This window comes from Podarcis erhardii (genome assembly GCF_964252035.2).
Source record: "Podarcis erhardii genome assembly, chromosome: 10".
Taxonomy (NCBI): Eukaryota; Metazoa; Chordata; class Lepidosauria; order Squamata; family Lacertidae; genus Podarcis; species Podarcis erhardii.
In genome coordinates, this window is record NC_138500.1 from 67791966 (window position 1) to 67936144 (window position 144179).

Below are 144179 nucleotides of genomic sequence, written 5' to 3' on the forward strand. Positions count from 1 at the left end.
CGACATGGATTCACTGCTGTTGCTCTCATCCATTCTCTTCTCAGCCTCGACATAAATCAAAACACATTTTCATCAGGGCACAGTCCCCACATAGCTAAGTCATTTCAAGAGTGCTTTGGCAGTTCATCATGGAAAATATTTAGGAATGCACCCCCTTAGAGAGACAGCTGGTTTTCAGTGCATCACTGCAAAACAGTTAGCAGGTTCCCCCACAGGCTCTCAGTCCCAAAAGAACATTTCCACTGAACATTTCACTTGGTTGAAGGAGGGCACATAGAACATGCCCTTATAAATCACACTACCTATACTTTATAATGTATTTTAATATAATCTATTGTGCAACAATTGCTACCTACTTAGATCTTTTCACTCTGTTGGAGTGCTTGCTAAAATAACTTGAAAACTTAACGTGTAAATCATTCAAAATCCAATTTCAAAAGGCCCCATGGACTGAAGATTAGTAAACATTCTACGCTGTATTTGTCTCACCCTTGTGGGATTTAGAAGCTGGAAGATAAGTTCACCCCAGAGTAACTTTTACATGAGAAACCTTTCAAGCATAGTTCTAATTAGCGCAGCTGATTTCTGATAAGAGATCATGCATCTTCATTGACCATATGTTATTATATATATATATGCATGCTCCTACTTTTGTCAGTGCTAAATTATCAAGCTGGTTATATATGGGCAAGGCTAAGGCTCAAGGAAATCCTAATCACATGATCTCATTTGCATTTTGGCTGTACTATTGTAGTCATGGTTACCAGGAGCCAGAGCAAGTTTCTTAATGTAGAGGAGCATACCTGCCAAGCTGGCTTTCTGGTCGTAGAAATGAATTTATCAACTAGGCACCATGACCAAGCATGGAAATTCCATATGCAGGGTAACAGCTGTTTGGCCCAGCATAGGGATACTTCACAAGAATAAATGTTTCCTTTTAGAAACCTGTGATCCTAGGCTTGTTTGTGCTGTTTGTAGTTTCAATTAGGTACCTGTTCTCTGAATTCTGCACTTGCAGGGTTTTAATGGAAAAACTCTTTTCATCATTCTTCAGCTGCTTATATCTCCCAATGATTTTTTAAAAAATTATTTATTTGGTTTTTCAAATTAGAATTTTACATTCACATATCCAACATACAACATAAAGACAAGATTCCAAAGAATCTCCAGGACTTCCCTCCTCCCCTTTGTGGGTCATATTATTAATCATTTCTTCCTGCATCTTTTATAATAATCCAAATCTTTTACATCTCCGTTATATCCAAAATTCACCATTAAACTACAAGTGTTAGTCCAATCCTACTAATGATTTTAACTGTTTACAAAGGCTTTTAAGGTAAATTATAAATTTTTCCTATTCCTTATTTAAATTTTGGTCTTCCTGATTTCAGACTCTTCCGGTCATTTTTGCCATTTTGGCATAATCCATCAACTTAATCTGCTATTCTTCTCTGGCCAGGCTTTGTCCTCTTTCCATCTCTTGGCCAATAACATCTGCACAGCTGTGGTTGCATACATAAATAGGATTTTCTGCTCTTTGGGGATTTTGATATCTCACTATGAAGTCTAATGCATTTGGAAAGGGCAAGGTCCAGTTGTGCAGATACATACACTGATTCTCCAGCAGGAAGCTATCTAACTAAATAACCATTTCCAAAACTCAATTTGCTTGCAAGAGGATTTGATTTCCAGGCTGCATTCCACACAGGCTCCTTTGTCAGCTACATCCGTCACCTCAAAAAGGGCCTTCAAACCTTTGCCAAAAAGGAATCAGTTCCAACAGAATTAATAGTACTGCCAAGCAAATATGGCCACATGGTCCAGAATCAACATCCAAACTTTAATAGTTATTCTTTCCCAGTAATGTTTCATAAAGTGGCCCCATAACAGTTACCTTCAAAAATCCATCTGCTCATATAGAGGGCTAGCAATCTTAGGAAGGGTTTTAGCATAGCCTTTTGTGCAATCCTAAGCATGTTTACTCAGGAGTAAGTCCTCCTGAGTTCAACGAGGCATTCTCCCTAGTAAGTGCGTTTAGGATTGCAGACCAAGATTGTAAATTGCTTGGGTGTAGGGATTTTTGCTGTGCTGTTGACAATGCTATTTATACAATTATTTCAAAATGTATGCAAGACACCATTGGAGTAAAAGCGACCAGTGCTCGGTTATGTTGTTCCATATTTAAATACTACTTTTGTTCACTGGGAAGCAGTTTGAAGTTGTATGTATTACACTGGCTAATAATATAAATAATAACAATTAATAGCAAGAATTGATTTATATTCCACCCATCTGAATGGGCTGCCCCCGCCACCCTGGGCAGCCTCCAGCAAATTAAAACATCAAACGCAGTAAGACGTCAAATGTTAAAAAGGCCCTCTACAGGGTTGCCTTCAGATGCCTTCTAAAAGTCAGAGAGTTGTTTATTTCCTGGACATCTGATGGGAAGGCGCTCCACGGACCAGGCGCCACCACCGAGAAGGCCCTCTGAACATTTCCAAATTCCAAGGAACTGTGATCAGCAGTGCATCTCTGCTAGATAAATATGCTCATTTGGATAATATGCGAAGTAGCCCTACGAACAGTCAGAAGGGTAGACCTCAGTGGCCTCATAAGGTCACTCTTGGTCACTGTTCTCACCAGTGATGCACACTGCAGAGAAAAAAGGCTGATTGTCACATGGAATCTGGCGTCTGTGACCACGTGGCACCGCATAACCGAAGTCACCAACCCGCTTCATTCATATGTTATTGATGCACGCCTATCTACAAGGAGACATCAACTTTAGAGCCTATATGAAGGCAACGGCAATTCCAGCTGCTGTTTCCTAGGATACCTGAGTCTCCTGACTATGCGTCCAGATTAATCTGAATTTTGTGGCAGCAGCTGCATTCTGCCGAGATGCCTGCTTGCTCACCATAAGCATATGTAAATAGCAAAAATATAAAAAATCTTGCCGGTATAGAATGAAGCCAGTGGAGCAGAATCGTCGCAGACAATCACTCTTTGGAATCTCATTTGGGCTCTCCATCTCCAGATCTAAAGCTTTCACGTTTCCCCAACGAATCAGATAGGTAGTAATGATTTCTGACCCCACCGGGAAGTTTTATTTAAAAGCTATCAAGCAGGGAGCATAAGCCATCTTCCTCTCTAGCTCATAAGAAAATTGCTTACTCCGTTGCGGCTACTTTTATGTTATCTCTGACGACTCCCGTCTTTTCCAAGTAATAAGCAAGCAGCAGGTGCTGCTGACTTGTGACTTTGCTTTGATGCCACTACACAGCACACAACATACCCCCCCCTCTCCCTGGCAAATTCATTAGGCAGGATTGCGTCAAAGCACCAGGGAATAGCAGGAGGGGAAGCGGTAGTCGCGCCCACGCAGAAAAAGGTTTCGCTGTCATCTTGCATCGGTGGCATTCAGGGAAGATGCAAAATCATCAAGTCTACTGCGTTTAGACTGCAGATCCGCAGGACGGGCAGTTATTATCTGTAACTTGAACCCTGGGTCCAAAGAGCTGTGCAAGCACTTTCCGCACACCCAGAAAGCTTTGGATCTCAAGTTCTTCCTGCAGATCTTCCTCATGCCAAACCTTGCTGAAACTGAGGATAGCCTGAAAAGCAGTCTGCACGGCACGACCTTCCGGCAGATCAAAATAAAAATCACCGCCGTGGCCAAACCCTCAGCCTTTGGATCTTGACGCTATTAAGGTGGATCGCTTCTCAGCAATATCTTCATGCAGTTTTCACATAGGTACAGGTTGAAACTCGGAAAATTAGAATATTGTGGAGAAGTTCATTTATTTCAGTAATTCAACTTAAAAGGTGAAACTAATATATGAGATAGACTCATGACATGCAAGGCGAGATATGTCAAGACTTTATTTGTTATAATTATGATGATCATGGTGTACAGCTGATGAAAACCCCAAATTAACAATCTCAGAAAATTAGAATATTAAATGAAATCAGCAAACTTGGCCAGCAAACTCGCCTGACCTGAACCCCATATAGAATCTATGGGGCATTGCCAAGAGACAGATGAGAGACATGAGACTGAGCAATGCAGAAGAGCTGGAGGCTACTATTGAAGCATCCTGGTCTTCCATAACAACTCAGCAGTGCCACAGGCCGCATTGAGGCAGTAACTGATGCAAAAGGGGCCCAAACCAAGCTCTGAGTACATATGCATGCTTCTACTTCTACTTCTCAGAGGTCCAATATTGGTCTATTTGCAATCCTTGTTTTGCTGATTTCATTTAATATTCTAATTTTCTGAGATTGTTAATTTGGGGTTTTCATCAGCTGTACGCCATGATCATCACAATTATAACAAATAGAGGCTTGACATATCTTGCTTTGCATGTCATGAGTCTATCTCATATATTAGTTTCTTTTTTAAAAAAATAATATTTATTCAAAATTTAAAAATAACAAAAAGAAAAGAAAATTACAAAATACAAAATATAAAAAAACAAAATACAAAAAGACATAACAACACCAAAAGAGAAAAATAAAAATAGAAAAAACTAATTAATCCTTTGCATAACTTTCTTCCTTTACTTATTTTCTTGACCTCCTCTCACCTCCCAATTTTGTATTCTAATTCAGATCGTTGTTTCGGCAAATCCTTCCAACCTTATTTTCATTTAAGTAACAGTTACATTTAAGTAACAGTTTCATTTAAGTAGTTTAACATAACATATTACAATTTAACATCCTCTCTTTTCGTCAATTTCATCAACTCGTCTTTACTTAGTCCTTTATGTCATTTCAACCAAAACCATCTAATTTTCTTTTTCCAACATCTTTCTAACATTCCTTAATTTTACAATATTTTTGAAGATATACTTTAAATTTTTTCCAATCTTCTTCCACTGACTCTTCTCCCTGGTCCCGGATTCTGCCAGTCATCTCAGCCAATTCCATATAGTCCATCACTTTCATCTGCCATTCTTCTCAGGTGGGTAATTCTTGTGTCTATTAGTTTCACCTTTTAAGTTGAATTACTGAAATAAATGAACTTCTCCACGATATTCTAATTTTCTGAGTTTCACCTGTATTTTAGTTCCACTTGTGTTCACTTACGGTATACCTTGAGAAACAAGGGGGAGACCTAATGTTTTACCATATGATGACATTAAAACTTTCTGCCTTCTGGGTAAAGATCTGAGGATTATATGAGAAATGCCATTTCTTGTCCAAATTAGCATACACAGCTGTAGGCCTCAGATACCCATCTGCATTTTTAAAGTTTTGCTGCCAAGTCTAGGTGGGTGTCTGAGTAGAGAAGACTTCTTAGCTAAGGTGATTGTAAAATAAATAAATAAATAAATAGACATTTGAATTCTATACCAGCTGCCTTAAAAAGCAGAGTATTTTGCTTTTCACAGTCACAATTTGTGGGTGGTGTTAATCGAAGCATAGTGTTAACTTTTGACACTAAAGGCAGCCTTTAATAGGTCAAAGTTAACAAATGACCAAATGCTACATAGATCACTATGGATTTTATGACGTGTCTTGACATTTATCAGTTTAATTGCCATAAAATCAAAAAGTGCTTCAAAAGTGACCTTTTCACATGAAAAGGGGTCTCTTTTTCGGGGTTGTTTTGGAGCAGAGAAAAAGTTAGTTTCAGACCATAGCTAAGTTACTTTGGGCTCTAAAGTTAGGGGTGTTCACTGAAGGAAAGTTTACAACTCCAGGAGCTCACACCACCAGTTTCCTAGGTATGACTGTTTAAAGCTTGCTGAATGAAGGCAAATGCCAAAATCTGGGACTGGTTGACATCATATTGGAATCAGAACCTTTGTGCTGCATCGTTCAGCAAGATTTCAGGAGTTTAACCTTCTATGAATTTTACTACCACTTAGGAGAGGTAAGTGTCATTTTGAGAAACATATTCACACAATTCCTTATTAGGTTCTCTCACAGAAGTTTCTTGACAATGTTCTTTAAAACTCTGTCAAGTACAAATAAAACCCCAAGAAAGATTTTGTAATCAAGTGCCTCACATTTATTTTTGTTCATTTACAATTGTCAGACAATTCTTTAATAAAGATATTTATTCTTATGTAGAGAGACACTGAACTTTCAGGAGGGTAATTTGAACATAAAAACATTCAACTGTGTAGCACTACATTGTCATAAAATTTACACCACTTTTTATACATTATAGGCTTGGTTGGTTGAGCAACAAAACGGCGTTATGTTAAATGTGGAGGGAGGGGAGGATGACTGATTCAATACATGCCTTTCTGATGTGACAGGCAGAATTCCTCACGTGTTATTTCACCACCCAAATTTCACACGGCGAGTTGTTTGCCTAAAAATCACCTGCATGTGAAAACAAATGCTTGTGATGAGGCGTAACTGCTTTTGGACAACGCCAATTCAGACTTGGGCGGCAGATCGGTGGAGAGATAGAGGAGAAATATGACTGAATATTCTGCAGCAGGGGAGGTAAGACAAATGTATAACTAAATTTGTTAATTTGAAAATCCCTGACATCTAGCTTTCTAAGTGCCGGGAACTTTAAAAAACAAACATAAAACAATACAGTACAGTACCAATCATGTACTTAAACATGTTCCAGGACAGAGGCGGCTCTAATACAGATTTTTTTCTTTTATATCAATCCATGTGACCCTTGAAGTAGAAAACATCTACTTCCCTTCTTTGGTATGTTACATAAAATAAAATAAAATGTCAACATCTATTTGGAAAAGACCCAAAGAATATATGTACTCCAACATTATATATTTATATGTAAAGCTTTATAGTTACACATGCCCAGTTCCTGAATGTAATATAGTTTATATTTATTACATACAAAAATTTATAGAAACTAGTTTCTTAACCTAATTTTAACTGCTTTGATTTCAAGAGATGCAAGTCAGATTAGGAAATATGTTTTCATATTGTACTAACAAATCTGTTGGCTAAAATATTTTCATATACAGTACTTGGAACAACATTAGCACTTTGTTACAAAACACCACAGTGATTATTATTGGCACATTAAAAACCTTTCTCTATATGAAAATACACAAAATAAATAACTTCCCAATATTTTTCTTATTTTTAAATCTATGTAATTACCTTTAAATAATTTACTCTCCAGTACTGGAGCCATTTTTACCGAGAAGAATATACTTTGCTGACTTCTTACCTTGAAAACATTATCTCAACTGAAACCATTCTAGGTTACACCAAATGGTAGCTCTACGCAAGGCTATTTATAGAAAACAACAATTTTGCAAGAAAAAAAAATGTGACTTGTTTAATCCAAAGAATAATTCAGGATTATTTTGTCATCAGTAGCTACATTTAAGCTGTCAAAGTTACCCGCAATAACACACATTTTAATAATAATAAAAAACCCATAAAACACATATTGTAGCCTCACTGCTTCTGGCCTGATACACATCCAGAAAAGAGGCAAAAGAAAGAAAAACGCACAAATCAATTGATTAAAGTGCTACTCAGATAATTTATCGTCACATTAATTTTTCAAATACTGATTTCATTGCAGCTTCTCTCACATTTCTAGAAGTTTTAAGGACTACTGGGAAACACATTTGACATTTAGCGATAACCACGGGCACAGTCCACTGGGAGCTTCTCCTATGAAGGGCCATCAAGTCAAATGGAAGATGTACAAAAACATCCATGGGCTCATATCTATAGAACGCAACCAAAGTTGCAGTAACTTCTGAATCACTTGTTTTGAGCTAGTACTGGGTGAACATACCTTGTCGCCCTGCACCTAGCTCAAAAACAAGTCTAGCCTTTCGAAGTCCAAGCTGGGGTTGGTGGACAGTTCAGCTTTTAGGACCCCATGATTACGGGTGACACAATGGACACTCTTCATCCCCCTTCTACTGCCGCTGAGAATTAATTTTAATTCCTCCAATCTGAATTGAGTGAGCTGAGAAGAAGTCAAAAGAAAACTCACAGATCCAGAAGCAACGGATCCAGAAGCATGCTCATTAGCACATTATGTTGCTTAGAGACACTGGGAAGTTACAAGCTGGCCCTTTGACATGCCTTGAAACGATCTCCCACTAGGTAAATTTCAGGAAGGGGAGAAGGAAATTGGAAGCAGGGGAAGCTGGAGTTCCAAGAACCATCAGGCCAAATATGGGCTTCTGCTGTAATTAATGGTGCTCCTTTATTTATTTTTAAATGGGCACACTCTTCTGAATCCATCCAATTCTGAAATGTGATGCCACCCCTAGTTTAAGCCAACTCAGTTCTTCTTGGTGCACGATGCTGACTCATTGCTTGGCATGTATGTTGGCTATAAGCTTATACGCAGTCTGTAAATTTCTCAACCAGGAGCCACCAAGCTTTCTGGGCCAGTGGGTGTTTTTGGAGTTTTGAGAAGGTGCCATGGGCAGCAGGCACAAATGGCTACCATGGGGACATGGCATAATGGATGCCACATCTCTGAGACATGGGACCAGAAAATGGTGAGGGCATTCAATGGTGAAAAGGGCATCTGTATCAGCTACTACTGCACTCACTCGCCAAGAATTTGTACATCATTTCTGTTCTGAACGGATGGGAGAGTGGGTTGTCCTGGCATCCAATGAAATGTGGGCATGTTTACAGGACCATGTTTAAAGGGGCATGGTCAACATAGGAGGGGCCGAGCCAGTGCAAACAGGAACAGAGCAGAAACAGTTTCTGGTGTCTTGTGGATTTCTGAGGTCACCGTAGGAGATACTGGAGGATGAACTGGCACCTACTTGCACTAAGTTGGCAACTCTTTCCCAATGCCTGCTTTGAGACCCCTCTTTTTGGTCCTATATAGGCGAGCTGCTCTATGTCCAAGATGGCACGCATCCTTGTAAAAAGCCTTCTATGTTGAATGGGACAGAGTCTACTATTTTGGTATATTTACTGAATACATTACAAACCCGCTTAATGTTCTTTAATCTTTATAGAATTCTCAACGACAACACCTCATCCTTACTAATAGTGGGCATCAATCATAACCTGTTTCCTTGGCATTTCCCTCAGTGGTCTTAGACATTAAAAACATATTGACTTCCCATTCCTAATGTGAGCTTCCTTCAAAATAAATTCTACATGATCTCCTGCTCTCATTTTGCTCATAACAGTGCTTTCACTATAATTCACAGGACAATAAAAGTTATGGAAATTTAGTTTGGCGGACATATAACAAGCAAGGCTACTTGTTTTTATTAAGTTCCTAAGAACTCACCCTATTTACTCATGCTTAATAACTTAAGGGGGGGAGAGAATGTATAACAGAAAATAAATGAATATTTTCTACTTAGCTAAATCAGCAGGGCATGGGCCTCTTAATCTCAGGGTTGTGGGTTCGAGCCCCATGCTGAGTAAAATATTCCTGTATTGCAGGGGGGTTGGACTAGATGACCCACGCGGTCCCTTCTATACCATTCTATCATACTATGAGACCAATCAAAATCTACCTGAATGTTGAATAAAATAGAAGATATGGATAAACTGGGGCGGGAGGGGGAGAGACAGAATTAACCAACAATCCTGAATTATCATTATTTTCCAAAGGTGTGTTTGTAACAATGATGTGCTATTTTAGATCATCCCAGAGTGGGCTGCATGGTTTGTGACAAACATCTATTTAGAGCAATCGCCTTCTGATTCAATCAGACAAGCAACAAATAAGTGTTATTGTCCCAAAGCAGGTAATTAGAGCCATAAGATGGTGAGCATACAGTACCAATCATCTGCCTTATCAAAGGTGCTCCCTTGGACCCGAACTGGTATGGTCCATTGCACACACAACCCTAGGTGTAGACAGATGCCACCACTCCAATCTTGCACTGCAAATTTTTGTGCCCAAAGGACCTGATCCTCAGACTGGAAGCCTCCGTCGACCTGCAGACTGCTTTTGCTAGGCTAAGATGAGTTCTTAGAAGAGGTATTTTAAGATTTCTCACATACACCATATCTGAAACCACTAACTGTCCTGAAGCACAATAGATCTGAATCAAACAGACCTACAGAAACATGTGGGCATCAGAAAGTTTGAATAAAAGTGTTGTGCTTAGGTATGCTGTCCGTGTTCTGTTACAAATAAAAGTCCTAGTAGAAGAGATTGACCTGCTACACTGGAGAACATTCAACATTAGTCATACTTAAGTGACGTCCACCAATTTCAATGGGTCTACTCTTGAGTAGGGCTAAACTACATATCATCTATTGTAATTAAATAGCTGTATCTCGAATATTAAAACTAGGCTTTTCTGACAAAGTTAAGATGTAAAATATAAACAAAAATATGCTGTAAAATAGAAACATTTCTCCTTTACTCTTTGATTATAAACATTCACAGATTCCAAAAATAAAACCCCCAATTTTGTAGGACTTTTTCAAGTAACATTCGATTCATTGTTATTATAAGTAATTCTTGGTACTGTGACTAAGGCATTATTACAGCATAAAGCAACATCAAAAGGAAGACTTATGCCAGCGTGTCTAGAAGGGAAAATAAAGCAATGGAAAAAAGGTGGCTGTGGATTTTGTGCTCTTGTTAGTGAGCTCAAATATACTGCTTTCGGCCTCTAACAGGTAGAGAGAGGGGAGAAATGTCAGGCTTGGCTTTAAAAAAATATACTCCCTAAGAAGATAAAATATGTTTCAGAAAAAGAGATGAGGATGGCGGATGGCTGAATGTCATTTGAGAGAATGTCAAAGAACCAAAATGCTGGCTAATGCTTTTCCGTTGATAAAGACTTCAGCGCAGTCTGGAAAAATAAGAAAGTCAATATAAATGGGAACACTATTTGCAATGCTCAACACATGGGCTTGTGACAAGGTTCTGTAGAGCAATCGTCTTTTGATCTGATTGGGAGAGCAAGGAGCAATTTTTATTGTCCCAAAGCAGATAACCAGAGCCACAGAAGACGAATAGATCATCAATTAAACACCCATATCCTATGTGGCTTTAAGTCCCAACCCTGCAAATTTCTGAGATCAGTTTGAAATCTCCTCCTAGGCATACCTTTCATACATTTCCCCTCAATTAAGGCTTTAGGCAGGAAAACCAGTGAAGGCCTATTTAAGGACTGGCCCTATTAAAGGCAGCATTTTGGCACAGACTTCATTATCATTGGACTTTATTGGTCATAGCAACCAATTCCAAGAGGATGTTTAAGGGGCAGGCAGAAACCAGTTTCATCATAAAAGCAGACTGGTTTGGTGTATTTGCCCATTTTTAAAAGGCAGGTGCAGATTAAACCCATTTTAAGGCAACGCTGTTCGTTTGATGGAACCATACATTTCAAAGTTAAACGGTGGCTGTGGAAAATGTGGAATTGTTCTGGAAAGAGAGCAGCTAGCTTGAAAAGGTGGAGCTCTACAGTGCTTCCTTTCCATCAGTTCCCTGCCTGAAACTTCAAAAGGTTAAAAGGGCAGGTGGATGTTTAGCAGAAAGAGCCAGTGGGAATGTAAGTCCTCTTTGGGGTCACTCTCATGCCAAACCTCCCATACAGCTTTTCAAATGTGGGTTTTACAAGCAGCACTTAAAAATGAATGAATAATTTGCCTTTTAAAGGTATCTTTTGCTGAAGGAAATTCTTATTTCCTTCCTCCCAGTCACAAAGGAGGATGCATATGCCTTAAATGCAATTTGGAAGAGGCTATAAACTACAGATCGAGGTCTATAATATTATCCCCTTAACTGGCTTTTTTAAAAATCCCAAAAGTCTCTTGAGCCAAATGCTATCCAAGGGAAGCAGAATCAGAAGGGGCAGGGGGAATAAGAGGAGTCACCCAGTCGACATAGCAGAAATTTGATGGCAGCACTAACTCTTTGATTAGTGCAGTTGCTAACCTAGGCATGTGCTTTTAACTTCTTGTTCTTCTGCAGAACCACCTTTTCCTCAAAGGTAAAGGTAAAGGGACTCCTGACCATTAGGTCCAGTCGTGGTCGACTCTGGGGTTGTGGCATTCATCGCGCTTTACTGGCCGAGGAAACTGGTATTTTGTCCGCAGACAGCTTCCGGGTCATGTGGCCAGCATGACTAAGCCACTTCTGGCGAACCAGAGCAGCGCATGGAAACACCGTTTACCTTCCCACCAGAGCGGTACCTATTTATCTACTTGCACTTTGATGTGCTTTCGAACTGCTAGGTTGGCAGGAGCAGGGACCGAGCAACGGGAGCTCACCCTGTCGCAGGGATTCAAACTGTGACCTTCTGATCGGCAAGTCCTAGGCTCTGTGGTTTAACCCACAGCGCCACCCGCGTCCCTAGTTGATAACCTAGGCATGTGCCTTTAACTTCTTGGTCTTCTGCAGAACCACCTTTTCCTTAGGCATACAATTATATGCAGGAGGAGAACTTTGTGGCCTTGGGACTACAACTACCACCATTTCTGACCACTGGCCACACTGGCTGGAGCTGATGGGAATTTAGGTTCAACAGCATTCCAAGGGCCACAGGACCCCCGCTCCTGATGTAGGCTTCAGAGTGCTTAGAGTGCTTCACACTCATTTCTGTACTAGAGCCCTTTCATTTTTACTTTTCTGTGTTTAGCTGGAAGTGAATGTTCTGCACAGTATTTAATCCAGAACTATATTACCAACCATGCTCTCCTCAATGGCCAAGAGTCTTCTGTAGTGTTTATCCATGAGCAAGTTTCATTCAATAAAAGGTGCTCAACCAAGTTAATGGAAAGTTTCCTGTGCACAGGTCCTACTTGTTTGCTTGATCTTTGGGGGGATTAGAGATGAACATTAGTTGCTCCAATGGTGCTTTCCATTCTTTGGGGAGGGCAGAATAAGGGGAAATAAATGGACGCTAGGAAGGTCTGTGTATCTGCCCCCTCACCCGATTTATGGTAGAAGTTCTAGCTCACCCATAGCTTCATAAAGGAGAAGTGGTTTCATGAAGGGATCAGCTTTTGTCAAATTTTACCACGTTCAAGGAAGCAATGCGCATGGATCTGCTGTTGAACAAAACACACTGCTACCCAGAATTGCCCATGTGCAGTTGTGTTTCAAGCAACCACCCACAACACTACCCAAGAGAGAATGCTAAAAACCAGTGCCAAAATTCTCTGCAGACCCGCCCTGTGGCTGTTCTCGGGGGTCCCTTGTGCAGAGCAATGGTCGTAAAACAGTGGCAAGTTATTACAAAGATAGGCATGCCCAAAGGAAGGAAGGAAGGAAGGAAGGAAGGAAGGAAGGAAGGAACCCAAAGGGCTGCAACACCCTGCCTTCTCCTTGCATACAAATTCATCTACTTTTGAAAGAAGTAATAATATTAAATTACAATTTCCACAGCATGCAGCCGATTTCTCTCTCTCTCCCGCTTGTTTTGTAAGAGGCTGAACACTTTTGTATCAACCCTCGGTTGCCAGGTAACCGTACTTTAATGATTCATCTGGTTTCTGACTAGCTGTTCTTTTTCACTTTTTTCAAGTGGGACAAAAATGCATGGTATATATCATCAATTGAGTTTGCTATTGTCAATTCTAGGACCTCAGACATACACCCACCTGGAATGTTTGTATCCTCCCAGAATAAATCCCTCCCCCTCACAATTGTCCCATTTTGACTAACTGAAAGATCAATGTCCTGTTTTGCTGTATTCGTCTCAAATGACATGGTTTGGAACAGGAAAGTGAAGCTGGATAAGACAGTAGAAAGGAGAACCAGACCAGAAGCAGGGCAGTGAAGTCATCAAGAACAGCTCCTTCACCACCACCACCCCCCCTCCCAAAAACAACACCATCCCGGCTTGATTAAATACACCAGCAGCTGAAAATCATTCCACATCAGAAGCATCATTGTCAGAAAGATGGTAATTACTTCCCTTCACCCGGATATATTCAATATACCTCCCATCATCTGAATCTGAAATGCCACATGTACACAGTGAGTTCTCAAATAAGCATTCAATTTCCTCCAGTTTTTTCCCTTTCGTCTCAGGAAGGCAGCCGTAGAGGAAAATGAGTCCCACGAAAGCAAATCCCGCATAAAGGAAGAATGCTCCTGCAATACAAACAAACAAACAACCCCCCCAGACACAGAGTTAATAGAAAGTTTTCCTCTAAAACAAAATACAAGGTCACAACAATAAAAGATCTACTATATATCTTAGCAAAGTTAAAATGAAGGTTTCAGAAACAAGTAATTATTTTAAATTGCATTTAAATAATTATATTGGTCAAGATTCCAAATATTTAATTTTTGCAAAACCATGATGGCGTCCCAATAACACTCAAATCTCATTTAAAATTTATTTAGTAAAGAGACTTCCTAAAGAATGCAAGCTACCACAGAGGGAGACTGGGGGAACTCAGTAATATGGGTTTTGGGGAAAAGGGCAAAGCTATCAGCTAGATTATGGGACACGGGTGGTGCTGTGGGTTAAACCACAGAGCCTAGGACTTGCCGATCGGAAGGTTGGCAGTTCGAATCCCTGCGACGGGGTGAGCTCCCGTTGCTCGGTCCCTGCTCCTGCCAACCTAGCAGTTCGAAAGCACGTCAAAGTGCAAGTAGATAAATAGGTACCGCTCCGGCGGGAAGGTAAACGGCGTTTCTGTGCGCTGCTCTGGTTCGCCAGAAGTGGCTTAGTCATGCTGGCCACATGACCCGGAAGCTGTACGCCGGCTCCCTCAGCCAGTAAAGCGAGATGAGCGCCACAACTCCAGAGTCGTCTGCGACTGGACCTAATGGTTAGGGGTCCCTTTACCTTTATCAGCTAGATTACAAGCAGCATGACTTGAAGGCCTGCACTCAGGAATGTGGCCCCAGGCACGTCCTGGCATCATGGTGAAGCTGGCAAGGCTCCCCTGTCAATGGTGGTAACTGCTGAGTCTCCGCACCAGGCCCAGGATGCCACCTTAGTTTTCCTAAAGTGTAATGTCCCAGACTTTCCACTGTTCCATGCCAACATGGGTTTTTGTCACCACAATGTCACACAGCCAAGCATTACGTTTTGGGAGAGCTAGGATTAATGGGTACAAGCACAACTGTTGGGGAAACAACAGAGAGCATGTGACCAAGGGCACCTCAACCCTGAAACTAGCCTGGGATGACTCTGGGTGGCCCTGTCCTTAAAGCCAAATGATTAAAAAATGTAAAACATCTACTACTCACAAACCACCGAAAGCACTAATACAGCTTTGGGAATGCTTTTTAGAAACAGAACTTAGCAACACAAAGTCTTGAAATGAGGATATATACACAAGTTTTCTAGAGGTCTTTAAAAAGGAAAGCTAAACTGCCCATTGAGACCTTAGCTGATGAAAAGCTAAAATTCCAAGGATCTTAAACGCAATGATCTTGGTACTACAGTGGTGCCCCGCAAGACGAACGCCTCGCAAGACGGAAAACCCGCTAGACGAAAGGGTTTTCCGTTTTGGAGGCGCTTCGCAAAACGAATTTCCCTATGGGCTTGCTTCGCAAGACAAAAATGTCTTATGAGTTCCTGTGGGGTTTTTTCCCTCCCCCCCCTTTTTCCTAAGCCCTAAGCCGCTTATCAGCTGATCCGCTGATAAGCCGCTGATAAGCCGCTTATCAGCAGATCCGCTAAAAGCCGCTAAACCGCTAATAGCGCTAATCCGCTAAGCTGTCAATGGGCTTGCTTCGCAAGACAAAAAAACCGCTATATGAAGAGCCTCACGGAACGGATTAATTTCGTCTTGCGAGGCACCACTGTGTTTAAGACAGAACACACTTCTTACCATAGTACGTCAGATATTCAGCTGTGTGCAGAAATGTAAGTGACACTAGGACGTTGAAAATCCAGTTCACGCCGGAAGAACAGGCATTTCCTGTACTTCTAGCCCAAAGGGGGTATATTTCAGAATTTACTGTCCATGGCATTGGTCCCATTCCTTTTAAAAGAAACATGCCACAAAATTAATTTTAATAAACATTCACATCAAATACCAAAGGATCTTCAAAAATGGGATGTGGTACAAACAAGATGTTGGAACAGTAATATTTTACTTCAGTAGAAAGCCGCCAGATGAGGAAAAATTAAGTTACTCAGAGATCTAAATCTTATATTGGGGGGGGGGGGGATATTATTCAGTACACACTAGTGTCTGTTGGGAGTGACAGAAGGAAATGGAGATTGAAGAATACCTAATTGTGGATCTGATGAAAGGATGCTTTTGGGAACAGGAAGGCGAAAAGTCAACCTGTTTTTATTGATGCATAGATGGAGGTATTCCAACCATTATTGTATGTATTCCTATGGCTTAGAAAGATGACTCTTTATTGTACATATTTCTGTAATTCAGAAAATCGTCGTTTGAATAGAATTATTTAAATACAGTGGTACCTTAGTTTAAGAATAGCTTAGTTTATGATTAATGGATTAAGAACACTGCAAACCCAGAAGGTGTTTTGGTTTGTAATCTTTGCCTTGGAAGCAGAACATGTTTCGCTTCCTGGTTGAGTGTTTTCCATTTGTAAATTGAGTCCCCCACTGCTATGGGAAAGCACACCTTGGTTTAAGAACGCTTTGGTTTAAGAACAGACTTCCGGAACGGATTAAGTTCGTAAACTAAGGTGTAGTTAAATGCTTGCTCCTACAATGCTAAAATGAACTAACTCTTCAACACACTGACACTCAGCACATGGAGCTGATAGTTTTAGCAGGAGGAATATACGAAGGATATTGAAACTGGCAAGGGCACCAAGAAAAGCAAAGAGATACGTGGGCCTTTGGGGGATTATTTTAAGTAAAGGAATGAGGTATGGAATGTGTTAACAATATGCAGAAATGGCACGAGAATGTAGCCTTAATCCCCCTCCTTTGATTTTTCATTGCTATTTAAAATCAAGGAAGTGAACAGCAACATTACGGGAACTGGAAAAGGGGGAGAAATTCCTGTAACACAGGGGAAAAAATAAAATAAAAAAGGTATAGTAAAACAAAGGGTGAGTAGCAAGATAATATTAATCATTATTGCAAAGGTCAATCTGTTGAGTTGTTACATTCCAGGAGAGTTCTTGATCCAATATGAGCCTGAGGCTCTCACACGGACGTCTTTCTCGGGGGGGGGGGGGAGAGTGATGAGTGAGTGAACTGGGTTATACCAGTTATTTGAAAGCAATATTTCCCTGCCCACTCTTGTCAGAGAACAGAGGTTTTCAATCCGGTGGCCAAGGAGACAGTGTGTTTGAAGGCAAGAGAGGCAGTTCGCTCATCATTTTCTCCTCGAAGTGAGGCAGGCACACAAATATGTCTAAGACTTTTATCAGTCCTAGAATTTTTCCTGGAATATAGCAGCTCCACAGGTCCAATTTATTTCACATGAAAACTAAACACGCCAAATCTGTTTACCTGGTGCAAAGAAAACCAGGTATAAAATAAGTCCCACGAGCGCTGTCCAAGAGTATGGTGTAGGGCAGAAGTTATATGCCCAATATGTCTCTTCAGTTTTGAGTCTGGTCTCATTGGAACATCTGCAAGATAGCCAGCATATAAAACAAAGGTTTAAAGGTAAAACCAACATCTATAAGCAAAGAGCAAAACAAAGGCTTAAGGATAAAGTGAGCGCCTACAAGGAAAGAATAAGAATCATTAAGTTATAGCAGGCAGACTCAGACCAGAGAAACATCGTACCTACTGGCTAAAAGCAGATCTCTGCATGCAGGCAAAGTCTCTAGAAGGAGACCGTTCCATAATACTGCAGGCAGCTTATTCCATTGCTGAATTATTCTTATAGGCATAAACTTGACAAAAATTGATGCCCTGTGTATTTCAGAAGTGTTGCTTATTCTCCTGTCTCAGAGGATAAGGTAGACAAATATTGCTGCTCTTCTGATCTCCAGAGGGGTAGCTGTGTCAGTCTCCCACAGCACCCCCTCCCCAAAAAACCCCCACCCATAACAAAATAAGTCTCATGGTACCAAAAAAGCTAATAAATAATTTTATTCATTTATTTTACTTAGGAACAGTTGCTCATGAAACATCCCGAAGCCATTACAATAAAAACAGAGCCATAAAAATATACAGAAAACTGGTTTCAGATCCAGACAGATACAGAACAGGGTGGGGTAAATATCTCCACTTAAAAGGCTTGTCTTCAACAGCTGCTGAAAAGAGAACAGAGATGATATTTGTGTGATATGTTATGGGATGGAGCTTTTTAAGGGTAGGTGCTGTCACATTAAAGGCATGATTTCTACACCATACAGAATGAACCTCCTGATGAGATGGTATCTGCAGGAGGGCCTCTCAGGTATACAAAGGATGAGGTGGTATTTTAGATATTGTGTTCCTAAGTTGTACATCTGCACCAGAATCTTGAACTGAGCTCAGTAACGAACTGGTGGCATTGAGCAGTCAAGCCCACTTGCCCACAAAAGCTTATGCTGTATAATTAATTTGTTAGATGCCTCAAGACTCTTGTTGTTTTGCTGCTCTTCCGAGATTCTTTTAAAGCTCAGAACTGCCTCAAACCTTTTCTGCAGGCGAAAGACACACTGTTCCTCTAGGACCCTGGAGTAAGATCCTACGCACAGTTGTGGAAGGGTTTCCCCACGCTACAGAAGGCATAAGTGCCCAGAAGGCGGAATGCCATGATCATCAAGTTTCTCACATGGGGAAAGAATAACAACATTTCTGAAGCACGTAAAAACCAGAATGCTGTAGAATGTAAAAAATTAACCGAATTCTGACTGCAAGCGTGCAGTCAAAATAAACAGGCCGCATTTCCTTTGTTCAGAGACTGCCAACAGCAGCAGCTGCCAGCTGGTAAGTTCTTGCCTAGGTAGTTCTACTTCATGCATGGCTGTTCGTATTTCTCTATGCAACTGCATATGCAGATCCATTATCACATGGAGAAAGGGGGGGGGAGTGAGAACTGGGGTTGGGAAATGGTTTCTCCTGGAAGCTCAGCCAGTTCTTTGATTTGGGGAACCTGCCTATGATCAGATAATAACAACAACAACAACAACAACAACAACAACAACAACAACAACAACAATAATAATAATAATTATTATTATTATTATTTATTTGTACCCCACCCATCTGGCTGGGTTTCCCCAGCCACTCTGGGCGGCAACAACAACAACAACAACAACAACAATAATAATAATAATAATTATTATTATTATTTATTTGTACCCCACCCATCTGGCTGGGTTTCCCCAGCCACTCTGGGCGGCTTCCAACAAAGATGAAAAATACACTAAAATGTCACATATTAAAAACTTCCCTGAACAGGGCTGCCTTCAGATGTCTTCTGAATGTCAGGTAGTTGTTTATCACTTTGACATCTGATGGGAGGGCGTTACACAGGGCGGGCGCCACTACCAAGAAGGCCCTCTGCCTGGTTCCCTGTAACTTGGACTCTCGCAGTGAGGGAACTGCCAGAAGGCCCTTGGCACTGGACCTCAGTGTCCGGGTAGAACGATGGGGGAGGAGACGCTCCTTCAGGTATACTGGACCGAGGCCGTTTAGGGCTTTAAAGGTCAGCACCAACACTTTGAATTGTACTCAGAAACGTACTGGGAGCTAATGTAGGTCTTTCAAGACCGGTGTTATATGGTCTCGGCGGCCACCCCCAGTCACCAGTCTAGCTGCCGCGTTCTGGATTAGTTGTAGTTTTCGGGTCACCTTCAAAGGTAGCCACACGTAGAGCGCATTGCAGTAGTCCAAGTGAGAGATAACCAGATCATGCACCACTCTGGCGAGACAGTCTGCAGGCAGATAGGGTCTCAGCCTATGTACCAGATAGAGCTGGTAAACAGCTGCCCTGGATACAGATTTGACCTGTGCCTCCATGGACAGCTGTGAGTCCAAAATGACTCCCAGGCTGCGCACCTGGTCCTTCAGGGGCACAGTTACCCCATTCAGGACCAGGGAATCCTCCACACCTGCCCACCTCCTGTCCCCCAAAAACAGTACTTCTGTCTTGTCAGGATTCAACCTCAATCTGTTAGCTGCCATCCATCCTCCAACCGCCTCCAGACACTCACACAGGACCTTCACTGCCTTCACTGGTTCTGATTTAAAAGAGAGGTAGAGCTGGGTATCATCTGCATACTGATGAACACCCAGCCCAAACCCCCTGATGATCTCTCCCAGTGGCTGCATGTAAATGTTGAAAAGCATGGGGGAGAGGACAGAACCCTGAGGCACCCCACAAGGGAGAGCCCAGGGGTCTGAACACTCATCCCTCACACCACTTTCTGAACACGGCCCAGGAGGAAGGAGCGGAACCACTGTATGACAGTGCCCCCAGCTCCCAGCCCCTCAAGACGGTCCAGAAGGATGTTATGGTCGATGGTATCAAACGCCGCTGAGAGATCCAGCAGAACTAGGAAACAGCTCTCACTTTTGTCCCTAGCCCGCCGGAGATCATCAACCAGTGCGACCAAGGCAGTTTCAGTCCCATGATGAGGCCTGAATCCCGACTGGAAGGGATCCAAATGGTCCGCTTCTTCCAGGTGTGCCTGGAGTTGTTCAGCAACCACTTGCTCAATCACCTTGCCCAATAATGGAAGATTTGAGACTGGGCGATAATTGGCCATTGTGGCCGCATCTAAAGATGGTTTTTTAAGAAGCAGTTTAATAACCGCCTCTTTCAGTGGGTCTGGGAAGGCTCCCTCACGGAGGGAAGCATTCACCACCCCACGAAGCCCATCGCCCAGTCCTTCCCGGCTAGCTTTTATAAGCCAGGATGGGCAAGGATCCAGGAGACAGGTGGTTGGCTTCACTCGTCCAAGCAGCCTGTCCACATCCTCGGAGGTAACAGATTGGAATTGATCCCACACAGCTTGACTAGACAGGACTCTAGCACTCTCCCGCCCTGGCCCTGCTCCCATGGTGGAGTCCACTTCTTCCCAAATCTGAGCGATTTTATCTGCAAAAAACTTTGCGAAATCATTGCAGGAGATCATGTGGCCCGTGCTGGGCCCCGATGTCGCAAGTGGTTCCACTAAATTGTGAACCACCTGAAAAAGTCTCCTGCTGCTGTTTTCTGCAAATGCAATAGAGGCGACGAAGAAAGTCTTCTTCGCTGTCGCTATCGCCACCTGGTAGACTCGACGTTGAGCTCTAACCTGTGTCCGGTCAGATTCGGAATGAGTTATCCGCCACCGGCGCTCTAGCCGTCTCAACGATTGTTTCATTGCCCTCAGATCCGTGGAAAACCATGGGGCTGCCCGGGCTCCATGCAATCGGAGAGGGCGCTTCGAAGCCAAACAGTCAATAGCCCTGGTTAACTCCACATTCCAGCGGGCCACCAGGGAATCGGCTGAAAGGCCATCAACATGGGATAAAGCATCCCCTACCACTCTCTGGAAACCATTTGGATCCATTAAGTGGCGGGGGTGGACCATCTGAATCGGTCCCACCTTTGGAAGCCCCAAGATTTGAAAGCCACAGATTTGTGAAAATTTGAAGATTTGAAAGCCACAGGGAGAGAGCAAGCTTTGAATGCAAGCAGGTGTCCAATACAAATCCTAAACTGCTCCCCTTCACAGTCTAGTTTTCCTCCATCAGTTTGGCTTTAATTTTTGAGTGCTTTGTCTGTATTTGGTACTTTTCATACCATTAGCCACCTTGAACTTGAAAATGTTTATATCTGGCAGTCCCTTATAGAAAATAAAGAAATCAAATCTCATGTAGGCTTAAACACATATTGTAAAGATTGTATCAGCTGCAACCACAATCTCTTCTTTCTCATTTCATCTGCTTGTTTTGTATGAAGTGTGATGGCTGACTCCAGTAACCATGAGAGCCTTTGTGATAAGCCTTACATGATAAAATAGTTATATATTCGCCCATTATTGCTAGTAATTAAGGGTGATGGAGGCAATTATTGTCTTTGCATTGAAGAGCAGGACTACGCACATGCGCTGTGGGTTTCTCCGCTACTAAACAAGTGGATTCAACAAATCTACTTCTTTCTCTGACCCACCTTGTATGGCCAGATTCTTGCATTTACGTCAGTTTAAATTATGGACAATAGGATAACAGCTTCACATCCCATCAGCTCCTTTTAGTATTGCCGTTAGTATTTTTTGAGCAGGTGCACAGTGATGAATAGTGGCTGATTATCCATGTTTGAAGTGTCTTGAAGCAAACAATACTGTAATTGGCTTAGTAGATTCCTTTCAGGCAGCACTGCAGCTGCCCACTAAAGTGAAGTCCAATGTTTTCTTAGGAACGCAGTAAATAAAGATGCTAGTCAGTTTGTCATCTTGCATCCCTGTTAGGCGGTATGAAGCTGTCTGCTCAGTAGCTTACATTTGTAATTATCAAATGCCCATCCTTATAACTGGCAGAATATGCTAAGCAAGAGCACATGAACATCTTGAGGTCTCATAAGGCAGGGGTTGGCAAGGTTTACCTCGCCTGGGCCTGTTCACTCCAGCAGAGATCCCTCCATGGGCTGGATTGCCCACGTGCGGCCGCGATTTCCGGCGTCTGCACAGATGCGACTTCCAGCACCATGGAAGTGAGTCTCCGAGCTGTGCCGGTTTAGCGCAGCGTGCGGGGACTCGCCAAGCAGGCAGCTTGTTTCGGGGGCAGCTTGGGGGCTGGTTAAATGACCCCCGTGGGCCGCTTGTGGCCCATGGGCCTTAGGCTGCCTACCCCTGTCATAAGGGAAGCAGTGCCTCTCTATATGCTCTGCACCTGGGAGCTACACTGCATTTTCTTTGAAATCTCTACTGCGGTAACAAGGCTGGAGAGCAGTCTTCTGCCTTTAACACAACAGAGATCCTAGGAACCAGGAGAATCAGCAGGGTTTGGCCGTGTCCCAGACTGCAAGTCAAGAATCAAGCCTCTCCTGTCTACATAGCCTTACCTCTCTATCTGGGGACCTGATTCTAAAGGATGGTGAAACTCTACAAATTGGTTTCCATATTCACAGGCATGCAGACTTATAACCCTGGGCAGAAATAACTTCCATCTTCACACGTATAGCAGGATGTTCTCCATTTACATCTTCATCTGAAGATAGAAGGCGTCTTCCTGTGGACAACTTGTGGCCTTACAACTTCTATCAGCCCCAGTCAGCATGGTCAGTGATTATGTCAGCTGTAGGCAAATAACATCCGGGAGGGCCAAAAAATTCTCCTGCCCTGACTTAGGAGAAGTGCAAATAAAGTTAGGATTTCTAGCTGAGCTGCAATGCAGGAGGGAATGTGAAGATGAGAGACCTATTCACTCAACTGGAGCACTTCAAAATACTGCATGGAAGGCAGCAGGAAATGAAGCTGCTTACTCATTCCTCCCAACCTTGCTGGAAACACCAAATATCTTCTTTCCTTCGTCACTCCATTAACGGCTACAGTGCCCTGAAACACAAACTAGGATGACAAACGAGACACAAACCTGAGAGATTCATGATAGGCTCTCATGCCTCTAATTTCTTTTAAAAGCAAATAACTGAACATGCTATTTATACAGTTAGGAAACCTGAGCCTTCACTCTCCCAATGTGTACAAGGTGGTATTTCTGGAAAGAAGGGTTAATGGGCAAAGATGCTCAGTTATTCTACCAGATAGGAAGAAAAATAAGGCACATAAATGGAATTACAACTTCTCACCTCATTTACGGATTCCTTTCTTCACCAGCATCAGATACTTGTGCATATTGCAGCAGGTGATTTAGGCCAAATTAGATTAGATGGTGGTGATCTGCTGATAGTAGTAATTATTTCCTATTTTTCTAAATAAAAAAAACAGTCATGGGAGCAGCCACGATTGCCTTAATGCAACAAACAGCAACTCCAGGGTGAGTGGATTGCTTTTGAAATATGGCACAGGAGAAAGGGTTAACCCCCTGCCACATAGCATGTGGACCTGTACCTTATTATATGAGACAAAGATGTTGGATCAATCCATCAACCTCTGATGGATTATTTAGATGGTGTCACACTGCGTATGTCCAAAGAACAGCTCCCACAAAAAAACGTCCTCGCATAGTCAAAGCAATCTCAGCCTTTTGCTGTTTCTTGAGACCTTCGGCATTCCACTGAGTTTGACTCTTAATTCCGTTCTTCCAGCTGAGTCAGGGCTGATGGGATTCAAAGCCTTTCCTTCAGCAACCGAAAAGCCATGGCAGCCCAGGGCCAAAGGTGCTATCTTCTCTTAGCTCAAACTGGAGTCAGGTGTTCCCTGGATGATACATTTTCCAATTGCTTTGTTGACTTTGGCTCCACCAACTCCCCACTTTCCTTGTCACACAGGATCAGAAAGCCAAGATGCCTGGCAGCTTGTTTTCCCAACTGTCACATTTAATTAGCCTCTCCAATTCCCATAGCTTCTTTAGCCATTCCCAGAGCTTGTTGCTTCTGAGCATGCTCATTAGTGTTGGCAAGTTGAGAGCTCCAGGAATTCTTCTCCATCTGCCTCAGACCTATTTTTTCAGCAAACCCCTGGAGAGGTATAAACAGAATGCCAGCTGGTTTTAAATCAGCTTTGTTGCTATTGCAAAAGCAAGCAGGAATTCCAAGGAGCCCAAGGGATGCATTATTAAAGGGCTAGTGCAGTCACTTTCCAGAGTAACTGTTAAAAAGTAATCATGGGGAGGTGGAGGAGAGAGGCAGACACTCTTCTACTTGCTCTTTACTAACAGGGAACATGGCATACCCACAAAATGTTTTCTAAATATCAGGTATAGGAGCTGGCTTGGCATGGAGAGAAAGCAGCATATATTTCTGATGTGTACAGAATCAAATAATTTTAAGTTGCAAGGATCATCTCTAGTTGAACCCACTGCGATGCAATAATCCTGCCCACAGCTATCCCTGGGTGGGCTTGAAACACCAACCTTCTGGTTAACAGCCAGCCACAATGACCCTTTGTACCACCTGAGATGCCAGGTACTAGTTCAAGTTCATGTTCAGTATAGACAGAGCTCTAAACTTGCAACTAGCAAATATGCGCCTTCTAGGATGGTATCATCAACACAGAACACAGGAAAAGATCCAGGCCACTGATGAAGGTTGAAGCTGAAATGACACATTACACATGTGTTCCACAGGAAATCAAGTCACATCATTGGTCTACCTGGGACTTTTTGTATGCAAAACAGTTGCTCTACCACTGTGTAACAGCCTTTTCCATTATTCTTTCCAGCAATATTCTTGTTTTTCAAATGTAAGACCTGGCCTTGTTGTTGTTGTTGCTGTTTAGTCGTGTCTGACTCTTCGTGACCACATGGACCAGAGCATGCCAGGCATTCCTGTCTTCCACTGCCTCCCGCAGTTTGGTGAAACTCATGTTTGTAGCTTCAAGAACACTGTCCAACCATCTCGTCCTCTGTAGTCCCCTTCTCCTTGTGCCCTCCATCTTTCCCAACACCAGGGTCTTTTCCAGGGAGTCTTCTCTTCTCATGAGGTGGCCAAAGTCTTGGAGCCTCAGCTTCACGATCTGTCCTTCCAGTGAGCACTCAGGGCTGATTTCCTTCAGAATGGAGAGGTTTGATCTTCTTGCAGTCCATGGGACTCTCAAGAGTCTCCTCCAGCACCATAATTCAAAAGCATCAATTCTTCGGCGACCAGCCTTCTTTATGGTCCAGCTCTCACTTCCATACATCACTACTGGGAAAACCATGGCTTTAACTAGACGGACCTTTGTTGGCAAGGTGATGCTGTCTGGCCTTACCAAGCTGCTTTAAGTGGAGGAAGTATGGTTTGGGAGATGCTGCTCAGACCTTTCTCACATGGTCATTTATTTCCAGCTCAGAATCACTATGCCTTTGGGAACTAGGGGACAGGGGGAATAGCTGTGGTCCCTGTCTCTTCACCCATCACCTGCCCTATATCAAAAGCAGTTTTGGAAAGAGTATTTTGAGCATTAAGCAGCCATTAGCCAGGAACACTTCCTCCACTAGGTCACAGCCTGACAAGGTGATTTGGATGCAGACAACAGTGAATTCTGTGAAAAGTGTATTCTGAGCATAACATCACCACATGCAAACAAACAGAGAGCATGCTCACAACTCTGCTGCTATGGAAGTTGTAGGAAAGTTTTGCTTCTGTAGGAAAGTTTCTGCTTCTGCACAAACCGTTCTAGGTTGAGACATTTTCTCATCACCCCAGAATGTTCAAGTTCACACTTAGTTCATACAAACATGGCATTCTGACCTGTTCTTAATGCATAGTTGATCACATCTATGAAACGTGATTGATATGTCCTTTTAAGTCTTACATTATCAATTATTAAGTAATTGTTTTAGGTCTTGTTCTATTAATCACCAGTTATAATTTATTAATCACCAGTTATAATTTAATTAGGAGGTTTTCATGCCTGTCTAGTTCTGTGTTTCCTTTCTCAGCCTTTAACCTAGCAGTGATTAATACCTACATGTAACCTTTGCTTTGTACTTGCTTTGTACTTGTATTAACCAATCAGCAACAAGCACATATGTGGCATGTATCCTTTGCCTTGTACTTGTGTTAACCAATCAGCAACAAGCACACATGTGGCAATGCTGTAATATTCAATAAAAGGGACTCCCTGAGACATGCTCAGGATGCCTCCCAGATGACACCACCCCTCGTCTGTCGTTTATTCCAACCCAACAGGAAGTACCGTAAAAATGTGGTTATTTTGGCCTCTTTGCTTAGATGCCCTAACCCGACACTGCATGTGTTGCCACAACATCATGAGTTTTGTTTAGTTTTTGCGTATATCAATTATTTAGACACTCTTCTAACAATTAACTCAGATTAATGGAAATGCAAACATAAAAGGAGAAAAATTATGGCAAAATAATTTGCAGGAAAATTATCTGAGTCAGGGCTAAAGAGCTGTAAACAAGAACATGCCATGATTTATGTGGGTTATAAAATAATAAGGCTAGATAACAACATTTCCCTCAAAATTACTGAGAAAGTGGAAGCATAGCTGTCTTGTTGTTAAAACAGATTTATGCATATTGCTCCTCTTGTACTTTCCACAGACATCATGCAAAGGGTGTGTGTGTATGTGTAACTGCCACAATAAATTAATAAATATAGCACAATATACATTCTTTATACTTCAGAATATCTCCAGTGATCTTTAACTGTTCCATCCCCAGCTGTGCTTCTAATGAATAAGAAAAGCCTTACGAAGAAAACCTCCCATTGGCGCCGATTAGATTCACTCTCTTTTTTAAGGGGTTAATTGTGTGCGATTTTTGTCAAAAATACAGCTAAACCTTTGCCCCTTATATCATGTGGAGCCCTCTGCAACTAGTATTCATTAAAAAGGAAATCCCCTGATGTGGTTGCTAACCACACAACTAAAGTAACATCTAACTTGAGCCTAAGCAGGACCATTGGAACATTATAAAATTATTAGTATGCAGAGTAGCTACAGACACATTCTACTCTGTTTTGTACAGCACAGAACTCTGTGCCACCTAACAGAATTGGCTGAGGACAGATGAGATTCAGGAGAGACAAAAGAAAGTAATTCCTCACAGCACATATGAAATCCCCCCACCAAACAGTGTGGCGACAACCATTAATTTAGACTGCTTTTGGCTAAGCACAAACTACTTTGCAGAGATGTGCAAAAGTAGTCCCCTTTTGAATCTCTCCCCCATGTTGCATCAATAGGAGTATAGCATCTAGATCAAGGGAAGTAATAGTGCCACTGTATTCTGCTCTAGTCAGACCTCACCTGGAGTACTGTGTCCAGTTCTGGGCACCACAGAAGGACACTGAAGGACACTTCAAGAAGGACACTGACAAACTGGAACGTGTCCAGAGGAGGGCAACCAAAATGGTCAAAGGCCTGGAAACGATGCCTTATGAGGAACGGCTAAGGGAGCTGGGCATGTTTAGCCTGGAGAAGAGGAGGTTAAGGGGTGATATGATATGATAGCCATGTTCAAATATATAAAAGGATGTCACATAGAGGAGGGAGAAAGGTTGTTTTCTGCTGCTCCAGAGAAGCCTTATGGCAATGGTTCCAAACTACAAGAAAGAATATTCCACCTAAACATTAGGAAGAACTTCCTGACAGTAAGAGCTGTTCGACAGTGGAATTTGCTGCCAAGGAGTGTAGTGGAGTCTCCTTCTTTGGAGGTCTTTAAGCAGAGGCTTGACAACCATATGTCAGGAGTGCTCTGATGGTGTTTCCTGCTTGGCAGGGGGTTGGACTCGATGGCCCTTGTGGTCTCTTCCAACTCTATGATTCTATGATTCTATGTTCACCGATTTATTGGGTGTCATTACTATTCTTTGGGACGCGGGTGGCACTGTGCGTTAAACCACAGAGCCTAGGACATGCAGATCAGAAGGTCGGTGGTTCGAATCCTCGCGACGGGGTGAGCTCCCGTTGCTTGGTCCCTGCTCCTGCCAACCTAGCAGTTTGAAACCACGTCAATGTGGGAAGGTAAACGGCGTTTCCGTGTGCTGCTCTGGTTCGCCAGAGCATGCTGGCCACATGATCCGGAAGCTGTACTCCGGCTCCCTCGGCCAGTAAAGCGAGATGAGCGCTGCAAACCCAGAGTCAGTCACAACTGGACCTAATGGTTAGGGTTCCCTTTACCTTTACCTTACTATTCTTGCTTTTAAGAACCAAGGGCAGAATGCTCATGCTGTCCTTAGCGTTCAATACAGTCACACCTTAATTGTCAAATGTAATCCGTTCCGGAAGACCGTTCGACAACTGAGGCGCGGCTTCCGATTGGTTGCAAGAGCTTCTTGCACTCAAGCAGAAGCCGTGTCAGATGTTCAGGTTCCGAAAAAGGTTCGAAAACCGGAGAATTTACTTCTGGGCTTTCGGCGTTCGAGAGCTGAAATGTTTCGCAATGGAACCGTTTGAGAACCGAAGTTTGACTGTAGTGTATGCATTCCTAAACAGCTAGTGCAAGACCATGTGTCTAGTAAAAGGTAAAGAGACCCCTGACCATTAGGTCCAGCCGTGGCCGACTCTGGGGTTGAGGCGCTCACCTCGCTTTATTGGCCAAGGGAGCCGGCGTACAGCTTCCGGGTCATGACTAAGCCGCTTCTGGTGAACCAGAGCAGCACACGGAGACGCCGTTTACCTTCCCGCTGGAGCAGTATCTATTTATTTACTTGCACTTCGACATGCTTTCAAACTGCTAGGTTGGCAGGAGCAGGGACCAAGCAACAGTGATAAACTCTTTCCAGGGTCAGATGCCAATCATTTGGTAACAACAGAAGGAGAGGAGTACTGTCCTTGTGTCCTGTTTGTGGGTTTCCCATAGGCATCTGACAACTATGGGAGCAGGATTTTGGACTAGATAGGAAGGCATCTTCATATCTTCTCTTGTGACTTATCCAGGAAGAAGCAGCAACAAGCGCCAGACCAACAGCAAATTAAAAATATGGCACTGAACGTTATTAAAAGGAGGAATGCTGCTATCATGTTTTTGAAGTTTTCTCCTCACAGCACTTTTAAGCTCACAAAATTAAGAGAGAGGAATATTTAGGGCATAGTTCTTATCTGCTTTTAAAATAGATTAAAATTGTGAGGGATAATTATGTCAATACCCTGCCTCTGATTACCAGCTGTCCACTACTTGAAACAATGACAACTAGATGGATCTTAGTCTGACTCAGCATGGCAATACTTAGATTCTCAACTATATTAACAGGAAGTCTGAGAACATAGGTGTTGTTTTTGTGTGTGAACCAAAGTCATTGAGACTTAATTGTACAAGTATTCACCTTACAGGGACACGGGTGGCGCTGTGGGTTAAACCACAGAGCCTAGGACTTGCTGATCAGAAGGTCAGCGGTTCGAATCCCTGCAACGGGGTGAGCTCCTGTTGCTCGGTCCCTGCTCCGCCAACCTAGCAGTTCAAAAGCACGTCAAAGTGCAAGTAGATAAATAGGTACCGTTCCAGCGGGAAGGTAAACGGCATTTCCGTGTGCTTCTCTGGTTTGCCAGAAGCGGCTTAGTCATGCTGGCCACATGACCTGGAAGCTGTATGCCGGCTCCCTTGGCCAATAAAGCGAGATGAGCGCCGCAACCTCAGAGTCAGCCACGACCGGACCTAATGGTCAGGGGTCCCTTTACCTTTTATTCACCTTACACATTGTGCTGCCCGTGTATATTTCATCAAGGGCTCTATTCTTTCATTATGAACAGCAACTCATTTTTAAGTTTAGCAGCTCTAGAAAGTGGGCCAGTAAGCTATTAAATGCACATAAGTAACCAGCTGCAAACGGAAAATATGTTGTTACTTTTGTGTGTCTCGAAGAACCCAAAGGCACACCTAATCCTGTTCACAGTGGCCAACCTACTTCCCACAGGCATTACTGTGACAGACGAACAGAGCCAAACTATAGCTAATGGTTTACTGTGAGCACACAGATGGCTCTTGCTTCACTGCTCCCCCGGCAGTAGCAAAAATCACAATCCCTGGCTTAGTATTACATCCAAACCGAGGATCATGGTTTGCCGTGTTCCAAAACACCCAACCATGTTCAGACAAGGTTTGCTCTTGACTAACCGAGTATGGTTGGTTTGTAGAGAAACAAACTATAACTCCCAAGTTAGATGCAGAAATAAGGTAGGGATCGTTGTTTGCTCTAGGGGTAGGGGAACATACACAGAATTCTATGGTTTACCATGATGTGCAACTGAGCCACTGCAAACCTGAATTTCAGTAATCCTGAATTTCACCACTAAACGTGCGCTGTCTGTCCTCAGCACAGCACAGGGAAAAGCACAGCTGCATGAACAGGGAAGACTGTTTGCTTAACTCTCTCCAGCTTTACAATTTATTATGACACTAAGCAAGTGACTAGGCAACTGTACTGCAGTTGAGGGCACAATGGTGTCATTTTAATCAGTTTCGCCCAAACAAGGCATTTGCTACTGTATACAAACCAGAAAGTTAGTCTAGAGCCGAAACACCAGGAGCTATGCTCTGCAGCCTTCAGAATTTTTATCACCAATCATCCTGACACCAATGCAGAAAATGCTCATGAACATCTAACACCCCAGAATGTCTCGGTGTGGGCAAAGACACTAAGCGAGGTGGACATTAAATATATTGTCTGCATTCTGAACACATCCACCCTCCTGTTCTTATAAAGGTTTGTAACTCCTCCACTTTTCAATTGAGAAGGGTACCCTTGAACACATTGCAACCACCCAGCGATATACTTAGCAAACTGGTCCTTAAGCAGATCAAAATCAGGGAATAGAAAACAAGCTATTCAGTAGTGAATAATACCTCCCAAGAATACTGCAATGATTAATTAGGTTGCCAAGAAGCTATTCGCATTCGCCCAGGTTTAATGAGACTTAAACCTAAAGCTAAAGTGTTTCTAATGTCCTGACGTAAGCTTGTTCTCCAATGCCATCAATTTCAAACATGACTTTGATTTTAGTCCTTACAGAGTAAACCAAGTTGGGTTTTCTTTTCAATTTGTTGTATTCTTCTTCTTCCAATGTGATATTCCCTTTTCCTTACGTTACAAGGCTCGCACTTCATTGGATTGCAAGAAAGCAACTTTTGCATGCAAGCAACAGTATTTAGTTGGTCTTTTATGCTCTCACCATTGTGAAAGGTCTTCTTAACAGAAAGAAGTGAACAGCGCATAGCCTTGCTTTAATGTCCTATTATTCTAAACGCTATTTCAGTCATTAGCCATCATTAAGTACAATTATAACAGCTGTAATCAACAGCACAAGAATAGAAGAGCACAGAGACATGTTTGTCAGAAGAACAATGATTACATTAATCACACTTGACGTTGATTTTTGTCTTGAAATATTTCAACTGTTTTAGAGTCGGAAGGTGAATTGTGAAGTTTCCAGATGACAGAACTAGGTTCTTCCCACATGAATGAACTAACAGCATGATTGTGCTCTAATCCTGAATGATACTTTCAAAAGGTAGTGCAATTCATTGGTGCAGCTTTGAGTACTAAATATAAATTTCATGCATTCTTATAGCACATTATACAAATACCATTTGCTAACCTGACTGACCTATACATTATTAAACTAGCCAGTCTTAACATATTTCACAACTGCATTGAAGTTATGTTACAAATACAATTAGTAGATCCAATCTTAAAAAATTACCCTTTCATTAAAGTGGATTATTTAATCTATCTCAGGAAAATTAGACTTATGAAAATAACCAAAAATATCTCAACTTTTTGGAATGGTTACAATTCTTCAATATCTGTGCCTTTTGAGGAAAGGGTGGGGGGAGGAGTGGAAGACTAAAGAGAATACTGTTCTGCGTTGGGGTGGGGGTTAGGTTGTTATGATGCCTAAGCCTTTTCTAATGCCTGGATCCAGCAAGGGTTAAAACCTAATGGAGGATCCCATTGGCTGTATTGGTCACTAGTATAAGAAAAGAAGTTGCACTGTGCCAGAGAGCAAATAATAATAATAATAATAATAATAATAATTTATTATTTATACCCTGCCCATCTGGCTGGACCTCCCCAGCCACTCTGGGTGGCTTCCATAGAAACCAAAAATACAGTAAAATATCACACGTTAAAAACTTCCCCTTAAGATGTCTTCTGAATGTCAGGTAGTTGTTTATCACTTTGACATCTGCTGGAAGGGTGTTCCACAGGGCAGGCGCCACTACCGAGAAGGCCCTCTGCCTGGTTCCCTGTAGCTTTGCTTCTCGCAATGAGGGAACTGCCAGAAGGCCCTCGGCGCTGGACCTCAGCGTCCGGGCAGAATGATGGGGATGGAGACGCTCCTTCAGGTATACTGGACCGAGGCCGTTTAGGGCTTTCAAGGTCAGCACCAACACTTTGAATTGTGCTCGGAAGCGTACTGGGAGCCAATGTAGGTCTTTCAAGACCGGTGTTATATGGTCTCGGTGGCCGCCCCCAGTCACCAGTCTAGCTGCCGCATTCTGGATTAGTTGGGTAGGCCCTTTCCCTAACTTGGCTGGTAGTGAAAAAGACAGAAGTGTGGTGTGTGTTCGAGCTGGACTGGAAGCAGGCTGCAGGCAGAAGCCTGAGAGTGAGAGCCATGCTATGATTTCTGCTTGAATCAAAGACTGTGGCTATGGGAGAAGCAAGACCCTCTGCAGTGTTAATGCTGTGAGCTCCTCCATCATAGGCTCAGGTTGCATTTATGTGTAAATAAACCATATATCATTAAGACACCACAGTCTCTACTGTCCCTCATGCCAAGGAAACCGAACCCTGGGTAAATAAGCGCCTGGAAACCCTGGAATCGTGAACCGCTCAGAGACTGGGACGTCATGCAACAATACATATTGAGAGGGGCCATATTCTTAAATCCCCCTAAAACTGAGAGGTATTATACATTGCTGCAATTGATGTAAGACCGAACTTCTACTGGCACCAAATTAGGAACTTTTATAAACACTGATGTGGACATATTTAAAAAAAGCACTAATGGTGTGAAAAGAGTGTGACACTCATTAACAAACAGCCCATTACTTCTGACAACTGTGACTAGATTTGTATGAACCCAAGTGATAATTCCACCTTCACAAGCACAGTTTAAGTCAGTCATTCTGACAGCTATGCAGTTTGATGCATCGCATGAAAATACTAAAAAGCAGTGAAATTTCAGCAGGTCAATGGGACACGGATGTCACAAAATAGTATGTAATCTTTCACATTGTTATGAGTTGGTATTTGCTTTTCAAGAGGTACCTGAATGAAAAGCAGTGTGTGTGTGTGTGTGTGTGTGTGTGTGTGTGTGTGTGTGTTAACCATAAATCACAAGTTTTGGATTGGTGGGACATATTAAAGGAGCATGAAGGGATATGGCACATTAGAAGGTAGCACCAGAGATGGCTACTTTGTGAATGCACACACTGGCTGCCTTTTGGCTCATTGAAATTCAGTGAGTAGCATGTTCTTGAATTTACCACTATCTATTTCCTTTGGCCTTTCTTCCTACTATCACTTTCTATGCCCCTCTACCTGGGAATAAAAAATGGGAATAAAATGGCTCACGAACAACCGTCTGTACAACAGAAAACTCTTAAAAAGTATTTTGTTTGGTTTATACGACAGAAGGAAATGGGCTCGCCTCTTAATTTCTGCAAAAGAGCATTTAAGGGTGTTCAGAATTTGCAGCGATTACTTGTTGACAGGAAGTCACCAATTACAAACCCAGTTAACCATACTGGAGTCAAATAGGATACTTCCCTTATATAGTTTCCAAATTCAGAATGAGTTTCTAGAGTTAGAAACTGGACTTAAGGACAGAGATTGTTTAAATTCCTTGCCAGCCATCTCCATATTAACTGGGAGTGGGGTAGCCAATAGCACAACATATTTTAGAAAATTTTACCAGACACAGAAGTATATTCTGGTGGATGCCAGCCAAACTTTTCCCTTTTCTGGCTGGATGTGATGTCATGGAAATGTCATGGAGTGAAAGTGAACAAAAGGGCCTGGAAAACTAGAAACTGGTCTGGACAGATGCAGAGGCTTGGCTTGCTCTCTAGGAGAAAATAAAGCTATGGGTTTGGTACCCCCACCCCCAAAAACACCAAATAGGAGAATGCAATCTGTTTGAGTGATACAGCTGTGAGCCTTCCATCTAATGCTAAGCCTGAACATATGTGTAAAATAAACCTTTGATCACAGAAAACCCTACCAGTCTCCAGAAACCAAAAACCAAGGTAATTGCCGGAACCCCTGAAAGCTGCTCAGAGATCAGGGTGCATGATGCAATATTTACTGTTGCAACATTGTGTCATCTTTAATTATTTTTGCTTCCTGCCATCTCATCAATTTGATGTGCACTAAGTCCCTCCACTGCCAGAGTCAGCATTGGGTCTTGGCACAAGGGTTATTAAGGTTTGTTTTTGTCTTTGCCATTGATGTTCAAAAAGAAAGTGTGATGTGACCTTTAAATCAGCACTCACAAATGATTCCATCCTACAGCGTTTTTATTTTCTGAGAAAGGGGGGAAATGGAAGCAAAATGAGAGGGTTTTTGACAAGAGGAAACCTCTGGTGCACATTATTATTATAATGACAAAATACCAGTTTGAGGACAAGTGTAACAGTGGCACTTCTTATAAAAGGATATTAAGGTCCTTTTAATATGAAATTAAGCAACACAAAAGCAACGTACCTGCCCCAGGCTGCTTCCATTGTAGACTTCCTATCAACAGGGACACAGGAGGACTCCACAACACTTGACTTGTTTAGTTTGTAGCAAAAGCCACAAATGGGATCCAGCATGCACCCATTACAGTAACTGAAAGAAATGAAAAATCACAAGAATAAACCCAACCTTTTCACAGCAAAACATCAATTAGCCAATGGAAGCAATCAGACTCGTCCATAGGGCAAGTTTGTACCTTGGATATCAACAACTTTTGGTAACTCTTGCTAACATTAAAACTGAGAAAGTTTTGCTGCACAGAGAACATCTGCACAATTGCTGAAAATAAAAGGTAAATAAGCTGAACACACAGAATAAAATCCCGTCAAAATTAAGTAGTACAGATTTTCCCATGGTTTTAATTACATAATTAAGCATGCCGAAAGCTTCCCTTTGAAACAGAAGCAGACGGATAGGGGAAACATCAGCTGGATCATGAATATTGTTGCTAAATTCTGATGAAGCTGGACTAGCAATATAAATCATGCTAATGATCTAATGGTTTGTCTCCAACTTGTGTTTTGCTTGGAAAGTGTACATCAGCACACTGCTTGTTCACGTTAATAGTTCATTTTTAACTATGGTTTAAACTAGTGGTAGTGCACCTCTGGAATTCTGGGTGAACCACAACCATCTTTCCTGGGCCTGATATCATATGGCATCAAGCAATTGACAGATGGGTGGCCCCATACAGCTGTTATAAAGTGGTCTGAGGAGGGCTGGCCACTTCTGGATCTAGAGAGACAGAAAAGCCCAGTTTGATGGATAAGTCATCGTTGGACAGCGGTGAAATTTTCCTCTCAATAAGTAGACAGATAAGAAAAATATCCCTACAATTACCAATTGCAGACAGGAAGGAATTAAGACACTATTGAATTGAAATTAAGTTTTAGCAATGATAATTAAGGCAGGGTTGATCATCAGACAAAATAGCATATATTTTGTGTGTTTGTGCACATCTCTACACACTCACACACTCTTATATAAATCCCTAACTTCAGATGAACAATAAAACCAAACACACATCTTACACCAAACAGCAACAAAATTTACTAGTTTTTACATAGATCTGACAAAAATAAACTTCAAAGCTACTAATCAATTGAGTATGCTTACTATTTTCCAGAAAGGGATAGATTCCAAGTACTGTTAGCAATTGTGACTTTTCTGTCCCTATTTATTTGAGGGTTTGAGTCTGTAAAAAGGTGAGGGCTGTTCTTCGCAAGTGCGTGTAATATGCAGTCATCCAGTATCAGTGGTGGAAATGATGTTACCACCACATGGAGACCAGCTCCATTTCTTTCACTTTGTTTTTGGTTATTATCCATAAATTACGTGCAAGATTAATAGCTGAGCCAGATTAAAAAAATAAGCAGATTAATATTTAAACAGACCTCATCCCTTGAAATAAACTGCACAACTGACTATAAGCCACTAAAAAGGAACAGTTTAATATTACAATTTTAAAGTATATCTTTTAAAACTAAAGGCAATGGTGGCATTATAAAAGGTAAAGGTACCCCTGCCCGTATGGGCCAGTCTTGACGGACTCTAGGGTTGTGCGCTCATCTCACTTAAGAGGCCGGGAGCCAGCGCTGTCCGCAGACACTTCCGGGTCACGTGGCCAGCGTGACGAAGCTGCTCCGGCGACCGGCACCAGAGCAGCACACGGAAACGCTGTTTACCTTCCCGCTATAAAGCGGTACCTATTTATCTACTTGCACTTAAGGGTGCTTTCGAACTGCTAGGTGGGCAGGAGCTGGGACCGAACGACGGGCGCTCACTCTGCCGTGAGGATTCGAACCGCCGACCATGTAATCAGCAAGTCCTAGGCACTGAGGTTTTACCCACAGCGCCACCCGCGTCCCTCATGTATGCATTATATTCCACTATAAAGTGTCAGGAGCTCGTTCTACACTCGAGTAGGACCCTGGTAGAGACACACACCCGACTGGCATGTTCCCTCCCTCCTGGTCTATAGTTCGGGAGTTTCAAAAGCTTTCTTCTGCCCGAACATCAGAGCGACCGATGCCAACAGACATCGGCACACTTAGGGATCCGCAGAGTCTTTGCAGCTTGCATAACAGACCTCAGCAACTCAGCATTTTGGTTAATCTACTTTATTTACATATAAACACACATGGAACACTGCAACATGGCTCCCTCTCTAGCATCAGACAGCAAACAGAAAAAGAACAAAGGACAATAGTCCCACTTCACGGAACACAGTAACACAAACATCCTGTCTCCGTCACTTCCCACTTTGTGGAGTCAAAACATACACCGTCATGTGATAGACAACAATCCTATGACTACAATCACAGAGCAGGAATTCTAACATAAAGGACATATGAGGTATTGGTGGTATGTCCAGTTACTGTCCACATGTTCAGTAAGTTTACACAAATAAATACGTTATTGGGAAAATAATGTTAATAGGAGGAATCTAGTGGAATATATTGCTCAGCTTTCACAAGGGGTGCCAGTTGTGGCCCAGTGCAGTTCACTGCTGGGCCAGGGAAGCCTTCCATGCCCTGCACAGCTGGCAGAGGACGTCACTTCTTCCTACCTGAGACTTCCTTAGGAACTCAAATGTGAAATTGTTCATCTTTTGACAAAGATGTGTAACGTCTTACACATTTCTGTACTGGATAATCAGAAGGTAGCCAATGTAAAATCAACACTGAAAAACAGGTTCAAAGGGAGCAGGGAAATTATAGGCCTGTTGGTCTAATGTCTATCCATGGTAAATTGGTAGAAGGAATTATTAAGCATATTGAAGAACAAAGTACAGAGCCAATGGGAAGCGCTTCCTCAATGGGGAATCCTGCCTCATCAACCTTTTAGAAGAGACATAGGCAAACTCCGGCCCTCCAGTTGTTTGGGACTACAATTCCCATCATCCCTGACAACTGGTCCTGTTAGCTAGGGATGATGGGAATTGGAGTCCCAAACATCTAGAGGGCCGGAGTTTGCCTATGCCTGTTTTAGAGGTTCATGTCAACAAACACTTTAAGACACTGAATATTGGACTTCCAAAAGGCTTTTGACAAAACCCATCACCAAAAGCTCTTAGGAGTCACTGAATATGAAGATTGGTTCTCTAATGGACTGTAAGTGTTTAAAGAACAGGAGGTTGAAAGGAAAGAATCAACAGACTATTACAGTGGAAAGAGGTAAGTATTCAGGTTCCACAAGGATCTGTATCGGCAGGGATGATATTTATTTTAGAAATATCTGAAGCTTGAGGTGAGCAGGTAAGCACCCATATTTGTGTATGAGACAAACATGATTCAGGATGGTAAAAAAAACCAAGCAGACAAGATAACTCCAAAGGAACCTTTCCAAATTGGGAAAGCACAACAAAAGAGTAAAATATATGCAGGTATAAAATGATAAGCTCTGAAACTAGGATATTTAACCCTATCAGTATATATGCAAGCTGACAGTAACCAGTCAGGAAAAGGAGCATGGAATCACTGTGAATAACTCAATGAAAAATGTCCTCATTATGTTTAATCAGTGAACATGGCAAATTTCCATGCTTGGAATTATTAGGAGATGGACTAAATGATCATAAAAATAAAAATGGCCAATGTTCTAATGTTCTTATGTAAATACACGATCTAGCCTCATATTGAATATTGTGTTAGGTAATACTGGAGAATCAAACACTGCAGAAAAAGGCAGGAAAAATTATCTAGGGGGTTGGGAGCACTTTCTATATGAGAAAAGGTTAAAAGGTTTGAAGCTTTTTACGTTAGAAAAAAAGACAAGAACCCAACAGAGAGAACGATAAGAGGTTTAATTATGTATGGTGTGGGGAGGGAAAGAATCTGTCCTCTTGTTCAATGACTGCAACCTTTTCCTGAGTAAATGGTGGGGAGGGGTCTTGCCTTCAGTCTCTCTTGTATTATTTTGTTCTTCTAAGGAGACCACGTAAAAATTGGGTAGTTTTATTGTGGACCTATGAATAGGACATGGGTAGTGCTATGGTCTAAACCACTGAGCTTAGGGCTTGCCAATCAGAAGGTCGGCGGTTCAAATCCCCACAACAGGGTGAGCTCCTGTTGCTCGGTCCCTGCTCCTGCCAACCTAGCAGTTTGAAAGCACGCAGTACAAGTAGATAAATAGGTACCGCTCTGGTGGGAAGGTAAACGGCGTTTCCGTGTGCTGCATAGGCACTACCTATATTATACCATTTTATTTTATTTTATTTTATTTTAGGTAGCAGACTAACTCAGCATCAACCAAAAGCACAACGTTTAATTTAACTGTTTCTACACAATATTGCAACCTGCAAAAAATAATTTACCTTACACCTAGTTGCTCATGTAAACAGAGTTGCATAAAAAGAAACACAACAAAAATTTCATCATACTTCCAGGAGTCTGAATCAACCTGTCAAAGGAAAAGCTTTCAAAATACTTAAAAACCTCAATACAACTTATAATTAAGTTTCAAGAAGAGCAGAAGTGCTTCAGATTCAGAACATCTTGTATTCCTTGGTGTACGGAGTATTTATGGAAGTTTCGTTTCTCTTGACAAACGAGAGAGGGATTTCCTTGCAAAAGGCTAAGCTACAAGTAGCAGGTCCACCGCTTTAAAGCTGTCACACATTTCAATAAATGAGGATTCTCACCCAGCAACACACAGCAGGGAAGGAAGAGGAAAATATATTCCAACTACTGGGGTAATGTGCAGGAGATCGGATGTGTTGTCCGGTCAGCCACTTCCTGCAGCGATATAGACAGTGTGCTATGTTGCAAAGCACCCATTTTTGCTGGTGCCAGAGACAGGCCCTATGGCTAATTTTCTGTACCCCAATGCAGCACAATTAGATCTGTCAAAATGGGAATAGAATACATATTTCTATTCGCCTAGGGTTTGCCGATCAGAAGGTCGGCAGTTCGAATCCCCGTGACAGGGTGAGCTCCCGTTGCTCAGTCCCTGCTCCTGCCAACCTAGCAGTTCGAAAGCACGTCAAAGTGCAAGTAGATAAATAGGTACCGTTCCGGCGGGAAGGTAAACGGTGTTTCCGTGCGCTGCTCTGGTTCACCAGAAGCGGCTTAGTCATGCTGGCCACATGACCCGGAAGCTGTACGCCGGCTCCCTTGGCCAATAAAGCGAGATGAGCGCCGCAACCCCAGAGTCGGCCACGACTGGACCTAATGGTCAGGGGTCCCTTTACCCTTTAATGTACTTCAGAGACAGGCTAGAACTGTGCACCATATAGCCTTGAAGCCTAGGGCATGAGTGGAGCCGCTGCAGGTGCAGATCTAGTTGATATCAACAAACGTTCAAAAAACTGCTACTCTACCTGCCCTATTTAGCAACAATACGCCTGTCCCCTGGTACAAAAAGAAAACGTTGGATTGGCCTGATTCATTCAACCCACCTTTATAGATTAGTTAAACAAGTTATATTTACATCAAATGTTATTTTTAACATTGATATTTTTAGTACCCTTAGATGTGAGCCAAACACACTTTTATATAATTTAGGTTTTGATAATATGTCTATGACCGTGGAGGTTTTTTTTAGACATGCCTTTAAAAAAAAAAAAAGGAATCATTGGTATTTGATGTAGTTCTATTAGATATTGCTAAAATTCTCTTGCTTAATCAAGATTGTTGCAGAAGTGTGTTTTGGGTATATGGTTTATCAACCTTTCATTAAGTTGGATATATTGTGGAATGGGGCTGTTTTTCTTTGGTAACTAATAACTGGGTATAAACATGCCTTTCTTTGAACATCTTCCACCACCCTCTCATTTTATATCATCTTTTGCTTGCTGCCCAATTGTATCCTTGCTGAATCAGGTAATTAAGGGTTTCTCAGCAATGCATCAACCAATATTTTAGATTTGTAATGTATAAAGTTCTGTATGCTATTAATCTCAGGTATCTTCTGGAATGCTTGATTAAGATCTATTAAGTAAACAAAATATATTTAAATGCCTCTTCCTTAAACACTAAATATTCTGTGTGCTTATACAAGGGTATGGGTAATAATCCCCCGACAGGCTGTTGTTATGGAGGAAAGCAAGGTGAAAAATCGGACTGTCAGTCTGCTACATAGAAATCAGGCTTAGATTTGTCCTCTACAGAGAGGGAAATTGTCACAGCTGTAGCTCACATTCTGTAGCTGTTAGAACTAGTACTGAAATGCTGCACAGTCTATTCTATTCCAGGGCTATTTCCCATGTACCTAGTTGCAAACTGCATTACAAGACTGAAAATGTACTTTAAAAAAATTACATTTATATCCTGCCTTTTTTCCATCATGGAGCCCAAGGTAGCATCCACGTGGTTCCCAGGTGACCACACTGAGACCTGCTCAGCTTCTGCAAGGTGGTAGCTTCTTGTGCCTTCCTATCATAACCTGGAACCAATATCACAAGGTCTTTTACCTTCTGAGCCCAGCAAAACCACTGCAGGGAGTGCTGCCTGCAGAAACAACTCCCCACTCCAAATGCCAAGGAAGAAAAAGGAGCTTGAGATAATTAGAAAGACAAACCAGCACAAAATGTGGAGCCCACAGAGACCAGTCTGAAAAAGAAAGCGATCCCCTTTGCATAAAAATCTCCTTACTCCTTATATTAGGGTTTGATATCAGGTTTAGCAGAGTGTCTAAATAAGATTGGTATCTTGTCCATGTCAAATACCCATACGTTACATATAAAGTGTCCCTTGTGTTAATAATAGGTTGCTGTATTGCATTTTTTATTATATAATACAAAGGGGAAGTAGAACAAAATCTTGCTGGGTAGGGTGCTCCTTTTCAGTGTTCCAGTTACAGTACCCCGAAAGAAAGCTCTTCCAGGGACAGGGAACCTGTGGCCCTCAAGCTCTTATTAGACTACAAGTTCCATCATCCTTGACCACTGGCCCTGTTGGGAGTTGTAATCCAGCAGCATCTGCAGAGCCATAGGTTTCCCATCCCTGCTCTGCTCTGTTCCCCATTCCAAGTTCCACATCCGACTTCCATAAGCATAGCTGTCAACCGTCCCTTATTTGGCGAGAAATTCCCTTATCCCAGTGCCGTTTCCCGCTGCTGTCCCGAATTGATGATGTCCCTTAAATTTCCCGCGCTTCATGCTCACCTGGCTTGGGAGGGAAGCAGAGGCTCGGGGTCCTTCGCCTCGAGAGAGCGAGAAAGAGCACGCGCACAAGCTGCCACGCTTCCGTCTCTCCCTTTCCCCCCTCAGGGGCGCTTCGTGAGGAGGCGGGTGGCGGGTGGGCAGGCAGCCCCTCTCTTGCGAGACTTCCGCCGCACTGCCAGGGGAAGCTGGAGCTGGCAGTGGCGGTGGCAGTGGCTGAGGAGGCGGCCTGAGGGAGGAGGAAGAGGAGGGGATGGGGAGGGACGCAGAAGGGCGGCGCTTTAGTGGCCACGGTGGCAACCGCCTCATGCCAGGCTCGCGGGCAGTGTAGGCGAGAGCCTCCCTCCCTCCCTCTCTCTCAGGTGGGGAAGGGCCGATGGAATTCCTCGCTCCAGGACGACGGCAGCCCCGATGTGCTGCTTAGCATCCCCTCCAACCAGTGCAGCATCTTAATGAAGTGATTTCCCCCTCTGCATCCCTTTCGTAACTCTATTTTTATAAATCATTTGTCCATCCATAGTTCAACTTTTTACTACAAGTTTTCTGTCAATCCTACCAATGTATGTAACTCTGTACAATAGCTTTTCAATTAAATTGTAGACTTTCCCCATTCTTTATTAAAGAGGTCCTCTTCCTGGTTTCTAATTCTGCCTGTAAGCTTTACCATCTCGACGTCGATCATCAGTTTCGTCTGCCACTCTTCTTTGGTCGGAGTTGTAGACCCTTAGGATCATCTAGTCCAACCCCCTGCAAAACACAGTCAGTCGCAGTCAAAGCAGCATGGCTCCATCAGTAGCGGATGTATGTATAAGCTAAGCCAAAATCCCTTATTTTGGCTGCTGATTCCTTATTTTTGAGGCTGCTGATACCTTATTTTCAAATCTGTAAGTTAACAGCTATGCTTAAGGAAAGTAGAAATGTTAACACAGAAATCGCCGTAGCACTACATTGAATTCCTTCCCTAGTTTGAATGTATCATTGTTCACTTTTGCTGCTCCTAAATTTCAGTTTTCCTTTGTTCTTAAGTGTTAGTTGTATTTTATTGCTTTCAGAGATTGCTTTTTATCTGTCGTGTTTTATATGATAATTTATTTCATTTATGAATAGCTTCCCATGAGGCATCCCAGAGCAATTTGTAATGTAAGGACATAAAAAAACAACAACAGTTGGATATATTAAAAAGTTGTAGAAAACTGAATATAAAAATAATTTTATAAAACAATTATAAATATAAAAGCAGTTTAAAACAACAGCACATAAAGTCAATGTCATTCAAAGACAGATATCAACAGGGATAAATATTTTAGGGGGGAAAGATTTATTATTATTATTATATGGTTTTGATAGTGAATTATACTGTTCTGGGCATTTTAATGGAACAACATACATATAGTATTGAAACTGGAATCTTATTACTTGTATGTGGTGGGTTTAAATATAAAATGCATCAGAATTTAAAGATATATGGGAGGAAATCATTTCCCACTGAATTGCAAGATTCCCGATGTTGCAATTCATTCTTTCGTAAGGGAAGCACTATAATTTCTCATACAAACCTTTCCCTTGGTAGGACTGCCAGCGCTTTAAATTTTTCAATATTTTCCTTATGTTTGTTCTATTATGTCAAGATTACATAAAATAATATACATACCAGATGTGTGATTTGACACTAACTTTTGAGGAAAGTGTTACTATTACTGCTTAGTGTTCTCAGATCTAAAATACAGTGGTACCTCGGGTTAAGTACTTAATTCGTTCCGGAGGTCTGTTCTTAACCTGAAACTGTTCTTAACCTGAAGTACCACTTTAGCTAATGGGGCCTCCCGCTGCTGCCACGCTGCCGGAGCACAATTTCTGTTCTTATCCTGAAGCAAAGTTGTTAACCTGAAGCACTATTTCTGGGTTAGTGGAGTCTGTAACTTGAAGCGTATGTAACCTGAAGCATATGTAACCTGAGGTACCACTGTATCTCAAGGTCAGTGTTTTCCCCCTTATACTATTTATTTTCCAATGCACATTGGTGATATCAAGCATACCTCATCTAATACTCTAACACTCTCTGTGTCAGGCTGCCTTTGAAAAGTGCTCAGAAACTTCAACTGGCTGCAGCCAGATTGTTGAGTGGGGCTGGCTATATGGAGCTGAACAACTCCTGACTAACAGTCCTCTTCCAGCCACAATTCAAAGTGCTGGTTACAGTGGTGCCTCGCAAGACGAAAAGAATCCGTTCCGTGAGTCTCTTCGTCTTGCGGTTTTTTCGTCTTGCGAAGCAAGCCCATTAGCGGCTTAGCGGCTTAGCGCTATTAGCGGCTTAGCGGATCAGCTGATAAGCGGCTTAACGGATCAGCTGATAAGCGGCTTAGCGGATCAGCTGATATGAGGCTTAGCAGCTTAGAAAAAGGGGGGAGGGGAAAAAAACCGCAGGAACTCGCAAGACATTTTCGTCTTGCGAAGCAAGCCCATAGGAAATTCGTTTTGTGAAGCACCTCCAAAACGGAAAACCCTTTCGTCTAGCGGGTTTTCCGTCTTGCGAGGCATTCGTCTTGCGGGGCACCACTGTATATGGCTTAGGTCCAAACTATCCGAAAGTCTGTTTTCTCTCATACAAACCCTGCTTGGGTTTTGAGATCTTTGTGAGAGGCCCACCACCACAGACACGCTTGGTAGGGACGCCTACCAATTATTATTACTTAATCACCCCCCGTTTTTACCTGTTCTTATTTTATTTGTAATCCACCTTAAGTCTATGTCAGAAAAAGGAGGGGTATAAACCAACCAACCAACCACCATCATCCATTAGCTGCCTGCCTAACCTGTGACAGCTAACCTATCAAAAATTAAGAGTGTGGCATTGCAAAATGTCAACATTCTATTACATACTAAAAAACAATACTCCTTTCTTCCTGTTGAGGCTGACCTAAAAATAAAATTAATTTCATATTTCATATTTTATTACTAACATGACAGATGTCTGTACTCTTTGTGTTGAGAGATGCTACCCTCCAGGGTTTAAAATTAAATTAGGAGATTTAATAGAGAGAGAAACATGCTAAAGAAAGGTTAAATGATAGTACCCGGGAACAGCTTTTATTGCTTAGCCAATTTCAGGATTTATTATAAGGTCATTCTTCAGCTCTACAGCATGAGCTTTCCAATAGAATTTTAATTACATTTTGATTAGAGCAGTGGAAAATGGTTGGAACAGGCACATGTGCTTCATTCTGGGATTCGGTTCTTCGGAGCTTTTCATGGAAACCACCAGAACCTCTATTTTTCAGCTACATGGGGCTTGTATTTTATTTTGTAACAAAACATAGAAGTGTTTTAAAGGGCACTAACTGGAGTAAAGTGTGGCTTTTAAAATCCCAGGGCACTTAAATGCTGGTACAGATTAGACCGTGGATGAGCAGACCAATGGAATACAGACCAGTTTTTAATGGAGCACTGCTGGTTGCTACATTAAAGAATATAAGAACACCCCTGCTCAGTCAAGTGTTCATTTGGTCCAACATCCTATTTACAGAGTTGCCAATCAGATGCGTACAGTCAAAACAAAATAAAAAAATTCCTTCCAGTAGCACCTTAAAGACCAACTAAGTTAGTTCTTGGTATGAGCTTTCATGTGCATGCACACTTCTTCAGATATCTGAAGAAGTATCTGAAGAAGTGTGCATGCACACGAAAGCTCATACCAAGAACTAACTTAGTTGGTCTTTAAGGTGCTACTGGAAGGAATTTTTTTATTTTGTTTTGACTATGGCAGACCAACACGGCTACCTACCTGTAACAGATGCGTACAGGAAATCCAAAAGGGCAATGGTACACTCCATACCTATAATTCTCTCTCTTTCTTTTTAAAAAGCGTTTATTAATTATCCAATTAACATATCAAATCAAATCCAATAAAAATAAAAAAATAAAATAAAAAAGGTCCAATTGTCTTCCAAATTGTAATAATTTTGTTTTGACTTCCCACGGTCTGAATTTTGAAGCGCATTCAACATCATAGTCCTACCTCTCATCATCCTCAATGTTATTCATAATTCCATGTCCGATTTTCCCCCTCCACATTTTGACTCTGGTTCTACGGTCCTCATTCATGTCAGAAAACAGATACTTTTTTCCCCTATGGAGTGCAGATTTGTCCGTATATTGTACTCCTTCAGCTGTTTTTTCATCGCACCACGTCATTTAATTGCATCCAATTTCAAAGTTCTGTCCAGCTCTTTGAGAGTTGTTATTTTGGCAGCTCCCAGATCGTTAATCTTTCCCGTCCAGGTGTTATCAAAGAAACAGAGAGAAATTTCCTTCTGTAACCTCCTTGTTGATTTATCTTAAACAGACTGTTTGCAATGTAGCCATATATCAGACAGTTAGCAATTGGCCTTTGGAATCCTCCCAGTTCCCGCTCCGGGCCCTAGAGGGGGGCTGCCAGACATCCATTTAGCCCTCTCTCTCGCTCGTAATCAAAAAAACATCTTTTTGCAAACAGTTGTATATGTAATATTGTTTCCAGTCTTTATAACCAACCATCAGTTAGCTCCTGTTTCTCTTAATCAGGGAAGTATTTCAGATATTCAATAAAGACGTAGTGGATAGAAGCCATTTTGTCCTTTGTCCTTTGTTTTCGTCTTTAACAGACATTTCCGGTCTTAGAAGAGAAGTGGCTGCGAGTAGATCCCAATTATATATGAAGGTCCATCTGAACTCACTTTCTGAAGAGCAATTTAAGTTCTTGATGAGGCTTGGCATGCATTAAGGATTGTTGATGTTAAGGATAAAAGAATGTTTTTTTACATACCAAGCCCCTCCACATTCCAAATGTCATGATGAGGATCTCTTTCCAAATCTTTATATTTTCCCAAACAGATGCGTCCGGCTATGGGGTGGTATCGCAGGAGTGTCAGCCGTCCCTAACTCCGTGACCCAGTGCCCCTGCCGTCTGCCACATCGGCAATCTGGGGCAGACCGCGGGTCGTTGAGACAGTCCTCCCCTGCCCTGGGGAGGCTGCCAGGGCTAATTACCCCCATATCAGCCCTGAATTATCGGAACAGCTGAGGTCCGATCGTGTGGGGTCAGCCATTTTCCACCGCCGGAAACAGGAAGTGATATACCTGTAATTCTCAGCAATGTATTCAGAGGCATACTACCTCCAACTGTGGACACAGGACACAACTATTGTGGCTAAGTAGCCCTATCAACCTAATCAAAACCATCCAAGCTGGTGGCCATCACTAAATCTTGCAGCAGCAAACAATGTGCTGTTTCGACACACCATGCATCTATTATACTAAAACTTACATTTCAGTCAGCAGTGAAGATTGGTATGACTAATTTGCAAAGTTAATTCTGTGAAGATGACCCATTCATTGGTGATCTCCATAAATTGGTGTGTGCTGGGGCAACAGATTGTCATCTTTGCCTCACATGAACTCTACACACAACTGGTTCTAGAAGACGTTTGTCTGGAGGAAAACGCATGTAGGAATGCCGCCCCATTTAATGTCTGGATCTAAGTTACACAAAACAGGACATTTAGATTTCTATTTTGTTGAAAACACACACACACACACACACACACACACACAAATATCTATACAGAAGTTCGCATTTTTACACTGATCTACAAAGGCTGCAAAACTGAGTAGTAAATGGTAAATTAACACAACTAGAATCCCCTACCATGTCTCGTAGTTGAGCATGCGCTGCCTGCTTTAAAAAAATTCTTTTTAAGTCAATTTGTTTTCCCCACCCTGCTTCTTAGGGCTAATCTACTATGTCTTAGGGCACCCTTGTGCCTTAAAAAGCAGGCTCAATAAAGTACATTTCTGCTCCTCTAACAGTCCTTGCTCAAAATTGAAAGTGTAGTAATGGAAAAAGTGTACCAATTATGTAAATATGGAACAATATTTATTATTACACAAGGCTTCATTCTCTTTGGAATATTACCATAATACCATTAGAGTGTAAAAGAGTTTCATGTAGCAAGACAAGCATTTAAGATCTCCTATTTGGAATATTACTATAATACTATTAGAGTATTAAATAGAGTAAATACTATTTAAGATTTCCACTGTTTCTATTAAGACAGTGGATGCATAAAAAATTGCCGTATTTTTCCATCTATAAGACGCCCCCATGTATAAGACACCCCTGTTTGGGGGGATTCTGATTTAAGAAAATGGGGCAGATGTATCTGTGTATAAGACACCCCCAAATTGTTGACATTATTTTTTAGGAAAAAAACCTAGTCTTATACAGGGGAAAATACGGTAAATGGGTATCTAACAAGAAAGAAAACTGAGTTTGTAAAAGTTATTTTGAACAAAAGGGTTGCCTAGACTTTTATCAAATTATGATTAATTTCCAAACCATTAAGTATTACAGTGTGGAATAAGGATCTGGAATGAGAGATTCACAAATATTTCCATAGTAATTAAGGTAATCGGCTTATTCTACTGACCTTAAATTAACTGAGAACTATTACAAATATGCAAGATAGTATGTGACACCTTAGAAGTTTAAAAGTTTGGGATTTTTTGTTGTTTAGTATAATTGATTTTTAAAAAATATTTTAAACCCACTGCCCGAACCCCCAAAAGTAATTGCAGAGTTTGTAGTCTAATACGAGGTAGATATTCTGGTTCTCTTTTATTGCATCAATAAAGTAACTGGGTGTTCTTTTATTTAATAAAGGCTGAAATAAAAGGACTGCCAGTGGAGCATGCAATTTAACAGCTACAATGAGAGTAAGAAGTGCTCCACCCAATTCTCCATATTATTCTTTTCTGAAGAAAAGAGCTCCAAATGCTTTTACATTTTATCACAGGGAAAGTGCTCTACCCCTTTATCATTCTGGATGACTGCCCAACCCCTTCTGCCCTTTTCTAGCTCTATAATATCTTTTTTGAGACAGGTGATCAGGAACGTACACAAATTTTCCACCCCTAGGCAGTGGGCACCCAAAGCAATTTACGGCAATTCAGCACAATCAGATATAATCCACAATCTGAACGTCTAATGAAATTCCTTAAAATGTATTCATGCCAATCCACAGCAGCGAAAGAAACACAAAAGTCAAGTATTTTCAACGTACCTATTAGAATCTAATAGCATAATCCAACCTTAATTTCATCCAGCGCACCTGAATATGATCTGAGTACCGTTAACTATTTCTCTTCTGCTCTCAACTTCATTTGTTAGACTGAAAGTGTACCTCATCCATTGCTAGATGATGTAGCCAATGCAAAGTCTTCCAGATGTTTGGGGTACAGCTCCCATAAGCCCAGCCAGCACTGTCAGGCATGATGGGAATTGTAGTCCAAAACATTTGAAGAACACCATGTTTTCTACCCCTGATGTAATTTCCACAATGCCACCAATAAACTACAATCTCAGGTTCCATTTCTCCACTAATTTGTACTATAACCGGAACCTGTTTTTCATTTTATGTGAACTAGGTTTTAAATTGAGGAGTTACCATATTAAGTTGCATCTCTAACACATTTCTCTGCAGTACGCTATTTGCCCTTCAAACACCCTACCACGAAAAGAGATGTGTGCATTAAAATTGCTTTCCCTAAGTTGTGAAAGCAATTCTGTTCTTATCATCTGGAGTTAGTTCCATCTTCAATCTTGTTCTAGCAATAGCAAAGAAATCATGTACTGGGAGAAGAGAGATAGGGTCAATCAACACACAAATGAGAAAGCTATGCTACGCTGGCATTAGAGAAACTTCCGTGACAGAAGTTTGTTTATAAAGCTATGCATGGAACCGCATTTCTTTGGCAGTTTGCATGCAGATGGGAATTACCGTTCTCATTTGACTAAATTTCCAGCAATTATAAATTAGATAGACATGGTCAGCTGGAATTGCAGGGCGATATCCAAAGCTTTTGACAGCTGTAAAACCTTACAAGGAGGAGAAATATCACATCAGAAGCTCCATGAACATAAAGGTATCACTGTCCCCTACTTCAGCAATTGTCTGCACCCACAAACTGAACTCATTAAAATTCACCTTTTTAGGCATTACTTGTGAAATAACAAGTCAGTGTTATATAGTAGTAACTCTGCACAGCTCCTTCATCTCCAACACGCCAGGCATCTGCTATTGGTTTCCAATATGCTTATAGGTGGCAGATATGCTGTAAACGTAAGCTGAGTTACAGTAGAATATCATGCTTTCATCCAAGCAATGTATTCCTTAGAGGAGAGATGGCAATATTGCAAGAATCAGCTTTGTGAGACATAAGCTCGAGTTCAGATCTGTTTCCACAAGCATTCCTTTAATTTACATTTTTTTTCATCTATGCCTCCTGTATTGCCAAATGCAATTCAGTCAGTCTTTCATCAGGAAGAGAAAAAATCATTATATTTCTATAAATATGTTTAGTTTAAAATATAATACTGCCCTCTTCCTTTGTTGTTCTGACAACTTCTCTTTACAAAGAAATGCTTATTTATTTAGAATATTTGTAAACCACTTCTTCAAAAGAATTTTCCAAACCTACATAGGGCTAAAATCTGTGAAACAAAAACAGGCTGTGACCACTTCAGATGCATCTTATGTGTGTGATCTCACATGCGCAAACCACGCCAAACCTGGATGTAACCCACAAACGTCACAGAAAGGGGCGGAGGTCTAGAACATAACCCTTGCGCAAATCAGTCATAATTAAAAACCATCATAATTAAAAACAAATATAAAAAACCAACAACACTTTAAAACAAATAATAAGTAATCAAATCATTTTTCCAGATAAGAAAAGTTTGCAGCAAGCATCTAAAACAATGTAGTGAGAATGGCTCACAAGAGCAGAGAACATTAAAGGAAGAACTTCTCAGAAATGTGGAACAAATAGTATGTGAAAATCGTAAAAGTACAAGTTCTCCCAAACAAAGTAATCAAATAGGCATACATGGAGCATGGGGGTCCCTTAAGTAACCAGGTCCCATGCTATTAAGAGCTTTATATACCACAGTGAAACCACAGGAGATGGTTGAGCAGAAGCATAATATGCCGACAGAATTGAAGTCTCGTCAAGCAATCGTGCTGTAGCAGTTTGCACAAACTGCACAATGTAGAAACTACCCTGTCATGAGTCCTGAGGCATCGTCAGACTCAGAAGTGGAGTACCAGGCTGAGACAGGTGAGGGGAAAAGGAGGTGACATGGGGAGTTAATACTGGGGGAAGAAGGCAGCTGCCCTGGCTGGGGAACGAGGACTCCCATCTTCCTTCTTTCCTCCCAGGGAGACAAGGACAACAATGGGCATCTCATGGGGTGATGGGGAGGGCACAGCCTGGTCGCCCAGGACCCAGTGGCACTCCTGTCGCTGGGAAAGATGCATCCTCCCCAACCCAGAGAGCATCTCCATGCTTGGTGATCTTGCAGGGCATGAGTCTTGTGAGTAAGCATGCCTTGCCTTGTTTTGTGCCAGGGGCTCTTTGGATCTAAGCCAAAGTGTTTGCCTAAATCAGGAATGGGGAATGTGTGGCCATCCAGATGTTGTAGACTACAACTCCCCATCGTTCCTGACCACTTGGGCCTAATAGGAAATGGAACAAAAAATAAAATAAATGGAAGGCTGAAGGGCCCCCACTCTGACCCAAGTAATAGACTAAGTTTCCTGAACCCTAGGAAAGCAATTGGACCAACTTAGGAATTCTCTACAGGAAAGGTGCATGGAGTAAGTTCTGCACAAGTTGAGTTCTTTCTATGTTTTTACTGCAGACAGGCAACTACCAAAGAGGTCAGTACATCTTCTGCTGATATACAATTAATAGCAATCAAAATACAATGAGCTACTAACATTGCTCATTGGCACACCTCAACTGCAAAGGTACAAACCCTATGAAGGAAGGAACAGAATGTCCCTAATGTGTTTTGAACACACTAGAAAAATAAATTGGGTTCTCATCAGAGGTTTTTATGAGGAAATCACAGCAACTTACCTGTATTTTGTGCAGGTAGAATTTTGACCTGAAGGGCCTTCGGGATTAAGAGTGACTTGTGGTGAAACCTGAGCTGACAGCAAAAATCCCAAAGCTAAAATAAGAAGTGCAACTGTAGTGCCTACAAGAAAAAAACAAAACACTTTAGTTCAGAACAGAATTTTACTAACACAAATGTGCTTCTTTAGCAGAAAACTGCTATTTTGTTCAATTTAACAATGCTGAGCTGACTTTGTCCATTCCAATAAAGTATTTATATTAGGCACCTAACTCCTTGACATATGCAATGCTCAAGAACATCACATAACACAGAATGGCCAGGAACATGGGACCGAGTTGCTACTTTGATTAAAAATTCCTCACAATATGTTGGCACTTCATCCACATGCTCAGATACAATGATATCTACAAAAAGGCGAATGTCACAATAGCATCCAATTCTAGCATCTGACAATCCAATCTGCCTTGTAACAGCTGAGGCTGAAGTAAACAGGTGTTTAAATAGTCCTTTTGTTAAGAAATACTGAGTGCAGAATTCTGTTTATATGAGGAAAACATGGCAAGAGATTTGCATTCCTGAAGGCCCAAATTCATTCTATGGCATCTATAAACAAGAAAAAGATGTTGCGTAGACCAGGCAAGAAATGATTTATCCTTACAATATAAGAAAGGAGGTTGGAACCTTATGGCTGCAAAGTCCTACACTACCTGTAACTTTAAGCCTCCCCAAACAAGAGACAAATGAGGCCCTCTGCAGGTCCTCCTCGAAAATGAGAACATAACACTTAGTTAGAGCCAGCCAAGTAGCAGGTGTTCGTTCATAAGTGGTTAAAAATGTTACAGATTTTTTAAATCATGAAATAACAGCATGCTATATACTGGCTTCTTCTTGAAGCTCACTTGCTAAGTGTAGGTACTTTGAGGGAAATAATAGTTCTGCCTCTCAGCAGCATTGAAAATTTAGATCAGGCGGGCAATGACCCTTCCTTCTCATCTCTGAAACGTGCTGAAGCATGTTGAAGCACTTGAAAAATCTGCGACATTCAGTCTGAAATCCAGTCTCTCTGTAGTAAGATATATTCACTGAAATCTGTCAGCAGAACTTACAGTACTCTACAGGTTTGAATAGGATGGAGTTTCAATACCCCTGTTTTCAGAAAAACAGCCAACTGACTTCTTTACTTAAAAAATGCTTGAATTACTACAGTAGTTTAAACTCCTTAATCACAGGAGACAGGACTAGATGACACTTGGTGTCCCTTCCAACTCTACAATTTTATAATTTGATAGCTCACATGCTTATGGGGGCATATATGCTTATTACCTTTCATTCTAAACCTGCAGAGAGGCAACTCATCCAAAAGAATCCCAAATATGCCACACCTGATCAAGCAACTGAACATAGACCTGCCACTTCCTACAGACCTACAGACCCCAACTTGGCTTGTTAATTTAAGAAGCTTTAAGAGCAATCTTCTGCCATCGTTACTGCATTTCCCTGTCTCAATAAACTTTCTTCTACACAGTCCATCTTGGCCTGAAACAACAGGTCACACAATAATGAAAGTTGTACCTGCTAAGCTTCCGAGGGTGAGTTTTCGCCGGCCCACTTTCTCAACAAGCCAGACTCCAACAAGAGTGAAAATGAAATTAGTGAATGCTGTCACTGCAGCAAGCCAAATTGCAAGCCGGTCATCTTGAACACCGGACATCTGCATAATGGTGGCACTGTAATACCTGAAAAGTTAAATAAAAGAGAAATATAAAAGAGAAATATCATTGACCCTGATTTGGTCAATGATAAAATGATTTCATATTAGGGTTTTCATTATGGAGAGTACTGTATGAGGTTTCTACATTTGGGCAGTTACAATGTTTTCTTTTACAATGGCACTAAGGAACTGAATACGTCCTGTGCTTTGCTGGGCAGTTTGACTCGGGAGACTCCAGAAACTTGTCGCTTAAAAGGCTCTGAAATTTCCAACACATGTCCTAGGAACACTGTTCTCCTGACACTCACAAATCCTTGTTGCTTTGAGCCCAGTTGGGGACAACACTGGAGAGATCTTCCTACAGAAGAACATGAGAAAGGGATGGAATGTTGCCATGGAGAACGTGACACCAATTAAGAGTGTTAATTCATAACAAATTTAAGAATTAAAAACTCTTAATTGCTATTCTCCACTCCTGTAAGAAGGACAGATCCTGAAGCTGAGGCGCCAATACTTTGGCCACCTCATGAGAAGAGAAGACTCCCTGGAAAAGACCCTGATGTTGGGAAAGATGGAGGGCACAAGGAGAAGGGGACGACAGAGGACGAGATGGTTGGACAGTGTTCTCGAAGCTATGAACATGAGTCTGACCAAACTGCAGGAGGCAGTGGAAGACAGGAATGCCTGGCATGCTCTGGTCCATGGAGTCATGAAGAGCTGGACACAACTAAACAACTAAACAACTACTCCTGTAAGTTAAATTATAATTTCTATACTGCCATTCATCAGGGAATCACAAGGCAGTTTACAATATAAAAACATAAAAATACATTCCATAGTAATAAACAAAAACAGTTTAAAGGGGCATATATTGTTTAATCAGCCAAAGGCCTGGGAAAAGAGGAATGTTTTTGCCTCGTGCCTAAAGATATGTAATGAAGGTGCCAAGTGAGCATCCCTGGGGAGAGTGATCCACAAGTGGGGAGCCGCTGCAGAAAAGGCCCATTCTCATGTTGCCACCCTCTGGACCTCTTGTGGAGGAGGAACACAAAGAAGGGCCTTTGATGTTGACAAAAGGCTACTCTCTTCCAGTGTCTATACTGCATTCAAACAAAATGTGTTGCTGTTGCAGGCGATAAAAGTTCTTGTCACTAGTGGGTCTGCTGAGCAGTCTATTTAGTACACATTTCAAAATAATAGAATTTAACAAGTGCTATAAACTTGGGGGGGGGGGTGTCCCGAAATCTTATGCTTAGACATGACAAATTTAAGCTAACCTTTAAAGCAGAAGGATTCATCTTTGTCCTAAATGGCTGGTAGTGTATTCTTATGACAAGATTGCATGTCAAATTTCAAAATGGATTTCTAAATTACTACTACAAATGCTAGCACTCTGAAATGCTTCAGTGAGAATTCTTTAAGCATTCAAGTTCTTGATTCCAAATTGCAAAATCTTTCAAGTTTTGATGAAGTCACCAGCAAACAAAATGCTGCAGAGTCCAGCTTTCATTTTAAGTCTGTACCTCATTTGTATGAAATGCCATCTCATCAACACACAAAGATTTTATGATCCAAAGAAACGTAATGGTTGTGATCTTTTGTTCTGCTATAGCTGAAATATTCTGGAATCACCAAATCATTTCTATTTTACCATCATATAAAATACCAAAGGATGCTGGTACTTTCAAAGCCTCTCAGAGCCAATTCCTCTTTCTGCTCATGTTTTTTTTCCTTATTATTACATTAGTCCTTCTCCTCCTGCTTTCAGGGCAGGGGTCTGATTGCAGATTCAATTTATCTGTGCTTTCCACAAGAAAACTGTGACAAAGCTTCCATTTAGCCTCCTATTCACAAGAAAGGGTCTCTATTGTTTAGACACAATCTTAAACCATAGTGAATTCGTCCCTATCTCATATGCTCCCTTCTTCCCTGACACAGCCATGAGCAGATTGTCAGGGTTTGCCTCTGTTTCAAGATAACCAGAATTATTCATTATATCTGAACTCAGAAAAGCAGTGGTTAATCTTAACTATAGTTTAAGGCAGGGATGGGGAAACTCTGTGGCCCTCCGGATATTATTGGATTTGAACTTCCTTCAGCATGGCAACACATGGAGGACCACAGCTACTGCATCCCAGTGCAAGACTAACCAGAGTTGCCTAAAAGCAGAAAAAAGAGCTTCCAATCTCTTTGCAGCTACACCAGAGCAGGAGGAAAGGGAAATATGGGCACTCCAGCCTTGTGCACATAATGCGAAGCCATAATTATGTCTGGAATAAATCACTATCAGTTCCTGACTATGACAAAAGTCTAACTGATTAAACTTCATTTTCAAGCATAGTTGGCAAACAGACAGCTGCTACCTGCTCAACTAAGGACACTTTTAAAAAAAAGCTTTTCTTGATAGAAGTCCTCTCAGATGCTCCAACTTTTAAATTGAAAAAGATTCCAGTAGACAAGCCACGGCTCCTTGTATTTCTCAGAGTTGGTAGCAGAGACCACCAGAGGGAGCCCTCACAATAAACAGAATACTTCTGAGGAAGTGGGGGTTTTGAGACACTCTCTCACCCATAAGTATCAACTCTGTATGTAGCACAAGCAACCATGCTTTCACATGATGGAAAGAACAGACTAAGTACAGTGGTGCCTCGCAAGACGAAAAGAATCCGTTCCGCGTTTCTCTTCGTCTAGCGGTTTTTTCGTCTTGCGAAGCAAGCCCATTGACGGATTAGCGGATTAGCACTATTAGCGGTTTAGTGGCTTTTAGCGGCTTAGTGGATAAGCGGCTTAGAAAAAGGGGGGGAAACGGGGGAAAAACCCGCAGGAACTCGCAAGACATTTTCGTCTTGCGAAGCAAGCCCATAGGAAATTCGTTTTGCGAAGCTCCTCCAAACCGGAAAACTCTTTCGTCTAGCGAGTTTTCCGTCTTGCGAGGCATTCGTCTTGCAGGGCACCACTGTATTCTAGGCTAAGAACACAATTCAGGAACACTGGAACTGGGACAAAAGAGGCAAATTAGACAAAGGCTGAAAGGCGGACCTTTAAAATGTGTTTATAGGAGTGAAAAAGTAAATTTTATATATCAATGCATTTCAGAACAATCACCACTCTTTCCCTTTTTCAAATTTCCTACTCACTACATATTGACATTCAAGTAATATACTGTACGCTTGTTAGTCCCTTTCCTCCTATGAATTACATCTGGCTCAAAATTACTGCCTGCAATTTTTAATCCTCAATCTGAAATCTTAAACTATTTCTTTGGATGTCACTGTGTCACTGCAGGTAAGAGAAAGAGGAAATCCCAAATGTCAGTATCATTCATAATTTAGATTTTCTGTTTAGCTCATCAAACTGCTGGATATGAAACCCAAACAACTGAACGCTGTGCTTCCTCAGTGAAAACGATGCTGTCATCCTCTTAGTTTCTTAACTCTGTAATTATTTAACCTTCATAGTATACCTCCTCTCTTTATAGGAGGAGCATCTTTTGCAAATTGATTCTTGATGAAGTTGGCTTTTCAGTGGTTTGACAGACTTTTCAATTACAGTTAAATAGGATGAATGTTCCCAGTGCAAAACCACCTTTCAGCAGTTACAGTAGTTTCTCTTTCAGAGACATGATACTGTTATATACCTTTTACAATGCAAAAATAGCAAGAACAATTTTTTAACACATTAACGCAGTTTAGGAAAGCGTCTAGGAAACCACTTTCCCCACAACTTGTAACTCAACTGCGAACTCAGCTCAAGGCAAAATGATACCACAAGCAGCACTCTAGCAAAATTGTTAAAGCTTTAGAAAAGAATTGAAGCAGTTTTATAACTGACTCATGTACCTTTTTCTGCCTTCACAATACCAATTCTTATGGGACTATTTTATCCATTTGACTCCAGAAAAGGTATCTTGTAGAAACACAGTGAGATACTGAAATTCAAAATGCTGTTCAAATATGACTGTGCTTAACCAAATCAGGTTTATGTTGTTAATATATACAATTCCTGTCAGAAGGAGAGGGGAAGATTGAAGCACACAAGTCGGTTGATTCACATCATGCTAAAACCCTGTGTCTGAACCCAACTATTGGCTATTCTTCGCCTCCATTTCCGCAAATCAAAAAACTGTGCTGCTATCTTGCAAATTTTGCAACCATTGAGCCCAGGTTAGTCTCACACAAACCAAAGGAACATTTTACAAGGCAGTGATATATGACAAGAACGAGAGGGGTGGAGGGGAGAAATCACTGAACTGAAAGTGTTCCATTTAAAGCTTGGTAACTGAAAAAAAAAAAAAAGCTGAACGTAAAGAGTACAGTCCATTCATTATGTGCAGCAAGATATTTCTTTCCTGAGTAGCAAAAACTGTCCCACAACTGTTTCAACACGTGAGGTTAAAAATCAGTTTATCACACACACCAAAAGAGCCCACAATGGTCTTGTAATATACTAATGGATAGTGTATTTAATATAGTCATGCATACTTACTTTCATGATCCAGCAAAAGTAAACTATATTTCTTAAGGATTAGCGAATTTATTTTTTCCCTTTAGGGCAGATGAGGCTAACTTGTAACGCTCTGTTGACCATGCTAGGTGTGGTTGATGGGAGTTGAACAGGTTAGCCACTCCTGCTTAAAGGTAACACATTCACCATCTTTCTGGGCTTTTGACCATGCACATCCGTGACTGTATAGAAAATTTCCTGAAGTTCTGAGAAGAAAGCAACACATACACTAGCTCAGTTCAGACCATCCCATAGCCCAAACCATGATATGATGGATCAGGAACAAGCTGATGGGCCATATACTACCTCTCTCCACTATATGCAACTCCACTTTCTATTTCCTGACTTGCTATTGACATCCTTCTGTGATGTCCCAGTTAGCAAACTATGCTTTACTGCTTTCCATTCAAACCAGAACCAGAAACCCTTGGTTTGGAGCATCATCTAAATTGCTTTAGTAACGCTTTCTGTGACAATATAACCATGTTCAATCCTTAATGTGGTTTTCGAATCCATTTGCCGAGACAAAATCCTCGTCTAGTGGCTACCACCTAGCTATTTTTAAACTCTTCCTTGATGTTCCAGTGTTTTGGAGCAAGATAGCTTGATAAAGGTGTAGCCATGTATGAGTTTCTCTTAGTTCAAGTCAAGTATAGGCAATCATGCTAAACCACTTGACTTGTATCTCTTTTTTTACTTCTACCGCTTTCATCAGAGTGCTTATTAATCTTTGCTACTCTTCTCTCAGATGTGGCGTGTCTTCCTCTGCTGCACATCTACACAATCTTTAAACAGAATGGATTGTGCCTCATCCATTCCAGTACGTGGTTGTATTTATTGCTTTTGGTGAAAGGTCTTAGCAAATACACACAGTTACAATAAATAAATAAATAAATACAATAATATGAAACATTAAACCAATTTAAGGGCTATGTTCAGGTGGAATTTAATTGCATACTAACAATCCCAGGTTGTGCAACTAAAGCTTATTTGGTGCTCTTGTGTAGCAAACCCCCTTTCCACCAAAACTGAACATTTTGCTGAAGGAGAGTGTCAGGAAAATGTGCTAGAAAGTTGGATAACCATTGCTTGACACAACGTTTTATAACCTCCCGGCAACCAGAATGGATGCTCAATCTAACCTTGTCTAACCTCCCCACAAACACTGTTGAACATTTGTTTGAACAAACAGGAAGTCTGAAAACAATCCAAGATTATGTCACTACCGTGTGTTAATCACCAGTACTGATTGAAACCGTTTTATCAGCTGAGGCAATCTGCTGCACAGTAAATAGACACCTCTCCTATAAACCTTATCCTAATTTCTTAACACAGCAGGCCACCTATTTATTGATATCATTTAGCAAAGAAAAAAAATAAGTCAACTTTGGTGAGAAATTGTTATTATTATTACTGGAAATTTTATGATGCAACTAAACAAACTGTCAATGGTGCATTACCCACAATACAAATAAGACAACAAGGACATAAAAAAACGAAAAAGCAAGAAACATGTCCGCACTCAATAAAGAAACAGGCAAGACAACAGGACACACCTGTGTATTTCTACTGCTAGATTGGTATGGTTATGCTTGTGAAGTGAAGGCACAAGACTGGGGGTTGGTCATCAGGTGAGCTGCGCACAGGTGAGCTGAAGCAAGCTGCCGGCCAGCCCTGTGGAGCCTCCTTTTATTGAGACAAATATGCAAACCAGGCAGATACATTTTGGGCTGTGACCTTTACACATCTTCGGTCCCGAGATCGTGGGGTGGTACAAAGATATTTTGGCACCTGTTTCCACAGCGTCATTTTCCCCTTGCACAGTGTATGATGAAGGAGACAAAAGGTCTCAGAGACAAAGGTTACAGACAGGACACCGCTGACTGCTGAGACCGCAAAAGGTCAGACAGAGGGAACGATGTTCTAGACAGCCGTAGCTTTGTCTGTGAGGGGAGTATGCTACGCACCCCAGGGTCACATGTGCAGGCAGGCTGTGGCTGCCTGCTGGTGGGGAAGTGTGCTCCCTCCGGACCCCACTGCCCACTCCGCGATATCCCTACACTTGAATCCTGAACAGAACATTCACAATATTCAGGCATTCTTGGTGGGGACATGGGAGACAGCCTTATCAGTGGTCTGCTCCCAGACGTCTGGGAACTCCTTCCCTAAATAAGCTAGACCAGCTCTCTCCTTGCTGTCCTACTGGCAGGTGAGTACTTTCTTGTTGCCACAGGCTTTTGGGAACTGATTGCTTTTAATTAAAGAGCTGGTGCCCTGCTGTTTTTATTGTAGTCACTGGTATGTTTATAAACGGATCTTATATATGTATATGGTTTTAATTCTATCAATTGTATTTTAATTATTGATTTTCTGATTTTTTTGGAGAGGTTCTTGTTTTTAATCTGTAAGCCGCCTTGAGTCCCATAAGAGAAATAGGCGAAGTATAAATAAATGTATAATAATAATAATAATAATAATAATAATAATAATAATAATAATAATATACATTGTAATGGACTAAGACAAATAAATTCCATACCTGAAAATTAATTGTGGTGACAAAAGCATACTAGAGGCAATACATCTAGAATAAAGACACCAGACCTCTCCAAAAAGGAGAATTGTACAAAGAAACCACTTTGAATGATTATTATTCAGCACCAGAGGCACTGTAACATCTCATGGATGAGATTTTTCATGTTCAGAACACACATCCCCAATACAAAAATGTTGGGAGTGCTAGAAAGCCCCTGTGCCATTTTCAATGATAAACTAGTATGATGTTTGTGGGCAAACTAGTATTCAACTCAAACATACCTTTGAAAGCTAGAATGACCCACTCCTTGGAGTTACTGACATGTCAAATCAAAAGAACCTGGGAGGAGCAAAACACCTGCCTCCTCATTCTGAGGAAGCCATGCTTTGGGCTTAATGTTATGTGCAAATGTGGTCGTTATGTTCATCTGTCTTTTACTAGAACCCCAAGTACCCAGTGCAGAAGACATGCACTGAGGGCCTTTTCATGAGTTTGAGAACCCTCAACATTTGCCAATGAAAGGCTCCCCATTTCAGATAGCTGCCTCCTAGTGACAGAAGGGAGATTAGGTCATGCCATGCAAATTTTGTTTTGTTTAATATTCAATTGTCACAGTGCAGCTAAACTAAAACTGTGTGGATAAGGCCAATATATAGTTTGGTCATTATGTGGTACTGGACTAAGTTGTAAATGGGCAGAGTTGGAAATGGGCAGATGGTTTCCTGTTCTTATTTAAGGTATATAACAAAACTCTTGTCTAGCTTTAGGACTGGTAGTTAAATCAAGCCATGGTACCTTAAAATTACACTTTCTATGTCCCCCTCCCCCCTGCCAACATCCCTTACTATGATGACATAGTAAAAAAAATAGAAAAGACTGCACAATTCCTCAACATTATGAAAATGCATTAACACACAGTCTTCTTTGCATACAGAGCGTTATCCCCTAATGAAATCATTCTCTTGAACCAAATTATTCTTGAATAGCATAGTGAAGGTATTTAAAATTCCAGGAACACTTCAAGTTTAAGTTCACACACATCTCATTATTTTCTCCTTTTTCAACTTTTAATTAAATGTGCTACATCAGTAATATTTACCTTGCATAAATTAACTTTTTAAAAGAAACACGTCTAAATTTTTAGGACTGCTTAATTAACATCAGTAAGAGCCGCCAGCCTAAAACCAGACAATTCCTGGGAATACTGGTTTTCTTTTCTTAATCAAACCTTGAGATATTATATTAGACTAATTATATATAAAGAATATAAATGCATATCTTTAGGTGTCCACCAATCTTAAATTTTAAAGCAACAGGCATAGTTGTTAGTTCTGAATAGCATTTTTGTGTATGTGTATATTTATTAAAACATTTAGAACCCACTCTCTATCCAAATATTTCAGGGTAGGGGCACACTAGTAATTAAAACAATCCAACTACGAATCAGGAGTTGATATAAGAAATAACTTTAACACGCAGTGACAATCATTACAAAACTAAGCTGTGAAACTAACAGTTACTAAAGCTTCAGTATGCTTAAATATCGTAGTGTAGATTGCTCCCATGGTCCTGAGTAAATATCATTGCAGCAGGCTGTGTACAATGCATTTACTAAATACGTTCAGTGGGGCCAAGAGGTGGCTCATGACCTATAGCAGACTTGACCCCGAGTTTTCATGTTACTCACATACATTATGAAAGAGCATCTGGGTCATGGATTTCTTCAGCATAGTTGCCTAGAGACTGTTTCGCCATCTGCAGCAACAATCTAGACCCGTGCAAGTTAAAGGCTTTTATGCATTTACTTAGGCATACACCTCATGAAAACCGCCTGCAAGTCAGGTTACATATTGCTATTCCTTTGGTCCTCGGATATTATCTACCACTCACGACACATGAGGAAGAAAGTGAAGCTATCCATTGGGCAGTGAAGGTTAATGTCATTACTTTCTATGTATTACATAGCCTGGGAAGGTAGCCCATATAGCGGAAGGAAAACTCTGATCCGAAACCTCTACTGCCTTGAGGAATTATCTTCAGGAGAAGAAAAGGCTAAATAGTCAATTCTACACAAATCCAGAGTGGAGTCCCTAAAATAGTTGGATGGCACCTTGTACGCCTCCTTCTGGCAACTCCTGCAGCCCAGCTGGTGCCAAACGTATTGCTGTGCTTTCCTTTGGACCACATCAATGAAGCCAAGAGAGGGGGGATTTTGTCACCTGGGCAGCCCAGGACCTCCATATACCCTGCCCAGGCTTGGACTCTAGGGGGGTCACTTTGGTGCTGCTAATGCAGAAGTTTGTCTTCGCCCCCCAGAAGCACACTCCATTGTCTTTCGAAAGACAGTTGCCAACACCAACAATTACATAAGAAATGTGCCACAAGACCAATTAAATTTATTATTCTGTGCTTTCAAGACACAATGTAAATGAAATCAAACTGAACTGAGTATCATCCCCACTTTCGCAGAACTATTAATATCCCTGGAATGTGGGGGTTTTGGTGATGATGTAACTCATAGAGCATCAGTTTTTTATGCAGAAGGTGAAAATGTCCTCTGTCTGAAACACTGGAGAGCTGCAGGCTCCCAGAATAAATAAAACTGAGCTAAATGGACCATTGGTCTGATTCAGTATAAGACTACAATCAGACCTCGGTTCCCGAACACCTCCATTTTGGAACATTTCGGCTCCCGAACACTGAAAATCCAGAAGAAAATGCTCTGGTTTTTGAACGTTTTTCGGAAGCCGAACATCTGACGTGGCTTCCACTTGAGTGCAGAAAGCTCTTGCAACCAATCAGAAGCTGCACCTTGGTTGTCGAACGTTTCGGAAGCCGAACGGGCTTCTGGAACGGATTACGTTAGACAACCGAGGTTTGACTGTACTAATTTTCCTAAAATTGATGAATGTTTAGGTGGGGGTGACTGCTGGATGCTAAGGGCAAATGAGTTGCTTGAAGTGTTGAAGCATTTTTGCTGCTTAAAAATTCTTAAACCTACACTTTCTGGGAAGGGTTATTTGATTTTACCACACCCACACCAAACATTAATTCAATCTTGGGGGTATTTTTGCCCCATCCCCACAAAATGTACCAAAAATTACTATTTAGGCCCTGGTAATTAACTGCATAGTAATCTTAATGTGTATGCCATCTGAGTACTAATTTGGCAGCACCCGCTCCTGATGCACACAAACTTAAAATGTTTGCTTCTGCTCCATCTGTTTTGGCATATTATTCAGTGATCATGGGAACCTACAAAGAAAATGTCTGGCAGCTACAAATCCCAGAATTTAACTTTTGGAAGTTACGATCAAGAACAGCCAACATCCACAGCCTTGTCAATTGTCTCAGGATGCTTCACTGTATACACATCTTGAAGTAGCATCATTCCCTCTGTTTCTGACAATGCAATCTATACCTTCAAGCGTTCCAACATGTCCCTTCCTAAGGTCAGGAGGCTGCTCAGAGATGAGGACTTTGAAAGCATGTGCTGGCCAGTCCGTGGTTCCCTCTCACTTAAAAGGAAGGCTTATCAAGGCAAGGAACAGGTTGGCTAATAGCCATCCCAACTTTCAGGTGTCTCTCCTCAAAGAGAATGTGTAAACCTTCGTTCTTTACACCAACATAAATTGTTTAGGGAAAATCTGAACTGGAAAAGGTTTAAAAGTAAGTCAAATCTAGGGTTGTCACCTTATTGCTATCTTTTGCAATACAGAATGTGGAAAATCATGAACTATTAGGGGATTTGAAGAACTGGAAGGGAAATGGAGTAACAGAATTGAGGCAGGTCTACAGACAGATGGGTGGAAGGGTTAGGATTCTGGTGGGGCCAAGGCCAGCACAGGCCCCAGATTCTTTTCTTTCTTTCTTTCTTTTTTAAAAAGGTTGACCAGACATTTCTGAAGAAAGTTAGCACACAACATGCAGATGTAGCCATTATGATTTAGCACTCAGGCAGCACAATTGCAAATGACCATTGCTTAACCACTGTTGCTAAGCATTAAGAGGAAGAAATGTGGATGCCCTCATCTGTGATTTGGGAAGGGTCCCTCGCAGAGCTGAGAAAGAAAGAAAGAAAGAAAGAAAGAAAGAAAGAAAGAAAGGCAAGAGAAGGAGGAGGATACTGGGGTATGCTTATCAGAGCACCTTCCTCATTATCATTTCATTCATTCAATGTGCTGTCTTTGCAGAATAAAACACAACTGGTATGCTTTACTCAGAAGTAGTTCTGTTGAAATAAATGAGGCTTCCTTCCTACTGGGGGTAAATAATATGACAGGAATTTCAGTTTTTGCCCACTATATTTATTCATGTGTGTGTGTGTTTCTGCACTTATTTTTCTGAACATGTCTTTCTCAACTCTGCATTTAAGCACTAGACCCCAATCTGCATATTTTGGAGCACATTTTAAAGACTCCTTGACAGAAATGAGCTCTTCAATTAAATGATTAAATTAACTGGCTCTATATCAAAAATACTACAAATCCAAGAAACAAACACAGAAGAAGCCATAAAGACACGGCCAAATTAATTTTAATCACACTGCCTCAAGTATGCATATGCTTTCTGCACTCTCATTCACCCTCTTGGATGCATGGATGCTTAGAATACACACAACCAATAAACTACACTGGTTAAATTAGTGACAACAAGCAAGAGGTCGTTGGACTCTCATGCTGGACTCCGTGTCTGTAACTAGGCATAATTTTATATTAAATCCAAGTGGTCACAGCTCCACTGTTCTATCATGCATAAAGAATAAAAGTATGTGAAAAGGGCTACTGTACAGAAAGATGAGACTATCGACACAGCATTCTGGGATATATTCCACTGCCCCCAGGTTGCAATCCCTCAATCATCTTTGCTGAAGTAGACCGAGACAGAATAGAATGATGTGATTCAGGAGGTACTGCCTAAGGAATAAACAATAAACTTTAAATGCAGACAACACACACACTTCAAGGAGATCAGCATATTATCCGTGGCACATTTCAGAGAGCTGAAAATTTTCATCATTTCAAAAAATCCCATTTGGATCCGATCAATATCAAACTTTCATTAAAAATACTGGAGCTACATGTGAGCAGTTTTCTGGCTTTCATTAGAAGTTTTTCAACTTTATGAGTGTGGAGAAATTCTAATCACAAAAGTGAAAAATACCTTAAAATATAATCCATTACAAATAAACCATTGTCATAATTTCATCAAATCAGGTTATAAACTAAATATTAGGATTTGCAAAAGACAATATTTTAAATAATTGTTGCAATGCAAATAAGGATTAATAACAGTGTTTTGCTCTTTGTGGCAACTCTGACCTTCTCACTAAATATAATTCAGGAATGATTAAGAACTCAGTTATTTCATTATTGCCTTTATGTTAATCAAAACCATCTCAATCATGGGCTCAAAGGGGTCCATCATCTAAGACTCTGTATTCTGGAAGTTACACAAAGGGATCCAAGTGCTGGAAAGAAGGGGGGGAGTCCTGGCAAATATGACCAATGTTCAGGGTCAACAGGAGTTGTAGTTCAGCAACCTAAAGATCCCCACACCTATTAGAATTTTAAAGCCTGCAGAAAGTGACTGATGCTGTAATCTTATTCCACTTACTTGGAAGTAAATTCTATTCAACTTAATAGGTTTACATGTAGTTTACATGTAGAGGATTACACTATAAAATGTTTTTATTATTATTTCAGACTCTTTGAATGAGATGCTGCCCAAAGAGAAAATTCTAGACAGTTTTGCTTGACCTATGTTTTTTAGTTTTTTAAAAAATAAAGAGAACAGTTGCTATAAGAATTTAATATCTCTGTTTTTGTTAATCACTGCAATATATTTAATTTTTATATATTTAGTCAGGCAAAACGTAACAGCTATTTCTACCTCTGAGCTACAGCTTCCTTATCAGATTATTTTTCTCACATGAGAGAATGATTAGATCTCCAAACTTAATTAATCCCATAGGAAAAAAGGAACAAAAAGGAATATACAAAGATGTTTTGCAAAAAAAAGTGTTCACCTCTGAAAATGTAGTAGTCCAAACCTACTTACGTTTCTGAACAATTCAGTTGACTTTTACAAGACTACTTCAAATCAAAATATATGTGAAACATTTTCCAATTATGTGTGTGTCACTCACAGCAACTATTCTACTATAATGGACATATTTAAGATGAAGTAGACACAGCAAGAGGAGGGTGAAATGATTCAAAATGAGAGCATATTTCCCAAGAGAACTGTCCTATTTTACTAATAAGCCACACTCCACTCCCAGGCACATTACACGCATCACATCTCATAATGCATTTCTCTGTCTGTGTATGTGTTTTCTAAATGGGGGAGAGGAACTCCACATATAAACTTGTTACAGGGTAAATGGTAGGAAGTAATGAATGCTGAACAGCCGGAGTCATTTTCAAAGCTGCTGGTAGGGCAAGCAGTGATCCCATCCAGAACTACCACATCTGTAACACACTTAAGTCCTGGATACAAGGGACATATCAAAACACAACCTCCAGGAGCCCATAGTTTTAAGATTTCCAAAGAAGGCAAACCTCAAGAGCAGCAGAAGTCATAATGGTCCCTCTTCACCAGGCTACTGTTGCTAAAGACTAATAATAATAATAATAATAATAATAATAATAATAATAATAATTTTTATTTATACCCCGTCCTCCCCAGCCAAGGCCGGGCTCAGGGTGGCTAACAACCAATAATAAAAACAAGTTGATTGAAATACAACTTAAAAAACAAGATTAAAATACAACATTAAAATGCAGCCTCATCACAGGAGGAGAAAGGAAAAAAGAAAGAGGGGGAGGGAATCAAATTGATTCCAAGCCAAAGGCCAGGTGGAACAACTCTGTCTTACAGGCCCTGCAGAAAGAAATCAGATCCTGCAGGACCCTGGTCTCATGAGACAGAGCATTCCACCAGGCCGAAGCCAGTGTTGAAAAGGCCCTGGTTCTGGTCGAGGCTAATCTGACTTCCTTAGGGCCCGGGACCACTAGGGTGTTGCTATTTATGGACCTTGAGGCTCTCCGTGGGGCATACCAGATATAAATTATAAAATATAAATTAACATGCTACCTAGACTTTTCAGGAACGCATGCATATGAAAACTGCCACATGATTTATTGTTAGCGTCACCTGCAACAACCAAGCAGGCAACTTGCTGCACTGGCAATAATCCTCCCTTCTCCAAGAGCCACCAAGGTCATAGATGTGTTACTAAAGGACCCCTGGGCGGTTAAGTCTAGTCAAAGGCGACTATGGGGTGCAGTGCTCATTTCACTTTTTAGGCCAAGGGGAGCCGGTGTTTGTCCACAGCTTTCTGGGTCATGTGGCCAGCATGACTAAACCGCTACTGCATGGAGGACCGTGACGAGTGCCAGAGGGCATAGTGGTACCTACCAATCTACTTGCACTGGTATGCTTTTGAACTGCTAGGTTGGCAGAAGCTGGGGCAGAGTTGGCATAGAGGAGCGATATTCCTTCCTCCCCAGACTCTCTATACCTTGCTATTCAGGCAGGTACCTTCTCAGAGACTATTCATAAGCTATCAGATCACATGTAAGAGATATGTAAAGAAGGCTCTTCCTACCTCTGGTACAGCAGGAGAACTGATAGGTAAGACGCCTTTCAGGGGTAGATTAGAAAGATACGCAGTTCCCAAGCTGGATAGGGAATTTAGTTTCTTGTGCAAGAATATTTTTTTGTCATTTCTAGCTAAGCTTTAATATTCTTCAAAAAGTGTTAGCCAGCTTATATATTGCACTGAGGGGTGGGGAGAATAAAGAAATGCTACAGGCAACATTTTGTTGAAGCATTAAGAATACAAAATACCACAAGGGGCACTATCCTCTATCATATTTTAGTCCAATTTTTGAATGGATCCTGTATCCCTTTCATCTTGCTATTGTCGTTGTAGAGCAATACTGAAGGAGCGTCTTAGAAGTGAGAAGGTTCAGTTAACACGAAAAAACCGACTGTGGGTTGTCACAGTTGTCAAACAAATAAACGAATAGTTGTGGACTATTAATTTAATGCACAACGTGCATTGAAATAAACTGGAACCTATTTGGACCAACTGATATAGCAAGTCTCTTCTGCTAACTGCCTACGCATTTTATAAAATATATAAAGGAGTTGCCTCCTATTGGAAAGTACACCTCAGTCAGAAGATAAAAGACCTTATTTTCAAAAGACCTCCTGGGGGAGGAAAGCATGTCACAGGTGCGACTATTTTTCATCAAGTCCTGCCCACTCACTTAATCTTGGTGTGAGATTGTTTCTTGTTAAACTCCAACTGAGTTTGGTTACCTAGATATGTCAGTCTCTCACCAGCAGAACCTGTTTTGACGCTCTCAAAATAACGGTGACTAAAATCCACAAAGTGCAAGACATGGTGCCATTTGCTGTAATAACTTTAGCAGGATATTACACAAGGGTTGCGTTCAATTCCTGCCAACCATCGTCAGATTTCACACTGACCATCTTTCAAAAGATTTCACCTTTTTTTAAAAGGAAAAATGGGTTGTATAAAGTGCAGTATTTATAGCTCCAACTCCAAGATGAACAATTGAGTAAACATCCTGATTGATCAGTGTTTTTCAAAACGTATGAGAAACGAGTCCAAGAAACCTCCCCCACAACCTCATTAACAAATTTATGAATTTGGGTTACATCAAGTGTGCATTTAAATACGGAAGACTAAAGTGACTTAAGTGACAATGAGGTTTTTGAACATACCTACCTTGATACAGATAATGTTGGCTATGTATTCTTCCAAACATCAACAAATATCTGATGAATAGTGGGAAGGATGCATAGGAATATTGTCAAAGGGAAACCGATTGACTGAACATTACATTTTTTTTAATGGAGATGAATTTCAGCACCTCAAATCTGGCAGGCTGCTATGTTTGAAAAAAGCAAGTCGTTCTCTCTCAGTTTTACTAATTATCAAAGCTGTGTATTACAACAAAGCCTTTGGGCTCTCTCCCACAAAGCACACACTCACAGCTTTTTGATCGTGCAGTGAAGTTATAATGCTGAATTTGTGGCATTACAGTTATTACCAAGGCAACAGGCTGAAATCAAATAGTACTATGACTTCCTGGCAGGATCAAGGAGGAGAAATGGCTGGACTGTGAAAGACTCACACAAATGGCTTAAAAATAGGAACAGAGAAGAATACAAAGACACCTGCAAGATACATTTCTCCCAAAGCAAAATTATTAAGTCTGCAATACTACTGAATTCTTACACAGATCTCACAGCCACAAAAATATATGTCTGAAATGTAATCATTAACATAACTGATAGTTTTCATATTTAAGACTTATCAGTTTCTTAGGGTTATAAGTACAACATTCCTACTAATTTCTACTAATTTTGTACGAATTCATGCAACATCCTTTTGTTAGAGTTTATCAGCAGGTCATTTAATCTCCTAGTCATTTGACATTTGAATATCCTCACTCTGATTTACAGTTTTCAATTATACTTCCTATCACTGAATCCCCACGATCAAGTGTCACATTATGAGGATGCAAGTCTGCAATACAAATAAAGCATTTCTAAATGACCTCCACCATTAGAATGACAATTACTGTCCTGTAAGGCGGGAGTTTCCTATCTCCAATACCCTTCCCAAAACAGACTAGATTTTGCCTATGGCATTCTCCCGGTTGTTTGTTTTTAAACTTATTTAAGACTTTGTTCACGTAGTAATGCTACCAGCTAGGCTGCAGATATAAGCTTACATGATGCCCGTCCACATAAAAATCACTGCATCTGTCAATGAGATTGGGGTGGGGCGGAGCTGTCCTGAGCTTCTTCCAAGGAGCACAGCACCTTCATTTGAGAGAATTATTGGCCCCACGTCATCTATCAAGTGGAGCCTTAAACCTTGTCATTTCTGGTGTCACTCTGACTGCTACACCATGTCACAGTAAGAAGCCTAGGCTGTAACCCCTCTTTGTGCAGGGATATTAGGATGGTTTATGGAGCTACATTCAAGGATGTTAGCCCAGTCCCAAGTTCTCAACACAGGTTCGCCACACCAGTGACAATCAGCAGGCATAAAATGAGCAAGAATAAATTTTGAAGATCGTAAAAGTTCTGCAGGCAAACTAATGGAGTCAGAGTTCAATTAGGATTTAGGGCGCAGTAATATCGGGCTCTCTGAATCTTCCACTTGGTTGCAACTGACAGAAAAGAAACAGTTAGTCCTCCTTTATCAGCTCAGCTGGGTCCAAATGCCATTTGGTTCCTCTTCTATCAGAACCGTCTCCATCAGCTGCTATTCCAGCTGGTTGTTATGTAACTTCATTACATAATAGCATGAAAGAATTGGTACCTGAATTTGCTTATTTTCCTCCTTTGTATCAGATCACAAGTCACAGTTATAAAAATGCAAACAAAAAGTAGTATATAGGAACACAGGAGGCTGCTTTATACAGGCTGAGAGCATTGGTCCATTAGCTCAGCACTGCTTAAACTGACTGGCAGCTAGTTGTACAAGGTTTCCAAAAAGGAAACTTTCCCAGCCTGTGATCTTCTATATGGAAAGCAGATTCTCCACCACTGAACTATGATCCTTCTGTACAAAACATGTAGTAAATATAATGAGACCAGTTTCTTCAACAGCTGCACATGGAAAAACCTTGTTTAGCACATTTCCCTCCCTACCCAACACGCAAAAGCGATGGTTCACTCTGCTACCATGGTCCTCATTTAAAATACAGTCAACTGGAAAAGATATGGCAGAAGGCTAAATGTGTGCAGTGCTGCATCTTTAGGTTAGTAAGCCATTAAAATGTATAGGTCATAGAATGTGCTGAAGGTTACCAAGCAGTCTGCTGTCATATACTACGATTTATATCTAGCAAGGCGACAGGTTTTCAATCTACAGTATCAAAGCATTTTACAGTGCAGGTCCCCTAACATACATTTGTGTGTGTCTGTATCTCAAACACCAAAAAACAAATTGAGGGGAAATCAATTTACACTGAATTGTGTGTTTCTAATACTTGGTGCCTAAAGATTTACTTAATAAATCCACACCAGAGCTGCTGTAACGCATTTGAGAATTTAAGAGGTTTTACGCAGTAACTTCCGCCCTTCTCCACTTCCTCATTGTCAACTAGATCTGTTCCATTCACAGTCTGCAAAAACTACTGCTTGGTAAGGCGTTTCTGATCTAAGCACATCTGTAAGTTTAGGATAAGCAAAGTCTGCTAATGAGTACCATAAATCTTACAGGGTTTCAATATACTTCCAAAAAAAGAAAGAAAGAAAGAAAAAACATTTGGACCTACTCCAACTGTGTTTTTTCCTCAGGAACTTCAGATATTTTCTCATTTACCATATGCACACATCACATTTTCAAAGTAATTTGATGCCAGCCCTACACTTTGTGGATTTTGTTTCGCCTCGTAGGGAAGCATGCTTAAATAGGCGCACTGCAGAAAAATCTGCTCTGTTACCTTGAACATTAGTCTAAATGCAGTTGACAATGCATTTTCATGCAAAATTTGAAAAGCACACATCTAAAACAAAGGAGAAGGTCCCCAGGGATATGAAAAACAGAAAACCACAGGAATCTACAGAACAATGTAAACAGTAGAAAAGTGATTATTAAATTTACAAAATATTATTACATGTGAATGTATATATAAACTTAAACAGTTGCCACTGTTGGGTAACAATTACAACAGTATCTCCAAACATCTCAAATTAATATGACAAGATTTCCTGCACTGCATCCCATGCTTTATCGCAACAAATGGAGAGTTTCTTACAAGTGGAGTTTGTCAATTTATAAATCACCTTTATACTATTTCCACTGTTTCTGGGCTTCCTGACATTTTCTCTACTGGTCACCCCTCGCCCTCTATACTATCTGAAAAATATACATGTCACTGAAAGCTTTTTGTCTATTTTCTGTTGTACCAAATGAAACATGTTTTTTAAATAAAAAAAAACCAAAGTTGAAAAAGTGATACATACATGACTGTGTTAATACCTGCCAGTTGCTGGAACATTTGTAGACCACAGCCCACTATTAACTCTCTTCGAGTTGGAGGATAGGTCAGCATTCTGCAGATCACAGGTCCAGCTTGAAAAAGTAAAGAAAAATGAAATTCATTACATCAATCAGTATTTCCCATTATGGCAACCAACCACATCCCATATTTTGAACTTTTTTACACGCTTTTCCACAGCAGATTTCATACATTCTTTATTATGTATAGTAATAACTAACCACAGATCAAGTGGTTTCAAGACTGTTGTCATGCTGGGCCTTAACAATCAATGAAATAAAATGTTTCAAGCCTCTGGAAGACAAATGATATATAAAGGTGAGTATTTCAGGAAAGCAGGAAGCCGAAAATGATAGTGCCATCAAATCCACATTACAAATGGCTTACAAAATTAATTAATTTCAGATATATATGCAACAATTGTTCATATACTGGTCTAAGGGTAAGAATTTAAATTAATAATTTTCCAGTAACTTTAGTTTAATAAATACCGCAGGACCTGAAAGAAGGGATACACTATACCAGGGTTTCCCAGTCTTAGGTCTACAACTCCCATCATTCCTAGCTAGCAGGACCAGTGGCCAGGGATTATGGGAATTATAGCCCCAAAACATCCAGACACCCAAGTTTGGGAGACCCTATGAGATACAACACCAGCAGGGAAAATGAAAGTTGGTTAATTATACAATTGCTGCTGAAATCTATATAAAAACCAAGAAGCACTAAGGTTATTTCTCTATGCAATTTCCTTATTAATTTTAATGTCCATATTTTAAGATTAGCAATGCAACTAAAATCCATAAAAATATAATACTATAGCCATTGCATACTCACGGCAGGTTTTATAATTCAGATATTGCTCTAATTGTTAAAATTATGCACTGTTCTAAAATTTTAAATTATGGCACTATTCCCCACATATATAAAACATGGTAATTGAAAGTATCTACTGCAACAATACAGGCATAAAAACAAGTACTGTTAATCTTCAGTCTCTATTATTATTACTATTATTATTATTATTATTATTATTATTATTATTATTATTATTATTATTATTTTATTTATTCCCCACCCATCTGGCTGGGTTTCCCCAGCCACTCTGGGTGGCTTCCAATAAAATACTACAATACAATAGTCTGTTAAACATTAAAAGCTTCCCTAAACAGGGCTGCCTTCAGATGTCTTCTAAAAATCTGGTAGTTGTTTTTCATTTTCCATTTGGATCCCTTCCAGTCGGGATTCAGGCCTCATCATGGGACTGAAACTGCCTTGGTCGCACTGGTTGATGATCTCCGGCGGGCTAGGGACAAAGGTGAGAGCTGTTTCCTAGTTCTGCTGGATCTCTCAGCGGCGTTTGATACCATCGACCATAACATACTTCTGGACCATCTTGAGGGGCTGGGAGCTGGGGGCACTGTCATACAGTGGTTCCGCTCCTTCCTCCTGGGCCGTGTTCAGAAAGTGGTGGGGGGGGATGAGTGTTCAGACCCCTGGGCTCTCCCTTGTGGGGTGCCTCAGGGTTCTGTCCTCTCCCCCATGCTTTTCAACATTTACCTGCAGCCACTGGGAGAGATCATCAGGAGGTTTGGGCTGGGTGTTCATCAGTATGCAGATGATACCCAGCTCTACCTCTCTTTTAAATCAGAACCAGTGAAGGCGGTGAAGGTCCTGTGTGAGTGTCTGGAGGCGGTTGGAGGATGGATGGCGGCTAACAGATTGAGGTTGAATCCTGACAAGACAGAAGTACTGTTTTTGGGGGACAGGAGGCGGGCAGGTGTGGAGGATTCCCTGGTCCTGAATGGGGTAACTGTGCCCCTGAAGGACCAGGTGCGCAGCCTGGGAGTCATTTTGGACTCAAAGCTGTCCATGGAGGCACAAGGGAGAGATAACTAGAGCATGCACCACTCTGGCAAGACAGTCTGTGGGCAGATAGGGTCTCAGCCTGTGTACCAGATGGAGCTGGTAAACAGCTGCCCCTGGACACAGAATTGACCTGCGCCTCCATGGACAGCTGTGAGAAGTCATCAAGTTTCTCAAAAACTCAAAAACTGAATAGATGTGGTGGTACACACATCCTTACCATATACAGCAGGATGAGTGCTTAGTATACTAAATGACAGAATATCAGTCAATTCTCTTCCAATCAATAAGATATAAGAGATGTCTTCACTCCCCCTGCATTGCTTGTTGGTAAACGAAGCAGCTATTGTTTCTTCAAACATTGCTCCTCAAGGACCTTCCCTAAGCACTCTCTTTTCTTGTATTATCTGTTTGCCTCCATATAGAAAACCATTTTTAGCATGTCTTAATTATACATGCTGAGGGCTGGAGAATTCACCAAGAGAAATAAAAGCGGCTGCGGTAGCTCAACCGTCTTCAGTACAGTGACTCCTAGGTCAATATATTCACAAGAGATTAAATGCATGGCATTCAGACAACACTGTCCATGAAGTTCGGCTCAAAATCAATATTTATAGGGAATAAATTATACGTAACCTTAGATATGATTTTTTCTATTTGCTTAACAGCATTCATTCGCTACCCAATAAGGTTGATTCACTGTTATATTAAAAGACAGTTAACTGCTGCATTTGGACGAAAGGTAACACAAAAACCTAACTCATCAGCCTCAAATTTAGATCTCTCAATTGTACCTTTTAAGGAGGTCCAATCTGCTCACTTAAAAAAAAAGAAGAAGAAGATTAAACCACAACTATCCAATTCAGGAGAGTGAACCTTTCCATTATAAATAATGTACGGTATAAATTTTTAATTGTTAGTAAAAAAACTGTAAGACACTTACTGTTGGCTTAATAAATTCATTTATCTAAAACATAGAGTCTGATTTCGCTCCTTCAAAAGGTACCACCAATTTAAAAGCGAGGAGACAAAACAGTCAAGTACAGCAGTTCAGAACAAGATGCATGGTTTATGGTCATTCAGTGCTATCTTAAAAGTATTGGGTTTTTTCCTACCAAAGTTTTAGGATACAGGTAACTGACAACTTATGTTTATTTAACTTGTGCGCATTCAGCTTTATGCACTTGGCAATAAAATAGATAGGTAGGTAGGTAGGTAGGTAGGTAGAAAGAAAGAAAGAAAGAAAGAAAGAAAGGGGGAAGGCCAGGAAAAAAGACCTTGCAATCCCACCCCCCACTGAATCCCATGCACTTTGCTATATGTGATTTTGAGTTTATTCATTATCCCCGAAATGTAACCCCAGTGTAAGTTGAGAATTGCCTGTACAAGAAAGTTCACTTTGCAGATTTGACTCCAAACAGCTCTACTTGAAAACCAAATGCAGCCTTTTAGCCCATTTTACCAATGCCAGCAATTTACTTCACAACCACAATTTTATTCTACCTAGGCAGAACCATATGTTACCCTTCTTGAAGCCAATTTATCACTAAAGAAAATCCAATGAAGTTCTCATTAATGAACAAAAGCACTACACAATTCCAAAACACATCAGCAACTGCAGATGAGAAGTTTTTATTCCCATGGTATGTTTTCCTATCAAATAACATTAAAGTGCTTATTTATTTGATTTGTCATTTTAAAATTATATCTGTGGTCTATAAACCTCTATAAAAGTTTTTCAAATCAAAATAGCATGCATAACTAATTAATTCTCCAGAATTTTCCTATTATGTTATTCAATACAATTTAATTGTTTGAAACAGAGGTTTTAATGCTCACTTTATTACAACTGTACAAAGACTATGCATCTTCCAGTAGGGGTTCCAGAGCTTATTTCTTTATTCCAAGTCTTCCTCGGATACTTAAGAAATCAGCAGGAAAATAACATGGTGCCAAGGTCATCCTGCTCTGATTTAATTATTTCTGTTGGAATAGAGTATTGTTCTACTCTCCAGCACAGTTTAAATTACCCGGGTGTTTTGTTAACTTCTCACAGGTACAGGGCATGGCTATTTTCAAAGGAATGGAACACCTTCAATTATGTCAAAATATTCTATCATATTATAAAGTCTAGAAACGTCACTGTAACCATTTCTTCTCAGGATTAAAATCAGAACATCAAGCCACACTTCCCAGAAAAAAAATGGATGATTGAATAAAGGCCCCTTTCCTTGTTTTCTTAGCAGAATGAGAGCCATGCACCATACTTCATCCCTGCCAGCAATGAAGTTAAATATGGAGGAAACAAGTTCTGTAACAAGAGCTAAATACAGTGGTGCCTCGCAAGACGAAAAGAATCTGTTCCGCGAGTCTCTTCGTCTAGCGGTTTTTTCGTCTTGTGAAGCAAGCCCATTAGCGGCTTAGCGGCTTAGCGCTATTAGCGGCTTAGCAGATAAGCGGCTTAGAAAAAGGGGGGGAAGGGGGGAAAAGTCGGAAAAACTCGCAAGACATTTTCATCTTGCGAAGCAAGCCCATAGGGAAATTCGTCTTGCGAAGCACCTCCAAAACGGAAAACCCTTTTGTCTAGCGGGTTCTTCGTCTTGCGAGGCATTCGTCTTGCGGGGCACCACTGTAATACGAACCGAAAGGGGCTGGTGGGGAGAATGATGCATGACAATGATCTTTTAAAAAACCAGCTACACTGTGCTGACCCCATGCTTACCATGGGAAGTCAGCTATGTCTCATTGACCCTGACTGTGGAGTTACAGCAACAGGAACTGTCCTCCCTCAAAAAAACCCCAACCCTTAAACAAAGCTTAGGCTGCTATCCTGTAACCACTTACCCCAACAAACACGAAGAAATCGACTTCTGAGTAGACATATAATGTGTTGTACTGTAAGTGAATTCTTATTGAGTGTCTGCTGTAGAGCAGAAGACATGTCTAAGTCTCTTTGAACTAGATGAACTCTTTTCCAACTCTACAATTCTATAACTCTTTGTAAAGTGTTAACCTTTTGCATTTTCCATTTGGGTCAGAGATTCTGCATTTATTGTGTAGCAGTATTCTGGTTTCACCAGAAGCGGCTTAGTCATGCTGGCCACATGACCCGGAAAAACTATCTGCAGACAAACATCAGCTCCTCGGCCAGTAAAGCGAGATGAGTGCCGCAACCCCGGAGTCGTTCGCGACTAGACTTAACTATCAGGGGTCCTTTACCTTTACCTTAGGGATGCCGATCAGAAGGTTGGTGGTTCAAATCCCCATGATGGGGTGAGCTCCCGTTGCTCGGTCCCAGCTCCTGCCAACCTAGCAGTTCGAAAGCACGTCAAAGTGCAAGTAGATAAATAGGTACCACTCCAGTGGGAAGGTTAACGGTGTTTCCGTGTGCTGCTCTGGTTTCGCCAGAAGCGGCTTAGTCATGCTGGCCACGTGACCCGGAAGCTGTCTACAGACAAAACGTCAGCTCCCACAGCCAGTAAAGCAAGATGAGCGCCGCAACCCCAGAGTTGTTCGCGACTGAACTTAACTGTCAGGGGTCTTTTACCTTTACCTTTTATGTGCAGAAAATACTTTCTAAGGTGTATCTGACCTCAGACAAACTCAGCACAGGAAAAATACATTCTGGTTGCTTGGAAAAAAGGAAGAGAAAACCACAGTGCTTCCAAGGACTACCAGACAACAGGGCAGAAGCAGTACACATACACTAAAGGGTGAAACTGCAGCTCTTTAGGACTCCAGGGATTCCTACTGCCCAGCGTCCAAACAGTTTGTTAAATATTTATCTAGATGACTGATGCTGAGTGAAAATGTTATTTTTCAAATTATCATTTAAGTACTCAAGCAAACACAATTAACCAAACATTCATTTGTGAAACATGTAGTCATAAGAATAAAGATTTTAAACCATTAAATCTGATACACTGATTAACCTTTCCAAGGGTTATAATATTTGTTGTATAATATTTTGTAGTTACTACTATTCTGGAAAAAGTCAATAGAATTAGAAAATCCTTTAGTAGACGTGCTTTAGACTTCAAGTTATCTTAAATTTGTAGATTTTTTTTTTTAAAACTGAGGGTAGATTAATTTTTTTAAAGTAAGGGTCCCTAATGGCCTTTGTGCATATTGCCATTCTTGTTGCTAGGATACACTGAAAAGGATTCTACAAAAGGTTGGACGATGATGAACTCAGAAGCAATCTCACTGATGCAGAGAGTATACTTCAGCTTCCCCACAGCTGAAACCAAGCTCTGGAAAACCACAAAAACATGTTTTAGAAGCAGGGCTGGCCCCCAATATTTTGCTGGCACTCTTTCCCTATTCCACATTCAAAAACGGCCCGGAAAGACTGAATCTTACTTCAACAATGATAGCAGATTAGCATCATTCACTGCACCTAAAATACCAGGCTAGGTCTGGGGGAACCGGAGAGGCTACATAGCATGTACAAGCTCTGTCCTCCAACAGAGGGGAATCGCCAAGAGGCTTAAAAGTAACAACCCCTGAATCTGCCACTTGAACCAGTTGCCTCATCCAGCCCTGTTTGGAAAGGAGTTGTTGCTGCTGCCGCCGCCTACCACTGTACTAATTCATAGGCTGCTTTCAAACCACTGTACATGGTAAACCACTCCGAACACCAGTACAAGTCACACCATCTACATGTATTATTGCTTTGCGTAATGCTACGATCACGGCTGTAAAAAACAATATTAGTTAAAACTATGGCACTCGCTCTCACAGGAGGCAGTGATGAGACTCAGGAGTTGTATGTTCTGTATAATTCTTATTACAAAGCACTATAATAAAGGTCGACAACTCTTCAATATTCCCTTTTCGATGTTTATTAGGAATAAAAATATATGCTAGACCCCATTTTCCTTTCAATTAGATTAGTATATCCTCATATTTAATCTTCCATCAATCTACATAAAATAATTAGGAACAATTAATATGATCATCAATATCATTATACTTTATTTTGTGGGTGGGTGCATGATTCGCTGTTTGCTGCCCAAAGCATATCATCATCTTCTTTTTTACACATTTTAACTATTGTTATTATGTACAGATGCCGCCAACTATGTTATGTGCCTGCAGGAAGCTTGTGGCTAGGCAGGATCCAATGTCATCTCACAAGGCACACTCCCCCAGATGGATGGGTGTGTGATTCATGTTGTGGGGTAGGCACAACCAGTTGCTGATTTAATTTCTTATGAGCATTTCATAAGCAAGATAATTTGGACCAAAAACAACTGTTCTAGGACTCAAAGGTGGGAGTCCCCAGTCATGGAAATATACTACATGGGGCACTCCAAATGCTATCTGGGGGTTCAGGGATGAATGAATTTTCATTCTTTTCAGTGTTTTGAACTTGCAAGCAAATAAGGAACTGGGAACTAGTAACCTACTTGAGCACTGTTTTTATGTAGCATCAGGGTTCCAGATCCCAGGGCATGGCATACAATCCATTAACTCTGCTGAAACTACATAGGCCTGGATTGGCTTGGAAACTCCCCAGGAGTCCTATATATGCTGCCTGGAGTTCAACGGAAGCCAGGAAAGATATAAAGGCACAAAATAAAACATAACAGGCTCTGAAACAAACAAGGGTAAAAATTGCTTCTTCTAAGGTGGATAATGAAATGTTGAATGGCAAAATTAGGAAAGGGGAAAGCCAGCTGAAGTAGAAACCTTCAAGGCATGTAGGAAAAGCATGTTTTTAAGAGCACTTAAAGAACCAAACTATCAGAAAACCAGGACCATGGGGGCATGCTACCCTCATGTTGTGGCCAGCACTTGCAGTAGTAGACTGGCACAAACCCTCAGTCACCTGGGGCTTAATGCTTTCTTCTCTTCAGCCTGGCATAGGATACTAAGAAAGGTTACTTACTTGAAGGCTAAGGCTTGAATCCTATGCACCTTTATTTGAAAACCAGTCGCTTTGAACAAAGTACATACCGTATTTTTTGCTCTATAAGACTCACTTTTCCCCTCCTAAAAAGTAAGGGGAAATGTGTGTGTGCGTCTTATGGAGCGAATGCAGGCTGCGCAGCTATCCCAGAAGCCAGAACAGCAAGAGGGATCGCTGCTTTCGCTGTGCAGCGATCCCTCTTGTTGTTCTGGCTTCTGAAATTCAGAATATTTTTTTTCTTGTTTTCTTCTCCAAAAACTAGATGCGTCTTATAGAGCGAAAAATACGGGGTGTGAACAATAGACATACAGTATATACTGAATATACATGCATGATTGGGGTATAACAGTTGTCTAAAAGCAGTGGGTGGCAGCAAAATAGTGTTTTTCAATGAGATACAAAGTGAAAGTCCATGTCATTTGGTTGGTAGAGTCATGATTTCAGTTTGTCTTTTTTTTAATAACAATTCAAAAATATCAATGTGTAGCAAATGCAAAACATGTCAACTTTAACTTTTTCTGTGTTCATACTTCCATAAATAAGGTATTACCAAAATTGTAACTTCAGTTTAATACATCTGTTTGTACTCCTTTTCAAGGCTGTTGGACTGTAGCTATATCCAAACATTTTCTTGCTCTGCATTTACAAATGCTGCAAGCTACTGGGAAAACTGTTTTCCATTGTCATAGCAATGGAAGCTAAATGCTATAAAGCGCAGCACTTTTGAAATAAAATGTGAATAAAGATGTTCTATGCAGGCATTTCTGTAGCTATTCACTTGTTTAGAATCTGCCATAAACTGTCATTTTATTCTTGCTTCTAACAGATCTAATTTAGTTTTAACAAAATGTTAACACTTCAGAGCTCCCTCTTAGAACTGCTTGTTCGCTCTTATAAAAAAAATGCTAATATGCAAGAGAATAATCCAATTCCGGTATAATCACTGAAGTCACAGAAAACCACTCAAACACAATAGAGCTTGAGCTTTAGTTCCATAATTTATAAGCAATCTTTTTGATGCAAAAAATAGCACAATGTTGATATTGTTTGTATTTCAGGCTGTGATGTAAATTCAAGAAATCTCCACCCCTGCATAATGAAATTTGTAGTAGTACTAAGGTTCATGTGATGCCTATCCCAGCTTCATGTTAGGGAAGAGGAAATCCTAAGAACAGAACTCCTCTAAAGCAGTGTTGACAACAATCCTTGACCTGAAAGCCAAAGTCATAACAGAATGAACACAAACAAGAGCACCGAATATCACTGCATTCGAAGCTCACTAAAACTGCTAGCTCTGAAATTTTAAGATCTTCTGAGTTTTTAAGGAGGAAGGAACTTACCAGAAACCCTCATCATGACTTTCCAAAGTCCCATCAGCAAGAAATATATTAATAAATTGAAGTTTGAGTAGTCAGGGCTGCATAAACTTGAGACCAAACTTACCCTGCTAATATCTGTTTTTACAGGAAATAGGAATTACCGTATTTTTCGCTCCATAAGGCGCACCTGACCATAAGGCGCAACTAGTTTTTAGAGGGGGAATTCAAGAAAAAAATATTATTTAAAGGGAGCGCTGAGCAGAGCCTGTATGAATCCCAGGCTTTGCTCAGCACTCCCTTTCACGAGCAGTGTGGATGGCTGCCCTTCTCCCTCCTCGGGGAAAAGCCCCCAAGAGCCACACACACACTCCGCACAGCTCTGTAGAGGAAGCGCTGTGCAGCACTCTCTCTAGCTGTTCTGGCTTCTGGGGTAGCCCGTGAAGCCTCCGCAGCGGAGCGGGAAGCCTTCATCCCACTGCTCTGCGGAGGCTTCGCGGGCTACCCCAGAGCTGCTCAGGAGCTTGGCGGGGCTGGTGGGGGAAGCCTGGGTCCCCCCCCCCAGCCGCAAAGAGCAGCTCAGGGAGGGAATTCCCCCATTTCCTGCAAAAGCCCACAAGAGCAGCGCACCCTTTAAGGAGCACACGGCTCCTGTGGGCTTTTCTACGAGGAGGGAGAAGGGACTGACGCGGCCAGTCAGTCCCTTCTTCCTCCTCGGGGAAAAGCCCGCAAGAGCCGCACGGAGCTTGTGTGCGGCTCTTGGGGGCTTTTCCCGCCTGCCTCCCCCCTGCATTCGCTCCATAAGACGCACACACATTTTCCCTTGCTTTTTAGGAGGGAAAAAGTGTGTCTTATGGAGCAAAAAATACGGTATACATTAATTTGCTTATATCCATACACTATAAATAAGAGGCCAGTGTTTCAGAATCTGTTTTACATCTTGAAAGGTAAATGAGGAAAATCCTCTTATATCAATGTCAAGAGCTTCTTCACCAATGCAAAATTCACTTTAAGAAAAATATATTTTTCCTAAACAATTATTTGGGTACAGTACCAGAAGGAACTTCTTGTGTCATTTTTAAGAAACCTCATTTTACCATCAATGAGAAAAACAAAAATTGGTAATATCTCAACACAAACATATAACAACCCTTGAATCACAATAATTTGATTTTATTTCCATTTTTAGAATAAACTCTGATCCAAGAAAAAGCCATAAGCCATTTCCCTCTTATGGTCAACAGCACATAATATTATATTACATATTTAGTGTGCAGAACTGCAAGAGAGTAAATGCATAAAAAAAACTTAACCTATGATTCACTTTAACACTCTTATGTCAGACCCACATCTCTCCATGGGAAAATCATCATGGGCTAGATGCCAAACAGCAACATTAAGCAGCACAGTTTGGGCAAGCCCAGAAGATTTTTATTTTATTTTTTTTAGCTACAGACCCCGGAGACTTAACACAAACAGCTCTTAAAAGTCCACATGGTTTCAGAAGTGGTTTGCAATACTGCACAGTTTCAATTCACAAAAACAGAAGCCAAAATCTCTTGGCAGAACTAGTGGGGGGGGGGCTTTCTGGATCTCAGCCTAGATAACCGCCACAATCCAAAGAAACCGAAACACTTGCATGGGGATCTGTAAACACAGGCCACAGAAGAGATAGGCTGTTTTGCAGATTTTAAGATTTCACCCCTTTTCCAGCACTGGGAACTGCTGTGGTAGAAACAGACTGCATTCAAGTTTTTCATCCTGTGTCATTATCTTGGGACCAAGTAATGAAGGCTTGGGATGGAAAAGATTACCGTATTTTTCTCTCTATAGGACGCACCTGACCATAGGACGCACCTTGTTATAGAGGGGGAGAACACGAAAAAAAAAATTTTCCCCCTCTCTGCTCAGCACCCCTTCAGCGAAGCGGCAGGAGAAACGGAGCCCCTTCCATTTCTCCTCCCGCTTTGCTGAAGGGGCGCTGCGCAGCTCTCCCTCTCTGATGAAGCCAGGAGAGTCTTCCTCTCCCTGCTTCAGCAAAAGGAACCCGAAGCCTTCGGAGCGCAGCGGGAGCTCCTGTTGCGCTCCAGAGGCTTCAGGCGGCTATCCCTGAAGCCTGGAGAGCAAGAGGGGTCGGTGCACACCAACCTCTCTCGCTCTCCAGGCTTCAGCGAAAGCAACGCAAAGCCTCCGGAGTGCGGAGGGAACGCTCCCTTTGCGCTTCGGAGGCTTCGCGTTGCTATCGCTGAAGCCAAGGAGCCTGAATTCGCTCCATAGGATGCACACACATTTCCCCTTAATTTTTGGAGGGGGAAAAGTGCGTCCTATAGAGAGAAAAATACGGTACCTCACTGCCCGCTCCAGTTGGACTACTTCACAGCATCCTCCTTACAAGGCCACCAACTATAGCCCATGTGTTGGTAACCTCAAGGCTGGATTACTGCAATGCCTCTACGTGGGGCTGTCCTTGGGGCCTGGTATGGAAGCGCCAACTGGTGAAGAATGCAGCAGCCAGATTGCTCATGGGGGCATCTGGCTGACAACATATGAAAGCATTGTTGAAGAATCTGCACTGGCCGCCCATCTACTACAAAGCCAAGTTCAAGGTCCATGTATTGAATTACAAAGCCCTAGACCATTTAGGTCCAAGCTACCTCTGAGACCACCTTAACCCTTCTATCCCAGAGCAGCCAGTGGGATCACCTGCAGAAGCATCAGTGGACATTCCCCCTAGTTGGCACGGCTCATTTGATAACAACAATAGACCAACCCACCTTCTCTCTGAAGAAGCATCTAAAACATGGGTAGGATAACTAGGGCCCGGGGGCCAGATCCGGCCCAATCACCTTCTAAATCCGGCCCGTGGACGGTCCAGGACTCATCATGAGTAGAATGTGTGCTTTATTTAAAATGCATCACTGGGTTATTTGTGGGGTCTGCCTGGTGTTTTTACATGAGTAGAATATGTCCTTTTATTTAAAATGCATCTCCAGGTTATTTGTAGGGCCTGCCTGGTGTTTTTACATGAGTAGAATGTGTGCTTTTATTTAAAATGCATCTCTGGGTTATTTGTGGGGCAGAGGAATTTGTTCATTTCCCCCCCCCCCCCCAAAATATAGTCCGGTCTGAGGGACAGTGGACCGGCCCACTGCTAAAAAGTTTGAGAGACAAGCTCTGAGGGACAGTGGACCAGCCCCCTGCTGAAAAAGTTTGCTGACCCCTGATCTAAAACATAAATCTGCTTCTTGCATTTCCCTGCCACTGGATCTGTACACTGCCAGTCCGTGTTTATATACTTTTTAACAGATTAAAAAAACTAATCCTGTTAAATAAACTCTAACAGAGACTGGTATAAATGGGGAAGTTCAAACACTAGCAGCATGGGTTGAAAAGTTTATTCCGTTCACGAACATGTTCACTATGACTGAAGTCTCACTCCAGTTTGGTTATAGAAAATGCACAGAAGTGGCTGTATAAGGCAAATATAATTTGCATGACCCAAAAGCTAACAGAAGCAACTCACGAGAATTCAATATGCTAGTTGGAATTTGCCAGCCTTTATTTCTTTGTAACCATACTGGGAACCTCACACGTCAAAATCCACTGCGAATAAAGAGAGGCAACAGACTGAAAGGTCACTGTAGAATCCCAAGTTTTAATATCGCAGTTGAAGGATATCAGAGCTAGCGTGCACTTGTGAGTTACTCCTGACAAGCAATTATATAATTAGGTTGTGACAATTAGAATATATACACCTAGTCAATTGAGAACAGAACAAAAATTATCCTTCAAATTATTAATTTGTTTGAAAAAGTATATATGGCTGATTCATTATATTGGCTTCCCCTGTTTAACTGAATCCCTGAAACTCATTAGCATTTCTTAAGACAATTATAATTTCATTATGTTAAAGTACGGAACCAAGCCTGATATTAACATATTAATTTCTTCTGAAAAATACCAATAGAATTGATGTAGGAGCAAGGCTGTTTAAAGAATGGAGCTTAGTTTAATCTTATTTTCACTGGGAGTATGGTTAGAACCAATTAGGATTGCCTGAAACCATGGGTTGCAAATTATTGGTTCTTCTTGTTTTTATTGTTATTATGTATTTTGTGTTTTAATATTGTGATTTTAAGTTGAGAACTGCCCTGAGACCTGCAGGTGCTATACAAATAATATTAGTAGTAGTGGTAGTAGTAGTAATAATATAAAATCTATTTCAAACTAACCTAAAATACTGTTAACACTGTCACTCATTAATAAATGTACAAAGAAAGCAGAAATTCAACCTTACCTGCACCAACTTCTTTTTCTTCCTCTTCTATGTTATTCTTGATGCTATCATATTCTTCATCTATTGTTTGATTACCCCGCATCAGAGACAGGATTCTTCTTGCCTTTTGAGTCTGTCCTTTTTGAATAAGCCAACGGGGGCTTTCAGGAAGAAAGAGGAAGCCAAAAAACTGTATTACAGCTGGAACTGCCGAGAGGCCCAACATATATCTGGGGGAAAGAAAAGAAACATTTTTAATGCAAATTTATCAAGATTCTCTCCATAAAGAACAGCAAGGCTTTAAGCCGCTTTCTGAATACGCTCAGTATTTCTCTAAATAAGCAGATGGAGGTAACATAGTTTATATCCTGAGATTTCCGTATCAGACGATTCCAAGAACTGTTGAACAGGTTTTCAGTTGTTCCCTGCAGACATAATTTTAACATTGCTGTTTGCAAATCAGTTATTTCAATTACTGTTAGATAACATAAACTTAGCCCAAAGTTAACTTATATTAGATTGAGAACTACAATTACAGTGGTACCTCGGGTTAAGTACTTAATTCGTTCCAGAGGTCCGTACTTAACCTGAAACTGTTCTTAACCTGAAGCACCACTTTAGCTAATGGGGGCCTCCTGCTGCTGCCGCGCCGCTGGAGCACGATTTCTGTTCTCATCCTGAAGCAAAGTTGTTAACCTGAAAACTATTTCTGGGTTAGCAGAGTCTGTAACCTGAAGCGTATGTAACCCGAGGTACCACTGTATTTACATGTATCAAACAGCAAATACGCTGAACAAATGCAACTCCAGACCAACTAAAGAGGCCTACAACTACAGTGGCATGACAGCTGACATATTATTCTCTCCCATTATGGATCTAATATAGAAGACAATCACAGCTGTCATGTGTCAGGGGACTGCCATCAGAACAGGGGAGGGAGGCAGGGGAATACAGAGAGCCTCCGAGGCTTCTGAGGAGCAGCTCCTCCGTCCAGAGGTGGGGAAAGCCACACCTCTAGTGGAGCAGAGAGGGAAGGGGCCAGCCAAGCGAGGAGAGGGCTCGAAGATGCTACTGAGAGCCCAAGCCCCTCACCTAGCCCGGCTGGCCAGGAGGCACACACATGACTTCCGTCGCCCAGCTTGCACAGGGGTGTGAAACGCAAGAAGGAGGGGAAGATTTGGGGTGTCTAAGTTCTTATGTTGGGGGAGAAGCTGGAAGGGGCCACTCCTGGATTCTGCAAGTGACTAAGACAGACATGAACTTTGTGGTTATGCACTGTAAATAGTTTGCACCAATAAAACCTGTAAAAGACAGGTCAGAGTCCTGCCTGGTTTCTCACGAGCAACCACCATCCACATCTGACATCTTCTGAAGCCATCCAAGCTGGTGGCTGTTGCTACATTTAATGATTTTTCTAGATCACAGACAGAAGATGGTCCATTCAAAACCAAGCAATTAAAAAAAAAAATTAGCTTTGGAGATTCTTAAAATTAGTTCTCTGGGTAACAGGAGAATCAAGACTTTACATGATGTTATACTGAGAACCATAGAACTGAAGCCATGGGTCTCCAAGAAAGCTAGCATGCATCTTGATTACATTTGCTATAGATCTTGCCACCCTGCAAATTACAATGTTGAAAGATAAAATCTGTAGCTCCTTAATTCAATCCATTAGTAAATTTCAGCTGGATTTGCTGCCATTATTCAAAGCCAATTAGCATTCTGAGGGCACCAACTTAAAACCACAAAGAGGAAGATTCCAAGTGTACAAAAACAAAATCTACATTTAAATCATTTAGATTTGCATCTAAAATTGTTGGGTTTAAAATAAAAATGTAATCTGTAAAATGTAACACATTTGGATAGTTTCTTTGCCACCTATTATTATTATTATTGCTCCTTATTGTGATTTAGAAAGGGTACCGTATTTTTCGCTCTATAACACGCACCTGACCATAACACGCACATTGTTTTTAGAGGAGGAAAACAAGGGAAAAAACATTCTGAATGAAACAGTGGATGTATCATTTTTGGGCTTCATGCTGTGGCCACAGACATGTGATCTGATGGTGAATTTGGGGTGACCCAATGCCAAAATCCTGAGAATTCCTGTGGATCCATGCTTTGTAACCACGTTTTTGCACCATTGCAGCCCCAGGCAACAGTGGGTGCGTGATTTTTTTGGTGCAGGCTGTAGCCATGGACATGCTATGTGATCTGATGGTGAATTTGGGGTGACCCAATGCAAAGATCCTGAGAATCCCTGTGGATCCATGCTTTGTAACCATGTTTTTGCACCATTGCAGCGCCAGGCAACAGTGGGTGCGTGATTTTTTTGGTGCAGGCTGTAGCCATGGACATGCTATGTGATCTGATGGTGAATTTGGGGTGACCCAATGCAAAGATCCTGAGGATCCATGTGGATCCATGCTTTTTAACCACGTTTTTGCACCATTGCAGCCCCAGGCAACAGTGGGTCCGTGATTTGGGGGGGGGGCAGGCTGTAGCCATGGACATGCTATGTGATCTGATGGTGAATTTGGGGTGACCCAATGCAAAGATCCTGAGGATCCATGTGGATCTATGCTTTGTAACCACATTTTAAGTGGGGAGCGAAGGAAAAACAAAGAAGGGACATTAGAGGGGTGTGCAGAGAAGCAGCTGGCTAAGAATGCAGGAGAGGGATTTAACGGGTTGGAGGAAAGAAAGGCAAAAGTTTTCCCCCACCCAAGCCAGCCAGCCAGCCAGCCAGCCAGCCAGCCAGCCAGCCAGCCATCTCTCTCTCTCTCTCTCTCTCTCTCTCTCTCTCTCTCTCTCTCCCTCCCTCCCTCCCTCCCTCCCTCCCCCTCTCTCTCTCCCTCCCCCCCTCTCTCTCCCTCCCCCTCCCCCCCTCTCCCTCTCCCCCAGCAGCACCGGAGCTTGCCTGGAGGGGAGGGACTTTCCCTGCTCTTTGTTCCGTTTCAGCAAACACAGCAACGAAACAGAGGAGGGTGGGCAGTAAGACCCTGAGGCAGAATGCAGGAAAGCAGCCGCTTCCTCTTTTCAGTTTTCCCTTCTCCGTGAAGCGCCGCGATTTGATTTTTGCCTGGCGATTTGATTTTTGCCTGATTTTTCGGCTCCAGGGACCACACATTCGCTCTATAACACGCACAGACATTTCCCCTTCCTTTTTAGGAGAAAAAATCTGCGTGTTATAGAGGGAAAAATACGGTAATTAATTTTTTTTACTAAAGAGTACAAAAGACATTGCAAACAAAAAATGTATCTATATCATGTGTGTATACAAATAAATATTTGTGTGTACTACACACACATTACACACACAGAGCATGTGAATCTAAATGGAAGTGCAGCTCTAACTTTACTTTCAATAACAAACAAAAAAATTACACTAACCTCCATCCACCCTTCGGAAGGTAACTGAAGGCTCCATCTATAACGCTTGCAAAGAACTGTCCTCCTGTGATGAAGAGTGTGTTTATAGTCACTAATCTGCCTCTTAGATGAGGTGGAGCAACTTCTGCAATGTATACTGGGACTGTCATAGAAGCAATACCTGGAAGAAAGTAATTAAAATTCAGTATGAACCTATTTACAAAGAAGAACTATTACTGTATTTTATCATTGGCATGTGTTATCTACAATCATGACACTCAATCATAAACAAGAGGAAACGTTCTACCTTTCAAATAAGTAATCAAACCAAAGTACATGCTATATAAATATAGTATGTTTACAGCGCATCTGAAAGATAAGAGTTCCAAACGGAGGAGAAATCATTTGATTGTGAATACAGCATAAAGAATTGCACTGCAAGTTGAAAATAATCAGATAAAAGAGATTGTCAATAGATAAGCAAACAGAAGCTGAACATGTAGGAAGCGTGGTGACTATTTATATGTTTGGAGGGATTTATATCCCTCATCTCAAAGCATAATACAAAAGAATAGTAGCAAACAACATAGCCGACTAAAAAAAGGAATGAGTTGTAAGCAATCCATTAAGGGATATCTGTAACCATTAAAAATCATCAAAGGCAATTAAAGCCTAATAGAACAGGGCATATGTCATCTGGCACCTTAACATATCTTAGCCCAATATCAACCCGGACTACATTATGACTCCCTCATACTGGTGTATTTCCATTGACATGAACTAAATTAGCAGCGGGTCCACAAAGCACTTTATTAAAATAGATTTCAGTAACAGGCATTTACCAAATTGCTACAACTTCCTAAGAAAAAAGTAAGCTAACTGGTTTTTGTGGCTGTATTTTTTATGTTGTGTTTTTTCCAACTCATGTCTCAAAGCACACCTAGTACTTAGAGATTAGTCTAAGTACAGTGGTGCCTTGCAAGACGAAAAGAATCCGTTCCGCGAGTCTCTTCGTCTAGCGGTTTTTTCGTCTTGCAAAGCATCCCTATTAGCGGCTTAGCGGATTACCGGCTTAGCGACTAAGCAGCTATTAGCAGCTTAGCGGCTTAGAAAAAGGGGGGGAAAGGGAAAAAACTTGCAAGACTCACAAGACGTTTTCGTCTTGCGAAGCAAGCCCATAGGGAAATTCGTCTTGCGAAGCACCTCGAAAAACGGAAAACCCTTTCGTCTAGCGGGTTTTTCGTCTTGCGAGGCATTCGTCTTGCGGGGCACCACTGTACTTAGAGATTAGTCTAAGTACTTAGAAAGTTAAGAATATTATAATCTTATATCCAACGAAAACTTACTTATTCTGCCAATTCAGCTGTATCAAGTCAGATGCTAGAAACCCACCCCTTTTCGAAACCAAAGCCAGAAGAACTGTATCAGATACATTTTGTCTTTGTCTTCACAGGGAAGAGCATAGAGCAGATCTCTGTGCATTAACTAACTTTTGCAGAAATGGAGTCTTAAGAATTAATTAAAATAATAATAATTATTTTTTAAAAACATGCTAAGAAGTCCAGTGACCCACTGAATTGTTGGCCCATACTTTATCTGCACTGAGTTCGCAGAAATAATTCAATTCCAGGTGAGTTGAGCGCCGGGCAGCCTTTGTGGGACAAGCTGTATTTTATATGAATTACGCTCTTCACTACTCTTGGTTCTCAGTTTGGCTGCCTTGGCATGGATTTTGTTGCAGGACTAATACAGTGGTGCCTCGCAAGACAAAAAGAATCCGTTCTGCGAGTTTCTTCGTCTAGCGGTTTTTTCGTCGTGCGAAGCAAGCCCATTGACGGCTTAGCGGATTAGCGCTATTAGCGGTTTAGCGGCTTTTAGCGGCTTATCGGATAAGCGGCTTAGAAAAAGGGGGGGGAGGAAAAAAAACCCGCAGGAACTCGCAAGACATTTTCGTCTTGCGAAGCAAGCCCATAGGAAATTCGTTTTGCGAAGCACCTCCAAAACGGAAAACTCTTTCGTCTAGCCAGTTTTCCGTCTTGCGAGGCATTCGTCTTGCGGGGCACCACTGTATCTTGAACCTAAGAACACTAAGATTTTTAAAGACAGTAACGAACAAACAAAAAAAAGCTTTCTTTTGAACAGCCTCAATAAGCTGAACTGCCATACCCTATGTTCTTCAACCTTGGGTACCCAGATATTGTTGGGCTACAACTCTCATCATCCCTAAGCTATAGCTGAAGATGATGGGACCACATGTGGGCAGCCACGGTTGAAGAACACTGTGTACTGAGCTTGCAGGACTCTGCAAGGGACAAACTAGAAACATGTAGCAGAAACTCTCCCAGCAGCCATTTGTACATGTTACAACCAAGACGAAATCCCTTTCATCTTCAAATGCTTTGTGATAGATCAGTCCTGGCTACTTGTGTCAGTTTCTCCAATTTGTGGCCACCATTCAACAGATACCTGCCAGCAGCATATTGTACACGGTATTATGCTAGCCAAACAGATGGCCTAAACCACCAATTACAGGAAATTATGAGAGAGGATAAATTGAAAGATACAAAAGAGCTGGTTATGGTTTTCAGTTCCACACAACAAAGTTGCTGGAACCTCTCTTCTGCCTAACTCTGTCCCCACCATGTTAAACTGAAATGGGATGAAGGAGTGCAAGTTAATGCTTAAGGACACAATTAGAGTTAGAGCCAAACTAAACATTACAAAATGTGCATTATCTGCATTGTCTTTCTATATATTTTTTCCTCTGCCTTCTTTCTAAGACTTGGCTTCTCCCTGCCAGCCACAAATCAAGGGGATGGCAGATGGTGATTCACACATTATACAATGTTTACATTACACATTACAAGGTAGGAGGAACGGTGGCAGCTTTGAACATTTTAATGTCTATTTTCCTCCTTTAAGATCCTCCAGCTAATTCAACTTATTAACATTACACACTGCTTTTCAAAGTCTATCATTCTCATTGTGAAATGTTTGTAGTATGGGAAAATATTTCATTCTAGAGAAAGAATTTGTAGCAGATACAAGTTTTTAGGTGATGTACAAGTTAATGAACAACCAAGTAAATATGGCTGCTTAGTTATACTCATAAGAGCCAACTCCTGGGGCCAAGGTCCCACTGTGCCCCCCCCATAAATTATTTGATGGGGCTGCACCCCCAAAGCCTTTAATTAATTTTTAGACAAAATAATACAATACGAAAAACTTGTGTTCATGTTCTAAATGGAGACCTGTGACATGCTTCAGAAATGTACCAGAAATGACAGACATTAACATGAAATTTATTAGTTACGATGGTATATTTGAATTCCAAAGTCAATCTGAAGTTCATGAATCACAAACACAGATAACTTTAAATAACTTTAAAAAGAAATAGATATAGTCTTATTACAATGATATCTGCCAATGTTAGCAAGCTTCTGATATTGTATGTCCTAAGATGATGATGATGATGATGATTAATTTATACCCCACCCATCTGGCTGGGTTTCCCCAGCCACTCTGGGCGGCTTCCAACAAAACACTAAAATACAGTAACCTATTAAACATTAAAAGCTTCCCTAAACAGGGCTGCCTTCAGATGTCTTCTAAAAGTTTGGAAGTTATTTTTCTCTTTGACATCTGATGGGAGGGCGTTCCACAGGGCGGGTGCCACTACCGAGAAGGCCCTCTGTATTTCTTACAAGAGAAATACAAAAACTTGGTTGTATAATCATTCATTTATGCGTTTTATATGTATGCCGCTTTTCCACACACACACAAAACACATGCTCTAAGTGGCTTACAACAAAGAAAACATGAGTACATTTCAAACAAACACCACAAAAACATTTCATAATAACATAGCGCAAAACAATAGCAAATATACTAATATACAAAATCCCATTATCAACATGATAAAGATAACAAGATTACTTAAACAACACACAGCATCCAACAGTGAAAATAACAAAAGATGTGTCATATCAAGCACAGGGTTTACACTTAATGAGTTAAAGAACACATCCACCAACTCATGTTCCAGATGTGGCTGTGAAGATAATAGGTAGGTCACTTCAAAGTAATGCTGCTTCTTATACACATTAACTGAATCAATTAATGTCATATCAAGCAGTGCACATTAATTTATGTGAACTATATTTAGATAATACAGGACATTCCTAACAAAAGATAGTTAATTATCCCTGTGTTCCAAAAGGGGGTGTTTAAATTACACCTTGGCATTTTCCAATAAGCTTTTGTTAGTCTAAATAAAAGCAGTTGCTCTGGGCAAGTACATCAGCATCAGTATAAAGGAAGAAGCTATGAATATAACAGCCACTGATGTGGGGTCAAAAATGCTCCATGAACGACTATCTACTTTGAAACGACTTGTTTCATAAATTAAATCAGTGGTATAATTCAAGACAAATTCAAGTCAGATTAGGCAACCGGAAGGATATTAGACAAATCTTTAAGATGTAAACAATATAAGTGCAGCGTTATCCTATTGCACTGCTAAATATCTTAGGATACGACCAGCCAATCACCCCTCAGATTTGGTTTTGAGACTTTGCCATTAACAAAATCTGACTGGTGACTTAGCTTTATGATACTGCCACATTTATTATACTATTTTTGAATAGTATTTTTGAATCGTATTAAAAAGGGATGTGGGTGGCACTGTGATCGAAACCATTGAGCCTCTTGGGCTTGCTGATTGAAAGGTTGGCAGTTCAAATCCCCGTGATGGGGTGAGCTCCCGTTGCACTCCTGCCAACCTAGCAGTTTGAAAGCACACCAGTGCAAGTAGATAAATAGGTACCGCTGCGGCGGGAAGGTAAACGGTGTTTCTGTGCACTCTGGTTTCTGTCATGGTGTTCCGTTGCACCAGAAGCCGTTTCCTCATGCTGGCCACATGACCCAGAAAGCTGTCTGTGGACAAACGCCAGCTCTCTCAGCCTGAAAGCGAGATGAGTGCTGCAACCCCATAGTTGCCTTTGACTGGACTTAACCATCCAGGGGTCCTTTACCTTTCACTATTTTTGAGTGGCTAGGATCATTCAAAAGAGCAAAGCCAGAGGAAAGGGGCACTAGGAACAGCAGCAACACAGAGGAGGAAACAATCCCTGTAAACAGATGAAAATGTAAAGGAGCTACACTAAAGGGGCTATTCAGGAAACAGTGCATCCATTGAAAACCTCCCTTTCTCCCCAAAATTAATCGGCTACACTTCAGCTCAGCCCTCCCAGCTATGCTGGTTATAAAAGATTCCCTTTAGCTGTTCCTAGCGTATCAAGTTCCCCAACTTGCTCTTGCTGGTAACTAATGAAGTTCTACCTATTAAACAATTATTTATTTTCAGTATGTGCTGCCTCATCTCTTTCACCTCCTGGTTAGCAAACTCTCAGTTCCAAGTCACATGGGATGAATAAATCCTCAGGCTTTTTGCTAGCTGCTGGGCAGAAAGGTCTATTAACACTTCTGATTTTTCCATCACCTGCATGACAGTTTGAGATAAGAGTTTTTACTGTTCAATTGCAGGATCTGGAAGGACTGTTAATAGACGCAGTAGAAACGCAGAGGTGGCAGTGTGTGGATTCAACAATATACTGTAGTATTTTCTGCACAAAAAGCCACCATTAAAACAAGTGGCATTAAGAACCGCTCTCACCAGTTGTTAGAAGTTGAGTGTGACCTGCCTGCTTCCCTATCATATTGTTGGTATCCTCTGGCTCAAAAGACAATAGACCACCTCTGGGGGTGAAGTCAAACCACTGCAATAGCAACACCGAAGTGACCTCTCTATGGTGCTAGCCTGCACAGTGTGTATGGAGGTCCTGGTGGTAGTAACTAAATTTTAGTCAGAGTAGACCCATTGAAATTAATGGACCTAACTTAGTAATGTTCCTTCATTTCAATGGGTCTACTCTGAATAAAATATAATTGAATATCACCATAAGGAACAAGTGATTTAATCCTTCTAAGTGTTTACTTTGGGGGCAATAGCTTTCCAAGCCATGTGCCCATTACCTTTCATCCTCTCCCTTTTGACATTCTGGCTGGTTTTTGGCTGGCTGAGATGGTTTTATGATACTGGTATCAATCATTTGTTTTGTTTCCTTCTGCCGCTTTTATCTGTTCTGTTTTATCTCACTGATGTATGCTGCTTAAACTTTTGTATTTTTTCTCCCATGTCGCATTGTTTTAGATGCTAGCTCCCTTGGATTACTTTTAGGAAAATAGGGATTGTAAGTCTTAAATAAAGATATTAGCAACAGTAGACTCTAGACTATTACATTTGGAAAATTTCCTTCATATGTATCTTTTTTCATGGCAAATTGAGCCAACATGGTATAGTGGAAGTGGGAAATCAATGCTTACATCTACAATACTTTGGGATTTCACAACATGACCGTTAAGGTGGGTGCCATCATATTTTCACTTGCTTGGAGCCTTGTGAGCTCTTGAGATTATCATACAAATCCAAATATTCCAAACATCAATGGGAGAATAATTTGAAGAGCTTTAAAAACCAATTTGAACTCCGTTTTTCTAGTATGTATTTTTTTGGGGGGGGGGGGAAATAACCTGAATATAAATATGTTGGTCTACATTTATCTTATAAAACTGAATCATGACCATCTGTCAGACAGATAAAAGCTACTTTAGGTGTGAGCATTATAAATAAAGTAGGCTGCATATTGTATTTATCATTATGAGGTTCCAAATGAACCCACAACTAGCTACTCATCACGGTGCAGAAATTTAGGAAGTGTAACTTGGCAGGATCATCCATTGAGCCCATATGGATGGTCCTGTACTTCAACAAGGATATTTACTTTCCATCACATTCTATTTTAGCCAGCACTATTTTGTACAGTTACTACCATCTGCTGCTTCTTGAAAACACTTGTTACAGCCATCTTATGGCCATATACTCCGAACTCAGTCCCACTTTGTTCACTAGTATTTAATGCCAAATCCATAAGAACTGCAAATCCATAAGGATTGCACCCAACAGAAATCTGGCTGCTGTTTCTAAGCAAATAAAATTCAGCAGCATGATTCGAAGATTAAAAATGTGTTCTTAGGTTATATTCAGTCTCTTGTTGTCCTTGTTGCTGGCATCTATCTGTCTTGGGAGACAATGGAAGGGTGCACCTTCAGGGGTAAAATCAAACTGTTGGCGAGTTCTAGCACCTGCTATGGCTGTAGAGACCGATATGGAAGAGACATGTATTGTTGCAGGAGGGTCAGATGAAGCCATCTGGTTTTGCTGCTGCAGATGCACAATGGTGTTTCTTCAGTCTGCACTCCTCCCAGCAGTCATACCTCCTCTAGTCACTGCTATGGATACACAACCTGCCTTCAGGCATTGTAACTGTCTGCAAGGGATTCTCATATGGCGGGTTTAATGTTGCCAGCCTTCATGTCAAGATCGCAGACATCTTTGTAACACGGAGTTGGTCTGCCAACAGGCCTAGTGCCTGAAGCCAGCTCCCCACAGAGCATGTCCTTGGTGATCCTGCCATATAAATTCAATAAATAAATCTTCCATTCTGTGGACATGACCAAGCTGGCATAGACATCACTGAGATCAGAGTACAAAGATGCTGGGAATGCGTGCTTCGGAGAGCAGTTCATTGTTTGGTCCTGCTATGCAATGCTCAAAATTTTCCTAATGCAGCACATATGAAAGGCACTGAGGCATTGGTCCAGGTGGATGTAAGTTGCCCACGACTCTTTCCCATAAAGCAGTGTGCTCAACATGCAAACCTGGTAGTCCTTCATCTTGGTATTGGTCATTAGCATCACATTCTCCCATACCCTTTTGGAGAGGCAAGCTATTGCTGTAGCAGCCTTACCAATACACTTGTGCAGCTCAGCATCAATGGAAAGGTTGCTGGTTATGGTGGAGCTCAGGCAGACAAAATTGTCTAGGACCTCAAGCATGTGGTCACCATGTGGTCACTGCATGTTTAGATTACCCACATTTAAAAAAAAGCTTTCAAGCTCTTGGACTTGCTTGGGGGGGGGGGAGGCCCACTTGATGTGCCAGTTTTGGAAGGCTAGAGATTGTCCTGCAAAAGCATCCCTGAGCCTTGCAGAGGTGGTGCGCTGAGCAGACATTGCCCAGCAAGCAAAGTGGAGAGCTTAAAAGATCTTTTTGCTCCAGGTAACCACAAGTGGACCCAGAATGAAAAGAGCTTTTAAGCTCTCTGTTATGCTTGGGATTTGATTTGTGGAATTTTAACCATCCTGCCTTCTACCACATTTGTTTGAAATCATGCAAGACTTATTATTATTATTATTAATACCCCGCCCATACAAATGCATGTAATATGAGGGATTACTGAAAAATAACCCAAGTGGCAGAGTAATAAGTGATTGGCTGAATTGTGCCCTACTAGGGTTTGGCACTTTTTATGTCTATTTCAATGGAAGGATTAAGCATGTGCTGAAATCTCTCCTATTCATCCACAGGTTTGAAGGGTGCTTGACTTAATTTCCACTCTACCTTCTTGTAGCCTGTCTTTCTTATGGTGTTTCAATATCAATTTTGCAGCATAGTTATAAAGTGGTTAGGAGACCAAAGGTATTTATTTGCCAGGATGCCACAGTGGCTCATTCATGATAAACTGATTTTGTAAAATTGGGGAGAGTGCAGAGGTAATATAGCATGAATAGCAGAGCAAGTACAGCACCATGAATAGCAGAGGAAGACATCTCCTGTACTTTAATATATGAACCACTCTCAGGCTTTGCATTTTAGCATGGAAATTTCCTAAAATGCAATCTCCACAGCTAATTCAAAAGGACTCCTACATATAAAACTAGATTTTAAGACACTTAGCCACTTTAGAGGAAATCCAACACTGAAGATGCAAGAGAATTTATCCAATATTAAACTTCAAGTGCCTTCAGCTTCTTTTTTGCTTCTCTGCAGACCAAAAGACACTTTCATTAATAATTTTCTTTCAATGTTGTGCTCATGAACTACACCCTAGGCTTGAGTATGAATCATTATTATTGAATGGAAAGTGACTGGGAGAGGGAAAAGTTGGATAAAAATGATGCCTTAAACTCACTAGAAAGTTAACATCTTGAAGGAGGTATATTTTTATCATGTATCTACTAAACCAACTGCTCAGGAATAGTATTATACAAAGCAAAAACGAACAAGGATAATTATTAGAAGCGTATTTATTACAATAATTTATATCCTGTTTTCCTGGATACAAGTCCTTCAAAGGCAATTTACAAGTAACATTTAACTACTTTAAAAAAATCACAATAATATGGACATACTGGTGTCATCAGGATCCTTCCATCATGGCAGCTGTTAGTAGCATAGCCGAGTGACAGACTCTATCATGGGGAGCTGAGAGTCTTGCCAGAGCAAACCCTGATGTCTCCTTCCCTCTTTGCTGGTATGTTTGAGGTTTGTCACAGTAACAAAAGGCTTTCTCCACTGACAGCTATTTATCAAGCTTTATTAATATGAGGGACTTTAAGCAGGTAGTTTGCATGTTCACTTCTACACCAGCTTTACAGACCTTAAAAAGTCCTTTAAAAAAGGTCCCTATTCCACAGGTTCAAGTCCAACTACAATCAGACACAGGAGTGGTATCCTTCCTGTTTAATTAACTGAACCTGGTAACCTCCAATTCAGAGACCCACTCAAGTCAATTTTGGTCCAGTGTTCAGTCACTTTCCATTGGGGAGAATGAAGTGATTAACTTTATCTTCCTTTGTCTAATGACTGCTCCTCGAGCCAATAATTAAAGAGAGCATAAAAGCAATGAACACCGAGGGCAAATAAAGAAAAAAGACAAAATCTTAATACATGAAGTCTAATCTATATATAAACTAGTCACAGCTTCTGAATAAAAGCTTATGCCCCTACAACATGTAAAAGTACCTGCATCAAGTGTCCTATCCTATGACATGGATGGTTAACGTTCTCAGTTAACACTTAAATATTTTTCATATTGGGGCAAGAGAGGGAAATAAACTCAAAGCAATTACGCAGCAAAAACACATTGTCTATAAGCAGACACCGAAATGCTGAAAAACCAATGCCGTTCTGAGGAGCACCCTATCGTACCAATACACGGGCTTGTGGCTGCGCCACACCAGCCTGCTTGAGGCATGTTTTACCAATCTTTTACAATGCTTAATAGATTGTATGAACAGTTTTGCAGGTAGCGATAATAATAAAATGCCTTTCCAACTGTGTGGCTTCTTGCTACCTAACATCATTTTTTTAAAAAGCGGCTTTTACCTACATGACCCGCCTATTCAACGACATCATAAAAGGGGCCCCCATCCCCAAAACCTGGACCCACTCCAAAATAGTCTCCATCCCAAAACCACTAAAAGACAGCCTCAAAGTAGAATCATACCGCCCAATCTCATTAATAAACCAAGACTACAAGATATTCACATCAATCTTGGCCAACCGCCTAAAAATCTTCCTACACAAGTTAATAGCCCCAGACCAGACTGGTTTTGTCCCTGGCCGCAATATAACAGACCCCATCAGGAAACTACTGAACCTGATCGAACACAGCAAGGCAACCAAACTCCCATTGACAATTATGTCCCTAGACATCCTCAAAGCCTTTGATTGCTTGGAGTGGAAATACATATTAGCAGTACTAACTAACATGAAATTTGGCCCCAACTTCCTACAAATCCTCAAACAAATATACTCCCAAGCCTCAGCAAAATGCAGAACTAACAATATGGATTCTAATACTATAGCTATCCAAAGAGGCACGAAACAAGGATGCCCACTGTCTCCCTTCTTATTTATCCTGGCTCTGGAACCCTTAGCAATCCGCATCTGAGCAGCCACAGACATCAAGGGAGTGGAAATAAAAGGCAGAACCTATAAATTAGGGCTCTTTGCAGATGACCTAATGGTCACAACACCAGACCCCATAAGCACAGCAACCTCCCTAATCAGAGAACTCAACACATTTGCAATGGTGTCGGGCCTACAGGTAAATTTTACAAAGTCAGAAGCTATGTGCTTCAACACCCCTCCCCACACCCAAAAAGAACTCACAAAGGTCACCAAAATAAAACTTTGCCACACCAAGTTCAGATACCTAGGGGTACAAATAACCAGAAACCTCAATAAACTGTACCTCCACAACTACAAGCCCCTGTGGCGACAAATTAACAAAGACCTAAAGAGATGGAATAACACGAATTTCACTCTCTCAGACAAAATAGCCATGATCAAAATGATCACACTCCCAAAACTAACCTACCTATTCCAAACCCTCCCAATCTGGATCCCCTCAACCCAACTTCGCAGTTGGCAGAGAAAACTACACTCTTTCATCTTCTCACATAAAAAACCAAGAATAAGCCCCAAATACCTGCACCTCCCCACCTCAGAAGGAGGATGGGGAATCCCCAACATAGAAGCATATTACAATGCCAACCAAATACGCCATATAATCCCATATATACTAGAAGATGAGACAAAACAATGGGTACACCTAGAGAGGGACACAATTGAAAACACCTGCACCACAACATACCCACTCCTCCCAAACAAACTAAAGAAAATTCCCACAACACTTAACAGGTACACACAGACCATGCTCAAAGCATGGAAAACACAAATAGGCAAACTATCCCCAACCCCATCCCCACTAATCCCCCTGGCGTACCACCCATTATTCTACCATGCAGCACAAAACCTCCAGACAAAAACCTGGCGAACCAAAGGCTTATATCGCCTAATAGACTTTTATAAAAATAACAAACCCTTGTCAACACAAGAAATACAAGACAAACTAGAAGACACCCAAATGACCTGGTTAACACAACACCAACTACATGCCTTCTTAAACAACCCAACAGTAAAATCAGCAGCAACTAGGCCCCTGACAACCTTCGAAAACCTCCTCCTAACAACAAAGGGAAACGGCAAAGGGACGGTATCCGCAATATACAAAATACTACTCCAAAATCCCGCAAATCCCCTAGACACAATCAAAAAACAATGGGAGAATGACATAGGCTATGAGATTAACCCCACTCAATGGACCAGAATGTGGTCTGAACCCCCCTTTAAATCCATATTAACGAAAAGAAAAGAACTCACACTGAAACTCACCTACAGGTGGTACCTAACACCAAGGAAACTAGCGCTAATACACCCAGGAACCTCACCAAAATGCTGGAGAGGGTGCACCTCCTCAGGCACATACCTCCACATGTGGTGGGAGTGTCCCAAAATTCAACTATTCTGGACAACAGCCATACAAGAAATATGTAAAATAACTAAGCAAGTAATAGACATCACCCCAGAATTGGTCCTACTAAACATCTTCCAAGACAACAATGCCCATTTACACCACAAAGAACTTATAACCCACCTGCTCTCAGCAACCAGAAACATCATAACCAGACACTGGAGAGACCTGTCAGGAGTAAGCATGGACCAATGGTACCAAATAGTATGGGAAACAGCCCTACTAGAAAAATTAACTAATAAACTGAAACTGACACGGGGACAAACAGAAGAAGACGCCTTCACCCCGGTATGGCTCCCCTTTATCACATACACAGCCCAACAGGACAACGACAATAATCCACCAACAGCATACAAATCAATATGGCTAACCTGATCCAAAACACCCACCCACCTCACTCACACACGAAAACAAAGATCACCACAGCCAATCACAAGCAAACAATCACACCCTAAGCCAACCCCAACCTCTCTCACCACCAAAGGAACACAAGTGAACAACACAAGCAACGCTGACACCAAACTCTACATACATTAAACATAATAGAAACACCGCCACCCGACCCCACCCCCATCCATCCTCCCTCTCCCCACCCCCCTTTCTTTTTTCTTTCTGTTTTCTTCTCCCCCTAATGCCTCAACAAATGAAACGGATTTGTAAAAACGTTACATGGAAGAAGAAGGGGGAAAAAAAAGAGGCACTACACTTCTGTAAAACAAGAAAATCCTTAATAAAAAATATTTTTTTTAAAAAAAGCGGCTTTTACTCTGCTGCAGGGGTGCACATTAAATTTTACTGTTCTACTGGTTTTATTGGTTACGTGAATAAGGAATGTGCAAGGAACAAGTCTCTAAAATCACCATCAGATCAGTAGGAAATGAATGCTGGTTGCCTTCACTGCAGGAATATTACTACACCCTAATTAACACTAGCAAATGAAGGGAGTCCATGAATTGCTCCTGATCTTTTAACCATGGTGAAGAGATCAGCAGCATTACGTCTGTACCAGCTCTACATCTATTTGGGCAACAGTCCGCCCAGGGGAATAGGAAAAGTGCTGCTGGTTGTCTGGGTAACCAACCATTTCAAGGATAACTAAAACAACCCTATAATGCAGCTTCTTGATGACACATGTCACTTCACACTCAGTTTCCAAAAAGCTTATTGCTTGACAGAATGCTTCATTATCTTTTTCACATCACCATGCAACAGAATGAGAAACCATGGAACAACAAAACGCATCCCCGTGGAAGGGTTCTTGTACTATGTCATTAAAAACTGGGAACTGTAATCAGATCTCCAAGTAGATTATGTGTATAATTTCAGGGATTTAATACGCCAACATGAAGCAATACTCAAAGTGCAATGAATCATGTCAAACATCTGCTTGCTGTTTTCCAGGCAAAGAAACAATGCATATTACCAAAATGTATTTGGTAATTAATTGCACTTTCCAAGTTGACTTCCCTGGAAGCTGACATTACTGCAGTCATTAAGAATCTGAAACTGTTTTAGCATTGAAACCTATGCCCTTCTGTTAAATCTCAAGTCTTAGGTTTTCCCAAATATAAACAGAAGCATAAAACAAATGTAAAGGACTAGTAGAAGTGGACAGAGAAGTCACTACAAGCCTCATTGCCTCAACTCTGCATCTTCCCCTTCTACTTACCAGGTTTTCTCAAGCACATACACAAAAAGACAAATATTTTCAATAGAAGTTGTTCTATTGTATATACTATAGAAAGCATCTAAGCTGGACAGTAAAGGAAATTTAGCGTATCTATCTACTGTGCTTCTACTTGCAAAACATGAGTATCTCAAGTCCAGAGTTCTGCAACTCCAGCATGCTACGAACAGGAAAATTTGGTTATCTTCACTGTTCTACTACTACGTCAGTAGCAGCCTTCTTGCAACCAGTCTCTGGATTTTCATTACAACATGGATGACACGCTTAAACACTCCAAATATCAATCCCACAGACAGAAATAGGGACCTCAATTTCTGTAGATTTCCAATTATTCTGCTCAAGTTTTTCACCTTGAAAATATCTGTCGCCTTCTAAGGGCAAGATGTTATACAGCAGTCAAGTAATTTGAATAACTTACATATCTTAATTTAAATTCATGTGCATCTACTGATTTCCCTAATGAACCAGAAGCAGTTCAAATACTGGAATGCTCATTATGCAGCTTCCAAAGAGGAACAGAAAACCCACACCTCATTTGTATGTCTTACAAAGCAGTCCCTGTACAGAAGATGTACTGAAGAACAACAGTCAACATAGGTTGACTGTCAAGTAACAACAGAAATCTGTTCATGCATTAGTAATAAGCAGCACTCCCATTATTTACTGCAGACACTGGCTGTCAGTACATAGCCCCCATTAATTTGGTAGCTGCTGCACTTCAAGTTTGACCTCTCGTACTGTAATCGCTCCTAGCCACACTGAGTGGATGGAATGGATTTTTAAAATCAGATTTAAAAAACAAAAACAAATAAAGCACGTTTCAAAGCAACCTAATTTGAAAGGAAACAGAATAAAAAATATGCTCAAGTCTTAACTTAAGTCTTAAAAATTATTCATAAATGTCTGCCAAACAAAGTGTTAAAAATCAGTGTTGTTCTGAATAGAAAAATGAGATAGTGTCATGTGCTGTATCATGCCCAGGCTAAGGGAGCAGCAACTCACAAATCCTAAAATCCAGGGTATACCCTCCCGGGTATCAGGACATCTGCTGAGGCCACATTTCTACTCCTTTTTTATGCCTTCCAACTACTTGAGTTCTGGACTATTTTCTGTTGTCTAGTTATGACTATTTATGATTTGACTAGTCAACCAGCATAGGTATGTACTTTCCATCTCATTCTATTTTGTCCAGCGTTATACAGTGGTGCCCTGCAAGACGAATGCCTCGCAAGACGAAAAACTCGCTAGACGAAAGGGTTTTCCGTTTTTCGAGGCGCTTCGCAAGACGAATTTCCCTATGGGCTTGCTTCGCAAGACGAAAACGTCTTGCGAGTTTTTTCCCTCCCCCCTTTTTTCTAAGCCGCTAAGCCGCTAATAGCCGCTTAGCCGCTAATAGCGCTAAGCCGCTAATAGGGGTGCTTCGCAAGACGAAAAAACCGCAAGACGAAGAGACTCGCGGAACGAATTAATTTCGTCTTGCGAGGCACCACTGTACCTGGATCTGTGTTAGAGCCCTGCCTGTGCAAATTTCCTCAAAGTCAATCCTACTTTGTTCAATAGTTTGAAATCCGTATGCCCAGGATTGCAAACTTCACCTTCAAGCAAGTGGTCTTCCTGCATTATGTAATATCCTTGTACAGAGTCATGGCTGTCTAACATGATAATGAGAAAAAACAAGTCACTTTTACAGTGATTTCTGTCAGGCATGGGCTTCACACGTCAGCATAAGCAACTTGAATTTGGATTGATATCAAATGGGAAATAGTGTGCTCATTCACTGTAACTTTTGAACTTTATGCTTCAAGAAGGTAATGTCTTGGGCCATTCGTAGCTACAATTATTTATATATCACACATACTGTAGAATTCTTAACTGGAGATGGCCATCACAAACCAGAACTCACTCAGCTGCTTCACTGGGTGAATCTGTTTTTCCAAGACGAGAGGGAGAGGATACCCTCAGTCAATGTGAGAGGCAGCACGCATCACACATTTAAGCTGCAGTTTGTTAAGGGTGCTAGGAATTGTAGCTTCGTAAGGGGTAAACTACAGTTTCCATGACTTGGGGGGAGGGAAGAGAAATATGCTTTAAATGTAAAGCATTTTTTTACAGCATTCAGCAGTCAAACTTCACGGTTCTGCTTTACTAAAGGATAAATATTTCACTTCAAAAGTGGTCGTTCGGGGCATTAGAGTTTTCAGTGATTTTAAAAAAGCTGACATATTAGAAGGTTTCAGGCTGCTATACTTTCCAGTGTTCAAAGTATGTTAACTGTATGCAAAAACTTCAGCAACATCTACACAAGGAGGTCTGGCGAAAGCTAACTGAAATTGGAATTAAGAAACAAGCCTATATGGAAGTGCTTTATTTTTTTAATGCATACAACTCACCCAAGCGCAAACTTCTAGCATTTCTCCTCACTTGTCAGTGTGGAGGTTATAGAAAATGGATACAACATGCACTGTTCCTTAAACAAAAACATTAAACAGTAGTTTGTACCTGCATCCCATACAGTTATACTTGTATTTTCAATGCAAAATTAGAAGCAAACTCACTACAAATTTTTCCTTTAAAGCTATTAAGCACTAATCTGTTGTTGGGGGGAAAGCATGGGCTGGGTATTGTTATACAGTGGTGCCTCGCAAGACGAAATTAATTCGTTCCGCGAGTCTCTTCGTCTTGCGGTTTTTTCGTCTTGCGAAGCACCCCTATTAGCGGATTAGCAGCTTTTAGCGGCTATTAGCGGCTTAGAAAAAGGGGGGAAAGGAAAAAAATTCGCAAGACTCGCAAGACGTTTTCGTCTTGCGAAGCAAGCCCATAGGGAAATTCGTCTTGCAAAGCGCCTCGAAAAACGGAAAACCCTTTCGTCTAGCGAGTTTTTCGTCTTGCAAGGCATTCGTCTTGTGGGGCACCACTGTACAGCCATATTACTAAATCACAGGTATGTGGCTAGCTGATAGCCACATACCGGTATTTGTGTTGGAAACTCCTCAATATATAAGCCAAGTGCCAAATGGCTCCTTAAACCAGGTTTACAGTCACAAACAAACGTTTACACAGTTTGCAAACGGAATGCCTAGTTGCCATTTTGGGGCCAGACGGTTCGAAAGTTGTATTTTTCAATATGACTTTTTTGTTCCTGAAATTCATTCTGATTGTGCAGATAAAATATAACAGATATGTGTTGTTAGTGTGTGAAAATAGTCAAGATCCAAGGATCCCCAGGCACGCACCTCCAGATGGTGGAGATGTCAGGAGCCAGGATGGCACCCAGGCATCTTCACTTGGTCGCAGGTGGCTGATAGCCAGGTGCAAAATGTACCTGGCAAATTTCGAATGCTGGTGTATATACCAGTGGCAAGTAAGAACTTTTACCATACAACAAGGCAATAAACCTCTTATCAGCAAAGGCAGCTGGATTCTCTGTTTCTCCCCTTTCCATCAGAATTCCACAAAAGCACTGACACAGGTGTGCTGGCTATTAAATTTTGTGGACTTAATTGCAAAGCTGCTCTACTGAACAACAATCAACATGACAACATGAATTATAATGTCTAGCACTTTATACTAATCAACTGAATAGCAGTTATTTGGCATCAATTCAGCATCACCAACCATGTTCATATTGAGAGCAGTGGTGATAATTTAATAAGGTACCACTATTTAAGAGTATTTAACTCAGTTTTTAATACATCAAAACAAGAAACGATGTTGAAAGATAAAATATAAAATCAGTAAAGACAATAGCCTTGTCCAAAACATTAAGTCACAATACACACAAAATGAAAACTTCTACTAGTGCCCCATAGCTCAAGAACAGAAAAAAGATGAGTCAGTTTTCCTTATTGCTCTTTAGAGTTCCAACCTATTATGTCTAATCTGAACATACACTTACTGTTCAGCTATGTTTATTGGTTTTTTTACAGCCCTCAAGAAGTTACTTAAGCCCCTTAGCTCCCTCTGATGGTCGATTTGACAATGAAAAAGTTAATTGTGATTTTTTTCAAGAACAGAAAAGAGGCCTTTAAATTTAGGGATATGGTACTAGAAGCACTCTAGATATTGTTGGATTCCCAAGTCCTATCAGTCCCAACCTGCATGGCCAATGGTAACTTAGTCTAACAACCTCTAAAGGTCTACAGGTTCTTATCTCTGCTTTAAATCTTGCTGCTGCTGCTACTACTATTATTTTTAATTACCCACTCTTTAAAATAATGTCCCAGGGCGGGTTACATCAATTTTAAATTCTGTATTTAAAACAGTTCAAAACAAATTACAGTCACAGGAATACTTTATACTTGAAGTAGTCTTGGGTTATTTTCATTTGGTTGGTATAATTACGTTTTTTCCATTAGCTGTTGTGTTCAGCTGATCAGAACCTGAAAATAATTGATTAAGCCTTTCAGAGATGTTGCATTCCACCCAAGAATTGAACTAATTATCTTTCTCTACAAAGAACCCAGTTGACTTCCAAGTGACTTCCAAGCATCCTGCTACAAACTAGGTCCACTCCTGCTTGCTTTTATTAGGCACTTTTAAGACACCCTGCAGACTAAAGCAAGTTTTTTAAGTTCTTATCTTACCACCAGGGGGGAAAAACAAAGCCTGCTGAAGGCTACACCTATAAACACACAGACACCATCATTAAACTATTTCACCATTTTTCTAGACCATTTTACAACCAAGTAATTCACATCAGATACATTTGCTGAGCACCTAAGGCTGAAATCCGTTATTCACACTGAAGTGATTCCATCTGGTGACCTAGGACTACTGAATTAAATGGACTACTGTCTAAATCCATGCTATTCATGACTCAATGGGCAAATCTGGTTGAATCAAACAAATGAAGAAGGGCAGCAAGCCAGGGTTTCACTCCCACTAAAGCGTAAGTGTTTGGACCAAAACCTGATAACTCAAACCTATTAAAAGAGATAACATGTTGATTAATTTTCCTTTACAAGACATGCAGAACACAGACTGACATACAGGTTAGTTAGTCTATGCAAATTATATCAATTTAAAAGTAGGTGCACATAAAAAGAGAAAAACAATAATGTTCATTTTTACTTTTAAGACTAATTGCCAAAATCCTTTTCTGCAGAGGGTTAGATCCAGTCTAACTGCACTTCAGTCCCAATAATTACAGTACCCAAAAGCTTTGTACAACCAACGAAGAGTCAAATATATGTACTTCAAGTGTAAACACACTAAATTATGAATTCCCAGAAATAAACACAGCTGAGCAGTATGAATAATTATGAATTATTACTCACGATTCATCAGCCTTATGCCAATACAATTACACTAACTTCTCAGAAGGAGTATTCTACAAACTCCTGTAATTGTTCAATGAATGGCTGAGAGCAGAGGCTCCCTCTATCTGTTTTCAAAAAGTTGCTGCTCTGTTTGAAAAGCACATCCCATGCTTCTGATAACAAAAGCTTGCAACAGTACAGCTTCACAGATGCAAACTGTGAAAAGCAATGCAACAATGGTTCTCAACTAGCTGGTTCTGTCTCCCAACAAGAAATAAGCTTGAAGTATGAATCACAACTGAGCAAGTTATTAAAAAAAGGAGTGTAGTACACAATTATGTAATGAAAAACCAATGGCAAAAGAGACAAGTGTGATCTCATGTATTTGTAATACTTGTTGATTACAAGGTTTAGTTCTCATTTATATTGTGAAAGGGTTAAAAAAATGGAAACAGACTCTGCCCACAGGATCCAATTCTAACAGACCACATTAGAGGAGACAAATGGAAGTAAGATTGAACTCAAAATATGTATGACAAAAAGAACAGCATAGTGCTGAATGATCTCCAAGAAAAGGTGTAACTGAAGGAATGGGCTGAATCAGTGACAAAGTTTTCACACTGCAAACAGCCAGAAAAAAAGAAGATATACCAAGAGAAGAAATGGTAAATACGGGCAGAATAACAAAAGCACACAACAAAACTGCAAACTTTTAAGATAGAGAAAAGAGGTTTCAACGATAGAGAGGCCAATAAGAAGATAATATGTACTGTGAAGAATACAAAGTTGTGAACCTCTGGCTAATGCATTTTCAGGATATTCTTGCCATCTTGCCTTTGTCCAAGATTGAGAGTACCGAAGGTAGACGCCTAGACATACTAGACACCTAGACACACATATAAGTGTGTTCTACTTAAAAGAAATTCCAAATGAACTGTTCAAAAATGAGATAGAAAAGGTGTGCGTGTTCCATTGTTAATAATTTGATCATCTGACCACCACTTATCACTAGGCTTTCTTCCGCAGCATTTTTCTACACAAATAGTAAGCTGTACAGGGCTGATGCCTGGGTTAGAGAGTTATGGGGAAAAGAGAGTGGGAAGATCATATAGGCTTCCCTAAACTCCTTGCCAGGAGGACTGAATAAAAGTTCTACAAAAAATATTCCTTCTACAAAAATGTATGCCACTAAATGCAAAATCCTACACACATATATATGCAGATGTCCCACATTATTCAATGAGACTTACTCTAAGGCAAGTTTGTATGGTTGCAATTTATGTGTTATCAACTGTTAAAGACTTTAGTAAGTTTATCTTCCAAGGTCAATTCATAAAGCAAGTTCTGGGAAAACTCAACTTTCAGATACTGTGCATTATTGAACGATGGCATCATAAGAAACAGTAAGTAATGCAACACATTAACTGTGGGATTGCTTTCCCAAATGTACAGATAAACGGTGCCTTTTCAGAGATGTGACGTTTCTCCCCACAATACCATTAGCTGCGCCATCTGAATTTTAACTCAGGATCTTTTGAGCCGAGGTTAGCCCTCCTGAACATCTTTCAAAAATATTGTAGCTTTCAAGCTACAATATAATTGTATTTTGCCAGCTAGGCTACATTAAATATTCTATGCTAAAGAAAACACCATTGGCAGTGACAACAATGATCACCTTTAAAATGAATTCCTGACTTGCAAAAGGACAGTGAGAGAGGGCCACTTAACAGCACAAACCGTTCCCTTTGAGAACAGATAAACATAGGGCTTTTCTTTTAAAAAGACAATTACAATGATGATAAATAATAATGACTAACATCCTGTTAACAACTTCCTTCTTACATTAGAGTCAGGCTCTTTACTTGGCAGTAGACATTAAGAGCTGAAGTCTTAATTTCTAAAGTTATCCAGGCTAAGCAGTGGACAGATGAAAGGGGAGGTGTTGGGGAGAGCCATCTCTTTGCTCCAAATGGAAAAACGCTGAGGTTACAAGGGTGCAAACCCTGAGCGGTTTGATAAAGTTACCTGTTCTGCACTGCACACACCACACAATTGGGGGGCCTTTTGAGGAAGAGGAGTTCTCTCCCCTAGCCCCACCAATACTACTCTCAAGAAAAGTTTGCTGTATGTTACAACCAGTGCTTTTTTTTCTAGGGATACTCAAGAGCATGCAGTACAGGCACGTTTTTCTAGAAGAAAAGCCCTGGTTAAAAGTGTGGCACTTACTGTAACCACTTTATGGCGAGCACTGCCACAGGACCTTTTTCTCTAAGAAAAGCATTGGTTACAATAGCCGGGAAATCTACATATTTGCAAAGAAACTAGCTTTTGGGGGGGAGGAGAGACTTAAAAGAGGCAAGCTGCAAGATTCCTTCACGAAACAGTCTCAGTCCACTTCCACTGAAACAAGGAGGCACGCAGATCTGTTGCAATGCCCCAAAGTGGAGCTGAAACGGGGGGGGGGGGGGCAAGTGTGGTGTATGCAGTGCAGAACATAGTGATGTATGGAAGTGAGAGCTGGACCATAAAAAAGGCTGATCGCCAAAGAATTGATGCTTTTGAATTATGGTGCTGGAGGAGACTCTTGAGAGTCCCATGGACTGCAAGAAGATCAAACCTATCCATTCTGAAGGAAATCAGCCCTGAGTGCTCACTGGAAGGACAGGTCCTGAAGCTGAGGCTCCAATACTTTGGCCACCTCATGAGAAGAGAAGACTCCCTGGAAAAGACCCTGATGTTGGGAAAGATGGAAGGGCACAAGGAGAAGGGGACGACAGAGGACAAGAGGGTTGGACAGTGTTCTCAAAGCTACCAGCATGAGTTTGACCAAACTGTGGGAGACAGTGGAAGACAGGAGTGCCTGGCGTGCTCTGGTCCATGGGGTCAAAAAGAGTTGGACACAACTAAACAACAACAACAACAACATGTGAATAAGTTAAGGACCACTGAGTTTTCCCACTAGTGATGTACGTATGGAAGTGAGAGCTGGACCATAAAGAAGGCTGATCGCTGAAGAATTGATGCTTTTGAATAATGGTGCTGGAGGAGACTCTTGAGAGTCCCATGGACTGCAAGAAGATCAAACCTCTCCATTCTGAAGGAAATCAGCCCTGAATGCTCACTGGAAGGACAGATCCTGAAGCTGAGACTCCAATACTTTGGAGAAGACTCCCTGGGAAAGACCCTGATGTTGGGAAAGATTGAGGGCAGAAGGAGAAGGGGACGACAGAGGACGAAATGGTTGGACAGTGTTCTCGAAGCTACCAGCATGAGTCTGACCAAACTGCGGGAGGCAGTGGAAGACAGGAGTGCCTGGCGTGCTCTGGTCCATGGGGTCAAGAAGAGTTGGACACGACTAAACAACTAAACAACAACAACATGTGAATTAAGGACCACTGAGTTTTCCCACTAGTGATGTACGTATGGAAGTGAGAGCTGGACCATAAAGAAGACTGATCGCTGAAGAATTTATGCTTTTGAATAATGGTGCTGGAGGAGACTCTTGAGAGTCCCATGGACTGCAAGAAGATCAAACCTCTCCATTCTGAAGGAAATCAGCCCTGAATGCTCACTGGAAGGACAGATCCTGAAGCTGAGACTCCAATACTCCCTGGGAAAAACCCTGATGTTGGGAAAGATGGAGGGCACAAGGAGAAGGGGACGACAGAGGACAAGATGGTTGGACAGTGTTGTTGAAGCCACCAGCCTGAGTTTGACCAAACTGCGGGAGGCAGTGGAAGACAGGAGTGCCTGGCGTGCTTTGGTCCATGGGGTCACGAAGAGTCGGACACAACTAAACAACAACAAGTTATCTTAGTCTAAGTCCTCCAATCTTACCCTATTTCACAACATGCTAGGATGCTGTGGAATTCAATACATATTTAAGGCAGCCACCATTTAACAATCCTGCAAACAAGATGATCCCCAAAATAATATACATGGGGTCAGGAAGAGTCGGACACGACTAAACAACAACACTGGAGGGAAAGGGGTGCGTGGAGGATGCAAAAAAAAAAAAAAAAAAGATGACAGCAATGCTAGAAGTTTTTCCCAGGGGGAGCGGAGGGGAGGGTGGCTTCTTACCTATGCCCAGCCCCACCACCACGCGCCCGGCCAGCAGCGTCTCCTTGTCCTGCGCGGCCGCCAGCACGGCGGCCCCGGCCGTGAAGATGCCGCTGGCCAGCAGGATGCAGGCTCTCCGGCCGCCCCAGCCGTTGAGGACGCCGCCCAGCAGCGCCGAGAGGGCGGCGGCGCCCACCGTGCTGGAGACCAGCAGCTCCTGCCAGAAGGCGTCCAGGTGGAGCTCCTTCTTGAGCAGCAGCAGCGCCCCGGACACCACGCCCGTGTCGTAGCCGAAGAGGAAGCCGCCCAGCGCCGAGAAGACCGACGCCACGTACACGAAGCTGGGCGTCTCGTCCCGCTGGAACTGCCGACGGGCCGCCCGCTCCAAGTCCGAGCAGCCGCCGCCGCCGCCGCCGCCGGACGCTTGGCTGTGGAGGCTGGAGCACGACTCGGCGGCGGCCAGCAGGCTCCTCTCGCCCAGGCTAGCCGAGCCCTCGGCGGCGGCGGGCGCCGGCTGCTGCTGCTGCTGCTGCTGCTGCCGTCGGCGCTTCTCCCCCATCAGGTTGCTGAGGCTCTTCAGGGTATATTCCACATTGGCCTTGCGGGACATGGGGCAGGCGGCGGCGCCAGCCCTCTTCGGCGGCCTCTGCTGGCGGGCGCGGGAAGAAGCGCCCTGAGGTAAAAAGCCCCGCTCGGGATGGCGGGCGGTCAGGCGGGCGGGCGGGCGGCGTGTGTCGAGAGGCGGCTCAGTGCGCGACTCGCTGCCGAGGCGCCTCGCTGCTGCAGCTGCCTCTCATCCTCTTCTCCTCTCGCTGAGGCGAAGGAGCGCCGCTTGCCCCCGTCGCCGCCTCACGCCCACCGGGGCCTCGAGCGAGGGAAGGAGCCAGGAGGAGCGAGCTGCCACCTCAGCCCGTGACTGGCCCAGCCAGGAAGCGAGCGAGGCGGCCATGAGGCGGGGCGAAGGGCGGGAGAAAGGGCGGGTGTTTTGTGTGTAGCCGCCCTCCTCTTTTTCTTATTATTTTTTTTTTAAAACATTCTTTCCCTCAGGAAAATAAATAAATAAATAAATATCCCTTTCCCGTCGGCGTCGGCGTCCCCGCCGCCTCGCAGGCACAGAGCAAGCGCGGGGAATGGCGTATTTTGAGCACGCGCGTAGTGGTCGCTGAGGGGGGGGGGAAATGGCCCGGCCTGCTCCCTCTGGGGTCCGCGTGGGGCTTTGAAATCCGTGGCAGGGATCGCGTGGGTTTGGACGCCCACGCGTCACGGGGATCCCGCCCCTGGAACTCACTCAATAGGGCTGGCGGGGGGATCAGGACCCCGAGCCCAAATGCCAGCACATTTTGAAGCATTCTTTTTTAAAAATAATAATAATATTTATTTGGTTTTTCAGATTAAAATGTTATGGTCACATATCCAACATGCAACATAAAAACAAGATTCCAAGGAATCTCCTCCCTTTTGTGGGCCCTACTGTCAATCATTTCCTCCTGCATCTTTTATAATAATCCAAAACTGTTGTGTCCAAAATTCACCATTAAAGTACAAGTGATACTCCGATCCAGGGGGTCAAACTTTTTCAGCAGGGGGCCGGACCACTGTCCCTCAGACCTTGTGGGGGGCCAGACTATATTTTGAAGGAAGAAAACGAACGAATTCTGTGCCCCACAAATAACCCAGAGATGCATTTTAAATAAAAGCACACATTCTACTCATGTAAAAACACCAGGCAGGCCCCACAAATAACCCAGAGATGCATTTTAAATAAAAGGACACATTCTACTCATGTAAAAACATGCTGATTCCCGGACCGTCCGGATTGAGAAGGCAATTGGGCCCAATCCGCATAGCTGTCAATGTTTCCCTTTTTTAAAGGGAAATTCCCTTATTCCAAATAGGATTCCACGCAAGAAAAGGGAAAAGTTGACAGCTATGCGGATCCGGCCCCCAGGCCTTCGTTTGCCTGCCCATGTTCCAATACTACTAACGATTTTAACTGTTTACAATGGTCTCTTAAGATAAGTTATCAATTTCCCCCATTCCTTGTTAAAATTTTGGTCTTCCTGATTTCTGGTTCTTCCGGACATTTGGGCCATTTCAGCATAATCCATCAACTTGATCTGCCATTCTTCTCTGGTAGGGACTTTATTCTTTCCATCTCTGGGCTAATAACATCTGCACAGTCGTGGTCGCATACATAAATAGTCTTTTCTGCTCCCATGGGATTTTGGCACCTAAAATTCCTAAAAGGAAGGCTTTGGGTTGTGTTTTTTTTTAGAAAAGGTTATTTAAAACATTTTTTTCAACTCATTATATGTCACATTTTGTAGCATTCATCCCACACCCTCCCAACATTTCTCCCACGAAAATAGGGATGTCCTATTCCATCATCATCATCATCATCATTTATTTTATTTATACCCCACTCATCCAACTGAGTTGCCCCAGGCCATTGTAGTCGGCTTCCAATGTATATTAAAGACATCATAAAACATTGAAATCTTCCCCATGCAGGGCTGCCTTCAGATGTCTTCTAAAGGTTGTGCATAGTTCCTTATCTCCTTGGCTTGGGGGTTGCATAACTCCATACAGTCCAACATTTCTCCAATGAAAATAGGGATGTCCTAATAATAATAATAATAATAATAATAATAATAATAATAAATAAGTGCTCTTTTTCTAGAAAAAGAGGTGCTGGAACTCACCATTAGCACCTCCCTTGTTCTCTTATAATGGCTATAGTGCACATGATCTGAGAGATGTCGGGACTGAGTTCCGGTGAGTTCCAGCTGAAAAAAGCCCTAATAATAATAATAATGTTATTATTTATACCCCACCCATCTGACTGGGTTGCCCCAGCCACTCTAGGTGGCTTCCAATATATATAAAAACATAATAAAACATTAAATATTTTTTTTAAAGCTTTCCAATACTGGGCTGCCTTCAGATGTCTTCTAAAGGTTGCATAGTTACTTATCTGGAAAACAGGGATGTGGGAGGGGCTGTCATTCTGATCTGCTTGTGCAAATCGTACATGGAGGATCGTAGAATTGTCGAGTTGGAAGGGGCTATGAGGGTCATCTAGTCCAACCCCATGCAATGCAGGAATCTTTTGCCCAACATGGGGCTCGAACCCACGACACTCGGGTTAAGTGTCTTGACCTCTGCCAACTGAGCTATGCAGGCCTTAGGATAGTCTATGTCTGGTCTTTATTAAGCATCTGTGCTGATTTGTTTCCTGGAGGGCTTATACAACCATGAGGTCTCATCCTGATTTCCTTGCAGGTTGCTGTTCGATTATTTTTTAAAAAATCTTCATTCCACACTTTCTGGTGTGTTTCCCCTTTGCTATGCTAACCCCCAAAAGCCACTTTTGTTTTAAGTTTGCTAATGCAACAGAGCACTTTGATTCACTAACTGTGCAACCCTAAATTTCCAGTATGTGCTGAAATCCCTCCCGTAAAATAGTGGCTCCAAAGTGAAGTAAAATGTTAAAGAAGGGCTTCCAGAAGACTGTTAAGCCCAGAGTCTGAAATTACCTAACTGCACTAGGGACAGCAGTTTGAACCACCAAAATGAAGATTGCAATTACTATTGAGTAAATATGAACAGGATCAGGCTGCAAAATGGCAATCCCATTCACTTTGGCAGCTTGAGTACAGTGGTACCTCGCAAGACGAATGCCTCGCAAGACGAAAAACGCACAAGACGAAAGAGTTTTCCGTTTTTTGAGTCGTTCCGCAAGACGAATTTCCCTATGGGCTTGCTTCGCAAGACGAAACGTCTTGCGAGTTCTTGCGAATTTGTTTCCTTTTTCTTAAAGCTGCTAAGCCGCTAATAGCTGCTAAGCCGCTAATAGTCGTGCTTCGCAAGACGAAAAAACCGCAAGACGAAGAGACTCGAAGAGACTCGCGGAACGGATTAATTTCGTCTTGCAAGGCACCACTGTAATTTGTGGTAAATCTCACTGAGTACAGAAATTGCAGTAGGACAGATACCTGAAACTTGGCCTTCAGACACAGTATTTCCAACTGCAGCTTCCATCACCCCTCACCATCGCGTACTGGTTGGGGCTGATGCAAGTTGCAATCCAGCAACATCTGGAGGGCTGTAGGTTCGCCATCCCTGCAGTAGAAAATTTGTTCCATTGCACACTCTCTTGGAATTCAGTAGGACTTGCTTTTGAGTAGATTTTTGTTTTGTTTATAAAAATATATACAGTGGTACCTCAGGTTAAGTACTTAATTCGTTCCAGAGGTCCATTCTTAACCTGAAACTGTTCTTAACCTGAAGCACCACTTTCGCTAATGGGGCCTCCTGCTGCCGCCACGCCACCGGAGCACAATTTCTGTTCTCATCCTGAAGCAAAGGGCTTAACCTGAAGCACTATTTCTGGGTTAGCGGAGTCTGTAACCTGAAGCGTATGTAACCTGAAGCGTATGTAACCCAAGGTACCACTGTATATTCATGCAGCACACTTTCACAAAGCGTCAGGGCAGTGCACAACAGCATAAAACATTTTTCATGCAGTTTGAAGCGATGGTTAAAATGGCTGGCTGCTTAAGGGACGTTTTAAACAACTGCATAGGCTCGTTGACATAAAAAAAAGTAATCAAGAGATTCTTGAAAGTCAAAAGTGAGGATGCACAGTTAGGCCTCAGATTTTAGAACCCCAAATTCTTTAAAGGTGGGGATGGAAGTCTTGTGTAAAACTCTAGTGGATGCAACTCACTGAGTGTATGGATCTTCCCTTACCAGTTAGAAAGTCTTTCTTTCTTTCTTTCTTTCTTTCTTTCTTTCTTTCTTTCTTTCCTGTCTCTGCTTCCTCCCATCCCTATTGTGCTTCCAGATGAGGACCAAATAATGCAAACAAATAATTCACATACAGAAAACAAGCTGTTGTCAACAGTTTTTTTTAAAAAAACAACTTTGTTTTTCCCAGCAGAAAGGGTAAATCCAGATTAAATGAGAAAAAATATGGCATTTTAACACCAATGACATGCAGGTGCAATAGAACTTGCTTCTGAATAGAGAATTGCTGGGTTAAAATATAAGGCAAATGACATTGGTTCTACTTAACTGGTTTTGAACCTGTCTAGCTGGTTTTCTCTCATGTAGCCAAACTCTCTCTCCCCCCGCCCCCCCCCTTAACTCATTAGCTTGGAAGCTAAGCATGCAAATGGCCCATGGGCAGGATTTTTTCAGTGGGAAAGAGGACAATTTCTAACTCATTTTCTTAGGAGGGTTGCAAAAATGTTCCTTATTTTTATAACAACGGATTAAACCAGCAAAGCCTCAGTTGAGTGTCTTTTCATTTAAAATTGCTTTTGCTTCATCCAGCTCTGTTAAACAAACCTTCCAGGTTCACGTTCTCTCTCACTTTTAGACATTTTTAATTGGATGGCTTATGAAAGCATGTCTGATATACGCCCTAGTCTGAAAATTAACAGGATGCTAAGAAAATAAAGTCAATGAAAATTTTAAAATAATAGACCTCTTTGTTTCCCAAAAACTTTTTCAAATCTTCATTCTGCAATAAAAACATAGTGATGAAATAATATGGAATAAAACGTGGAGCAGGATGAAATACAACCCAGTTGTAGGGATGTAAATCTCAGAATGCTCAATGGGACTTATTCCTAAGAAAGTATGCATATTATCTATCAATCTATCGTAAGCGCCACCTCTGTATGTGGCACAGCTGTGACACTCCAGGTAGCCCATAGATGGGACACTAGAAATGTTAATGCATTTAAGAAGAATAGACAAAAGGGAAACAACAGAGAATGAGGGGGGACAGAGGCAGGGGTCAACAAAAGAAGATGCAATGACATTCTGAGGCTCTAAATTATATGTCCGCAACTCTCTGAAAGTACGTAGTTCTGATAGGATCACTATGCCTCCTAGTGGTTGAAAAATTAGGCTTAACAAATAAAAAATATATAGTATAAGGCCTGGTTCTATTCTTTCCAGAACAAGGCTTTTTGTTTTGTTGGGTTTTTAAATAACAAAACTGTCATCCCTGCCGACTACATCCCTGATTCTTATATACAGAGGACAGTTCACTCAGCTCAGAATGTTTTCTGAACGCATTGCAAGGGACAAGTATTCCTAGGTTCTGCATTGCACCCCATTCCAATGTGTGTTTATTCAGAAGCAAGTCCTCTTGATTTCACTGGGACTTCTTCTTCTTCTTCTTCTTCTTCTTTGATCACTCGTAGCCAGTTAAGATTGTCTTCCATAAACATGGTTTTAAAAATGAGTCCGTAAGTATCATCGCAAAGCATTGGAAGACACAAGACCTACCCACCTTGGAAGAATGGCAGATGCAAGTAATGGACTACATGGAGTTGGTGGAAATGACTGGCAGAATCCGAGACCAGGGAGAAGAGTTGGTGGAAGAAGACTGGAAGAAATTTAAAATCTATCTACAGAAACACTGCAAAATTATTGAATGCTAATGATGTTGGAATGAAACGAAGTGGTTCTAGCAATTAGGCAATAAGAATGTGTAAGAATGGATTGATATTAGACGAAAATTTGAAGTTATAATAGGTGAGGATAAACAATTAAGGGTAAACAAAGAGGGTATGGATTTGCTGAACAAATTTTTAAATGGAATACAAAAATGGGAGGTGTGAAGATGTCATGAAAATAAGTAAATGAGCGGTATGATACTAGAATGAGGGATTTTTATATTCTTTTTTTTTAATTGTGTGTATCTTTTTTTCTTTTTTCTTTTTATGCTGTTTTTGGTTTTTGTACTTTTTGTGTATTCTGTTTACTGTTTTGTAACTTTTTTTCTTCTGTTGAAAACTTAATAAATATTATTTTAAAAAATAAAATAAAAATGAGTCTGTAAGTGACGGTGGAGGCCAATTCTGGACCCACATGTCCTTCCACAGTGGAGACATTGGTTTCCAGGCGGGAGTTGATCACGGTGTGGATTTGCCAAGCGTGCCTTCCTCTTAGCACGTTTCTCCCTTGCGTCATGAGTTTGAGTGTCTTCAAAGCCCATGACACCTTTGGTAAAGGCTGTTCTCCATTTGAAGTGCTCACAGGCAAGTGTTTCCCAATTGTTGGTGTTTATATTACATTTTTAAAGATTTGCCTTGAGACAGTCTTTAAACCTCTTTTGTTGACTACCAGTATTACGCTTTCCATTTTTAAGTTTGGAATAGAGTAGTTGCTTTGGAAGACAATCATCAGGCATCCGCACAACATGACCAGTCCAACGAAGTAGATGTTGAAGAATCATTGCTTCAATACTGGTGATCTTTGCTTCTTCCAGTACACTGGTAATTAGTTCACCTGTCTTCACAAGTAATGTATAAAATTTTTCGGAGACACCACTGATGGAATCTTTCGAGGAATTGGAGATGGCGTTTATAAGTGGTCCATGTTTCATAAGCATACAGTAAGGTTGGTAGTACAATAGTTTTGTAAACAAACATTTTGTTTCCCTGCAAATGTCCCAGTCCTCAAACACTCCGCACTTCAATTGGGAGAAAGCCGCACTTGCAGAGTTCAGGTGATGCTGGATTTCGGCATCAATCCATACTACCCTGAACATGCCCGATCTGGTCTGATCTTGGGGACTTATTCCCAGCTAAGTAGGAATACACATTTCACTTGCCTCCTGGTTACGTAAGTTATCTGTGTAGTATTGCGTGAGCTTATAAGGAAATAGACACCTTATGCATCAGATGGCAAATACATGACCGTACCTGTTATGTATTCGGTGGCCTGTGTTTGCCTGAGCTTGAGTCTGGACTAAGGATTCTGAGCCCCTGTGTTCTGATTCGATACATGATATCCAATCAGAGAACAATTCAGGATTGGGACCTCTGCCACTGGCCCTTAAACTCCGAATTATGATTCGCAGCTTGGAAGTTTTTTTTATAAAAAAATATATTTATTTTTCCAAAAACCAAGGAAACATCAAAACAACACAAAACAGCAAAAACAGTACACCACATAAAAAAGTAAAAAGAAAAGAAAAAATTAAAAACAAAAACTCCAGTTTTCAGACTCATGTTTACAAAACTTTCTTTATTGACCTCCTCACGCCTCTCTTTTTTGTATTCCTCTTTGTCCAATCAGATACAGCAAATCCTTACCCTTCTTCAAAACTCATTTCTGGTTATTGTAATCACTTCTATTATGTCTCCAATCTTTCCTCCTTATAATTAAACACCTTTAACATATTGTTTACTTTGACATAATATAACCTTATTTTTCCACCCCTTTTCTATTTCATTTTTTACATATTTTTTAACACTGTACCACTGATGCCATATTATTTCATATCCAACATCATTTTAACATTCGTACACTTTACATTGTTTCTGCAGATAGTTCTTGAACTTCTTCCAGTCCTCTTTCACGGCTTCTTCTCCCAGGTCTCGGATTCTGCCAGTCATTTCTGCCAATTCCATGTAGTCTATTACTTGCATCTGCCATTCTTCCAAGGTGGGCAAATCTTGTGTCTTCCAGTACTTTGCGATGAGTATTCTTGCTGCTGTTGTCGCATACATAAAAAACGTTCTATCTTTCTTTAACACCAATTGGCCGACTATGCCCAAGAGAAAGGCCTCTGGTTTCTTAGGGAAGGTATATTTAAATACCTTTTTCAGTTCATTATATATCATCTCCCAGAAAGCCTTAATCTTCGGGCACATCCACCAAAGGTGAAAGAATGTACCCTCAGTTTCTCTACATTTCCAACATTTATTATCAGGCAGGTGATAAATTTTAGCTAGCTTGACTGGGGTCATGTACCACCTATAAATCATTTTCATAATATTCTCTCTTAAGGCATTACATGCCGTAAACTTCATACCGGTGGTCCACAACTTTTCCCAGTCAGCAAACAAAATGTTATGACCTATATCCTGTGCCCATTTAATCATAGCTGATTTAACTGTTTCATCCTGAGTATTCCATTTCAACAGCAAGTTATACATTCTTGAGAGAATCTTAGTTTTAGGTTCTAACAATTCTGTTTCCAGTTTCGATTTTTCCACCTGGAAGCCCAGTTTTTTGTCCGCATTATAAGCCTCTCTTATTTGATAGTAATGAAGCCAATCTCGCACTTTATCTTTTAATTTCTCAAAACTCTGCAACGCAGCTTGGAAGTTTAGATAGCCAATCACATTGGGAGTGGGAGTGGCTCAGGCCTTCAGAAATGTATATAAGCAATTGCTTTGCCCCTGTTGTCTAGTTCTGTTAGCTCAATAAAGGTTCTTGCTGTTATCACTGTGTCTTGCCTCGTGGGAACCCACCTACACTTTAGAACCTATCATGGTAGATGTTTAAGAACATAAGAAGAACCTGATGTATCTGGCTAATGGTCCAACTAGTCCAGCATCCTGTTTTTACAACCAGATACCTACGGGAAGCTCAAAAGTAGTACTAGGGAAAGCGTGTTCTCCTTCATGGAGAGCACGTGTTGCAGTGGGGGTCTAGCAAGACACCCCCTCTATGTTTCTGGGTGGAACCGTTTAGATGGCCATAACTGATTGGGCCAAGTTGGGTTGTTGGGGAGATTTTGATGTTATCATTTAGAGGGTTGGCACAAAGGTTATATATTCTTGGCACACAGCTTTTTTCAGTCTCCTTTGCTGCGTGCATCGGATCGCCCGCCCGCCCTCCCTAATTTAGGGCTGTTGCGTTTGACCTTGCTATGCCTGTCATGGGGTCATCTGCTTTTGGGGCAGGGGCCTGGTAGGAATTTTGTCCATTTGGCAGATTGGCTGGTGCCATTTGGTTTTTGCCTACTGCGTAGCAAATTGTCACAACTTGTAAGGTTGCGGTTAGGCATTGGTTAAAATTTGGTTGGTGGAGGGGTAAGGGTTGGCTGTGCCTGCCCCTCCAATGCTGCTGCAAGGGAATTCCGTTAAAGGAATCCAGGGGTTTGCCATACATTTGTCAGTATCCCCGGCAAGGAGCTAGGGTCGTACAAGCCCCTGGGAGCATGCAGGGAGGGGTGACACTATGGTGCCCAGCCCCATTCTCTCCCCAATATTGTTTTCCTTTACTGACTTTCACTGGAATCCGGAAGTCAGTTCTGTCCCGGGGAAGGGACAGGTAGTCTTAACCAATGCCTAAGCAACCACTCACATTATGTATTTTAATAAAGTTGTGGCCAAAATTATGCCAAAAACCTTAAATAAAAATCCTTGGTGAATTGTGATTCATTTAGGGGGGTGGCTTGGGGACATCGACACGCAAAAACAGCATTCTTCCCTTGTGATTCCCAGCAAATGGTATTCAGAGGCACACTGCCTCCATCATGGCTAGTAGTCACTAATAGCCATATCCCCCAAAATTAGTCTTATAGCTGCATATGTCAAGGCTACCTTCATTCATTTGATTAGCTTACAATGATTAAGATAAATGTAGAACCGTGCATGCGAATATCTTAATAAAAGTCTTTAAATTCCAAGACTTAAGAGAGAGAAATCCCCATGCGTCTTGATTCCCAAAGTCAAAGGGTCTTGGGTTCCATCCAGTAGACTTTTGACACATGTTAGATAGCACAATTATAGCAAAACAGATTCCCCCACCACTAGATTTGATAGCGGTCTCTAAAATCAAGATGATGGCTTGGAAGATGATGCTCACTGACTGTGAGATTTGCTACCTGTCTCTTAACCAGTTCTTGTGTCCAATTTTACACGGGGAGGAGAGTTTGGGAGGAACTTAACTGGGCAAGTGAGTGCCACTGTAATGCAATAACAGCAACGACTTATCTCAGAGAAGACGATTTTCTTGCAGCTGCACCCTCAAGTTTCTAAACAGGTAAAAATGATTCCTTTTAAAATATGCAAGCTTTCAAGTTTCTGCTAAACAACTAACAGTAATGATTTTATACTTCACAATTAGTGCCCCAATTAGTTGCTAATTAGGAGGAGGACTAATAGGCAGACATACTTTCAAAAGCCAATTAAAAAACAACAACAAAGCTCATTGCGGAAGCAATTCCAATGACAGTAAAGGCTCTTTAGTCAAGGTTGCCTTAGCCAAGCAAGCATGCTGCAGTCACTGAAGTAGATCACAAAAGAAAGATAAATGCAGGCATTCCTGAAATATACTCGAGAGTGGATTTCATGCTCTTTATTCAGCTCATAGGGAATAATGGTGAGGAGGAATGAAAGTTTCCCCAAAGTATCTGCTTTATATACATTATTTACACAATGGGCTGCACATGATTGGCTAATTCCAAATTTCTCCTGTAGGCCAATCAGGTTGTGGATTCACTTCCATCTGGAGCTGGATTGGGTGGCTTCTGTAGACCAATAATACTGCTGCATTGTTCTAGGACCAATCAGACTGCTGCATTCTGAATCCTATTGTTCTAGGACCAATCAGACTGCTGCATTCTTAATCCTATTGTTCTAGGACCAATCAGACTGCTGCATTCTGAATCCTATTGTTCTAGGACCAATCAGACTGCTGCATTTTGGATCCTATTGTTCTAGGACCAATCAGACTGCTGCATTCTGGATCCTATTGTTCTAGGACCAATCAGACTGCTGTATTTTGGATCCTATTCAACTCAGTACATAACAATTCCTTACTTAATTTTCTTCTCCATTCATCCTCCACTGGATCAATGGATACAACTGTAATGGCGTCTTGGTTGTGCTGGATGTGTTGGCCAAGAATATGGTCTCAAGGTACATGAGGCCACCTTCTTGCTGAAGCTAGGCAGTTCTGGTTAATGCACAGATGTATAGATGTCTTTCCTGGAAACCACATGTATGTCGCCTTGGGTTCGATGATGGAAGAAAGATCAGATATAAATGGCAGAAAATAAATAAGCAAATAAATGGTGCTAATTGGTTCCTTGCAGTAGGGAAGGAAACAACATAATCTGTGACAGTTTTATCTGCAAAGCTCTTCTCTGGATTGGAGGTTTTTATGGAGGGCAAATGTCTCCAGAAGCAATGTGACCATGTTGTTGTTTAGTCGTTTAGTCATGTCCGACTCTTCATGACCCCCTGGACCAGAGCACACTAGGCACTCCTGTCTTCCACTGCCTCCCTCAGTTTGGTCAAACTCATGTTCGTAGCTTCGAGAACACTGTCCAACCATCTCATCCTCTTCTGTTGTCCCCTTCTCCTTGTGCCCTCCATCTTTCCCAGCATCAGGGTCTTTTCCAGGGAGTCTTCTCTTCTCATGAGGTGGCCAAAGTATTGGAGCCTCAGCTTCAGGATCTGTCCTTCCAGTGAGCACTCAGGGCTGATTTCCTTCAGAATGAATAGGTTGCAGTCCATGGGACTCTCAAGAGTCTCCTCCAGCACCATAATTCAAAAATGTCCATGTGGTTTTTGTCTATTACTCTTTAGCATTTCAACCAATAAAAAAGCAGATACTTACAAGGGTTTTTTCCCCCACTTGTGAAGAAATAGTCCATCAGCGATCATTATAGCAGCATCATTGACTTAGAAAGACCGTAAGAAATTAATCTAAAGTAGATCCCATGAAACAATTTAGATTCTCAGTGTTTCTGTTAGTTCTTTAATCCTTTGTTTATGAGTTAGTATTGCTGAAGATCACAGGGTATATCATTGCTCATTTTTAATTTCCGATATTTTTGTTATCTAGCGCTGAGAGACCATTATTTTAATCTCCGGAAGGCCCTCTGCCTCTATTCCAAAAATTCTAGTTCCTTTTTTTTTTTTTAAGCACAGTCTTTCAAAAGGATTAAAGCATGTCTTTCCTACGAAGGTAAAAATAGTAATGTTTATTCTATTCAGCTGGCACCACAGGATTAGCAAACAATTTATTGCTGTTATTATACTTAACATCTCTAAAATAATAAAGTAATAAATATGAAAAAGCTTTTCGTCTGTACATGTGGAAAACAGAGGGGATTGCATTTCAGAGCCATGGATTATTGTGATGATTATTGTGATAAAGGATAACACAAATCTGCATAATAGAATTTGATGGAACACTGACTTTTCAAAGGAAACCTTTTAGCACATTGCTTCTCGACCAGCCTTCAAGGAGAAGGGGGGGAAAGCCATTCTTCCCTGTGGTGTGATACAAACCTAGCCCTGTATTTCTAGAAAGAATTATTTTGTTGGATTCTAGGTTTTGAGCACATTCTGATTGGGTTGCGGTTTTTCTTCTTAGCAAACTGTATCTGATGGAAAGAATGGAAAGGGAAATAAAAAGTCAAAACTGAAGATTTTTTTTTAAAAAAGTTTATATCATGACAATAACATAGTAGAACGGCACTCTAATTTACGTGGACACCCCATTTTTACTGGCCCATCCACTGTACTTTTTGCAGTAGCCTGAAACAAACTGGTAAAGCTTTTCCTGACACAGATGAAAGAAGTGGGAAAAGTTTGTCCTAGTTTATATTTGTGTAGGATACTGTTGAAGGCATAAGAGCAGTGCCATCAAATGAATGAATGAATGACAAGTTCTGCCTGTCTAGAGGCTGCAATCCTATATCTGTTACGTACTGAAGTTCTCACCCTGGGCCAGCAGGGGGATACTGTAGATAGTTTTCACTCAGGTCCACATATGCAAATAAGGAATTGAAATTGACGTTCAGTGATTGGATAAGGTAAAGGTAAAGAGACCCCTGACCATTAGGTCCAGTCGTGACCGACTCTGGGGTTGAGGCGCTAATCTCACTTCATTGGCCGAGAGAGCCGGCGTACAGCTTCCAGATCATGTGGCCAGCATGACTAAGCCGCTTCTGGCGAACCAGAGCAGCGCACGGAAACATCGTCTACCTTCCCACCGGAGCGGTACCTATTTATCTACTTGCACTTTGATGTGCTTTTGAACTGCTAGGTTGGCAGGAGCTAGGACCGAGCAACAGGAGCTCACCCCGTCGCAGGGATTGGAACTGCCGACCTTCTGATCAGCAAGTCCTAGGGTCTGTGGTTTAACCCACAGCGCCACCCGCGTCCCTAGTGATTGGATAGTTACAGAAAATTGTTACTGTTGCCTTGTAGTTGAGTTATATATAAGCAGGTTGGCTGAATCCTTCAGCTCAGTTCTGTTCTGGCCTGTGAATAAACAAGAGCTGTGGTGGAGTCTCCTTCTTTGGAGGTCTTTAAGCAGAGGCTTGACAACCATATGTCAGGAGTGCTCTGATGGTGTTTCCTGCTTGGCAGGGGGTTGGACTCGATGGCCCTTGTGGTCTCTTCCAACTCTATGATTCTATGATTCTATGAAGAGCTGTTTGAAGAATCGCTGTGTCGTCTGATATGTTCACCCACAATTTAACAATATCCACTTACCTGGGAGTAAGAATGCACAGGATTGGACTAACAGTGTCCTTTTCTCAGGTGATCTGTCCCTGGGAATTAAAGCATGCAATGAAGGAGATTTTTATGGGATTCAGCAAGTCACAGGAACAAGCAGGATGAGTAAAGAAGGCCTTGCTAGGTTCAGTAGTTAGGGCCATAACAAGACATTTCTCCACCTTCCTTGGTTTTGATGACACACAATTAGGCTCAGTGCCACCTATGTAAGATCGGTGCAAAAATACCTCTTTAAAATATACCCCATCAATAATGGGCTGGTTAAACCAAGTGTGGGACGTGGCATCAGCAGTTAAACCAATGGTGTATGAATGCATGAGCGAAGAGAGAGAATATGTTTATAGGAAATTGCCTTATTTTTGACACAATAAAAGTTCATGGCAGCCATATGCTACCATTCAACCACTTAAAAAATAAATAAATTGTTATTTGATTTTCAAAAATATAAACATACACCAAAAACCAATTCAGAATCCAAATATTGAGATTACTCTGAATCTCCTAACTTCCATCCATCCCTTCCACGGGTCGTATTGATAATATTTTCAACTGCATATCAATACTTCTCCAATTTTTTGTCTTTCTAAATTATCCATACATTCCGTTACATTACAAGTGTGGTTAAAATCCTGCCAATGTTTAAACTTGCTTACAATGATCTTGTATATAAATTATAAACTTTCCCCATTCTTTTTTTAAAGTTCTTGCCTTCATTTCTGAGCTTCCCAGTTAATTTTTCCATTTTGGCATAGTCCATCAACTTGGTTTGCCATTCTTCTCTGGTCGGGGTTTTCTCTTCCTTCCATCTCTGGGCTAAAAGTACCTGTGCGGCTGTCGTCACATACATGAACAGTCTTTTCTGGTTCTTTGGAATCTCAGTACCTATAATCCCTAATAAGAAAGCTTCTGGTTTTTTAAACAAAAGTTATTTTAAGTATTTTTTTCATTTCATTATATATCATTCCCCAGAAATTTTTAATTACACGTCCACCACATATGGTAAAAGGTACCTGTCAGGGAACTGCCATCGGAGAGACAGGTAGTGGACAGGCTACAGGAGAATAGGAGAGAATCTGCAGTAGAAGAGGGAACCAGCAGGGGGAGTGCAGGAGTCACAGCGGAGGGGAGGCTCTGGGATGCTTCCAGTGAGAGTAGTGGAGAGGTAACGGGACCCCCGTTGGGAACGCCCACCCTTCGCCGGAAACTGTCACGCAGAGAGTCTCGAAAGCGCATGTCTGTCAAAGAGCTTTTATGTTGGCGTAAATTCCGTAGACGCCCACTGTCAGATTCTACCAGCGACTGACGGAGTCATGCTTTGGGGGCTCCGTTAGTGCATCGGTTTGGATGACCAGCCAAACCCCAGAGGGATCAAGCTTTTACGCACAAGCAGCACACTATCCCACCACAGCAATCTGACAGTCTTTGAAAGCAGCTTGTGCAAGCAGAAGGCATCATGAGCGAACCATCCGGAACCGGAGGAGCAGGAGCGGGAGCTGGCGCAGATCCAAGCCTGGAACAAAGGTACAGGGCGTTGGAGGTCCAGCTGGCACTGCAAACGGCGAGGCTCGAGGAGAGGAGGGCTCAAGATGCAGATAAGGGGAAGACCACCCCACTTGCCAGACGGGTGCCTGGACTGGTGCAGAAATTTGGGGGGGATCCCCGGAACTATCAAGCCTTTAGGACAGAGATGCAATATGCACTCAATCTACTGTTTGATGACTTCCCCGACGAGAACTCTAGAGTGGCGTACGTGATTGGCCATCTAGAGGGAGGGGCGAGGGACTGGGTTCGGCCCCTGATGGCAGCCAATAATGAAATCTTAAAGGACACAATGAAGTTTTTCCGCGCCATGGACTTGATGTTTTCCAGCGAGATCGAGCAGGGAGTGGTGCGCAGGCAGTTAATGGCGTGTAAACAGGGGAGCCGATCTGTACGTGAGTACTGGACTGAGTTCACCATGCTGATTCATAGACTTGGGTGGGACCTTGCTAGTGAACCTATTCAAATGCTGTTTGAAGAAGGTCTCTCTCCGGCAGTGAAAGATGAACTTTCCCGGGCGCCTAGGGCGGAGTCTATGGATCAGCTGACTAAATCAGCGCTGTCCATTGGGGCACGCCAGGAAGCTAGAGCTATGGAAAAGCGGGAAGGAAAGGGGGAACGTTGGAAGGACTTCCGCATTCCAGAGATTCCGGAGCAGCCTTTCCCGCCAGCAGAGCCGATGGAACTTGGAACAGCGCGCGCGCGCGCAGTTTCAAACACCAGTGAAGGGCGGAAGAAGGAGGGAAAGAGCGGCAAGAGATGCTATCTCTGCCAACAGCCAGGTCACTTTGCCAGAGTCTGTCCGCAAAGGAAGGAATGGCAAGGGATGGCGGGAACTGTTGGGGGGAAGGAGGAAGAAGAAATCACGGAGCCAGTAAAAGCCAACGCCTGGTTGCCAACATCAGGGCACAGCAGCCAGGCCAGGGAGTAATGAATGTGCCCACGCCGGAACCTCCAAGACCAGCGCTTGTGATAGAGGTGTTGCTGGAACTGGCAAACGGACACCCACTGAAGATAAAGGCGCTATTGGATTCAGGTAGCTCATGTAATTTCATGAGCAAAGAGTTTGCAGCTGCACACCAAATACAGACTATCCCATTGAGTAAGCCTTTGCAGGTTACCACGATTGATGGGAGGGAGCTGTTGGGAGGAGAAGTGAGCCAACAGACTGTACCAATGATAATGAGGGTGGCACGACACACCGAACTGATAGCGTTTAACGTAGCCACCTTGGGAGGAGCTCCTATTATCTTGGGTATGAGCTGGCTGGCGCTACACGATCCGCTAGTAGGCTGGCATCAGAGAGTGGTTTCCTTTGGATCAGCACATTGCCTAGAACACTGCAAGGAGGGAGAGGCTCAGGCAGGCGCCAGGGGCACTCTAGCAGGGATGGAAGTGATGGACAAAGGGAGGGTGCCACCACAATACGCTGACTTGCTTGACGTATTCAGCGAAAAAGAAGCAGATAAACTGCCCCCGCACAGACCCTTTGATTGTCAAATTACCTTACTCCCAGGAGCACAATTGCCAGTGGGCAAGCTGTATGCAATGTCAGACAGTGAGATGCAGGAGTTAAGGGAGTTCATTGACAAGAATCTCAAGCGAGGTTTCATCAGAGAGTCACGAGCGGTGGGGGGCAGCCCAGTGTTCTTTGTGGACAAAAAAAACACAGGCAAGCCCAGGCTTGTATGTGATTTCAGGGCCCTAAATGCAGTGTCAGAACCAGTGACTTTCCCTATGCCCAGAATTGATGACATTCTAACACGGGTGAGAAAAGGGAAAATTTTTACCAAGCTGGACCTTAGGGGGGCATATAACTTGATACGTGTGAGAAAGGGGGATGAGTGGAAGACCACTATGTTCACCCCCTTGGGGGCCTTTGAGTACACCGTTATGCCTTTCGGATTACAAGGGGGCTCCGCCTGTTTTCAATCATTCATGAATCACGTCCTGGGGCCACTGCTCTACAAGAACTGCGTAGCGTTCTTAGATGACGTTCTGGTGTACTCAGACAATGAGGAGCAGCATGTGCGAGATGTAAGAGAGGTACTGAGCAAGCTGCGAGAAAACCGGCTGTGGGTGAAACTGGAGAAGTGTCAGTTTCATACCAAGGAGGTGGAATTCCTGGGGTACCGGTTGTCTGACAAGGGATTGGCCATGGATCCCAGCAAGGTTCAAGCGGTACTGGAATGGAAAACACCAAAGACCAAGAAGGACGTGCAAAGGTTCCTGGGCTTCGGAAACTTCTATAGGAAGTTCATCAAAAACTTTGCCCATTTAACAGCGCCCATCACGGATTGTCTTAGTAGCAAAAAGAAATTTGTTTGGACGGGAGAAGCGCAACAAGCGTTCGAACGCTTAAAGCAGGCGTTTGCGTCGGAAGAGCAACTCTTGCACGTGGATCTACAACAACCAATGAGAGTGGAGACTGACGCGTCAGACCGAGCGGTGGGGGCCGTTCTTCTCCAGCCGGGAAAAGATACGTCTGAATGGAGACCGTGTGCATTCTTCTCGCGGAAGTTGAACAAATCAGAGAGGAACTACACAGTGTACGACCGAGAACTGCTCGCCATTCATGAAGCATTCCGGAAATGGCGGCACTTGCTGATTGGGGCGCAGCACAAGGTTCAAGTCCGAACTGACCACAAAAATCTGGAATACTGGAGAACAGCCCGAGTGCTGAACCAGAGACAAGTGAGATGGGCCCAGGAGTTCTCCAAATTCCACTTTGAGATTCGTTACGTGCCCGGCTCCGAGAACGTGAGGGCGGACGCTCTTTCCAGGAAACCTGAGTACTTAGAGGGGGAGGGAGCGCCTGAGGCAAGGCATGTAATCCCTGAAGACCGCTGGGTGTGTGGGGCGGCATTGGTGGGGCAGAGGGAACTGATAGAGGGTACGGAGAACGATGAATACGCCCAAGAGAAACTCAGAGAGCTCCGGAGGACAGAGGAGAACACAGGGGGGTTCGAAGAAAAGAACGGGGCGTTGTATTACAAAGGGGCACTGTACATACCCGACGGGGAACTGAGGGGCAGAGTACTCAAGCAGTTGCATGACAGCCCCACAGCGGGACATTTTGGACAGCACAAAACCATGTGGTTGGTTACCAGGGAGTTTTGGTGGCCCAAGGTGAGGGAGGACGTACGGGAATATGTCAGGGGTTGCGACAGGTGCCAGCGAGCGAAAGGAGAGAGGGTGGCGCCAGCGGGGCTATTACAACCCTTACCCACGCCCGAAAGGCCATGGGAGGCAGTATCCATAGATTTTATGACGGATCTGCCAAAATCCAAAGGCAAAACAGCTGTCATGGTGGTGGTAGATCAATTAACCAAGATGTGTCATTTTATAGCTTGTTCACATGCAGTCACAGCGGAGGAAACCGCCAAGTTGTTTGTAGAACATATTTTCAAGTTGCATGGCGCCCCCTTGAGGGTGGTCAGCGACAGAGGGAAACAATTTACTTCCAGGTTCTGGAGGAAACTTATGAGCTTACTGCACGTAGAACTCAATTTCTCAACTGCCCGGCACCCAGAAACCAATGGGCAAGCGGAAAGGGCAAATGGGGTTTTACAACAATACCTGAGGTGTTATGTAAAAGACAGAGAAAATGATTGGGTGGATAAGTTACCTCTAGCAGAATTTGCCTACAACAACGCGGAGAACGTGTCCACAGGGATGAGTCCCTTCCTGGCAAATTATGGGTGTCACCCCCGGGCATTCCCAGGAGAGGGAGGGGAGAGGTGGAGCGTGCCGGCGGCGGAATATTTTTTTGAAGAGATGGAGGCGATCCACCGTCAGCTTCAACTTAACTTAGAGAAAGCCAAGGAAGAATATAAGAAGCAAGCAGACAGAAATAGGAGGGAAGGTGAAACTATAAGGGTGGGGGACCGGGTGTGGTTGTCCACCCAAGGGCTACCGTTCAAGGGCGGGAGTAAGAAATTGAGGCCCAAAAGATTGGGACCCTTTGAGGTCATACAGCAGGTCAACCCAGTGGCATTCAAACTCAGGCTGCCCAGTCACATGAAATTACACCCAGTATTTCACAGGTCATTACTGTCGCCGTACCGAGAGGGACGCGAGTGGGGGGAGCGTGAGAGAGAGGCCACCCAAACGCCCGTGATAGAAGAGAGAGAGCGCGACATGAACGTGGCAGGAATCATTGATTCCAGGTGGAAGGGGAATCAGGTGGAATATCTGGTAGAATGGGAGGGGGAAGCAGAGTCGGAAAACACTTGGGTACCAGCAGAGGTAGTCAATGACGAGGTTTTAATAGAAACATTTCATCAGCGTTTCCCAAGAAAACAGCAACCCGTGGCTCGATTTAGAAGGGAACACTTTGGGACCACCGATGAGGAAGGAGAGTTTGAAGGGTTCCCAGAGTCAGGGGTGGGTGAAGAAGCCGACTCCGACGAAGAAGAGGAAGACGGGGAGAGAGACGGTACGCCGTGGCTGGAAGTGTTAGAATCCTCGGACGACGAGGAGAGTTCCTTCAGGGGCTTTCCGCCCTCACCGCCAGTGGGAGAGGAGGCGGGAGGGGGTGAAGGGGGCCCTGGGGGGGAGGTGGATGTCAGGGAACTGCCATCGGAGAGACAGGTAGTGGACAGGCTACAGGAGAATAGGAGAGAATCTGCAGTAGAAGAGGGAACCAGCAGGGGGAGTGCAGGAGTCACAGCGGAGGGGAGGCTCTGGGATGCTTCCAGTGAGAGTAGTGGAGAGGTAACGGGACCCCCGTTGGGAACGCCCACCCTTCGCCGGAAACTGTCACGCAGAGAGTCTCGAAAGCGCATGTCTGTCAAAGAGCTTTTATGTTGGCGTAAATTCCGTAGACGCCCACTGTCAGATTCTACCAGCGACTGACGGAGTCATGCTTTGGGGGCTCCGTTAGTGCATCGGTTTGGATGACCAGCCAAACCCCAGAGGGATCAAGCTTTTACGCACAAGCAGCACACTATCCCACCACAGTACCTTCTTTTTCTTTACATTTCCAGCAAGTATTTGAGCTCGTTCTATACATCTTTGCTAATTTGACCAGGGTTAAATACTACCGGTACATGATTTTCATGTAGTCTTCTTTCAATGAACAACATGCCGTAAATTTCAAATCTGTTTTCCACCCACCATTCAACCACTTTCGCCCCCCGCCCCGATCTTGTTTGTGAAAATCAACATTATAATAATTATCCATTCCATAGCATTGCTGTGAGGTAAACACATTTTTGTCTGCCCTGCAGTGTGAAACCAAACCAATCGGTAGCCCCTCTTGCTTCTTTCCATCTTACAACTATAATAATCATAATTTTATTATTTATACCCCACCCATCTGGCTGGGTTTCCCCAGCCACTCTGGGCGGCTCCCAGCAGAATGACCGCTCCCCGCTTAAAACGGGGGGCACCCTTTGCGTGGACGCGCGCAGCCCCTAGATCTGGAGCGGCTCCATCAGCATAGGCTTGGCTTTGCCTTCCCTCAGGTGGGATACCTGGAGGTCTCCGCCTACCTCAGTCAGTTGTCCAATCCCACCTGGGGGAAGTGTTGCCAAGGAGACCAGGCCAGGTAGGGGAGGGATTACCTGCCCACACAATAGAGGGAGGATCATACCTGGGAATCCTCACTTGGCTCCAGAGCTTCTGGAGAATAGTAAAATCACGCATTCAGCTGTGTAAGATCCCATTGAAGGGGTGCTGAGAGGGAGCTAGATAGCTTCTGCTCTACTTGCTCAAGTTGCCACTTTCACCCTGAGGCACAATCTTCTGCTTGCTCCAGAATCGCAGCAGCAGGAGATGGAACTGGGCTGCCTGTCTCACGGGAGTCTCCAGAGAAATACCACTTCTGCTTGGAAATACCAGAGAACGAGCATATGTCAGAATGACCTTTTATGTTCTTATGTGTCAAACAGAAAACTCCCGCCTGCACTGCAAATAGGCTTAGCCGAAAAGAACATGGTATTCCTCAGTGACCTCCACAGTCTGAAAAACAGTCATTTGTAAAGTTATCGTTTCAATAACGCCGAGAACTCATGAAATGTGCAGCAAACCGGTCTGTACGAGAAGCGTAAACGCAACAACAAGATAATTGAATACAAAAAGAATCTCCTAATTCAAAAGCCTGTCATTTAATAATCACTTAACAGCATAATCCTATTATGAATGTTCCAAAGAAAGTCCCATGAGATGCTGTTCAGGTTGCTAGAACAGTATCTGGAGGCAAAAAGTGGCTGAATGAGAGTCAGGAAACTGAAGATGAATCCACTCAAAATGGAGGCCCTGTTGGTGGTAGGCAGTTCTCAATCCAAGAGTTGGGTTGGCAGCCTGTTCTGGAGGTGCTGGGCTGCCCCTAAAGGAGAAGGCTCATGGCTTAGGGTGTCATGGGACGCGGGGGGCGCTGTGGTCTAAACCACTGAGCCAGGACAGCCTGGCTATGGTTGCAAACACTCTGGCAATCTCATGTTTAGTCTGTTGCAGTGCATTCAGCATGGGACTGCCCTTGAAGACAGGTCTGAAAACTGAAGCTGGTACAAAGTGCAGCTGCCAAGGTGTTGACTAGCACTACAAAATGGGGTCATATTTCACAAGTCTTACAAGAGCTGCTCTAGATGCCTGTTGGCTCCCAAGCCCAGTTTAAGGTGCTGACTAAGTCATATTGTTGTTGTTGTTTAGTCGTTTAGTCGTGTCCGACTCTTTGTGACCCCATGGACCAGAGCACGCCAGGCACTCCTGTCTTCCACTGCCTCCCGCAGTTTGGTCAAACTCATGCTGGTAGCTTTGAGAATACTGTCCAACCATCTCGTCCTCTGTCGTCCCCTTCTCCTTGTGCCCTCCATCTTTCCCAACATCAGGGTCTTTTCCAGGGAGTCTTCTTTTCTCATGAGGTGGCCAAAGTCTTGGAGCCTCAGCTTCACGATCTGTCCTTCCAGTGAGCACTCATGGCTGAATTCCTTAAGAATGGATCGGTTTGATCTTCTTGCAGTCCATGGGACTCTCAAGAGTCTCCTCCAGCACCATAGTTCAAAAGCACACAGTATATATCCTAAATTATTTGTGACCCAAACATGTGAAAGAGCACCTCTCCCCATAGCTACCAACCTGTGCCTTAAGATCTGGGGGTGGAAGCTATGCTTGTCGTTCAACTGACAACTGCAGTTCACTGTGCAATAATGTGAAGCAGGGGCTTCTCTGTTGTGGCACCCTGGATCTCTTTGCCATTAGAGCTATGCTTCTCCCTTACATTAACAGCTTTTTGACATCGAGACATTTTCCTTTCTGATTTGGGGGGGGGCATTTAAAGAACTGATGTCTCTTTCTGCTGAGGTGCTGTTTTGCATTATAAATTGCTTTTATAGTGTCAATACGTTGGCGAATGTGTTTGTTTGTTTTTAATGCTTTTATTTACTGTGAATAGTTATGTTTGACCTTTTGTATGCTGGTGTGCATCACTCTGGAAACCTTTGGGTTACAGGCGGTGTGTAAGTATGCGTGTCTGTCCTGCATAAATAAATGACTTTCAGCTCCTTCTGTGAAATGAAGCATACTGTGATCTTCAAATTAAAATCTCATTAAGCAAAATCAACCAACGGATCATTTTAGCAGCAAGCAGCAAGTCTCACATTCTTCCTGTCAAATAGATGTCCCGTGAGTGACACATGGGTAAATGAAATCATTTGAGCTGGGTTTGCAGATGAAAGACAACACGGGATAGGGCAAATTGAATCTCTCAGCTCCTCCAGACTGGAGTGGACACATACTGTATCATTTACACATAAGCCTTCTCAGGGCAGACATTGCCCTTTACTCGTATGTCACTGTGTTTCCTTTCCACATTAATTGTGGGTTGTGCCTGAATTGAGAAATGTTCCATTTCCAATGTTCCAGTGTTCACACTCTTAATGTACCCTCATGTTCCCCCACTCTGTGAATGTTGAGAGTTATGGGTATGGGCACAGTGACAGACCTCTCTCCCCTCCCCCTATTTAATGCCTAGTATATCGTCTGCTAGGGACGAGGGTGGCACTGTAGGTTAAACCACAGAGCCTAGGACTTGCCGATCAGAAGGTCGGTGGTTTGAATCCCCACGACGGGGTGAGCTCCCATTGCTCAGTCCCTGCTCCTGCCAACCTAGCAGTTCGAAAGCACGTCAAAGTACAAGTAGATAAATAGGTACCGCTCCGGTGGGAAGGTAAACGGCTTTTCCGTGCACTGCTCTGGTTTGCCAGAAGCGGCTTAGTCATGCTGGCCACATGACCCGGAAGCTGTACGCCGGCTCCCTCAGCCAATAAAGTGAGATGAGTGCCACAACCCCAGAGTCGGCCACGACTGGACCTAATGGTCAGGGGTCCCTTTACCTTTATACCATCTGCTGATTTTATAGGAGCATAGGGGATTAGAAGAGGAACTACATGTCTTCCTGAGCTATGGCAAACCTGGTTATCAGAGTGAAGTTTTGTCTGCAGTTCTTGGACTCAGTACAACTGTCTTTCTCAGCCATCTCTCTCCTCTGAACTGAGCTTGCAAGCAGATACATTGCACAGACAGAGACGTCTCCCAAACCATAACCCCAACCCCTCCCTATAAAAAGTGGGGTGATGTTTGTGCACACGCCACACTACAAAATATCGAGGATCCATGCCAGATCTTTCACAAAGTCAGTTTTTGGGTGTTACAAGAAAAAGCGGGGTTTTGAGTATATATTATTCCAGAATACTAGCTGAAGAGCCCCATGTTCTTCAGCAATGTGTGCACTTTGTGGAACAGCTTCAGTAGAAAACTCTGTCCAAATTAACCAAAAATCCAGTAGTGGCTTTGCATTGCTACAGGCAAATAATTGCACCAAGCCCTCTACAGCACATTTTGCTTCGCTAGAGCACAATATATTCTTTTGTAAGGATGTATCAAACAATCTACTGACATGCAATGTATTTAAAATCTACTCCAACCTTGTGACCGTTGGTTTAAGGAGTGGCTTTTATGTGGTAGAAGACCAGCTCTTTCATTTCAGTTGACTTTTTTACCCTTTTAAGCCTTGTGTGCTGCACACTTTGTGGAAGACGATATAGAAAAGAAAGCTAATCAGTAGGGCAGGCTACATCTGCGAGCGTCACATGATAGTGACTGCTACAGTTGGCTTCTTCTGGAACAAGATGTTATTAAAAATCATTACTCCCAAGACCAGACTTGTTCATCATTGCAGCTGCACTGGGGAAAAGATTATGCACGGAAGGATCTAATAAGATGTGCTCGATTAGATTACAAACGGAAAAAATCCTTAAAAAGTTATTTTCACACACATTTTAAAAAAGTGATAATTGGAAAATCAGATGAGTTTCTTTTCAATATATTTCAAACATCTGGGTCTTGTCTGGGGCAATCCTATACGTGCTTTCTGCTACAATGGGGCAGGGGTAATGTAAGATAAAAGAGGGGCATGACTCGCCTACCTCTTTTGTCACAGAAAACAGGCTATTCCATCCCCTGTGAGGTGCCGCTATCACACGCAAATCCTGGAGACTAGAATTTATCCATAATAACCTTCAGCAAATTTTCACAAAATATTCAGGCTGAGAAAAGTTTGCCTTCTTTCCGGCGGCGATTCACTATTGCATTCTTGAAAAACGATTAATTGAAGCGATAATTGAAAAGACCTTTGCAGGAGAAAGCTGCTGGTGGTGTGACGAGTCAGGCTGCCCCTGGATCAGTTACTCATCCAGCTGGCTGGGCAATTAATATCTCTGAATTATGGAGAACACCTAAGGAAGCTTTTGTAGAAAAATTGAGAGTAAAGGAAACCTCTTTTCCCCCATTACTGTCTGTGAAGATTAAATAAATCCAGATGAGTTCCCTACTGCATCCAGATTATGACTTAAAGGAGAATAGTGAAAGGAACTCTTTTTCATGTTCCAAAACAAATAGTCATCTCTGTAGCCTGGAGTAGGAATGAGGAATGCTTTCTTCTCCAGCTTTGAGGGACAAGGCAAGAGGGAGAATGTACCATATGACACTGCCATCCATTGCACTTGTGATATTTCTTTTGTCCTCTGTTGAAGCAGAAGCAGATCTGTTAACCGAAAGGATTGCTTCCATTAACTTTGGGCACAGATATGAATTTATTTAATATTTAAAGACTGCTATTCTGCTTGCTCTCTTTTGCTTTTCACTTTTTCACTACAGCCTCAAGGTGGCTGGCTAAGAACAATAGATATAAAAATAAGAAAACAGCAGTATCAAAAACTGGAAAACAACAGATAAAACACAAAGTAAAAGGGAGGTATCCACCTAAATGGTTTCGCTAGGTGTCAGCCAACTTTTTCAGCAGGGGGCCAGTCCACTGTCTCTCAGACCTTGTGGGGGCCCGGACTATACTTTGACGGGGGGGGGGGGGGATGAACGAATTTCTATGCCCCACAAATAACCCAGAGATGCATTTTAAATAAAAGCTGTATTGGAAGGATATGAAAGGAGCAACGCTGGAAAAGTGGTAAAGCAAAATGTGGCACATTGCCTTAAGAGAAAAACTTACTCGGATGCTTTCCTTATTAGAAGAACAAAAACACTTTGACATCTTTACAGTGGATTGGTATGATGTTAGTGCACATATAAATAAGAAAGAATACAACAGAGGAGCGTCTTCACATTATGCAGAAGAAGTGTGGGACTTCTAAGTACCATTCGGGATGCCAGTTCTTGGCTTCGCTGGATAAAACTACTTTTTCAGACCAAAGAGAAAATAGGATAATAGAACTGTGAATATACTTTCCTTCTGGTTGTTGTTGTTTAGTCGTTTAGTCGTGTCCGACTCTTCGTGACCCCATGGACCAGCTCTCGTGACTTTATGGTCCAGCTCTCACTTTCTTCTGGTATTTATGGGTAATTTTAGTATACAGTCATACCTCGGGTTACATATGCTCCAGGCTGCGTTTTTTTGGGTTACGGACCCGCCGAAACCCAGAAGTACCAGAATGGGTTACTTCCGAGTTTAGGCAGTCGCACATGCGAACAAGCGCCAAATCACAACCCGCGTGTGCGCAGATGCACCGCTGCGGGTTGCAAACATTCATCCCGCACGGATCACGTTCGCAACCCGAGTGTCCACTGTACTTTAACTTTGTATTAAGTTTTTTTTAAAAAATAAAATAAAATAAAGCATGTACTAACAGTCAAAGGGGGGGGGACATCTGAAAAATGCTAGAACTTTAGGTAAAGGTAAAGGGACCCCTGACTGTTAGGTCCAGTTGTGGCCAACTCTGGGGTTGCAGCGCTCATCTCGCTTTATTGGCCGAGGGAGCCGGCGTACAACTTCTGGGTCATGTGGCCAGCATGACTAAGCCACTTATGGCGAACCAGAGCAGCGCATGGAAACACCGTTTACCTTCCCACCTTACCTATTTATCTATTTGCACTTTGACGTGCTTTCGAACTGCTAGGTTGGCAGGAGCAGGGACCGAGCAACGACCGCCGACCTTCTGATCGGCAAGCCCTAGGCTCAGTGGTTTAGACCACAGCGCCACCCGCATATACTAACAGTCAAAAGGGGGGAAAGCTCCTGAAAAATGCTAGAACTTTACGGATGTGCTAATGCTTCCAAGTTTGCCAACATGGGAGAATGCCCTCCCTTCAGATGTCAAGGACATTAAGAACTACATAGCTTTTAGAAGACACCTATAACGGGAAGTTATTAATGTTTGATGCTTTATTATGTTTTTTATATTCTGTAAGCCCCCCAGAGTGATTGGGAAAACCCAGCCAGATGGGCTGGGTATAAATAATAATAATAATCATATGATTATAACACACCAGGTAGCCTTCCCACTAAGATTGTGTGACCATCTGTAATGACCTTGAAGTGTTTCTGCCAGTCAGAATCTTCTATGTATTTTGGAAAGTTGTTTGTTTGTTCACTATGCATTTGGAAACGGCCAAGAAAATTGTTCCCTAGCTTGGGTCTCTGGGTAAAAAGCTGGCCTTTTGGAACGAAGCTACTTCCCAGTAATTAGGATGATCTCATCGAGTTGAAGCACCTGTGTTCTCTGGGCTTCAAGGCCATGGAGGAAGCCTACTAATTAGGGACTCATTTCTGTGGAAAAACCGTCTACCCAAGTGCCAGAAAGTACTTTTTACCATAAAGCTAGCTTTCGCCTTCGTCTCCTTTGTCTCTTACCTGTTTCTATGCAACCTCTGGGAGATTATATTGTGTGTGTCATGGACTGATTCTTATGCCCGTCATTGTCAACTGTATTTTAGATCTGTAGTTTTTGGGCCTTTCTGTCGCCTTACATGAGGCTATCTTTATTCGATTGTACTCCTTTCTTTAAAAATAAATCTATCTCATTTAAAACTGGCTTCCATTTTGGGTCAAGGCTTGGTATTGGGCCCACTTCCTCTAACTTCTTTATGATTTGTTACTGCGTAAGTTATTTACCTGAGTTTCAGGGAGACACTAGCTCTTTTCTGGAATCTTAGGGGTGTCTGGTAAGGCCTGGGAGACTCCTGTGTCAGGAGTTCAGCCTACACTTGAGTAGGACCCTGGCAGAGACACATGCCCAACTGGCCCGTTCCCTCCCTTCTGGTTGATCATTCGGGAGCTTCATAAGTATCATAGAATCATAGAGTTGGAATAGACCACAAGGGCCATCGAGTCCAACCCCCTGCCAAGCAGGAAACACCATCAGAGCACTCCTGACATATGGTTGTCAAGCCTCTGCTTAAAGCTTTCTTCAGCCCAAACATCACAGCGACCGATGCCAACCGACACCGGCACACTTAAGGATCCGCAGAGTTTGCGCATCATGCGCGTGACAGACCTCAGCGACTCAGCATATTGGCTAATCTACTTTATTTACATATAAACACACAAAGAGCACTGCAACATGGCTCCCTCTCTCTCTAGCATCAGACAACAAAGAGAAAAGGGACAATAGTCCCACTTCAGGAAACACAGTAACACACAAACATCCTGTCTCCCTCACTTCCCACTCTGTGGAGTCAAAACATATACCATCATGTGATAGACAACAATCCCATGACTGCAATCATGGAGCAGGAATTCTAACATCCTGGCCTAGGCTGCTTGGATTTGAGGAGTAGGGGCAGTGTACTACCTTGCACAGTTGGTGCTAGACCCTAGACATTATATGGCAGCCAAATCACCAAGGTCTGAGTTTTAGGGGTTTGGGGACAGAGGGGCCTTTCACAGCCTGGAGATGTTGGGGGCTGAAACTGGGACCTTTTGTGTGCAAAACCAATGCTTTACCATGGAGCTATGGTGTAAGTTGTTAAGTTGTGGGTGAACATATCAGACGTCACAGCTTCAAACAGCTTTTGTTTATTCATAGGCCAGAACAGAACTGAACTGAAGGGTTCAGCCAGCCTGCTTATATAGAGCTCCAGTACAATGTAACTGTAACAACGTTCTGTAACTATCCAATCACTGAACGTCACTTTCGATCCCTTATTTGCATATGTGGACCTGAACTATCTACAGTATCCCCTGCTGACCCAGGGTAAGAACTTCAGTACATCACATAAGTGTATCCCCATTCCAATTAATCTTTGATTAACGTCTTTCCCCTGCAATCCCATACCGCTGTGCTGCAATCAAACGTTTTGTTTTATACGCTTCATAATTGTTTCCCTAGTGCTCCATATCTCCCCGTTCCTGTCCACTTTTGCCCCCGACTGCATTGCGGCATCTACCGGAGAAGAAACTATGCTCTGACAGATGTTAAAATCGTTCATTATTCCTGCTTTTAAAAACAACCTATTGTCTTTGTCGAAAGACAGATCTGCAACGTAGCGGATGAGTTCATGAATCATAGGCTGACAGGTAAGCAGGTAAGAAACAAAGATAATGGCAAAAAAAGAGTCATGTGTCAGTCAACTCCCCTACAGATCATTTTTCAAATGCTGCTGCTGGCAGGGTTTGAGGGGTAGATGTCAGGATGGCTGCTTCAAACTTTAAAATGCTCCTCCAAGTCCCAATGGGGAAACCTTGCTTCAGTGCCCGCAAGAGCTGCCAAACCAATCCAGTTTGCAGAAAGTTATAATGAAAGCCACAAATCTTGTCGGGAAGATTTGGGACCCAACAGCCGACGCTACATGCCTACAAATCTTCCCGGTAAACAAGCCAACAGTTTTCAGACATGGTCTATGAAGACGCTTACAAAAGGACAGCGAAACCGAAATGGAGAGGGAAGTGATATCTGTACTGCTTTATTTAACATTTACAGCTTGCTGACAGCTAGAAGGTTAGGAGCAAAGGGAGCCATGTTGGTTTATAAGGAGAAGGAAAATATTGGGCGTTTTTGGTTACGGACCTTCGCCTTTTATTAAATCAGTAATAGTTCTCAAGATCACCTTCAAGGCTTGTTCTTAAATTCCAACCTACATATCACATTGACTAGATACTTCCTGTTTGTAGATAGATAGCATACATCCCAATTTGTTTGTAGGGAGATTTATTGTTGTTGTTTAGTCGCTTAGTCGTGTCCGACTCTTCGTGACCCCATGGACCAGAGCACGCCAGGCATTCCTGTCTTCCACTGCCTCCCACAGTTTTGTCAAACTCATGCTGGTAGCTTCGAGAACACTATCCAACCATCTCGTCCTCTGTCGCCCCCTTCTCCTTGTGCCCTCCATCTTTCCCAACATCAGGGTCTTTTCCAGGGAGTCTTCTCTTCTCATGAGGTGGCCAAAGTATTGGAGTCTCAGCTTCACGATCTGTCCTTCCAGTGCGCATTCAGGGCTGATTTCCTTAAGAATGGATAGGTTTGACCACAGTGGTTTAGACCACAGCGCCACCTGCGTCCCTACTATTGCTGGGTTACATCATCCCTGGCCCTTGGCCATGTTGTCTGGGGTTGATGAGAACTGGAATCCAACCATGTCCAGAGTGGCTCACTTTGGCTACTCGTGCCAACCTAGCAGTTCAAATGCATACCAGTGCGAGTAGATAAATAGGTACCACTGTGATGGGAAGGTACATGACGTTTCCATGTGCTCTGGCACTTGTCACGGTGTTCTGTTGTGCCAGAAGTGGTTTAGTCATGCTGGGCACATGACCCAGGAAGCTGTCTGCGGTCAAACGCCAGCTCTCTCAACCTGGAAGCAGAGATGAGCACTGCACACAAAGGCAAATTCGACTGGATTTAACCGTCCAAGGGTCCTTTACCTTTATGTTGCATAAATGGAGTGGCATCTTTTCACGTCAAAAAAGAACAATTTGCTTAAGTGGGTAGGTGCTAAATCAACTTTCACTTTATTTGAAGAAGAAAAAAAGGAAGCCAGCTGATTCTCACTGCTCACTATGAGAGTGAACTCTGCCAAACACCCACTCCTTCAATCTGGTACAGAGGCTAAGGATAACTTGCTCTCTTCAGAAATCAGGCTAAATGCCTATAATTCAAAAAG

The 144179-nt window shown here is 42.0% G+C and overlaps 1 protein-coding gene and 1 long non-coding RNA gene across 2 annotated transcripts; both read right to left on the reverse strand.

Annotated features, from left to right (window-relative positions):
- Positions 1 to 5993: 5993 nt before the first annotated feature.
- SLC2A13 (solute carrier family 2 member 13) lies at positions 5994 to 113919 on the reverse strand. Its single transcript, XM_081877958.1, has 10 exons — positions 112975 to 113919; positions 89687 to 89846; positions 86312 to 86520; positions 72887 to 72995; positions 53685 to 53848; positions 52112 to 52232; positions 35020 to 35145; positions 17322 to 17443; positions 15709 to 15861; positions 5994 to 14011 (listed from the first exon to the last, which is right to left on the reverse strand). The coding sequence occupies exons 1-10, from the start codon at positions 113561 to 113563 to the stop codon at positions 13785 to 13787; spliced, it is 1980 nt and encodes a 659-aa protein (XP_081734084.1). The 5' UTR covers positions 113564 to 113919; the 3' UTR covers positions 5994 to 13784.
- Positions 113920 to 125802: 11883 nt separating this feature from the next.
- On the reverse strand, positions 125803 to 127544 carry LOC309351077. Its single transcript, XR_014160686.1, has 3 exons — positions 127224 to 127544; positions 126910 to 126989; positions 125803 to 126106 (listed from the first exon to the last, which is right to left on the reverse strand). It is a non-coding gene; the product is annotated as an uncharacterized lncRNA (long non-coding RNA).
- Between the last annotated feature and the right edge of the window lie 16635 nt (positions 127545 to 144179).

Excerpts from the sequence above, each read along its gene's own strand:
- SLC2A13 (XM_081877958.1), bottom strand. The coding sequence starts at position 113,563 with ATGTCCCGCAAGGCCAATGTGGAATATACCCTGAAGAGCCTCAGCAAC. Across the intron at positions 72,996-86,311 it reads AGAAAAAGAAGTTGGTGCAG|CTGGACCTGTGATCTGCAGA; the intron begins GTAAGGTTGAAT and ends TACTTTTTCAAG. Across the intron at positions 15,862-17,321 it reads CCTGGTTTTCTTTGCACCAG|GAATGGGACCAATGCCATGG; the intron begins GTAAACAGATTT and ends TTCTTTTAAAAG.